Source organism: Cibotium barometz, chromosome 16 (assembly GCF_041138505.1).
Source record: "Cibotium barometz isolate CiBa-2024 chromosome 16, ASM4113850v1, whole genome shotgun sequence".
Lineage (NCBI taxonomy): Eukaryota > Viridiplantae > Streptophyta > Polypodiopsida > Cyatheales > Cibotiaceae > Cibotium > Cibotium barometz.
Window position 1 is genome coordinate 34,046,810 of NC_141061.1, and position 144,179 is coordinate 34,190,988.

The following is a 144,179-nucleotide window of genomic DNA, read 5'->3' on the forward strand; positions in this document are numbered from 1 at the left end:
AGGAGTGGCCTTCCTCTTTCCCTTGCTTTTCTCTGTTCCCTCCAAGATCAGGAGGGCAAGAGTCATGTCTCACCTCAAAAAACTTGTGCCGATGTTGCCCATTCCAAGACCTACCAGGTTATCTTCTTCCTCCTCCCTTAGATATGTGCTACTAAGGCCTTTGAGGAATCTTACAAGCCTGAACTTGAAATTTTTGTCCGCTTTGTAGGTATGCTTGATAAGATCCACAGGCACCCAAGTCCCCTCCTCATCTTCAAAGTTGACACAATATTCAGCCATGTATGTGTCCATGTAGCTAGTGAACGCCCCAAACACGTCATTATGGAGTTCGGCGCTGCCTTCCATGTCAATAGATGTCTGAAAGATGGGTGCAAGCTTCTCGATCAAGTGACCGAGGTCAAGCTTGTGCAATTGAGATAGGAGAGCTTGGGCGGGGGTGGCCATGCTTGAGTAGCGAAGAAGGCGAGGGGACCGCAAAGATGCCGAGAGTGAGGAGATGAACTCAAAGTGGCCAAAAGTGACTTATAAAGAGGCCTTTAAAACTTTTTTTATGTTTAAAAATTCACTTAAAACCTCCAAAAAATTAAAAACACGCGACATAACTTAAAAGTGCACAAAATTGAACGCAAATTGCGAGTAGCCAAAATTGTTTTGAATTAATCTCTCAAAATCTGTTACATAGCTTGCTTGATATGGATACATCTAGGGAAGGGAATGCTTTTACAAAAGTAAGATGCCTCTTTCCTCTTACGTAGAGGTGTGTTATCAATCACAAATGAAAAGTCACTTTTCAGTGCAAACCTAAGGCCTAAGTACTCCCTTAGGTTCGCCATATTAATTCCAATCAGCATTTACTACGATATCCCACACATCAGCTTGCATGCTAACATGTACATCAAGCTGTTCTGCATCATTGATGTCCGAATCGAGTGCTTGCCATTCGCCTCCAGTCAGCTTCCAATGTCTGTAAGGAAAGATAATAGAGAGTTGTTGCTTTCCAAGCTGGTACCGAACGACCATCTTCTCCGACACCGCCATGCACTTTATCTTGTCACCCTGATGTTGAATAACCTTCAAATCCCACGAAGGTGGCAGAAAGGCACTCATTGCTGTGCCTTCCTTTGCAATCCACATTGTAGGAGTCCGGTGAACATCAGCATCCTTGAACAAAAACACAAACAAATGTAAAGGCATGAAGAACGTGAGAGTCGCACGATGTGACCCATAGGTGCACTTCATTGCATTACACACATCAATCTCAATCCGACGTCTGGTTAGTGCAACCAAAGTATTGTCGGGCTTTGGCCAATCATGGTCCGTGAGACTTGGTGTAGGGAGCCTCCGTAGAGTCTTAGAACCATCTCTTGACGTGGGTACAATATACTCTGCATGAAAGAAGAAAACTGAGCGCTCTAAAAGCTTTGATGCCGAACAACCAGTATATAGTAGCTTGCCGATTTCAAAGTGGTGCACCTCAAAGGTTCCAGAAAGGGCCTCTAAAGGCTCCCATTCCACAAATGTCGACGGAAAGATGTCCGCACAGAACATTGTTGAGATATCGAGCTCGTCTAGTGAGGCGGTGGCCACTGATGACCCGCCTGGGGGATAGGCCCCACACTTACACCACTGGCATGGTTGGTGAGATCTTGGGTGATATGCGGCCAGTGGGATGACAGGCTATGTGACAGCCATTCTAGAGACTGGCATAGTTATAGCGCCAGCTCATTTAGTCAGGTTCACACTATAGAGAACCCGTGTATGTATTGGTTGAGTACCTTTCATATTGTGTGCTCTTATTCTTGTATATGGTGTGTTGAGTGTTGAGTAGAAAAAAAGAAGATTTTCAGCCTCTCACCTTGTGTGTTCTCTATTAGGGTTTTGTGAGTGTGTGTGTGCTTGCAAGAGCTCAAGCTCTCTTCCCCCCTACATCTTTTCATGGTATCAGAGCCTGGTTCGTGCTAAGGGCTGAGCTGCAAGCAAGAGAACCACAGGAAGCGGTACAAGGGTAAGAGCTTCAACTACTCTTCCCTATTGTGTTGGTGACTACACCCTTGTCGGGAGCTCTACGGGAGGCACCGGCAAACGATCTCTGATTGAGGAGCTTTCTTCGCGGGAGTAAAGCTATAGGGAAACTATACAGTCCTATCGGACTGTGCTATCGGACTGAGATTTTCAGGCCGAAAACGCGTTTCGGCATCTGGACCTCCGTTTTTCAGAAAGCAGGCGATTTCGAGCACTGCGGGTAAGTCATCAATTCTCTGCAGAACTCTGTTTTAAGAACTGCAGGAAGACAGATTGACTGTGCAGACACTGTGGGTGCTGCAAAGAGGTCAACAGTTGCCATTGGGTGTATGTATGCACATTGAAGTCACTGGTTGTGACATTTGAGAGTACTACAGTACCGCTGTGTAGAAAATACTGCAGGTTGTGCAGAAAGACCAGAGTGCAGTTTCTGGTGAAATTGTGTGTTTGGCAAGATGTCTAATGATGGCATAACACAGATTGTGGCTGAGAAGCTGGATAAGAATAACTTCCATGCTTGGAGGTTTAGGTTGACAGATTTCCTGATGGGAAAAGGCTATTGGGACTACATAGAAGGTGAGCATGAAGAGGCACCGGAGATACCGGATATACTGTTGCAGATGTGAAAGAGTTTAAAGACTGGAACCAAGGAGCCAGGAAGGTTATGTATTGGCTATCCATTAGTATACAGGACACCATGATTGGGCACATTCAGGATGCCAAGTCCCCCAAGGAGGCGTGGGACACCTTGGTAAAGCTTTATGAAACAAATACCAAGGCACGCAAGATACAGTTGAAGAATGAACTTCATACTGTGGAGAAAAAGAGCATGTCTGTGAATGACTATGCGCTGAAGATAAAGGGTATTGTGGAATCCCTTGCATCTATTGGTGTGTTAGTAGATGATGATGACAAGGTGGAAGTCTGTCTACGTGGTCTCGGGCCACAATACAAGGCGTTCAAGACGTCCATTCAGACTCGGGAAAACATTCCCAACTTTATAGATTTGGTGTCTATGCTAATTATCGAAGAGAAGAGCTTGGGTGAAGACCAACAGTCTTCACAAAGAAAAAACAATTCAGAGCAACAGGCCTTCTACACGAGTTCAGGAAGAGGACGAGGTAGAGGAGGCCGTGGACGCGGTCAAGGAGGTGGCCGAACAGGTAATCAGAATTATGGCCAGCAGCAGTAGAAACAACAACAGTCCCAGAATCAACAACAACAACAACACGCAGGTGGAAGAGGCAAATTCAGAGACAGGGGGAGTCAAAGAGGTCGTGGAAATTGGCAAAGGCAATATAATGATGCACGTGAATGCTATTATTGTGGTAAGCCTGGACATGTGCAGGCAGAATGTTATAAGAAGCAGGCTGACATGCAAAATGGGAAAGTGCAGCAAAACAACTATGCATCCTCAAGCAAAAATAATGAGGATAATGAAAGGTTGTCTGTTATGCAGCATATCATGAATGCCATGTCTAAAAATGTTGATGCAGCACAAAAAGATAATGTATGGTATATGGATTCAGGCGCTTCGAACCATATGATGAGTCATGGGGAGTGGTTCAAGGAGATGAAAAACCCGGAAAGACCAGGTTTTGTGGAAACAGGGGATGACACTGCTCATCCAATTGCCCACGTTGGAGATGTGCCATTGTCTATGCAGGAGGATGGCAAAGTGAAGTACCTTGCAGATGTACTTCATGTACCGAACATAACAAAGAATCTGGTTTCAGTTGGCCAGATGATTGAGCAGGGTTTGCAGGTTCGGTTCAACCCTGATGGATGTTATGTTGAAGATTTTAAAGACAAGTGCAGGTTGGTTGCAAAAGGCAACAGAGTGGGCAGAATGTTTACGTTGAATGTAGACATGCCTGAAATGAGTGCTGCGATGTTTGCAAATGGTTCAGGAATTGTTGCAGAAACAGACATTTGGCATAAAAGGATTGGACATGTAAATGTGCAGAGATTGAAGTCTATGCAGACAAAAGGAATTATGACAGGACTGCCAAAATTTAAAGTGGAAGGTATGCAGAAAATATGTGAAGCATGCCAATTTGGAAAGCAAACAAAGCATGTGTTTCCACGTAACAGATATGTGAGTAGAAATGCACTAGATGTTGTACATTCAGATGTATGGGGTCCTACGAAGACCATATCTATGGGAGGCTGCAGGTATTATGTGACTTTCATTGATGACCACACAAGGAAAGTGTGGGTATATTTCATGAAAGAGAAGAGTGAGGTGTTCACTCACTTTCAGAATTTCAGAGTTTTAGTTGAAAAGCAAACAGGGAAATAAGTAAAGTGTCTAAGGTCAGATGGAGGGGGAGAGTACTTCTCCAATGAGTTCTCTGAATTTTTGAAGAAGAATGGTATTCGGAGACAATTTACATGCAGATACACTCCGCAGCAAAATGGAGTTATTGAGCGAAAAAACAGGCACATTGCTGAGATTGCGCGAGAATTGATGGAAGAGAAGAATATGCCGCATTGCTATTGGGCTGAGACTGTTTCTATAGCAGTATACATCATGAACAGGACTCCAACTGCAGCCATACATGATGTAACTCCAGAGGAAAAGTTTACTGGCAGAAAACCAGATTTGTCTCATCTGAAAGTCTTTGGATGCATTGCATATGTGCATGTGCCAGATGAGCTGAGAACTAAGCTGGATCCAAAAGTTGAAAAATGTGTGTTTATTGGATAATCCCTTGAGCAAAAGGGATACAGGTGTTATAACCCTACTACACGTGAGTTGAGGGTAAGTAGGGATGTTGTTTTTGATGAGATGAGCAGCTGGTATGCTACTGAAAAAGAAGCTGTTGGGGCTGATGTGAGTGGAAGTGTGGTTGCACAGAATGCAGGTCAGCAATCACAGTCTTTGAGTGGACCAGGAGAGTCCTCATCTAGTAGGTCTATTGATAGACCATGGAGTGGCAGGCTACGTCATAATACCAGCCCTGCAAATGTGATTAGTACATCACGTAAAGGGAAAGAGAAAGTGGTTGAGCCCCTTGGTATGCCTGACATTTCTGCAGGGCATTCTCATGTTGATGGAGAGTCTAGTGGCTCAGATATGAGCCTTGATGAGGAGCTTGGGATCCCAGCTATGAGAACACCTGGTGTAAAGAAGGCTATGGAAGCCATGAATGAAAAGCTGCGAAGATCTGGGAGAGTGAAGAACCCTGTGCAGAGGTTTACTTATGATGGTTATGTGGCACATCACTATGCATATATGGCAAAGGTTGTGCAGGTTGTTGAGCCCACATGCATTGATGAGGCTGTTGGAAATGTGTGTTGGGAGAAAGCTATGGATGAGGAGATGGATGCACTATATGGAAATGAGACTTGGGATTTAGTGCAATTGCCTGAAGGCAAGAAAGCCATTGGATGCAAGTGGGTGTACAAAGTTAAACATAACAGTGATGGGAGCATAAACAGGTACAAGGCTAGATTGGTAGCCAAAGGATATGCACAAACATATGGGATTGATTATGAGGAAACTTTCAGCCTAGTTGCCAAGATGGCAATGGTGAGAGTTGTGATAGCAGTGGCTGTGTCAAAGCAATGGTCTTTACATCAGATGGATGTAAAGAATGCATTCTTGCATGGGGATTTGCAAGAAGAGGTGTATATGTTGCAGCCACCTGGTTATGAGGGTGAGGGTCACCCCGAACATGTTTGCAGGTTGAAGAAAGCCTTGTATGGCTTAAAGCAAGCACCAAGAGCATGGTCTGACAAGATTTCTGAATATCTTGTCACTATTGGCTTTCATGTAGCCAATGCAAATTTCTCATTGTATGTGAGACATGGTGATAGAGGAGTTGTGCTTGTTGTCATCTATGTAGATGACTTGATCATTACGGGGGACCATGATGCAGAGATCTTTGATGTAAAGATCCTGCTTAGACAGAAGTTTGAGATGAAGGATCTGGGGGAGCTCAGATATTTCTTGGGCATTGAGGTGATTAGGTCACCACATGGTATTGGATTACTGCAGAGACAGTATGGCTTGGACATGTTGTCCAAGTATGGTATGACAGGCTGTAAGCCTATTTCTGTGCCATTGGATCAGAATGGCAAGTTGAGTGCAGATTCAGGAGAGATCTTGGAGGACCCTACTATGTACAGAAGCATAGTAGGAAGTTTGATTTACATGACGATCACCAGACCAGATTTGAGCTATGCTGTTGGGTTGGTGAGTCAGTTTATGCAGGTTCCACGGAAATCGCATTTGGATGCAGTGAGATGCATACTGAGGTATGTGAAGTCTACTTTGCATTGTGGACTGTTCTATGAGACTGGGACAGAGATATGTGTACATGGGTACACAGATGCTGATTGGGCTGGTAGTATCTCAGATAGAAGATCTACCAGTGGATTCATGTTTTCGTTGGGGAGTGCTGCTGTGACTTGGAGCAGCAAGAAGCAGCCTACGGTTGCTCTATCCAGTACAGAGGCCGAGTACAGAGGAGCTGCTATGGCAGCATGTGAGGTAGCTTGGTTGAGAAAGCTACTTGCAGATTTGGGTCTATCAGTGGATAGACAAGTTGTCATTTTCTGTGACAACATTAGTAGTATACAGTTGGCCAGGAACCCAGTCTTTCATGCTCGTACAAAGCACATAGAGGTCCACTACCACTTTGTCAGAGAGAAGGTCTTGGCAGGAGATCTTGACCTTGTTTATGTCAGCACATCTTTACCAAAGCATTGGGTACAGAGAAGCTCCGCAGATTCAGGGCTTCGCTTGGTGTACATGAGATGGAGTTGAGCTCGAGGGGGAGTGTTGAGATATCAAGCTCGTCTAGTGAGGCGGTGGCCACTGATGACCCGCCTGGGGGATAGGCCCCACACTTACACCACTGGCATGGTTGGTGAGATCTTGGGTGATATGCGGCTAGTGGGATGACAGGCTGTGTGACAGCCATTCTAGAGACTGGCATAGTTATAGCGCCAGCTCATTTAGTCGGGTTCACACTATAGAGAACCTGTGTATGTATTGGTTGAGTACCTTTCATATTGTGTGTACTCTTATTCTTGTATATGGTGTGTTAAGTGTTGAGTAGAAAAAAAGAAGATTTTCAGCCTCTCACCTTGTGTGTTCTCTATTAGGGTTTTGTGAGTGTGTGTGTGTGCTTGCAAGAGCTCAAGCTCTCTTCCCCCCTGCATCTTTTCAAACATTACAAGAACACACTTGAAAAAATCAAGCTTCCGTAACATGAAATGATATTAGCATGTCTCAGTGCAGCCCATAAAACAAGAAGCACAAATAAAACTTACAATTTGCAGGAAAGTGTTTGTGATTGGCATTGTCAACACGGAGTTGCGATGCCTTGTAGACGTGTTGGATCATCACCTGCTTGCTTCCGTCAACCCCCTGCTTGAGATCCACTATGTGACCCTTCCAATGGTGTGACTTTAACCCTATGTATCTGCGAGAGACTTTGTGGGCTCCCCTTGTGCTTGGATGCATCATCACCCACATTCCTTTTGCAAAGGTGCTTGTAACCCACAAGCCAGTGTCGTCTTGTTCGTTGCTGCTGCTAAAGGACTCCACCCTTGAACGAGGTCGGTGACTCATTGTGCTTGGCTAACCGATAAAGCTAAATGCTATGAAGTTGTAGGTGTGTGAGAAGATCTCTACAACCTAATGCTAGCAGAGCATATAAGCTGGCAAGAGGAGTCAAGAATGTGTATAAGCTAGCAAGAGGAGAGTGAAGAATGTGTGCAAGCAAGAGAGGATGGACTTGATGGGGAAAAAAGTGGACTGTTTTCCAAGCTTTCCATAGCCAAGAAGATCTCTGCAACCTAATGCTAGCAGAGCATATAAGCTGGCAAGAGGAGTCAAGAATGTGTATAAGCTAGCAAGAGGAGAGTGAAGAATGTGTGCAAGCAAGAGAGGATGGACTTGATGGGGGAAAAAGTGGACTGTTTTCCAAGCTTTCCATAGCCAAGAAGGCACAGAAAGATAGATCTAACTTTAGGAGGGAAGGGGAAGGCAGAATGGGGAGGGAGGAGGCCAAAAAAAGACTCTTTTAGTTAGAGAGAGACTCAAAACCGAATTGCTAGTTTTAGAGAGAGGAAGAGGGAGTGGGGAGAGAGAAAAGTAGCTTTAAATGATGGATAATGATGAGGGGGCGTTTTTGGCCCTAGCCCACTTTTTGAGGTGGGGTCATTTATGCCAGTTTGAGCTGTCTTTATTAAAAAAAGGTGGGAAATTTGATTTTATTGAAAGATTTTGCATTTTTCAGTCCAATTTCTTTAAAAAAATGGTATGATTCAAGTTTGACTCCTACATATTAGGGGCAGGGAAACCCAACATTTTTCTCCACATGGCCTTCTCCCATTGCACCACTCCTTAATGACTGTCATTAGGCTTGGGGCAAATTTAAGGGCCCAAGAAGAGTCCAAACAAGTCCTAATGTCATGTTCACAAATTCATCAAGTACTGCTCTTACCTCACTAGTATGTTGTAGGCCTCTCCTCAATACCCCTATGTTTCCATGCAGATATTGTGGACTCAAACTTTTCCCTGTAATGGTAAAAGGATATCTTTGGTATACCATGCATCTCATACCATGCTCTGCAAAACAAACAATCACCCCATTTAACCTAAATTCATATTTAATTTTTTGAGCTGAATCACGATGCCAAGCTGTAGAAAGCACATCATATACATAATTTGTACGAGACTCCTGAGATTGTCTCCAAAAGTCTTGTCGTATCCTCATTAGTACATCACGATCGTTTAGCTGACAACATTTTTTTGCACAACAATCAATGGATGAAATCTTTTGAGAACTGATTCACGTGACATATAAAAGACAGAAGCTGGTTGTGGTCTCTGATTTGGAATCTTGTTTATGAAAGTGTAGTGTCTTTTTGCAGAGGTTTGGGCAACATTAACCTCATTAGTTACATCTCCATCATTATCCTCATTACATACATCAGCATGTTCAGCATGCATGCCATTAAGCGGAACATAGCGTTGCAATGGGCTCCCATCCAGCATTGTCAGCTGTTTAATAGGCCATTTAACTAGGGTGATACTATCCACTTGCGGAATAGTTTGAAATTCATTTGCACTTTCAATAGCCACACCCACACAATCATCTTCACCAAGTTGTTGAAAGTTGACACATTCAAATGGAAACACATATAAGATAGTCCCTTGATTGATAGTCAGCATCATGCTCTCATCCTTAAGAAGAACCATCTCATTCTTCCAAGATTGTCGGATTTGCATGTTAAGTTCTGGAGATGTTATCGGTATTGCATCTACAATTGGCGGTTCCACGGGCTCTTCTTGATCTGCATCATTGCATCTTTCACTCCACTCTCCAAATTCCAGCTCCCTTGTGAAAGGCCTTAAAAGCATTTCTTGCCAACGAACATTACTCCATAATGCATCTTTTAGATAAATGGTATCCATTGTAGGAAATGGTAGTTCCACTTCCTTCTATTTATAAAGATTTATTTATAAACTATAGGTTATTTATAATTTAAAACTTAAATTATATGGGTTTATATATAAATAGGTTTGATTTATATAGCTATATAAAGTCTATAAATAAGTAAAGTATAATTGTAAACTATAAACGTGCTTTAAGTTACTATAGTTAACCTATTAAACCTATAAGAATATTTAAATATAGCTTTAATCCTATTTAAATAATCTCTTCACGGCCCATCGCTCGCCTCTCTCCCATCCGGGCTGTTGCGGGCCGTTTGGGCCAGCCATGCCCACCGCTCACCTCTCTCTCCCTCGCGATTCCGCCCCGTGCGCACACATGGCAATCTCTCTCTCTCTGCTCCATCTTCCACCACCATAGCTAGGCTCCTTCATTCAAGGGGCCATTCCCACGTGCCACTTCCACAAACACTAAAGTAGGGTCTTTTCACATTACAATTAAAAAAAGACCTAAGGAACAACAAAATCTTTACTTCGGGAGGCCATGATGGGGTCTGTGCTATTGCTACCCCTGCGTTTCCTGGTGGCTTTCATGCTCGTTGCCACATGCATACTTGTAGGATGGTTTTTGGCATGGAAATTGATTTTGGTCCACCTACCACTGGTGCAAGAAATATGTGGACTGCGGAAGAAGCCAAAAGAACCGCGACCCACAACTAGGAGGTTGTCTCGCCTGTACAACGATAATCCACCACAAACTCTGGGTGTCCAGAGACCGAAAGATCTTGGTTCAAGCAAGATTCTATGACTTTCTGATCAACATGATGGGGATTGGTACATCTCAATGTTTCTTCAAGGCTATGAAGACCTTTATGCAGAGCAAAAAAGGCAAAAATCTCTTCTGCCCATGAGCCATGATTGGGCAATCTCGCCCATCCTTCAAGCTCAGGTACGGTTACCCTTCTCATTCATGGGTGAAAAATACAAAAAACCTTTTGCTCGAAGCTGGAGGCAGTGGACCTTCATGTGTATGTGAATACTTTTATGCTTTTTCTCATAGTTTTTTTAAAGAAAGCATGTGAACAAAGCATCATGCTTTTGACGATTTGTGAAGTAGGGGTGTGTGAACATTTTTTTAAATGCTTTGAAAGTTTGTGTGAATGAACCCTTACTACCAATAAGGGTTACATTATTATATATATATATATATATATATATATATATATAACTCATGAACGCATGTTGAATGCGCCTGCTGTGAACATCGATGACCTTGACACACACAGGGTCGTCTTCTTCTCCTTCCTTTCGACTCACAACGGCCAGCTATGGCGGTCTCCTCCAGCTTGATGTTTGATGCTGCTTCTGATCCGCCTACGCCTCCTTCAGCTCCTGTTGCTGCGCTCATGGGTCTGTGCCTCTAGCACCCCTGTGTGATGAGCTCTACTTGTTTGAGGATCTTGTGCTCTCCTTCAACGTAAGATGCTGTTCGCTTCTGCATCACACTGGCGCTCTTGTTCCTTTCTTCAGCAAATTTTTTTTACCCGACACTGCATTGCGGCAGTGTTCTTAACTTGGCTTAGATGCTGCCACCTCCCATCTACTATACCTTGCTTGGTTGACCTTAGCACCGCTGCTTCACCATTTCTTCCCAAGATTTAATGGCATCTTCATCATGAGAAGCTCTTCCTGCTTTGTGTACTTTCCCATGACAAGCTTCTCTATCTTCTCCATCGACTCTGCACCAACTACTATGGGGCTGTCTCTCTAGCCTTCATAAAGATTTTTCAGCTTCTCCATGCTTTCGACGACTGATTCTCTTGCAGCCATTGACATGGCAAACAGAAGCTCTAATGTGAGTTTTTCCAACTCTCATGCATTCTTCTCTTGACAAAGCATGCACTTGAAGAACTCTTAGACACAGCTCTATAGCCATTGACATGGCAAACAGAAGCTCTAATGTGAGTTTTTCCAACTCTCATGCATTCTTCTCTTGACAAAGCATGCACTTGAAGAACTCTTAGACACAGCTCCTCTTTGGGGGGTCTTTGTCTGGATCTTCTTGGCACTGCTAGCCTCTACTTTGAAAGAGTGAGATGGACGCTTGACAACCAAGGCATGCACTGCAGCTCCATGCACTTGGCAGAGTATCAGGTTTTTTCTCTTCAACCATTCTTGATTTTTTGAATTCTTGCATACTTTTATTTTCTACTCTATGTCAATGTGTATGATCTGAATTTTAATTGACGTTCAAAACTTTAAATCTAATCATAGATAATGATTTAATATGAGACAAAAATATGTGTACCTTGTGGTATCGTTGAATTTGATAATGGATGCGATGATGTCCAAGTGCTAGTTGTCAATGACAAGATGGGAAAGTAGGTTTGTATTACATAAGCGACATGGATGTCAAGGAAAATTTGAAAAAGAGCAAGACCATTTTAAATTCTTAAAGGGCGGGATAATTTGAATTTAAAATTGGGTGGGATAATTTGAATGCTCTACCACATGCTAGAGCTAGAGAAATGCATTCTAGCTCTACCACATGGTGGAGCTAGAGTTGAAGTGACTAAAACTAGTGCAAGATGACTTGAAATTACAAACCATCCATCTTTGTATGGGTGTCTTCAAATAAGCATTGCTTGTGTCCCAATGGTAGCCAAGAACATTGCTAAGCCGGCTATGGAAGCTCCCTTGTCCTAGAGCATGCACAAAAGACCCCTCCACCTTCTTCATAGCATAGCTTCTCCCCTCTCTCCTTGCTTGAAATTGTACTTTCCTGCTCTTACACTCTATGCATGAGATCTATGCAAGAGAGCTCTCATAATAATGCAAGATGTAACTCTATGCATGTGAGCTCTATGTATGAGAGATCCTAATGCAAGACCTAGCTCTATGCATGAGAGCTCTTTCACTTTTTACATGAGATCTATCCATGGGAGCTCTTATAATATTCCATCACCTATATGAGCATGAACGACATAGAATGTCCCTTTTAGGCTTCATACAGGCTTCTCCTCAATGAAGTTGGAAGGAAAAATATGTGGAAACAAACAAACCCATCAAATGAGGTTGAAAACAAGAGCCCATGTAAACTAGCCTATGAATGAGAAATCCATATAGTTATAAGGAAAAAGAGGAGTGTGCCATTGGGGCCACAATGAAATATCCGTTGCTAAGTACACATGTTGTACAAGGGCCACCAACCCATCATACCTTGATTCCTTGAAACTTAGTAGACGCCCCTTCCAATGGTGCTCAATCACATCTCGATGTCAAACTCGATGGGGTCCAGTGGCACTGGGCTGCAAATAGACCCAATCTCCTTTTTGAAATTGCATCCCAAGCCAAGCATCATGCTCATCCCTCACATTATGCAAGAGCATAGACTCTATTGTGTCTCTTGGCCTTCTCCTCGATGAAGATGTACTACCCTCCATGCAAGATATAGCTCTATGTATGAGAGCTCTTATAATAATTAATGCAAGATCTAACTCTATGCATGCGATCTCTATGTATGAGAGCTCTTAATGCAAGAATTAGCTCTATGCATGAGAGCTCTTTCACTCTATACATGAGATCTATCCATGGGAGCTCTTATAATAATGCAAGATATAGCTCTATGCATGAGATGTATGTAAGAGAGCTCTCATAATAATGCAAGATCTAACTCTATGCATGTGAGATCTATGTATGAGAGCTTTGAATGCAAGACCTAGCTCTATGCATAAGAGCTCTTTCACTCTATACATGATATCTATCCATGGGAACTCTTATAATAATGTAAGATATAGCTCTATGCATGCGAGCTCTATGTATGAGAGAGATCTTAATGTAAGACCTAGCTCTAGGAATGAGCGCTCTAATGCAAGACCAAGCTCTATGCATGGGAGCTCTATGTATGAGAGCTCTTAATGTAAGACCTAGCTCTATGTATGAGAGCTCTTAATGTAAGACCTAGCTCTTTGCATGAGAGCTCTAGTGCAAGACCAAGATCTCTATAGCTCTCATGCATGATATGAGAGATCTATGCATATGAGAGCTATTAATGCATGAGAGCTCTTACAATGCAAGAGGGATCTCATGCATGAGACCTCTTAGAATACAAGAGAGCTCCATGCATAAGATCTCATGTATGATAACTCCATATGCATGAGAGCTCATGCATAAGAGCTCTCATACATGAGATATATATGCATGATAGCCCTCTATGCATAGGAGCTCTCACAACAATGACTCGCACTTGAGAGCTCTCTATGCATGAGATTTGCGATCTATATGCATGGGAGCTCTCACAATGAATCACACACAATGATAGCTCTATATTTAAGAGTAACATTGATAATAACCCAAATGAATCCACTCTCCAAGCCATCATCTCAAGAAATATGGATCTAGCAGATGGATTTAGTACATGATGTAGAGGATTGTCCCCTTTAAAGCCTCCATCTATGCCCCTATCTATGCCCATGTCACTACTTTTATCATGTCATTTATCGTAATCATCATCGACGATCCTCTCGTAACCCTTCCCATGTTTTCTTCACTATTCTTAGCGCCATGCACCTGGCGGAGTTCACCAGTATTGCCTGGGAGGTCATCCCTGTGCACCCCTCGGCTCTGGAGATATTGGCTCAGCTTCAAGTAGATTCTTGACTATCTACTGCTTCTGCTCTCTACTGGCCTGCTTTTCACTACCCAATCTTCTTGCCCGTATCAGTTTCAATATCTTCTCCCCCGTATCAGTTTCAACATCACCATTGCTAAGAAGTGCAACCCAAATCTGTATCAGGTTTTTTCTCTTCAACCATTCTTGATTTTCTGAATTCTTGCATACTTTTATTTTCTACTCTATGTCAATGTGTATGATCGGAATTCTAATTGACATGTTCAAAACTTTAAGGCTAATCAAAGATAATGATTTAACATGAGACAAAAATATGTGTACCTTGTTGTATCGTTGAATTTGATAATGGATGCGGTGATGTCCAAGTGCTAGTTGTCAATGACAAGATGGGAAAGTAGGTTTGTATTACATAAGCGACATGGATGTCAAGGAAATTTTGAAAAAGAGCAAGACCATTTTAAATTCTTAAAGGGCGGGATAATTTGAATTTAAAATTGGGCGGGATAATTTGAATGCTCTATCACATGCTAGGGCTGGAGAAATGCATTCTAGCTCTACCACATGGTAGAGATGGAGTTGAAATGACTTAAACTAGTGCAAGATGACTTGAAATGACAAACCATCCATCTAGTATCGTACCTCTATCTTGACTTGAAGAGTCAAAAATCACTTACTCTTACCTACTAGGCCTTTCAAGGTTCTATGCTATGGCTGATCTTATTAGTCACACCCATTTAAGTCTAGCTCTACCACATGGTTCCACCCCAGCTAGACTTTAGAGTGTTCTAGCTCTACCATGTGGTACAGCTACATTTATGCAACAAAAGATTTGTGAGACAATCTGGGTATGCATAGTGAATTGATTCTTCTCTTTGTATGGGTGACCCCATCAGAGAACAGACCACATGGACTTGTGCTAGGGAAGTTGCTCTATGCCCACATCACTCCCTGCATGGATTTGGGCATCGCAATCACTTCTTCCAGCACGTCAAAGTTGGGTCCCGGTGAAGATAGTGCAAAATCGCCATAACAGAGTTTCGGATCCGAAATGAGTCTGAATCGCATCTGAACACAACAAGAAAGATCCGGGTTTCCTGCCCATGCATGATTCGAATTTCATGCCTCTTCAGCACCGTTTGGGCCACAGTTGGAAATTTCTGCCATTTGGCACGCTCGTGTATCTTTTTTGAGAACTCGGATTCGGACAGTTAGAAGTTGAGGATCCGGGACCCTATTAGAGAACGGACCACACGGACTTGTGCTAGGGAAGTTGCTCTATGTCCACATCACTCCGTGCATGGATTTCGAGATCACAATCACTTCTCCCAGCGTGTCAAAGTTGGGTCCTAGCACCATTCAACACACTTGTTTATCTTCTTGGTTCTCATCATGGTCTCTTCTTGGAGTAATTGGTTTTGTTGATTTGCATGGTACACAACTAGATCAATGCATTCTAGCTCTACCACATGGTAGAGCTAGACCTCAAATGCAATTCTATCTCCACCACATGGTAGAGCTAGACCTCAAAGCATTCTAGCTCTACGATGTGGTCTAGGTTGGATATAGCTCTACCATGTGGTAGAGCTAGATCAAATGCAATTCTAGCTTCATGGTTCTTGTCATGTGAAGTAGATCTCTTCTTGCAGTGATTGATTTTGTTGATCTGTATGGTACACAGCTAGATCGATGCATTCTAGCTCCACCACATGGTAGAGCTAGATCGAATGCAATTGTAGCTCCTTGGTTCTCGTCATGTGAAGTAGGTCTCTTCTTAGAGTAATTGGTTTTGTTCTTCTTCATGGTACACAGCTAGATCCGGGTTGCTTGCCACACATTTGTCCATGCATGATTTGAATTTCATGCCTCTTTGGTGTCGTTTGGGCCACGGTTGGAAATTTCTGCCATTTGGCACGCTCGTGCATCTTTTTCGAGAACCCGAATTTGAACAGTTTTAGAAGTTGAGAATCCGGGACCCCATCAGAGAACGGACCACACAGACTTGTGCTAGGGAAGTTACTCTATGTCCACTTCACTCCGTGCATGGATTTGGGCATCGCAATCACTTCTCGGCAAAGATAGTGCAAAATCGCCATAACAGGGTTTCAGACCCGAAATGAGTCTGAATTGCATCTCAACACAACAAGAAAGATCCAGGTTGCTTGCCACACATTTGTCCATGCATGATTCGAATTTCATGCCTCTTCGGTGCCGTTTGGGCCACTGTTGGAAATTCTGCCATTTGGCATGCTCGTGCATCTTTTTCGAGAACCCGGATTCGGACAGTTAGAAGTTGAGGATCCGAGACCCCAGCAGAGAACGGACCACATGGACTTATGCTAGGGAAGTTGCTCTATGTCCACATCACTCTGTGCATGGATTTGAACATCACAATCAATTCTCCCACAAAGTTGGGTATAGTGCAAAATCGCCATAACAGAGTTTCGGATCCAAAATGAGTCCGAATCGCATCTGAACACAACAAGCAAGATCTGGGTTGCTTGCCACACATTTGTCCATGCATGATTCGAATTTCATGCCTCTTCGGCGCCGTTTGGGACACTGTTGGAAATTTTTGCCATTTTCCATGCTCGTGCATCTTTTTCGAGAACCCGGATTCGGACAGTTAGAAGTTGAGGATCTAGGACCCCATCAGAGAACGGACCACTCGGACTTGTGCTAGGGAAGTTGCTCTATGTCCACATCTTTCCGTGCCTGGATTTGGGTATCGCAATCACTGCTCCCAGCGCGTCAATGTTGGGTCTCGGTGAAGATAGCACAAAATCGCCATAACAGAGTTTCGGATCCGAAATGAGTCCAAATCGCATCTGAACACAACAAGAAAGATCCAGGTTGCTTGCCACACATTTGTCCATGCATGATTCAAATTTCATGCCTCTTCGACGCCATTTGGGCCACGGTTGGAAATTTTTGCCATTTACCATGCTTGTGCATCTTTTTCGAGAACCCGGATTCGGACACTTAGAAGTTGAGGATCCGGGACCCATCAGAGAACAAACCACACGAACTTGTGCTAGGGAAGTTGCTCTATGTCCACATCACTCCGTGCATGGATTTGGGCATCGCAATCAGTTCTTCCAGCATGTCAAAGTTGGGTCCCGGCGAAGATATGCAAAATCGCCATAACAGAGTTTCGGATCCGAAATGAGTCTGAATCGCATCTGAACACAACAAGAAAGATCCGGGTTGCTTGCCACACATTTGTCCATGCATGATACGATTTTCATGCCTGTTCGGCGCCGTTTGGGCCACGGTTGAAAATTTTTGCCATTTGGCATGCTCGTGCATCTTTTTCGAGAATCTGGATTCGGATAGTTAGAAGTTGAGGATCCGGGACCCCATCAGAGAACGGACCACACGAACTTGTGCTAGGGAAGTTGCTCTATGTCCACATCACTCCGTGCATGGATTTGGGCATCGCAATCACTTCTCCCAGCGCGTCAAAGTTGGGTTCCGACGAAGATAGTGCAAAATCGCCATAATAGAGTTTTGGGTCTGAAATACCAAATCGCATCTGAACACAACAAGAAAGATCCGGGTTGCTTGCCACACATTTGTCCATGCATGATTCAATTTTCATGTCTCTTCGGCACCGTTTGGACCACGGTTGGAAATTTCAGCCATTTGGCACGCTCGTGCATCTTTTTTGAGAACCCGGATTCGGACAGTAAGAAGTTGAGGATTCGGGACCCCATCAAAGAACAGACCACACGGACTTGTGCTAGGGAAGTTGCTCCATCTCCACATCACTCCGTGCATGGATTTGGGCATCGCAATCAGTTCTCCCAGTGCGTCAAAGTTGGGTCCTAGCGCTGGTCTCTTCTTGGAGTAATTGGTTTTGTTGATTTGCATGGTACACAGCTAGATCAATGCATTCTAGCTCTACCACATGGTAGAGCTAGACCTCAAATGCAATTCTAGCTCCACCACATGGTAGATCTAGACCTCAAAGCATTCTAGCTCTACGATGTGGTCTAGGTTGGATACAGCTCTACCACGTGGTAGAGCTAGATCAAATGCAATTCTAGCTTCTTGGTTCTTGTCATGTGAAGTAGATCTCTTCTTAGAGTGATTGATTTTGTTGATCTGCATGGTACACAGCTAGATCGATGCATTCTAGCTCCACCACATGGTAGAGCTAGACCTCAAAGCATTCTAGCTCTACGATGTGGTCTAGGTTGGATACAGCTCTACCACGTGGTAGAGCTAGATCAAATGCAATTCTAGCTTCTTGGTTCTTGTCATGTGAAGTAGATCTCTTCTTGGAGTGATTGGTTTTGTTGATCTGCATGGTACACAGCTAGATCGATGCATTCTAGCTCCACCACATGGTGGAGCTAGATCGAATGCAATTGTAGCTCCTTGGTTCTCGTCATGTGAAGTAGATCTCTTCTTAGAGTAATTGGTTTTGTTGTTTTGCATGGTACACAACTAGATTCGGGTTGCTTGCCACACATTTGTCCATGCATTTCATGTCGCTTTGGCACCGTTTGGGCCACGGTTGGAAATTTCAGCCATTTGACACGCTCGTGTATCTTTTTCGAGAACCCGGATTCAAACAGTTAGAAGTTGAGGATCCGGGACCCCATCAGAGAACGGACCACACGGACTTGTGCTAGGGAAGTTGCTCTATGTCCACATCACTCCGTGCATGGATTTGGGCATCGCAACAATCACTTCTCAAGAAAGATAGTGCAAAATCGCCATTACAGGGTTTCTGATCCGAAATAAGTCTGAATCGCATCTGAACACAACAAGAAAGATCCGGATTGCTTGCCACACATTTGTCCATGCATGATTCAAATTTCATGCGTGTTCGGCGCCGTTTGGGCCACGGTTGGAAATTTCGCCATTTGGCACGATCGTGCATCTTTTTTGAGAACTCGGATTCGGACAGTTAGAAGTTGAGGATCCGGGACCCCATTAGAGAATGGACCACACAAACTTATGCTAGGAAAGTTTCTCTATGTCCGCATCACTCTGTGCATGGATTTGGGCATCTCAATCACTTCTCCCTACGCGTCAAAATTGGGTCCCGGCGAAGATAGTGCAAAATTGCCATAACAGAGTTTTGGATCCGAAATGAGTCCGAATCGTATCTGAACACAACAAGAAAGATCCGGGTTGCTTGCCACACATTTGTCCATGCATGATTTGAATTTCATGCCGCTTCGGCGTTGTTTGGGCCAGTGTTCGAAATTTATGCCATTTACCACGCTCGTGCATCTTTTTCGAGAACCCGGATTCGGACAGTTAGAAGTTGAGGATCCGGGACCCATCAGAGGAACGGACCACACGGACTTGTGCTAGGGAAGTTGCTCTATGTCCACATCACTCCGTGCATGGATTTGGGCATCGCAATCACTTCTCCCAACACGTCAAAGTTGGGTCCCGGCGAAGATAGCAAAATCGCCATAACAGAGTTTCGGATTCGAAATGAGTCCAAATCGCATCTGAATACAACAAGAAAGATCCGGGTTGCTTGCCACACATTTTTCCATGCATGATTCGAATTTCATGCCTCTTTGGCGCCGTTTGGGCCACTGTTGGAAATTTCTGCCTTTTGGCACGCTCGTGCATCTTTTTCTCGAGAACTCGGATTCGGACAGTTAGAAGTTGAGGATCCGGGACCCCATCAGAGAATGGACCACATGGACTTGTGCTAGGGAAGTTGCTCTATGTCCACATCACTCCGTGCATGGATTTGGACATCACAATCAATTCTCCTAGCATGTCAAAGTTGGGTCCCGGCGGCGAAGATAGTGTAAGATTGCCATAACAGAGTTTCGGATCCGAAATGAGTTTGAATCGCATCTCAACACAACAAGGGAGATCCGGGTTGCTTGCCACACATTTGTCCATGCATGATTCGAATTTCATGCTTCTTCGGCGCCGTTTAGGACTACATGGTAGAGCTGGATCTCAAAGCATTCTAGCTCCATGATGTGGTCTAGGTAGAATACAGCTCTATCACGTGTGGTAGAGCTAGATCAAATGCAATTCTAGCTCCTTGGTTCTTGTCATGTGAATTAGGTCTCTTCTTGGAGTAATTGGTAGAACCCGGATTCGGATAGTTAGAAATTGAGGATCCGAGACTCCATCAGAGAACGGACCACTTGTACTTGTGCGCTAGGGAAGTTGCTCTATGTCCACATCACTCTGTGCATGGATTTGGGCATCGCAAGCAGTTCTCCCAGCGTGTCAAAGTTGGGTCCGAGAGCGAAGATAGTGCAGAATCGCCATAACATAGTTTCGGGTCCAAAATGAGTCCGAATCGCATCTGAACACGACAAGAAAGATTCGGGTTGCTTGCCACACATTTTTCCATGCATGATTCGAATTTCATGCCTCTTCGTCGGTGCCATTTGGACCACTGTTGGAAATATCTGCCATTTCGCACGCTCGTGCATCTTTTTCGAGAACCCAGATTCGGACAGTTAGAAGTTGAGGATCCGGGACCCCATCAGAGAACGGACCACACGGACTTATGCTAGGGAAGTTGCTCTATGTCCACATCACTTCGTGCATGGATTTGGACATCACAATTAATTCTCCCAGCGCGTCAAAGTTGGGATCCAGCGAAGATAGTGTAAAATTGCCATAATAGAGTTTTGGATCCGAAATGAGTCCGAATCGCATCTGAATACAACAAGAAAGATTCGGGTTGCTTGCCACACATTTTTCCATGCATGATTCAAATTTCATGCCTCTTTGGTGCCGTTTGGGCCACTGTTGGAAATATCCGCCATTTGGCACGCTCGTGAATCTTTTTCGAGAACCCGAATTTGGACAGTTTAGAAGTTGAGGATCCGGGACCCCATCAGAGAACAGACCACACGGACTTGTGCTAGGGAAGTTGCTCTATGTCCACATCACTTCGTGCATGGATTTGGACATCACAATCAATTCTCCCAGCGCGTCAAAACTGGGTCCTGGCACGAAGATAGTGCAAAATCGCCATAACACAGTTTCGGATCCGAAATGAGTCCGAATCGCATCTGAACACAACAAGAAAGATCCGGGTTGCTTGCCACGCATTTGTCCATGCATGATTCAAATTTCATGCCTCTTCGGTGCCGTTGGGACTACATGGTAGAGCTGGACCTCAAAGCATTCTAGCTCTACGATGTGGTCTAGATAGAATACAGCTCTACCACGTGGTAGAGCTGGATCAAATGCAATTCTAGCTCCTTGGTTCTTGTCATGTGAAGTAGGTCTCTTCTTGGAGTAATTGGTAGAACCCGGATTCGGACAGTTAGAAATTGAGGATCCGAGACCCCATCAGAGAATGGACCACTCAGACTTGAGCTAGGGAAGTTGCTCTATGTCCACATCACTCCGTGCATGGATTTGGGCATCACAATCAGTTCTCCCAACGCGTCAAAGTTGGGTCCCAGTGAAGATAGTGCAGAATCGCCATAACAGAGTTTTGGATCCAAAATGAGTCCGAATCACATTTGAAAACAACAAGAAAGATCCGGGTTGCTTGTCACACATTTTTCCATGCATGATTCGATTTTCATGCCTCGTCGGCGCCGTCTGGGCCACTGTTGAAAATTTCTGCCATTTGGCACGGTCGTGCATCTTTTTCGAGAACCCTGATTCGGACAGTTAGAAGTTGAGGATCCGGGACCCCATCAGAGAATGGACCACATGGACTTGTGCTAGGGAAGTTGCTCTATGTCCACATCACTCCGTGCATAGATTTGGACATCACAATCAATTCTCCCAGTGCGTCAAAGTTAGGTCTTGGCGAAGATAGTGCAAAATCGCCATAACACAGTTTTGAATCCGAAATGAGTTTGAATCGCATCTGAACACAACAAGAAAGATCCGGGTTGCTTGCCACACATTTGTCCATGCATGATTCGAATTTCATGCCTCTTCGGTGCCGTTTGTGCCACTGTTGGAAATTTCTGCCATTTACCATGCTCGTGCATCTTTTTCGCCGAGAACCCGGATTCGGACAGTTAGAAGTTGAGGATCCGGGACCCCATCAGAGAACGGACCACACAGACTTGTTCTAGGGAAGTTGCTCTATGTCCACATCACTCTGTGCATGGATTTGGGCATCGCAATCACTTCTCCCAGTGCGTCAAAGTTGGGTCCCGGAATCGCCATAACAGAGTTTCGGATCCGAAATGAGTCCGAATCACATCTGAACACAACAAGAAAGATCCGAGTTGCTTGCCATACATTTGTCCATGCATGATTCGAATCTCATGCCTCTTCGGTGTCGTTTGGGCCACTATTGGAAATTTTCGTCATTTGCCACACTCGTGCATCTTTTTCGAGAACCCGGATTCGGACAGTTGAGGATCTGGGACCCCATCAGAGAACAGACCACACGGACTTGTGCTAGGGAAGTTGCTCTTTGTACACATCACTCTGTTCATGGATTTGGGCATCACAATCAGTTCTCCCATCGCATCAAAGTTGGGTCCCGGGCGAAGATAGTACAAAATCGCCATAACAGAGTTTCGGATCCGAAATGAGTCCGAGTTGCATCTGAACACAACAAGAGAGATCCGGGTTGCTTGCCACACATTTATCCATGCATGATTCTAATTCCATGCCTCTTCGGCGCCATTTGTGCCCCACTGTTGGAAATTTTTGCCATTTACCACGCTCGTGCATCTTTTTCGAGAACCCAGATTTGGACAGTTAGAAGTTGAGGATCCGGGACCCCATCAGAGAACGGACCACACGAACTTGTGCTAGGGAAGTTTCTCTATGTCCACATCACTCCGTGCATGGATTTGGGCATCACAATCACTTCTCCCAGTGCATCAAAGTTGGGTCCTAGCAAAGATAGTGCAAAATCGCCATAAGAGAGTTTCGGATCCGAAATGAGTCCGCATCGCATCTGAACACAACAAGAAAGATTTGGGTTGCTTACCACACATTTTTCCATGCATGATTCCATTTTTCCATGCATAATTCCATTTTCATGCCTCTTCGATGTGCCGTTTGGGCCACTGTTGGAAATTTTCGCCATGTGGCACCCTCGTGCATTTTTTTGGAGAACCCGGATTCGGACAGTTAGAAGTTGAGGATCCAGGACCCCATCAGAGAACGGACCACATGGACTTGTGCTAGGGAAGCTAGTTGCTCTATGTCCATGTCACTCCGTGCATGGATTTGGACATCACAATCACTTTTCCCAGCGCGTCAAAGTTGGGTCCTGGTGAAGATAGTGCAAAATCGCCATAATAGAGTTTCGGATCTGAAATGAGTCCGAATCGCATCTAAACACAACAAGAAAGATTCGGGTTGCTTGCCACACATTTTTCCATGCATGATTCGATTTTCATGCCTCTTCGGCACGCCATTTGGGCGACTGTTGGAAATTTCTGCCATTTGGCACCCTCGTGCATTTTTTTCGAGAACTCGGATTCGGACAGTTAGAAGTTGAGGATCCAGGACCCCATCAGAGAATGGACCACATGGACTTGTGCTAGGGAAGTTAGTTGCTCTATGTCCACATCACTCCGTGCATGGATTTGGACATCATAATCAATTCTCCGAGCGCGTCAAAGTTGGGTCCCGGCGAAGATAGTGCAAAATCGCCATAACAGAGTTTCGGATCTGAAATGAGTCCGAATCGTATCTGAACACAACAAGAAAGATCCGGGTTGCTTGTTGCCACACATTTGTCCATGCATCATTCGAATTTCATGCCTCTTCGGCGCCGTTTGGGACCACATGGTAGAGCTGGACCTTAAAGCATTCTAGCTCTACGATGTGGTCTAGGTAGAATACAGCTCTACCACGTGGTAGAGCTAGATCAAATGCAATTCTAGCTCCTTGGTTCTTATCATGTGAAGTAGGTCTCTTCTTGGAGTAATTGGTTTTGTTGATGTGTATGGAACATAGCTAGATCGATGCATTCTTGCTCTACCACATGGTAGAGCTAGACCTCAAAGCTTTCTACCTCTACGGTTCTAGCTCCACCACATGGTAGAGCTAGACCTCAAATGCAATTCTAGCTCCACCACATGGTAGAGCTAGACCTCAAAGAATTCTATCTCTACAATGTGGTCTAGGTAGAATACAACTCTACCACAGTTACATTCAACCTCAGCCGGTTACATTCATTGAAGTCTAGCTCTACCACATGGTAGAGCTGGAAGAATGCATTCTAGCTCCACCACATGGTAGAGCTAGATTTCAAAGCATTCTGGTCAATACATTTATTAATCTTGCTCTGCCACCTGGTAGAGATAATATCCATTGAAAAATTAGCACTAGAATACTTTGAAGTCCAGTTAGAATGCATTTATTCAGCTCTATGCCCTCTAAAGATCCAGTTCAAAAAAAGGCAAAAAGTAGTACAGGTATTATGGATGTAGATGAAGCAGTTCTTAAATCTACAATAAAGAAAACAGGCTTGGGAAAATTCAACAAAAATAAGATTTGTTGATCCCAAAGTTTTGAAAAATGAGGTGCAAAAGGCACTAAGAGTGATACAGGGGGTATGGAAAAATACTCTAAGTATTTTCCATTCAAGTACAAAGAGTATGAGATCCCTGTAGATCAATGCTAGCTCCTGATCACTATAACTCCCATCAAATAGAACCCCACCATGTGGATGAATGCATGTTATTTTTTGGTACAAGTGCAAACGGGCTAGGAGCGTGTGCATACTTGATGCCTGTAAAGAATGCTGGCAAGAAGAAAGGAATTCCAATGAAACTAAGTGAGGTAACAGAGGAGAAACTCACTGAGTATTCATATTGGATTATTGATGGCAACATTCCATCTATGCTGCAAAATTCTTATGATATCAAGAAATGGAAAAAGATGGTAGTGCTCAAGACCTGATACAAGTGTATGAAAAAAGGAAGGCTCGAATTGTTGTAGATCCAGAGCCACAAGTTGCGATGGCCATATCTGCTTTAGCTAATGAAGAGGCCCAATCATTATATGTCAAACAACCATACTATGATGTCTTGCAGCACTTGAGGAGTCAGTGGATCTTCAATAATTCTCCATTAAGGCTAGCATCTGGAGTAACAAAGGGCTCATCATCTCGTATAGACTGGGATGTATGTCCATATCCCTTGCTCTCTTATAATTATATGTTTTGAAAAAAATACTTGATTTTGATCTTTTTTTCTTTTATTTCTTTGCAGAAATTTTTGCGAATGGCTAGAATTACGGTGGGAGCATGCTTCATTTCAAAGCAGTCTCACATGGTCATTTACTCTGATGAAGTTTTCAAAGGCTGGCTTGAAATCATGGAGAAGCAAAACAAGAAACCAACTGTCACAGTTTTCAGATGTCTTGGTGGGCTAGATGAACAAGACGTCAAACAAATACAATCAGAAATCAGGTCTAGAAAAATTGTTCTTTCAAAGGGTACTAAGGATATAGATGTAATTGAAATGCGCCAGAGCGTATCAAGTAGCTCAAGCAAGATAAAATTATTCAAGATGCATTGCTTGTAGAGTTCAAAACTCTAAACAAGGACAAACAATGTCAAGATTGGTTAGAATTGACTATCACCTAAAGCATCAATGAGGTTGTATACTCAGTTCTTTTGAAGTTATGTGATGTGTATATAAAGTCAAAGCTACAGGTTGGATCAAAGAAGATTGATTTTCGAGTAGAAGCAAGGCAATATGTGTAGTGGAATATCAGCCTTAGCAAAGAAAGTTTAACCTTGTCCTTGGATCTTCCTTGGTGTATTTATGATGTGAGTCTTCCATTCGACGGGAGTTACTACTTGAAGCGCCACCTCAACAATCCAATTTCCATTGGGTTATGTGTTTTGGATAACACTGAAGATTTGGGAAGAAATATGCATTGGGATGTGGAATCATTTTGCAATCTTTTGAACGGCATTATGATCATTACAGCAGCAGGTAGATCTTTGCCATCCCAATGTGTTACTTACCTTTCTAAATATTACAGATTTTATTCACTTGCAAAATGCTTTAAAAAATTTGAGTGGCATAGCAAAGGAATAGTATAATGGGGCATTGCATTTTGGACATGACAACCGATGCATTGGTGCAATAGAGTTCTTCACATCCTTAGTGTTTTTTAGCAAGGGAGATGCCTTTCAAGGACTAGCAGATGTTCCTGATCCAGGTACACAAGCGACAATATTGGATACTGGACTTCTTGATATAGATAATGAAGATGTTAAAACTATCCCAGACATTGAGTTTCTAAGAATCATGAAGAATCTTTTGATCAAGCAATGTATTCAGAAGTATTGCAACAAAGAAGGTTGCAAGCTTGTTGATCTTTTCAATAATGGCTATATCATCGAGCTAGGGCTAGTACTAAATAAGGAAGTGATTTGCCTAGTGGAGAGTATTGAAGATCAAAGAAAGATGGGAACAAGGCTTCTTGACTTTGCAAAGTCAAGAAATGAGCAACTAGTTCCGCCTATTACTAACAATCAAAGGAATACCACAGAAAGATCGAGACAATGTGGTGAAGTTCGTTCAGCTCGAGATTTTTTGGATTTTGAAGACAGTATTTAACTTCTTAATGGGCTTTCCTTGTATCTTCAATACTTTGATTTGGTGATGTTTTGACTTGTTATATCCTTGGTTCATTTTTTAGTAGTATTTAGCTCTTTTGATTTTATACAATGCTTTTATTATTTTTGTAGCTCTCTCCAAATTGGGCTTTGGAATCTAGAATCACCAAGTTATGGATCCTAACATGTTCATTGACAAATTCACTTTTTACATAACCAATTGGTGAATTTGGAAAGCCTACTTAGTGGTCGCACCACGTCAATTTATAAAATCTTGTTCATTTTGTCTTGTTCATTACAAAGAAGCTTTAAAATTGGAGAGTGCATCCTACTCTAAGGGGACTCTCAATATACAATCTCTTGTATCAATGTTTGTAATTGGGGGTCTAGATTAATCAAATGGTATATCTTGGTTTCTTATGGACTGTAGAATGGCCAAGTGGTGGATCTAAAAATCTTTAAATCCTCCTCAATGTGTTGTAGCTCCACATGGTAGAGCTAGCTCAAAATTCTAGCTCTACCATGTGGTGGAGCTAGAACCCCTTAAAATCAAAATTATACCCCCATGATACTAGCACATTTTGTTACTCCCTTTTATAAATGAATGTAAATGGTCTTTGTAAATGGTCTCTAATATAACAAAATATAGAGGGTCTTTGTAATTTGGCCAACTTTGGGAGCAGACTGTTCAATTGTGTATCTTTGCAATGCATTGAACAATTTTTAACACAATAAATAAATTCATAGATGGAGTGCATCCTAGTCTAAGGAGACTCCTCTTATGCATCCACAAAGTGCATCCTACTTTAAGGGGACTCCTTTTATCTTTTGGTTGTTAATGCAAAAGTTTTATTATTTCTTTAGTAGAATAAGCTTCATCAAAATGAAATCTTATAATCGTAATTTTGACAAAGTGCATCCTACTCCGAGGAGACTCTTTCTATCCTTAATAATGTTAATTTGTAGTGGTTGTGTATATAAGGATACCTTCACCATGTCAATTTTTAAAATTCTTGTTCATTTAGTCTTGTTCATTACAATGAAGTCTTAAATTGAAGAGTGCATCCTACTCTAAGGGGACTCTCAATATACAATCTCTTGTACCATTGTTTTTTAATTGGGTGTCTAGATTGACCAAGTGGTAGAATCTGATCTTGGGTTCTTATGGACTGTAGAATGGCCAAGTGGTGGATCTAAAAATCCTCTTCAATTGTAACATATACAAGTGGTGGATCTAAAAAATCTTGAAACCTTTCTATTTCTAAGATCAAGCTAGGTTTGATCTAGCATCACTTGATAAAGCAAACCATTTTTAAATTTTTTATAGGTTAAAAAAGATAATTTCTAGATTAAATGCAATAAATTTTTGAACGTGGGAATGGGATTTTTCCCACTTTACCTAATACGGTCTTAAATGGTTCAAGGTGATATATAGAGGTGCTCAAGCAACCGTGAAGAAACATACAAATGGGTTCTTTCAAATTGATTCCACCAAGTTTTGGAATGATGAGAAAGATACCTTTGTATTACCTCAACACTGTCAAGAGGTTAGTAACCCAATCCATCCCAAATTAAATCTTGATGTAGTATAATAAAAGTGTAACCCATTTGCTTTGTGATATTAGGTTGTGTTTCACGCCGATCAAATTGATCCAAAGTGGTGGTATGTTATACAAGTTTTCCCTCGTTCAAAAGATATCTTTCAAGATCAAGATGTGGAGGCGGAATCTCTGGATGAGGTGCAAGTACTACCTCAAATCGGCTCATTGGAAGAAGACAATGAAGAAAACATTTTGGATGGGGCAGATGAAGAGCATTAGGAACACCAATCGGAAGAAGATGATGAGTCACCTATCAATCATGAATGCTTCCCTGGATCATGATAGTGATATTGATATTGATATTGATATGGAACCCCATCTTTTCAATGATCTTCCATTAGATATAGATATTGATGAAGCTATTGATGAAGCAACACATATGGATTTATTACAAGATGGGATAGATTCATTATCTTGACATTGTTTTGCTTCTCAAAAGTTTTCAACTATCCTTTTTTTTTTGGTTGAAACATGGCTCCAAGGGTTTTAATGGATTTTTTTTTAAAGTTATATCATTTTTTGTGTGTATGTGACATGTAGTTTTAGATTTTAGCATCCAACAACTCTCTAGAATTTCATGCAGCAAAAATAGCAGCGTAATTTCACTGTTCAACATCAAAATCACAGTATAGCAGTAGGTGACATTTTGTTGTGGAGCAGCGTGAACAAAATCCCCAACATCCTGACAAAAAAAGCATTTTTGCTGAAACGCTGTTGTGCCCCTGACATATTGTAGTGGTCACTACCTTGTTTTCCCCCCTTCTGTTTGTTCCCCTTAGGACTAAGGAAGTCGGATTCTCCAACCCAAGGTGGCTTGGCCATGGGTTTCTTCTTAATATTATCATCAAAGATATGTGCCACTCTTTATGGCCTCTTCTAAAGTTTTAGGCTATTGTGTTTTAACCTTAGTCTTATATTCATTATCCAAACCACGTAGAAAACCTTGTACTTTTTGAAAATCATCCAAACCCTCAAGCTTGAGAATTATCTCGTGATACTTAGAAATATATTGGTTCAACATAAGACCTTCCATCTTATAGTTGTCCCAAGCATTCCAATTGTGATCCTTCTTGTTCTCCGGTATGAATTATTTCTTAAAACATGCCTCAAAAGCAGCCCATGAGGTAGGTCAACCGCTCTCACCGAGGCTCATCCACCACTTATAGGCCTTGCCCTCAAGCGTACGACTTTCATTGAGAGCACGAATAGCATCAAAAGAACGCTTCAAAAAGTGCAAGTCCATCCAATTTTGTAAAAAAGTGTTCACTGCATCTTTATTATGCTCCTCTTCCACTCAAAACGCATGAGGCTTCATGCTTTTGAGAATAGCCGCCACTTCCTGATTATTGGCCATTTCGGTGTCTTGAGTTGACCCCCTAGGGTTAGATGCCTTTGGAGTATCAACTGTAACACTACGAAACCCTGAATTAGTGACCAACTGCTAAAAACTCACTTGCATGGTTTGTAAACTTTGAGAAAGAACAATTAAAATTTGTTCAATACGTTATGTGCATGATTCTAATAAAGTGTGTGCATGTAAATCCACAAATCTGTGATCACCCGCATCCATATAAGCCATACTGGTATGGAGAGATGGATGACCGCCATGCTACTAACCCTCGAGGTGCTTGAAAACTTCAGAGGTCATGGGGTAACAAATCAAATTTGTGTGCAAGATGAAGACGAGTACCTGACCAAAACCATCTCATCAAAAATTGGACTCTTGTTTTGCAATCTCTAAAGTGGCACAGCTTGTCTGCGTTGTGTGGTGCTTCCGCTAGCTACCTTGATTTGAGTAAATGAGAGAGAGAGAGATAGAGCTTGTTGACTCGCTTTACTCCTTCCACCAAGATGCCCTCAGTGCTTTGTTGTGGTGGGCAGCATTATTGTTCTCTCCCCACTGTTATATGCAGTGTTGTTTCTCTCCATGCAAAACCGTGACTCATGAGTTACGCAAGTTTGCTATTGTTTATCATCGGCTGTGGCTTGGATAAAGAGATGGAGAGAGAGATTACTCTAATGTGTTGTACCATTAACCTTCCCATGACTTTTATGTGCCTATGTTTGTTGTGCTAACGTTTTTCTTACCGACCATTTCCTATACTAGGCAGGCATCTATTGTCTACCTTGTGTGGAAACTATGCAATGGCTAAGAGCAGCCTTTTGTGACTATTGTCTCACGACGCACGAGAAGTTCTATGTATCGTCTTTCTCCCATGGTCTAATATGAACAAGTAACGAGAGAGAGAGAGAGAGAGAGAGAGAGAGAGAGAGAGAGAGAGAGAGAGACTATTGATCACCCCTTCCTGTTCGGACAAGAAATGGGAGAGAGAGAGAGAGAGCAGCCTTTTGTGACTATTGTCTCATGACGCACGAGAAGTTCTATGTATCGTCTTTCTCCCATGGTCTAATACAAACAAGTAACGAGAGAGAGAGAGATAGAGAGAGAGAGAGAGACTACTGATCACCCCTTCCTGTTCAGACAAGAAATGGGAGAGAGAGAGAGACTATAGTTACTCTCCTCATGTGGCTGGGCTGGCTGTACGCATTGACGGCGCTGATCTTCTTGTGGTTATGGGAGCTTCCTGCATAGAGAAAAGAAGAGGAAGGACCTTGCTCTGATACTATAGTATGAGACCTCTAGAAGAGAATAGGGAAACTCTCCACCCAACTCACTGGGTATAGACCCTAGTGGACTAACTATAGCCCTGGCCATCCACAATAGTCTGAACTCCCGTGAACCACCCAACTCCCCCTCGCTCTACCCTTTTCCTGACAAATATACAATCTCTCTGATTCATTATGGGTAATGCCACTTTCACCAACATTAGCACATAGCCCATATATGATCATACTCCTCATGTAGTGAGCAAGTTGATGCCACCACGGACACCATGAATAGATAGGTTAACAAAATTTTATAAGAGTGACCTAAGAGTGAACTAGAACATGTAAAGAGTCTTGTGCAATAAAAATATCTTGACCCTCACCTGGAATCGCAGATGGCATGATCACATAGCGAGCACCCCAGAAGCTAAAAATCTCTCCATTAAGCGGTACGAGGGAAGAGTAGTTGAAGCTCTTACCCTCGTACCGCTTCTTGTGCTTCTCTTGCAGCCCTTAGCATAAACCAGACTTTGATACCATGAAAAGATGCAGGGGAGAAGAGAGATTGAGCTCTTGCAAGTACACACACTCACAAAACCCTAGAAGAGAACACACAAGGTGAGAGGCTAAAAATCTTCTTCTTCTTCACGCAAACAGGGAAATATGTAAAGTGCCTAAGGTCAGATGGAGGGGGAGAGTACTTCTCCAATGAGTTCTCTAAATTTTTGAAGAAGAATGGTATTTGGAGACAATTTACATGTAGATACACTCCGCAACAAAATGGAGTTGCTGAGCGAAAAAACAGGCACATTGCTGAGATTGCGCGAGCATTGATGGAAGAGAAGAATATGCCGCATAGCTATTGGGCTGAGGCTGTTTCTATAGCAGTTTACATCATGAACAGGACCCCAACTGCAGCCATGTAACTCCAGAGGAGAGGTTTACTGCAGAAAACCTAATTTGTCTCATCTGAAAGTCTTTGGATGCATTGCATATGTGCATGTGCTAAATGAGCTGAGAACTAAGCTGGATCCAAAAGCTGAAAAATGTGTGTTTATTGGATATTCCCTTGAGCAAAAGGGATACAGGTGTTATAACCCTGCTACACGTGAGTTGAGGGTAAGCAGGGATGTTGTTTTTGATGAGATGAGCAGCGGGTATGCTGCTGAAAAAGAAGCTATTGGGGCTGATGTGAGTGGAAGTGTGGTTGTATAGAATGCAAGTCAGCAATCATAGTCTTTAAGTGGACCAGGAGAGTCCTCATCTAGTGGTTCAGTTGATAGACCATGGAGTGGCAGGTTGCTTCATAATACCAGTCCTCATCTAGTGGTTCAGTTGATAGACCATGGAGTGGCAGGCTGCTTCATAATACCAGTCCTACAAATGTGATTAGTACATCACATAAAGGCAAAGAGAGTGGTGGAGCCCCTTAGTATGCCTGACATTTTTGCAAGGCATTCTCATGTTGATGGAGAGTCTAGTGGCTCAGAGATGAGCCTTGATGAGGAGATAGGGATACCAGCTATGAGAACACCTGTTGTAAAGAAGGCTATGGAAGCAAAGATCTGGGAGAGTGAAGAACCCTGTGCAAAGGTTTACCTATGATGGTTATGTGGCACATCACTATGCATACATGGCAAAAGTTGTACAGGTTGTAGAGCCCACATGCATTGATGAGGCTGTTGGAAATGTGTGTTGGGAGAAAGCTATGGATGAGGAGATGGATATGCTATATGGAAATGAGACTTGGGATTTAGTGCAATTGCCTGAAGGCAAGAAAGCCATAGGATATGCACAGACATATGGCATTGATTATGAGGAAACTTTCAACCCAGTTGCCAGGATGGCAACAGTGAGAGTTGTGATAGCAATGGCTGCATCAAAGCAATGGGGTTTACATCAGATGGATGTAAAGAATGCATTCTTGCATGGGGATTTGCAGGAAGAGGTTTATATATTGCAGCCACCTGGTTATGAGGATGTGAGTCACCCCGAGCATGTTTGCAAGGGTTGAAGAAAGCCTTGTATGGCTTAAAACAAGCACCAAGAGCATGGTCTGACAAGATTTTTGAATATCTTGTCACTATTGGCTTTCATGTAGCCAATGCAAATTTCTCACTGTATGTGAGACATGATGATAGAGGGGTTGTGCTTGTTGTCATCTATGTAGATGACCTGATCATTATGGGGGACCATGATGCAGAGATCTTTGATGTAAAGATCTTGCTTAGAGAGAAGTTTGAGATGAAGGATCTAGGGGGGAGCTCAGATATTTCTTGGGCATTGAGGTGATTAGGTCACCACATGGTATTGGATTATTGCAGAGACAGTATGGCTTGGACATGTTGTCCAAGTATGGTATGATAGGCTGTAAGCCTATCTCAATGCCATTGGATCAGAATGGCAAGTTGAGTATAGATTCAGGAGAGATTTTGGAGGATCCTACTGTGTATAGGCGCATAGTACGAAGCTTGATCTACATGATGATCACCAGACCAAATTTGAGCTATGATGTTGGGTTGGTGAGTCAGTTTATGCAGGTTCCACGGAAGCCGCATTTGAGACGCATACTGAGATATGTGAGGTCTACTTTGCATTGTGGACTATTTTATGAAATTGGGACAGAGATATGTGTACATGGGTACACAGATGCTGATTGGGCTGGTAGTATCTTAGATATAGAAGATCTACTAGTGGCTTCATGTTTTCTTTAGGGAGTGCTGCTGTGACTTGGAGCAGCAACAAGAAGCAGCCTACAATTGCTCTACCCAGTAAAGAGGCCAGGTCCAGAGGTGCTGCTATGGCAGCATGTGAGGTAGCTTGGTTGAGAAAGCTACTTGCTGATTTGGGTCTATCAGACAAGAAGTCATTTTTTGTAACAACATCAGTAGTATACAGTTGGCCACGAACCCAGTTTTTCATGCTCGCATGAAGCATATAGAGGTCCACTACCATTTTGTCAGAGAGAAGGTCTTGGCAAGAGATGTTGACCTTGTTTATTTCAGCACACAAGATCAGGTAGCTGACATCTTCACCAAAGCATTGGGTGTACAGAGAATCTCTGCAAATTCAAGGCTTCGCTTGGTGTACATGAGATGGAGTTGAGCTCGAGGGGGAGTGTTGAGATATCGAGCTCATCTAGTGAGGCGGTGGACACTAATGACCCGCTTGGGGGATAGGCCCCACACTTACACCACTCGCATGGTTGGTGAGATCATGGGTGATATGCGGCCAGTGGGATGATAGGTTGTGTGACAGCCATTCTAGAGACTGGCATAGTTATAGCGCCAGCTCATTTAGTTGGGTTCATAATATAGAGAACCCTAGTATGTATTTGGTTGAGTACCTTTTCATATAGAGTGTACTCTTATCTTTGTATATGGTGTGTTGAGTGTTGAGTGAAGAAGAAGAAGATTTTCAGCCTCTCACCTTGTGTGTTCTCTTCTAGGGTTTTGTGAGTGTGTGTGTTCTTACAAGAGCTCAAGCTCTCTTCTCCCTGCATCTTTTCAATTATTACTATTATTACCATTATTAGTACCACTAGAGCTACTAGTACTACTAGCACATTTGAGTATAAGTGCTATTACTACTTTTAGCAAGTATCACATAAACAACCAAGTAGTAGTGCACTGCTAGTATTACTACTAGTAATACAACCGGGCTACTCCTAAGCTTGTATATAGTTGTTTTAGTACTCCTATTAGAACATAAACAACCAAGTAGTCGTGCACTGCTAGTATTACTACTAGTAATACAACCGGGCTACTCCTAAGCTTGTATATAGTTGTTTTAGTACTACTATTAGTATTACTACTAGTAATACAACCGGGCTACTCCTAAGCTTGTATATAGTTGTTTTAGTACTACTATTAGAACATACTACTATTAGTACTACTAATATTTCTATTAGTACTAATGCTATTATTAGTACTAATAATATTGCTATTACTACTACTAGTCTTATTTCCTCCCCATATGAAGGTATATAATGTATTGCACATCAGTTTGCTTAAGAAATATGTACCCAGCCCGAGTTACGTGCTTGATGATGAACAATTGATTTCACCAACTTAAGGCCAAATGGTGCTCCAACCTGAAGAAATCCTTGATGATCAGGAGAAAGTTCTCAAGAGCAAAGTCCTCAGAGAGTCAAGTGAAAGTTCTTCCCTCTAGAAGACGCCACCTGGGAGAAAGAAGAAGAGTTGGCAAAATATTACCCCCACTTTGCGAGATGAGGACATCTCGTGTTTTTTAAGTGGGAGAGAATGTAAGATTACTCCTCAGCCTAAACAATGAATAAGCTTTTATCTCAATCCCTTGTAATCATTCCCTATTTCTGAATACAAGAAAATATTATTTTTCCTTGTTTTTGCATAGAGAGAAGAAAAATTCTAGAGAGAGGTAATTCAATATTGAGATATTTTTAGATATAAAAATTCTCCTAATATCTAAAATATATTTTCCTAAAACAGAAGTTTAAAATAATCTCTAATGTGCATTAGGAATCAATTAAAAATGATATAAGGGACCTTAGCCTAAGGGTCTAGATTTTCACGAAATTTATGGATTATGGTCCAATTAAGGTTCCTATGGGCCAATAGGATTAATCCAAGTGAAAATATCCAAAAATGAGTAAATGCTCACATAAGATGAAGAGTTGACTAAGTACAAGGTATATTAGTTAAAAATTAAGAGATATTACTAAAAAATAATGAGATATTTTGGAGGAACGATGAATTTTTGACACCTTGGTAAGGAAGGGGGGACCTTTGAGGTAGGTTACATGATACAAAGGTTACATGGTTACATAGACAAGCATTTTTTTTAATGACCTCCTCTCAAATTTGTAGTCGAAGGTTGCGACCATATGTGTTTTTCACGTCCTTAGCCGTAAACCTATGTTCTACCTATATCACCTTATCCTAGGTATATTTTTTCTTTAATTCTATGAAAAACATGAAGCTTTATGGAAAAGTTGATTTTTTGCATAGAATCAATGTAAAACATCAACTTTTTCATAAAACTTAATGTTTCGGAATCAACTCGATGCAAAACATCAAGTTGTGTGGAAAAGTTAATGTTTGCTTTACTTGCCACCACAAACACCATGAATAGATAGGTTAACAAAATTTTATAAGAGTGACCTAAGAGTGAACTAGAACATGTAAAGAGTCTTGTGCAATAAAAATATCTTGACCCTCACCTGGAATCGCAGATGGCATGATCACATAGCGAGCACCCCAGAAGCTAAAAATCTCTCCATTAAGCCGGAAGTGACTATTGATCACCCCTTCCTGTTCGGACAAGAAATGGGAGAGAGAGAGAGAGAGCAGCCTTTTGTGACTATTGTCTCATGACGCACGAGAAGTTCTATGTATCGTCTTTCTCCCATGGTCTAATACAAACAAGTAACGAGAGAGAGAGAGATAGAGAGAGAGAGAGAGACTACTGATCACCCCTTCCTGTTCAGACAAGAAATGGGAGAGAGAGAGAGACTATAGTTACTCTCCTCATGTGGCTGGGCTGGCTGTACGCATTGACGGCGCTGATCTTCTTGTGGTTATGGGAGCTTCCTGCATAGAGAAAAGAAGAGGAAGGACCTTGCTCTGATACTATAGTATGAGACCTCTAGAAGAGAATAGGGAAACTCTCCACCCAACTCACTGGGTATAGACCCTAGTGGACTAACTATAGCCCTGGCCATCCACAATAGTCTGAACTCCCGTGAACCACCCAACTCCCCCTCGCTCTACCCTTTTCCTGACAAATATACAATCTCTCTGATTCATTATGGGTAATGCCACTTTCACCAACATTAGCACATAGCCCATATATGATCATACTCCTCATGTAGTGAGCAAGTTGATGCCACCACGGACACCATGAATAGATAGGTTAACAAAATTTTATAAGAGTGACCTAAGAGTGAACTAGAACATGTAAAGAGTCTTGTGCAATAAAAATATCTTGACCCTCACCTGGAATCGCAGATGGCATGATCACATAGCGAGCACCCCAGAAGCTAAAAATCTCTCCATTAAGCGGTACGAGGGAAGAGTAGTTGAAGCTCTTACCCTCGTACCGCTTCTTGTGCTTCTCTTGCAGCCCTTAGCATAAACCAGACTTTGATACCATGAAAAGATGCAGGGGAGAAGAGAGATTGAGCTCTTGCAAGTACACACACTCACAAAACCCTAGAAGAGAACACACAAGGTGAGAGGCTGAAAATCTTCTTCTTCTTCACTCAACAATCAACACACCATATACAAAGATAAGAGTACACTCTATATGAAAAGATACTCAACCAAATACATACTAGGATTCTCTATATTGTGAACCCAACTAAATGAGCTGGCGCTATAACTATGGCAGTCTCTAGAATGGCTGTCACACAGCCTGTCATCCCACTGGCCGCATATCACCCATGATCTCACCAACCATGCGAGTGGTGTAAGTGTGGGGCTTATCCCCCAGGCGGGTCATCAGTGTCCACCGCCTCACTAGATGAGCTCGATATCTCAACAATAATAATAATTATTATAATAGTATGTAATAGCTATAATAGTAGCTTTAACACTACACAATAGAATGAGGGTCTAGCAATGACAATAGCAACGCTTTATAACTATAAGGGTAGAGAGATGTTGGGCTTATTTCGTTGCTATTTTTTCTCTGCAACAGGATTACTACTACTCAACACATCAAAAATTAGGCAACAAATTTTTGCTGCTGCTGAACAGTGATTGCATTATGTGGAAAAAAATACTAGGGCAGATTGGCGAGTCATCATAAAACTCCCAAGTCTACCCCAACTCTTTTTTTTATATAGACAATAAAACTTGAAAAATAAATTAAAATTGAGAAGAATGTAAGTGAACAAAATATATTTTATATTGCTCGATTGGTAAGGTCTTCGGCCATATACAAAAAAAGAAAAGAAGGTATAGCTAATCGAAATCTTCATCGGATTCCTCAAGCTCGTCTTCGTCTTCATCTTCATCTCTTCACTTGCTACACTCACTTCAAGTTCATTGTCCGGATCTTCCTCTTCCTCTTCATCCTATATACATAAAAACAAGAGGAAGGTGAGTATAAAACAATAAAAAACACGTTTGCAAGTTAAATAGGTAGTTAACCTAGACTACCTAGAAAGATTTCCTTTCCAAATATTAAAAATATATATCTTTTTTGAGTATTGGATAGACATTTACAATTTTATTCTCGTAACAGACTAAAAATTGGTTAAATTTTATAGAACTTAAAGTAAATCAAAGAACTACCTTCAAAATATATCAATTCTTTTTGTACTTGAATCATCTTTAAAATAACCATGTTTATATAACGCTTTATTTTTTTATTATTACACAAAGAGCAGATTCTAAAGAAACAAAAGTTTATAATATTTAAAATACTTAAACATAAAAAGCAAGCTAGAAAAAGAATTTATGAATTTATTTTTTTTAAAATCAAGCAATATAGTTAGCAAATTTTAAGTTAATAAAATTTTAAAGCTTGCGTAATGTTATATTCTTTTATACGATAAAGCTTAATCTTTTGAGAAATAATGTAAAGAAAATTGTAACGTTTGTGCAATGTTGCAATCATTAGGATTCCTCATTAATGATATATTAAAATCTATAATTGAATAAACAAATCACAACACATCATCATTTGAAGATAATAAATAGTGCTCTTAACGCTTTTCAATATTAACAATCTCAAATCACAAGTAAACTAGAACCAATTAAATTTAAAAAAATGTAATGCTAAAAATATTACTAAAAAACATATTAAGTAAAGTCTAATTAACATCCAAAGTGTCTAGTTCACTAAGGCGAAATCTAGCATGACTCAAATCTATCAAAATCATAATATAACATCATATTATTGGTGCCTATGCACCTTGTTCAATTACAAAGTATCAATTCTCAAATATAAATTCCTACCGATCCTACTAGATATGTAAAAGCACTTTATTTTAGTACCAAAAACTTAACTAGGGATCAAGTATTTTTTTTGGGAACATAAGTTCAAAAATAATTTTCCAATGTGCATTAGAAATTAATTGAATATGTGTATAAGAGACCTTAGCCTAAGGGTCCATATTTTTTTAGAAATTTTTGATTAAGGTCCAAATAAGGTTCCAAAGGGCCAATAGGATTAATCCAAGTGTTGGGATGACAAAAATACAAAGAATAAAAGAAAATCTCCCAAAAATGAGTAAATGCTCACATAAGATGAAGAGTTGACCAAGTACTGGGTTTATTAGTTAAAAATTAAGGTTTATCCTCAGTAAGGGGAGGGAAAGGGCTCATGAAGGAAGCACCTTTTTTTCATCATTACCTTGCATTTTTAATTAAAAAAATGAGATATTTTTATCTCTCCTCTCTCCTTCTATAAACTGGATCAAAAAGTGACCTAAATTGGTCCAAAACTTGTCCAAAATGGATCAAACTGAAGCTGGAAGCCTCTAGATCCCTGTTGGACTTGGTTAGTGGCCTCCCTCACCTTTAAATAGACTGTCATTCCTTTTTATTTTCATCTTTGAGTAATTACATGCTAGTATTATCTTCATTTTAGTGTAATTCTATTATCCCTCTATTTTGCCTCTACTTTTGGAAGCTTTGGAGCTTCACAATTCTCCATCCTCTCTTGGAGATTACCCTTCACAATTTGGTGGCCAAAGCTTGCTTTGTGGGATTCACTTCTTTCTTTAAAGAATCAAGCCAAAAATAAAAGGTAAGCCTTAATCCAATGGTTTTTCTATCTCTCTCAATGGTTATCTCCTTCCCAACCCCTCTAATGGTTTTTCTATCTCTCTCAATGGTTATCTCTCAATGGTTATCTCCTTCCCAACCCCTCTAATGCTTGGGAAGCTTTCAATTAAATGGTTTTTTCTTGAAATCAAGCTTTCTAATGATTCATAATGTTTAAATGGCTCAATACTAATCTTTATGCTTAATTATAGTGTTTTTATTAGTAAAACTCTCTTTTTGGAAAGATTAATCATATTTATGATTAGATCCTTGTTAGAAGGATGTTCTTAATGATAAACTCATTATCTTAAACAAAACTCTAGGTTTGACAAGCTGGAGAAAAAGATTAGGTATTTTTACGATTTTAATCTAGTTAAAAATAATGATTAATTTCTTTAAGCTTGTTTATGATTAAGAAAACTCATATTAACTCATTTTAAGTTGAAAGAGGGTTATGCTAACATTTTTGGAAATGAGCAATGGATATTTGAGAATAATCAAGAGATTTATTCATAATTATGCTTATAATTTTGATTATAATTATGTTATGTATGCATAAATAAATTTTAGTTTAAAAGAGGAGTTCTTATCATATATCAATTATGAATATTCATTTAAAGTTAGAAAATTGAACATTCTCAGAAGTTGCAGCGAAGCTATGATAAATTTTTTCAGAAAAAAGATAAATCTTATTTTTATGCATAAAGTCAATAAAACAAAAAGAGGAATTCCCATCGTATTCTAGGCATAGATATTTTCATGCTAAAAGAATGATTTTTGTCATATTTATGGAAAATAATTTTATAGTATTTATGCATAATTGTTTAAATAGATAAAAGATGAATTTTTACTATATTTATCTTTATATATTTACATGCATAAATAAATTTTATGCTAAAAGTGGAGCTTTGAGAATTATTCAATAGTCAAAAAAATAAAGAAGGTTATGCAAAAATATTATAGAATTATTCAATTTATGAGAATTATGGAAATAATTCATTTAGGTAAATGGATGTAGGAATGATGTGAATGGATGTGAATGGATGTGAATGGATGTAGTAATGATGTGAATGGATGTAGGAATGATTAAGAATGATGTGAGTGGATGTAGTAATGATGTCAATGAATGTGAATGGATGTAGGAATAATGTGAATGTATGTGAATGGATGTAGGACTGATGTGAATGGATATGAATGGATGTGAGTGGATATAGGAATGATGTTAATGGATGTGAGTGGATGTAGGAATGATGTGAATAGATGAGAATGGATATGGGAATGATGTGAATGGTTGTAGGAATGATGTGAATGGATGTGAGTGGATGTAGGAATGATGTGAATAGATATAGGAATAATGTGAATGGATGTAGGAATGATATTAATGGATGTAGGAATGATGTGAATGGATGTGAATGAATGTAGGAATGATGTGAATGGATGTCGGATGATGTGAATGGATGTAGGAATAATGTGAATGGATATAGGAATGATGTGAATGGATGTGAATGGATGTAGAAATAATGTGAATGGATATAGGAATGATGTGAATGGATGTGAATGGATGTAGGAATGATGTGAATGGATGTAGGTGTGAATGGATGTGATATGATGTGATTGGATGTAGGATGATGCGAATGGATGCGAATGGATGTAGAATGATGTAAATGGATGTGAATGGATGTAGAATGATGTAAATAGATGTGGAATGATGCGATGTGAATTGATGTAGAAGAATAAGGAATGATGAGAAATGACATGGAATGATGTGGAAAGATGTGGAATGATGCGATGTGAATTGATGTAGAAGAATAAGGAATGATGAGAAATGACATGGAATGATGTGGAAAGATGTGGAAAGATGGGAGTTTGTTGGAAACTATAATTGAGACTTGTTGTAGACCCCCTGCAATAGTGCCACTTTTGTAAAATTTTGGGACAATCAGGGATCTGCATGGGTCATTTTAGCTGCATTTTGGCATATGCACTTACATGGAAATGGTTGTTTGTCATGACTGTGTGCGGTATGGATGCATAAGTGCTATATTCTGTTGATTTGGTATTTCTAGTTATGGTCCGTAATAATGTGCTTCAAGGATCTTTACGTCCATGTAGGATAGATGGACTTAGTCATGATCTGAGTGTGCATGTCTGCTAAGAGATAGAGAGAGGTGCTGCATAGTCATGGTTAGATTTTCTGTAGAGGATGCAAGGAGCCTCCATATAGATTTATGTTGGGAGAAATCATCATTAGGAGAGGAGGGAAATCCACAGTTGGCCACCACGTAGAGGATACTATTGTGGCTGTGCTTCCATGTAGAGCAACGCAGAGAGAGAACGCGCGCTGTAAATTAACAAGGTTGACATTTTATAAATTGATCTAGGTATTCGGGAAGAGTATAGTTGGACGATTGCTTGCACACTCTCAATTCAATACTTGCAGCCGTGCTAACGATATCATTATCCCCATCTGCATCAATATCATTGATATCAAGGATTGCATTCAGCGATAGAGACGTACATTGGCAAAAAATTAAAACTGATGGAGGAGGCTAATTACTTGTCTAACTTATGCCTTGTGAGTGAGTACTCGTGCAACATCAAAAAGTTGGTGCGTTAGGTAAGCTTTCTTGAAGGTACTGTATATATAGAAAGAGAGTAGTTGACACCTCTTACTAGAGGAGGTGTGACCCCTCTCTTGAGCCTGAATGAAGATTTAAAAATTTATAATAATAATAATTATTCAAAAACAATAAGGTTGGTTATTATGGGGAGCCATCAAGGGGTGCAAGAAGAGCCGCCAGGAGAATCACAGAGGTGCGTGAGGAGTAGGAGAAATCGAGAGAGAGAGAATGCATGTTTCCCCCTTTCTGCCAGTGCGAGGACGCTGGGGAAGTGTGGCATAGATGAAGAAGGCAGAGAGAGCCTGTGTGTGTGTTTTCTGATGAGAAGAAGTTAGAGAGAGAGAAGTTAAGATAGTGAGAGAAGACGCCTGTTAATGAGCGTTGAAGCTTTAGGAGAGTTAGAGAGAGAATTAGAGTTGTGTGTGTGTGCTAAGTAGATAGAGAGAGAGAATTTGCTATTGGGTAGCGTAAGTAGACAGAGAGAGAAAATGCTAGACTTTAGCGCCATAGGAAGAATAGGGAGAGCGCTAGTTTGCATTGTTTTCCGGTGTGTGGGCTACGTAGACAGAGAAAGAGAAGAAAACGCTAGACTTTAGCGCCATAGGAAGAATAGGGAGAGCACTAGTTTGCATTGTTTTCCGGTGTGTGGGCTACGTAGACAAAGAAAGAGAAGAAAATGCTAGAGTTATCTGGGCAGCGCCATAGCCATAGAGAAAGGAAGAGAAAGCGCTGGAGTTAATTGGAGTTGCTGCGCGCAGCCATAGGAATTGGAAGAGAAAAAAAATGCTGGACTTAATGGCTGCGCCTTAGTCAGAAGAGCAAGAGAGAGAGAGAGAGAATCGAAACTTGCAATAAAAGGTGGAAGAAGAGGAGCAGAGAAGAGGTTGCAGAAGAAGGAAAAAAGAGAGAGAGAGAGAGAGAGAGAAAGATTCCAATTTGCTGTCCTCGAAAAACCAGAGAAGAGAAGAAGTAAGAACCATAAGAAATTTTAATAATTTAATCGATTAAATAAACTTGAATTAAGAACCAATTTAAAAAATAGAAAATAGAAACAGAGAATGTGAAAGTTAAAGAAAGTTAGAGAGAAAGAGTAAATTGATGTGCTGATAAGTGTGTGTGTGGTCATCTCCATTGCAGAGAAGTGATGAATCAGGCGAAACGAATGGTTGGCAGCAGTGGGTCTTGGCTTGCAAGCTGCTTTAGGTAACCAGATTTGAATTCTAAGTGCTTCCCCCCTTCCGTAGCCTTGTGCATATAAGAGAGATGTTGGCACATGCCATCCTTGAGTATTGTCATTGTCATTATTCACCCAAATCGTTGGATCTTTTGAGGTTGTCTCTATCACAATAGTGATGGTCTCCACCTTTTGAAAAGATGGGAGTGCCAAAGCACTTGATCCTGTAAGGTGAGTAGAATTTACCAACAAGGTGTATTGTTGTGAGTTCCAGTCCATACCGCATCTGGTGGTTCTAATACTTGATCTCCCTAAAACAACATCCACCACTGCTTGGCTCTTGTTAGCAACATAAAAAGTCACGTGCATAGATTGATCCTGAATGGACATATTAATATAGCACTTGCCTAGGGGGGCTGGGGTTTCATCACCAAAGAAACTCTGGAAGTTCAATGATGCATTGGTGAGCAAAGGTTGGCCTAATGATGTCCACGCTTCATAAGACAAAACATTGCAGTCGGCTCCCGAATCTATAAATGCAGGCGCTGCAAAGATTGCTCTTTGAGTAGGGATCCTTACTTCAATATGAAAGGGATCTACAAAGTCTTCATCATCATTCAAGTGGATGGCCATGAGAGCTGCCTTGCGGCGCTCTCGTGCTAGTGCTACTCTAGCCTCAGCTTCTTCTTTTGCTTGACTTTGTAACAAAGCTTGAGCTTTTTTACGTGTCTCACTAGCATGTATGCGTATCAGCATATCATCTGTTAGAGGTTCTTCATAGCGCTTCAAGCGGCTACCATTGATGAAGTTAGTCATTGGCTCTCCATCTAAGGTTTCCAACCTTACTGCACCACTCGCACTAAGCTTGTTGATCACAAATGGACCAAGTCCTCGCATTTTCAGCTTGCGTTTTTGTTTCTTCAATGTGTAACACTAGATCTCCTCTCCTGAAGCGACCTTTCTTTACATGCGTATCATGCAAATGCTTTTGGCATCGTTTTTCAGCATACATGCCAATGACTGCCAATAGCCTGTCTTCATCTAGCCTCTCCAATTCATCGATCCGTGAAGAGAATTCATGGTCTGTCCACTCAAGTTGTTTCGCAACTCGAAGTGTAGGTACAATAAATTCTATCGGAAGGATAGCATCCAATCCAAAACTAGATTGAAAGGTGTCGTGCCTATGGAAGTTTTGTAAGCAATTCGGTAAGCCCATGGAACTGAGTGAAGTTTTTGTTCCCAATCTATTCTATGTCCCTCAACAATCTTTGTAAGCATAGTGCAAAGAGTCCTGTTTGTGCTCTCAGCTTGACCATTTGCTTACAGGTGATAAGGCGCTGACCTCTTATGGATGACCATAAAGTCTTCCAAAAGAAAGGTAATGACTTCATTGATAAAATGCACACCTTGACCATTTGCTTGCGGGTGATAAGGCGCTGACCTCTTATGGATGACCATAAAGGCTTCCAAAAGAAAGGTAATGACTTCATTGATAAAATGCACACCTTGATCACTCACAATCTCAATAGGTAAACCGTAGCGTGTAAACACATGTTTGTATAAAAACTTTGCAGTGGTCCTAGCATCGTTTTTTACTGTGGCTTTTGCTTCTACCCACTTCGTAAGATAATCTGTGGCTACAATGATATACTCAGCATGTGTATGGTGTGCTGGTGGTTTAATCGGTCCCACAAAATCAATTCCCCATTTGGCAAAAGCTCTAAAACCCATAATTGGTCTCAATGGCATGTCCTCATACTTGGTAGGAGGTTTGGCTCTTTGACATTGATCACATCGTTTGACATACTCTGTTGCATCATGAAAAAGCGTAGGCCACCATAGTCCTGACCATAGTATAAGTTTGGCAGTTGTTTCTCCACAGAAATGTCCACCCCCAACTCCTGAATGTGCATGAGTCAATACGCTAAGATAGTCACTCTCACAAACACAAGTCCGTAGGTTTTCATCTTTGCCCCTTTTGTACAGCTGGCCCTCAATAATCTGAAAACTCGCTGCTTCTACCTCTATGCCTCTCTTTCTATGCCTAGGAATCTTATCGTCCGTATGACCCTGCGTCAAATACTTCACAATGTACAAACTCCAATTGGGTGTTGTTGAAATATAAAATAGACTCACATGAGGAATGGGTTTCCTTTGTTGACAAATTTTACAATTCCGTACGTACTCTTCTGTATTAGCATGAAGTGTTGGCCACCAATATCCTTCCCACAAAATGCTTTTAACCGTATCCTTTCAAAGACATGTATGCCTCCTAAGCTCACGTGGATATATGAGATAATCTCATTATATTGATCAGGGTCAGGGCATAGACGGAGTATTCCATCTATTCCCAATTTATACAATCGTCCAGAAAGAAGCTTATAAGGAGCACAATGCTCTAAGGTCATTATCTTTTCATTGGTGGGATTAATGGAGTTGACAAATCCTGTCGTTAAAACTTGAATGATGGGTTCTGCCCATCTTGGTGCTTTCTCAACCAAGAATAGAGTAGCGTCAGGAATATCATCATCTACACCAATGGGTGCTTCTCCTGAAGTTATTTTGGAAAGATGATCAGCCCGCTGATGCATTTTTCCCTTCTTTACCGCTACTTCAAATTAAAATTCAAGTAGAATAACAAACCAGCATACAATCCTTCTGGTTGCACATGGCTTGTTCACAAGGTTAAGCAAAGCTTGATGATCTACGAAGAATGTAAATTTGTTGGCCAAAAGGTAATGCCGAAACTTCTTCACAGCATAGATCATTGCTAAGCCTTCTCTTTCCGTGGTGGTGTAATTTTTTTCAGCACTATTCAACTGGCGGCTAGCATATGAGACTAGAAAGTCCATTTTGTTCTCACCTGGTTGAGCTAAAATACAGCCAATTGCAAAAGCCGAAGCATTTATATGTACGTGGAATAAATTATCCCAATCCGGTGACCTGAGAATAGGTGCCGTCACTAATGCTTTCTTCAGCTTTTCAAAGGCTTCTTCACAATCCTCTGTCCATTCAAATACAACAAGGAGTGCGTACAATGGACGTGCTATTTCAGCGCACATGTAGATAAATCTACGATAGTAGCCGCAATGACCCATGAAAACTTGTACCCCTTTTGCATTGTAAGGTCTAGGTAGCTCAACAATAACAGCTATCTTTTCCGCATCCATGGATATACCATTCCTAGACACAATGTGGCCTAGAATCTTCCCTTGCCTAACCATAAACTTGCATTTATCAGGGTTAAGGCATATGTGATACACTCTGCATTTCTCAAAGATTTTTTTGAGATGCTCTATGTGTTCTTCTCTGTCAATGGAATGCACACACGTCATCCATGAATATTTCAAGAAATAATCACAGGTATTCTTTGAACGCATGGCTCATCAGCCTCTGAAAGGTGACTAGAGCGTTAGTCAAACCAAAAGGCATGACTCTATATGCAAACACTCCCCATTCTGTAGCAAATGCGGTTTTGTGTTGATCCTTGGGATCAATAGATACCTGGTTGTAGCCTGAAAATCCATCAAGCAAACTGTATGCCTTCTTACCAGCTACCCTCTCCAATACATGATCAGTGAGTGGAAGCGGATAGTGGTCTCGGACAATAGCAGTATTTACTTTCTTTAGATTGACACATACTCGTAGTTTTCCATTCTTCTTAGGTACTACCACAATCGGTGAAACCCATTCTGTATGTTCAATCTCATAAATAAATTCAGCCGCTAACAGCTTGTCAATCTCTTCTTTGATCTTTTTGGCAAAATTATCGTTATACGTATAAGGACGCTGCTTGGACGGCTTGGCATCTTTTCGCATGGGAATTGTATGCTGGCAGATCTTTGGATCTACCCCCTTAAGGCCTTTGTAACTCCAAGCAAATATATCTCGATACTCTCTCAGAGTAGAGATTAGCAATTCTTCCTCCGCTTGGGATAAGTCTGTGGCAATCCACACGTTATGTGGCTCTTCGCTTGGTTCTGCCAGGTCTATTTTCTTGGCGTCCTCAGGGCCATCATAGGAAACTCCTGGTTCCTCAGGTTTCTGTCGAATAGGTTGTTGCAAGACTATTTTTCGATCTTGTATGGTGAATTTCTTGAATTTTGAGGGGATATTTGTGGTATCCTCTTCTTCCTCCAAGTCATCACTCATGGAAGACCATGCTGCTTTTAGCAATCTCTTCCGTTCTTGCACTAGAGCTTTACGCTCCACTCTCGTCATGGTGCTTTGTTCAGTCTTGACTGAATGCACTAGAGCCTCATATTTTAGCTTCGATTTCCATTTTCTCTTCTTCTTTGGGTGGTCACTCTCCTTCTCGTTTAGCTTTTGCACTAATTGAAAGCCGTATCTCCATTTCATCTCGTCTTTGATGCAATCATCAGCTCCCAAGTAGTACAAGTACTCGTTCTTCCCTAATACAAAGGTTGGAGGTGGAATAAAGTCCTCTTTATCCACATCTTCTCTTTCTTTTTGTTGTTGTCTCTTTTCCTTGACTTCGTGTTTGCGAAACTTTCAGTGACTCTTGCAAAACTTACGTTTCGGTTTGTCACTAGGAATACTTAGCAAGACCTCTCTGCCCTTTAACAATAATCTTATCTTCTCTAACTCTGATTCAGGGACTATGGCATCGTCATCAGAATCCTTCCCATCAGAGGATTCTAAGCATCTATCCTCATCTCCTTCGTCAGCTGAGCTGTACTCAAGAGGGGATACTTCCTCTACAGATACCATATCTCCTAGCAATAATGATTTGTTTGCTTCATACCTAGAGGCTTCTTGAGGTTCCTCTGTATAGAGTGGTCTTAGCATTCTTATGGGAATAATGTCATACCCATTTGGATCACAGAACTGTGTTTGCCTTGGCAATGCACAAGTGTCTATGGTAGCTAAAACATGGTTCCATTATAAGGGATCTATCAAGTTCTCAGGAAAAGGTATAGGGATATACGCCTCATCCGTCACACTTCTGTTTGTGGTAACATTTCCAGGTTGCAAGTCTCGACAAGATGCTCCACAGATCCATAGATCAGCTCTTCCTTCAGACATGGTTGCTCCCGATGCTTCTGAAGAAGCGGAGTCAAACTCATCCCCATAGGAGAGTGCGTCACATCTCGATAAGCATGGTTTTTCAGATTCACCCTTGTGGTTACATTCTCATGTCTGAGGTACAAGTAATTGTAACCCCAGTCTTGAATCATTTTGAATTGGCGCATGAATGGCCTTCCTAGGATCACTTCGTAATTTGTGTTCTTGCCAAAGTCTACAATAGCAAAGGTATGTCCGTACTCAATGCCACATGACTTGACTATAACGTTCTCAAGCAATCCTATGGGACTCTCTAGATTTCCGTCTGCCAATTGCAAACTCATCCTTGTACTTCTAATTGCAGGTTTTCCCCACATTTCCCATATAGTTTTTGTTGCTATACTCACCCCTACTCCGCTATCTAGAATAGCTATAGATTCAATCTTGTTGATCTCCACAGGAAGCGTAGTATTTCCTTCATCGTCTTCACAATGCTTGCCAACTTTGTTCACAGGAACTGGAATTGTTTGCTTAAGCATTAACTCAGAAGCCTTTGCCTTCAACAACTCCTTAACCTGGATGTTCTGGTTCTACAATCCTTGCTCTGTTAATTGTGTAGCCACTTCAATCTTGGCCTAAGCTTTAAGAACTCTGCGAGTGGAACGGTACACGTAACTGGTGCCGACATTAAAGCTTGCAAACTCCCTATGTCTTGTTCTTGATGAGGTTGTCGTGTCATTGATGGTACTTGCATGATTTAGCTATGTGCTTTGTACAGTCCTAAATATGAGGGCAGTGTCTTGGATGTGAGCTTGTGGATGTGAGCTTGTTGCTCCGAACTGAGACAACAGTCTGAGCATCATCTGGTAGAGATAAAGCATCTAATTCTTGAACCCTTTGATTCGAGAATTCTACTATAGAGAACGGTGGTGACTTGTCAGAAGATGCTAGATCCTCAACTTGTTTTTGCACCGCTTCCTACATCTCCCTTGCTACTGCTTCCTCTATTTCAGGAATTACATCTCCAATATCCATGGTAGTCAATGGTTTTGACTCGTCTGCATTGGTAGGAGGTAAATCATCTCCTTCAGGCATTTCTGGGAAATGTAGAGATAAAACTTCACTTCCCTTTTCCATGCTTGGCGTGGCTTCTGGTATCGTCTCTAAGTTAGGCTTCAGAGACGCAGGTCCTCTTGCGTACATAGGTGGTGGGCCGTCTATTAGAGTCTGAGTATCCCTAATCAACTGCTTATGGATAGCCAAGTTGATTGTCTCTTCACGAGGGTTGGGATATTCTTGCAACTTCTTAGGTAGCTCAGTCAGAGTTGTGATCCTACTATTATACGCTTGAAGCGCTGCATCTAAAGGCTCGTACACCTTGTCCACAAGGACTGATCCTCCTGAGCTTTCCTCAGACTCGGATGCTTTACCCTTTTTCTCATTTTGAGTTTTCTCTCCTATTTGTTTCGTTTTCAACATTCCTTCTAGCTCTTTTGGGATAGAATTTCCTCCATCAGAGCTCTTCTGCTCCTTTGACTTCTTACTCCCCTTGCTGCGTGGTTTACCTCGAGTTGATTTCTTTCTCTCTTTTCCATCTTTGGATAGAACCTTAATCTCAGAGGGTTTCTCAACAACCTCTTTGACATTCTTTTGCGCTTGGGCTATAGTCACTACTCTTAGCGACACTAGTTCGTTCTCCTCCTCAGATGTCGTGGGTGATGGAATCACTTCAACATAGTTGAAGTGAGGGGCGCTTTAGCTTTTTGTGCTGCCGGATCCTCAGGCTTCAACAAGCAATCCTTAGCTAGATGGTCAATGCTACACCCTTGGCAAAACCTCTCTATAGGTGGAAACATAGATGTTGTGCCTATGTTAGCTAAGAGGGGTCGTTTCTTGTTTGGACATTCTCTCGCCCAATGTGGTCCACCACATTCGTAGCATGGTCCTGTTTGTTGCATGGGATATAGTCTCTTTGTAGGATATGGTCCTAGATAACCTTGAGTCTTGGCTGGCTGCGATCCTATAAGCATCAAAGAGCTTGGGTCTCCATTAAAGTCATGAACTAGGCTTGGTCCGGTTGGGTTCTCAAAGTAGTGTTCGACAAGAGGATGCTCCACTTCGATGTAGTATGATTGAGAGCTGACCATCTCCATACCTAATTCAGGATTCTCATATTCCACATATCTAAAGGAAGCTGTGCTAGGTGGAGGAGGTTGAGCTCCTAGCAACGGCCGTGCTTGCTCTTGAGTAACTAAGGTTCTCTCACGGTTCACCACTTGCTGCCTAGATGCAGAGTTGGCTGCTTGTTTCCTTTGTATCCTTGCAATGTGATTGCAGTCCGAAGTCACATGTATGTAGTTCCATTTACAAAGCTGGCACCACTTCTTTGTTGGTTGATTGCCAACCAATGGTGAGAAGGTTGGGCACTGCTCGGTTTTATGGCTACCTCCACATCCTCCACAAACGTAGGGGCTTGTAGGTACAGTATGCATGTATGGTGGTTGGGGTCGGTAGGAAGGTCTGTAGTATTGCCCCATCTTTTTCAATACTATCTCGGCAATCTGATCTGGATTAACTAATGACACACTAGAGTCGGAACCCTTCCCAGAGCTATGTTTATTGTCCAGATGACTATCTTGATTTCCCATGCCAGTCATGTCAAAGTTGTCATCATAATCCATGGCATCCATGCAACACTCATTGAAGATGACATGCTTCTTTGCGTACAAGTGAGCGTGAAGCGTCTTGTTTCGTAAGCCTTCCAGGAAGATAGAAATTAATCTTCCTTAGCTTGGCTTCTCATCGTCAGGGCATCGATTGATGTACTGCTTTAGCCTATTTACGCAATCTCGCACAGATTCTTGATCTTTTTTGCTTAAAAGCGTAAATTTGAGCTACCGCATTGTGCTTAATTCCCATTTTTGAAAACACAGCTATAAAGCTCTTTTCTAGCCCATCAAAAGATCGCTTTGCCTCAGGCTCTAAAGTCTGAAACCATGATAATAGCGTCAAGCCAAATCCTTCGATTTGTGTATGCGTATCTGTGACTTACTCTGCATGTGTAGCTTGCTTAAATGCTGCTATATGGTCATATGGGTCACCTAATCCGTCATACTTCTTGACAAGCTTTTGCAGCGCAGATAGTCTCACTTTTCTAGAATATTCATCGTCATGTCTCCTATATGAGTCTCGGCCTCTAACTCTAGGCTCTTCAAATTTCAGTTCTCTTGGTCTATGGGGTTCTCTTGGAGGTACATATCCACTTGCTTGTAGTCTTTCTTCTCCCCTAGATTCTCTAATAGCCCCGGGTCTCCTCGTAGGATCAATCGTTGGAAAGACTGGTCCTCTAGCAGTTGTTTGCATATGGAAGGTGCTGGTCGAGCTACACTTGGGGTCTAGCCCATGGTGGTGCTAGTGTTTCTCCTCGAAAGGCAGATTCATCTGGACGTGCCATGTCTAAGGTAGACACCTCAGTGAAAAGGGGCCTTCCTTTCCATGTCATTTCCCTAACCTCTGGCCATTCAAGGGTTCTAAAGTCGTTCCCCCATCTATCATGAACACGCATAGTAAAACCTTCTAGATGTTCTACAGTTATTGTATGCGTGACTGGAAGCTCTAAGCTCGGGTGCTTAGTGGTTGCATAGTAGGTTTCTACCACATCCCTATACACCTCTTTAATTGGGTCGTTTTGATAGATTTTAACTACTGGAATTTCTTTTACTATGTCTCATGGGTTTTTCTTGGTCTCTTTTTCTTTTCCCGTTCCCTCTCTATCCTCCCAATTCCTGTCAGAAAACAATTCTTCAAGTAAAGAAATGGGCGTACCAGGTCTGCGCGATGTTCCTAGCACATTTGGGTCCGATGGAAGCTCCTTCTTCTACTTTGCTTGTGCGCTAGGTTGAAGTACACCCAAAGCATCAACTTGTTCAGGATTTTTGGTGACCTCGTAGCGTACTCCATTTCTACCCATGTACATATCGTCTTGGTAGTTTACCCATGGTGTTGGTTCAAACGCAGAATGAATGTCTGCAATTTTAACAACAAATCGGCTCATTGGATCTTTGTAGATCTCACTGCTAGGTGCGTTTGTATACAAGAAATGGAGTCTCATGTTGTCAATCAACTCCCCATCTGGGATTTCAAATGGATTAGCAGAATCTGCCATACCAATGGGTGTGGATGGTCTATTCATGCCAAATGACTCATTTACGTCCATTGAAATATCACTCTCGGTTCTTGAGAGGCTCTCTGTTTGAGACTCCAAAGATGTCTCGAGAATGCTCTCCAAGTTGCCAACAACCGATTGAATGCCGCTCCCTTGAGTGGTTACCCTAGATGGTGCACTAGTGTTACGTCCCCCTAGTATTGTTCTCGAGCGTAGATGCATATGCTATTTTTAGCACGTTGTAGTGTTCAGGTTTTGAATATATATCTATATCTATATATATATATATATATTTTAATAAACCCTACCTAACCACTAAATGCAACTAACATGAATATGTATGTAAATACATATTTTATTTTATTTTATTTTTAAATAATTACACAAAAATACGAATTATGCTAAAAATACTAATTATGTAGATTACACTAATTATGTAAAAATTTACAAAAATTTTAAAAAAATATAGAATATGCAGAAAATATGGACTCCAAAGAAAACACATAATTTACAAAAAAAATTTAATTTTTTTTTATTTTTTTAATTATTTTTATTTTATTTTTTATTTTTTATTTTTTTAAAAAAATACAAAAAACATGAAAATTGCCTAGTATGCGGAAAACATTGAAAAATTCAAAGAAATATATATATATATATATATAATACTAACCTTCATTTAATCACACGGCACCTTATTGCCTTCGCTTTTTGCGCCGGCACCTTATCGCCTCCGCTCTCTGTGCTGCTGCTGCCGGCACCTTATCGCCTCCTCTCTCTCTGCTGCGGACACCTTATCGCCTCCTCCTCCGCTGTCTTCAGTGGCCAGCTGCTGTCCAAGCCCGCCAATGAGCTCTCCAAGGAGGTGAGCGCGCTGGGGAAGCGCGCGTGCAAATGATGGCGACAGCGACTATGGTTGGGACAATCTTCAGTGATGGCGGGCTGAACTATCTGGGCAACCCGAGCTTGGTCCATGCGCAGATCATATTGGCCATCTGGGCGTGCCAGGTGATCCTGATGGGCGCCGTGGGGAGGGCTACATGGTGGCGGGCGGGCCGTTGGGTGAGGTGTCGGATCCCATCTACCCGGGCGGCCAGTTCGACCCCTTGGGCTTGGCTAACGACCCCTAGGCTTTTGCAAAGCTGAAGGTTAAGGAGATCAAGAATGGCCGCCTCGCCACCAACTTCGCCTGCTCTACCTTGGCCAATAAACTCGTTGCCTACTCTAGCGCTTCCCTACAATAGCTTAGAGCCTAATTATCCTATTCCTAATGATGCTTAGAGTGTAATGGCTGCTTAGGGTCCTCAACCAACCGTAGGTTGTATCCTCGGTAGCGACGCCAATGGAAAGACGGTCGTCTCCCTACGTATGCAATATGGGCAAGTAGACTACGCTCCTAGCTCACCAATGGAATGATAAACACTCCTTTCATTGCTAGGGGACTCAACCTGGTTAGGTGCATGGAAGCTTATCCCTTTCGGGAGAGAATGCTATGAACACCACTACCTTGACATAGACTTTACACACACAAGCTCAATCTTGCCATAGCTCATTCACTCATCAACCCACTCATTCATGCATCCAATACAAGAAGAAAGCTAAGCTAATGCACACACAAGCTCACTCATAAGCACACAAGCTCAAAGCACACTTCATTCTCAAGCACCTACTTCCCTAGCATGCACACAAACCTTGAAGCTTAATGGAACTTGAAATAAACATGCATTCTCATTCACTACTCAAACAATGCCTTGCCCATGGATAAGCTACAAGCTATGGAGAAGCTTAAGCTTGAATCAACTAGCACACAAAGCCTAATAGAGAACCCACAAGCATAAACAAAGAAGTATGCACACTAGAGAATAGAGATGAGAAGAGAGATAAACATCATCTCATTGCATTGAATTAGAAGAGCATTGCTCATACAATAGTGTAGATGGGGAGAGAGAAGAGCTTGCACCTCTATGAACAAGAGGGAGAGCTAGTCTCAAGAGAGTTCAGCCCAATGTGTCTGTGAGCTCTCAAATGAGCCACTATTTATACTAAAAATCCTAAAACCCCCAAAACGTGCCATGTGGGATTATTCTCAAGCCCACTCCCACACTCACCTACAACTTGGAACTCTCTACAAGAGCCCTAAATAAGAATGTCAAGTCTCTTGTTTTCCTGCTTCCATCTTTGTGTTGCATCCTTGCCTTGATCACCACTCGTCACGCAACAAAAGTCAAGCTAACTCTAGTGTTTTCACCGTGGTTTGAGTTGGAATAAAGTTAGACATCTTGGTCCACCTGTCTACTACAACCCAAATGACATCATGGCCTCCTCTGCTAGTTGTAGGTAGACCTACAATAAAATCCATAGAGATGCTTTCCCACTTACCACCATGGATCTCTAAGCGTTGTAATAGTGTGCCTATCTTAATACAATCAACCTTATTGAGTGGGAATTTTTGACAATGCAAAACATATTCTTGAACATCCTTGTGAAGTCCAAGCCAATAGAATTGCCTTCTCACGAAGGCATGGGTCATCCTAATTCTAGGATGACCTACACTTGGACTATCATGACACTCATAAAGCATTTGTGTGTTAGAGTCCGAGGGTACACACACTCTTCCTTTGCGTAACAAGTATCCATTATCGATGGAAAAATGCTTCCAACGATTAATCTTGTCCCTGGAAAGGGTGTGGAACTATTATCTGCACTCACTATTGTGGAGTGGGAGGGATCCGTGCATGTAACAACTTTCCACACCTATGCATATGATTGATCATGTTTACACTTGCCTTTGATTGAATCTAAAAATTAACTTTTCAATTCCATGAAACTCAATGAGTTGATTTGAGGCATGCGACTTAAGACATCAGCCACATGACATTGTATCGGCCCTTGCAATACCTTAATTCAAAGTCAAATTCTTGGAGGATTTCTACCCATTGAGCTTTATGACCTTTCAAATTAGTTTGAGTTGTCAACCATTTAATGCTCTCATGATCAAAGATAATCTCAAACTTAGCACCATAGAGATAATGTCTCCACTTTCCTAGAGAATAAATGATGGCATAAAGCTCACACCCATACACATAATAATTCTGAAGACCTGTATCCAACTTCTTGCTCTCAAAATATATCGGTCTTCCTCCTTAAAGAAGCACAACACCAACTGCATGGTCACAAGCATCCATTTCAACCACAAACGGTTGATTAGGATCTGCTATTTTCAACATAGGTGCGGTAGCTATGGCGACCTTAAGGCGATCGAAACTTTGTTGTTGTGGTCAACACCCCAAACATGTTGAGATATCAAGCTCAACAAGTGCTACGAGGGACATTGATGACCCACCAGGGTGACAACTTCCACACTTATGTCACTAGCACGGTTTTTGTGATTATGGTGGTTGATATGCCGCTAGTGGATAATAGGCTATGTGATAGCCACTTTGGAGTACTAGAGTTATGTCATTCACTACAAGAGGCGGGGCCATTATCCATGCTTTTATCGACTCTTTAGAACTAAGCTTAAAATCCTCTCAACGTCAAAATACGCATCAAAATAAAAACGTCGAAATAAGTGCCGATATATGTGTCGAAATAAGGGTCGAAATAATTATGTTTTCCACGCTTTTTTCAACGTGGCACTTTTTGACGCTTACTTCGACTGATATTTCCACTTTGATTTCGACTAACATTTTGATTCTGATTTTGACTGACATTTCGACACTGATTGCGACTAACATTTCGACTCCTATTTTGACGGATGATGTGAGACCCCTCTGCCCCCTTCGCGCACTGAATTCCCGGTTGCTAGAAGAAGCGGAAGTAGCTTCCTCTTACGCGGGGCAGGGTTTCCCACTTGGGGCCTTGCCCTCGAATGTCCGGACACGAGACTAATCTGGTGGTCATTCCAAAACCAAAACCGAGAAAATTTCCCTTGCCCGAAAAATGGGGACGATTTCACCTTTTTGATTTTCTTAACAAATTTTCTAACGGGGTTAAGAGACTAAACTATCCTTCACCTGATTAAACCAGATAGAAAGAAAAATATTACTGACTTAACTTGAAGAAATTAACACTTTTTTCCTAACCGAAATTAGGCACAGCCGTTGATCTACTCATTTGAGAAATTCTTCAGGTTTTTATTTAACTACTCGAATTCTAAGTGTATTCCTATTATTTCAATTTAATTATTAAAACTCCACTGATTCCAACCTAACCCCATCTGGCCCATGGGTTAGCCACCACCCAACCACCACTAGAATTGGTAGAACAAGACAATTACTCACCCACCCATATTTGAATGCCTTTCTTAACTTTTGCTTTCGAATACAGATACGCACACACTCCTCTTTAAAATTTTAATATATAAAATAATCCATTGATAAACAGTTATTGATTACAGATATCATAACTCAAAATTTTCATCGAGTCCCTTGTTTCTCAAAAAACAGTATCACTCTGGACTCTTCGTTGAGACCATTTGGTCAGCAAACGAGATCCAGTAAACAGATTACAATAATCATTTCGTCCATCATACATATCTTCCACGACATACGCATGGGTGTCCTAGGCACTGTGAGCGCATGGATCACCTAGTCAGAACCCTCTCTAGGATCCTCTTTAGGTGTCCTGGCACTTCACTCAGGGACCGCTTTGTCGGCCCTCATCCATCGTAGCAGAAGCGCACCATTTTTTAACCATACCGAGGCTAGTCAAGACCTGGGCAAGCTTTGCCGCGTGAGCTGTCCTTTGAGCACTCCCCGCCAGCTCTATTGCAACCGAACTTCCCTTAGAAAAACATATACCAAATACTCCCTCCAGCATTCTTGCGTAAGATAGTCCTTTTAGAAAATAGGGTTTCTATGCAAGTTTTCAGTTTGATTTTATTTTGAATACAATGAGTATTTCTTGAATCAGTATCCCCAAAACTTCTTGATCGAAATTCTAATTTTCATACCAAAATTCCTTGAATTCTATAACCTTGATCCACAGATCAATTTGAAGGGTCTCAAACTTACTTTCAGATTTGGCGGGAGTTTTGAGTGTATTTTTCTAAACTGGTCACATCTTCTTTTCTCAAAACTGACAAAAGAGTTTGGTCTTGAGCATAGTCTGATTCAAGGTTCGAGTCGGATAAGATTTTTCCTAAACTATCTTTCTTGAAAAGATTTGATAATTCAGTTACTATTTTACTGAATTTCTTTCTTTGAATATACACTTAACTGATTTCTAAATTATTTACGAATTTCAATAAGGAATAAATTAATCATTTATCTGAATATTTCGATATCGATAGCTTTCCTGAATTTTCTTTTTACAATCTATGTGAATATAAAACGGTAGAAATTTCTCTCTTAGAGTATTTAATCATTCATTTATCAAATACTCATAGAATTTAAGAGAGTTCTAATTTTGATATAAGAATTCTTTATGCATCTATTTATGCATAAAAATCAACTTCAATGGGAATAACAATTTTATTGAAAAAAAATCCTTTTATGCATCTACATAAAATCAAATTTGATAGGAATAACACTTTTAAAATTAAAAGAATTTCTTTATGCATCTATTGATGCATAAAATTTAATTTTTATAAGATTAACGCTTTTATAATTAAAAAAACTCCTTTAGGCATCTTTCTATGCATAAAAATCAAATTTATTAAGAATAACACTTTTGTAATAAAACATTTTTGTTGATGCATCTTTCTATGCATAAAAATCAATTTTTATAAGAATAACACTTTTATAATAAATTGTTTTTTCTTTATGCATCCTTCTATGCATAAAAATCAAATTTGATAAGAATAACACTTTTGTAATAAAAAAATTCCTTTATGCATCTTTGTATGCATAAAAATCAATTTTATTAAGAATAACACTTCTCTATTTAAAAAAACTTCCTTTATGAATCTTTCTATGCATAAAAAATCAAATTTAATAAGAATAAAACTTTTGTTAAAAAAATTTCCTTTATGCATCTTTCTATGCATAAAAATCAATTTTAATAAGAATAACACTTTTCTAATAAAAAAATCCTTTATGCATCTTTCTATGCATAAAAATCCATTTTAATAAGAATAACACTTTTGTAATAAAAAAATTTTCTTTATTCATCTTTCTATGCATAAAAATTCAAGTTTAATAAGAATAACACTTTTATAATAAAAAAATATTCTTTATGCATCTTTCTATGCATAATAATCAATTTCAATTAGAATAACACTTTTGTAATAAAAAAATATCCTTTATGCATCTTTCTATGCATAAAAATCAATTTTAATAAGAATAACACTTTTGTAATTAAAAAAATCATTTATGCATCTTTCTATGCATAAAAATCAATTTTAATAAGAATAACACTTTTGTAATAAAATAAATTCTTTTATGCATCTTTCTATGCATAAATTTTCAAATTTAATATATCCATCCATATTCATAGGTGAATATGTACATGGAGTAATTAGAATATTTCTTTTAGATGCAAAAATGGTGGGAATCACTCTTTTGGAATAACATAAAAACAACTTTCGTTTCCACAAAATTCTGGAATATTTTGCCATAACCTCCTTTGTATGGCTGACCATTTCTCAATTTTATCATTGTTTATTTAACTTAAATTAACCCAAAGTAGATTTATAAAACTCTAATCTACACAATTTTCTAAATTCAAGAGAGTAAACAATAAGAATAGTTTAATTAATCCCTTAGTTAATCTTTCTAGAATTGAGAAAGGTTGCAATGTAAAGAAGAGAAGGGGGTGGCCTTTTCATCAAGGCATAGCATTTGAATTTAATTCAATTAACTACAAAACATAAAAATCAAGAAAACATAGATTTTAAATTTGTAACTAAGTAAGAAAAATTAGCTTACATGAAGCTTGTAAGCTCCCCTTTAGCTTGAAGGATTGAGGGTTCTACTCTTGTTTGAAGCAAGAGTGGCCACCAATTCACTTTATAGAGGATTAGGCCAAAAACAATTGAATTATTAAGAAATTCAATGTAGATGGCTTAGGACAGGAGTAGAGTAACAGTGCATAAACACCATTAAGCTTTTATAAAGGGGGAGACTTCTATTTGTAGGAAAAAGTGAGCCTCTAACCAAGCAAACTGATTCTAGAATTTTCTAGATCAGTTTGGTCAATTTTTGACCATTTTCAGTTCAGCTTACTTTTTGGATCTAGTTTTGAAATAGGAGAAAGGAGAGATTAAATATCTCATTTTATTGATTAAAAGTTGGGAAAATGATGAGAAAAAAGGTGCCTCCTTCATGAGGGGAGATCCCCACTCTGAGAGGTGTCAAAATTCAGTTTTCTAATTGTTTTCTTTGGTCCTTAGTCCACTCTTCATCTTATGTGAGCATTTACTCATTTTTGGGGGGGGTTTTCTTTCATCCTTCAATTTATCTCCTCCCTACATTTGGATTAATCTTATTGGTCCATAAGAACTTTAATCCAAAATTTTCAAAAAATCTCGACCCTTAGGCTGTGGTCTTTTATGCACATTATAATTTATTTCTAATGCACCTTAGGAATTTTTTTTAAACTTCTATTTTGGGGGCATTTATTTTAATAAGAAGGGATATTTTTTCATCCAAAGATATCTAAAAACTGAATTACCTCTCTCTAGAATATTTTCTCTCTCTAGGCTAAAACAGGTAGAAACCAGATTACTGTGGTCTAATTATAGTAGTAGAAAAGTCCAGCTTCCTCTTGAAAGGAGGGGCTTGAGAATCAACTGTTCCAAAGCAAAAACTTTTCTCATCATCAAGGAAGAATTCCCCAGGGGGGCCAAAGAAAGCAAAACAATTAGGAAGAAGTGAAAACCAAAAGGGACATAGGAATTTACAGGAAAACGCGATGTAGGGCCGTTTGGAAAATGTCAAGCACTCTCCTCGCATTTTATTACAAATTTTCCATTTCTGTTGATATCCATCTCCAATCAAATGCTAGGATCATCTCATAGATTCCTGGACAGTAAGCAACTCTGAGATGATCCTAGCATGAAGGAAGAATTCCCCAGGGCCAAAGAAAGCAAAACAATGAGGAAGAAGTGAAAACCAAAAGGGACACAGGAATTTGGAGGAAAACGCGATGTAGGGCCATTTGGAAAATGTCAAGCACTCTCCTTGCATTTTGTTGTTACAAATTTTCCATTTCTGTTGATATCCCATCTCCAATCAAATACAAGGATCATCTCACAGATTCTTGGACAGTAGGAGTTGATATGCAAGGGGAAGGGTGGAGCTGAGTGAAGCTTTTTATGAGGAATGTGTCGAGAAAAGGATTTTGCAGTAGCAAAATGCGATATGGGTTAACTAGAGATAGGTAAAGCACTCTCCTCGCATTTTGCTGCAAACTTCTAGGTTCTATTGATATCCATCTCCAGTCAAATCCTAGGGTGATCTACCAGATTCTTGGACAGTAAGATTTGGATATGTAACAAGAACAGTGGAGCTGAGTGAAGATATTCATAGGAATTTGTCTGGGAAGGGAATTTGCGGCAAAATGCAATATGGGGTGATTAGAGATATGTAAACCACTCTCCTTGCATATTGTTGCAAATATCTGGGATGTTCTATGAGATTATGGACAGCAAGACTGGGACATGTGACAAGAAATGCTGGAGCTTAGTGGAAATGTGGGATATGGGATGTGTTGGATGGGAATTACCCAGATATCTGGACATCAAGAAGTCTATGGATGGAAGAAATATATATCAAAAAACATTGAAAAGAATCTAGAACTCTGACCTTTCTTATCCTTTTCCATGTTGTTGGAGTTGCACTGGTGAATCTTCTACTCTTTCCCAAACTTGAGCTGCAGCCTAGGTAACCTGGAGATCTAGCAGTGGTAGTAGTCTTTAGGTAGGTTGCAGTCTAGATGGAGTGTGTTGGGTAGGAAGGGATCAGAGAGGGAAGAAAAAGGATGATGGGAGGGTGTTGGCAGGGATGAAAGATTGGGAGGAAGGGAGGGAAGAGTGGTTATGGAACTGATTATGAAATCATGATTGGCACAAGTTCGAAGGCAAAAAGTGTCCCATTCACATGTGCCAAGTTTCAAACTCCAAGAGATCTGGGTCCCATCCACACATGTGAAAAAATGACTCCATTCCACACATGTGGGATTTAGTAGCTGCCTTGTTTGTATTTTGGCACTAATCTTTTCCCTCCTGTTTAATCTCTCCTGTCTCGGCCCTCCCGTCTCAACTCTCTTGCCTCCCTACCTCCCTACTCTGCACCATTAGCATCCTGACTAGCAGCACAGGTTCATCCCCGGCACAGGGTACTTATCAGCAACACAGCACACCCACAGATAGCTTCCAAGTCAGTAGGACTCTCTATATCCTTATCTTCTTGTTTAATAGTATAACACACATACCTTTGGGATGTGATGTAGCTTAGATATTAGGATAAATATTATAAACACCATATTGGGGAATATGGAATTTTCCACAAGTTTGGGACACGTGGTCAAAAGTTTGGATTAACCATAACTTGAACACCACTAATCCAAAATGAGCGCTTTATAGCTCTTTAGATTCCATTTTTCAAGCGATTTCCAATGATAGGTCATATGATAGGGTTTTGAGAAACTTACAAACATGTTATCCATGTCCCTTTTTTTAAGTATTCAAAAATGGGAATTGGGAAATTCCCAAATTCACTAATATGGTGTTTGTAGGCATTCCTTAGCTTTTTCCACTGCAACCACAAGCAGGAAGACTTTTGAATTGGGCTGGTTGAGTGAGAGATTGATCATCTTTATAGATTTAGCAATGTTTGCAGATCTTAAAGTGTGATAATTGCATTTAAGGGTAAAATTTTATTTATGGGTTCTTCCTTCAGTCTGTGCACTCTTCTTGCTACCTTCCACAGACTCAATCCATCCTGCATCAAGTTGCAAACACAGTGAAATGACTGAAGGCATGTTCCAGCATGCTGCCTCATGAATTTGCAGGAAAACGCGAGGAGAAGGCTTTAGGAATTTCAAACAGCCAAAATTGCATTTTGTTGCAAATATTGAACTGTTGCTTCATCCACCCCTGTCATTGTGGTTTTGTGTCTTTCCAAGTTGTCCATGGCTGTACTCTCCTTGCATAGACTCAATCCATATTGTATTTAGTTGTAAAGACAGAGAAATCACTACAGGAATGTACCAGCATGTTACTTCAGGTATTTGCAAGAAAACGCGAGAGTGAGCTGTTAGGAATTTCAAACTGTCGAAAATCGCATTTTGTTGCAAATTTATAAATGTTGCTTCATCCACTGCTGTCATTGTCTTTTTGTGTCATTCCATGTTCTCCATGGCTGTAATCTCTTTGCTTTGTATGCAGCTTGTCAGAGTGATGGCAAGAACCAAGTCAACTGCAAGGAGTGCTAGCAAAGGGCCAGGGGTTGCAGCAGCAGCAGCTGGGGCAGGTACCAAGGAATTTAGTGTGCCTCCAACGAGAAGAGGTGCACATGGTAGGAAGGGGAAGCCAATGAGCCTGCTCAAGCAAAAGGCCAAGAGATTGAAACATGGTGCAGGTGTGCTAAAGGAGATTAGGAAGCAACAGAAAGCTATAGGCTTTGCAATCCCCAAGGCACCTTTTCAGAGACTAGTGAAAGACATATGTGATAGTTGGCACCTTGGTTTCAGGTGGAACAGGACTGTCATTCTTTCCTTACAGGAAATGGCAGAGGATTACTTGGAGAAATATTTTGAAGATGCAATGCTGATAGCAGCCCATGCTCACAGGGTAACTCTGATAGCCAAAGTCTTCAACACTTTGTCCAGAGTGAGATGGAGGTATGACAAGCTGGTCCATCCTGTGGAATGGCAAGACATCAAGATGAGAGACATATTATTAATTCCACCTACAAGAAAGTCGAAGGTAGATGAGGTTAAGGTTGTTGAAGTAACCCACTCAAAGAACACCAGAGGGAAAGCTGCTTATGAGGAGTCACTAAAGCAACAAATAAAAGAATCCAAATCTGTTATAGATGTGGAGACTGTACAGAGGGAGCTGCAGATACAGAGAAGTTTGCAGGAGCTAGGCCCTAACATAGTTGTTCATATTGAGGATGAAACTTCAGTGAATGATTTTGACTTGACAAAACCATGCTTGGTAGCATTGGCTCATAAGAATGAGTATTGCTCAGATACTATCATTCTTGCAATGCTCTAATAAGTGTCTATTATTTTACATTTGTTTGCAAAACAATCCTTCTTGTACCTCCTTTACACCCTACCCTAATTATTTTTTGGTCCAATGCAGCATGATGAGAAGCTGGCTTAACCACTCTGTACAGCATACAGTTCATATTATTGATCCTGCCATTTCCTCCAAGTTAAGAGATGCAAAGGAAGCTCCCATGGGTATTTCCAATTGGTTGAGACACTACAATTTTGATGTTATTGATGTTTTGCTACTTCCATACCATAACAGGTATGTGGGTGACTGCTTCTTTTGGGATTCTTCTTTAAGATTGAGAACTCTTGTAGCCTTTCATTTCTTAATGCTTTTTTCCTTACGCAGTGACCACTGGAGTTTTGCTTCTATTGACATCCAGCAGAAGCAATGCTTTGTATTCAACTCTCTTAAAAACGCACACAGAGAGCTGAAATTGTAAGTGGTGTGTGTGCTTTTTTTAACTTCAAACTTCATTTTTTTGATTTAATGCACACTAACTGAATTATATGTATTGCAGTTGTATAAGAAGGCTTCTAGATGCATTGGATCACTGTCCTCCTAATGTCAATCTTTTGGATTCAATAGAGCCAGTAAATTTAGAGGTAAAAAGTCATTCCCTCTACTGATGTCTATTTCATGCTATGCCTTTGAACCTATTGAATAATTTTGTTTTGTTCAGATGTTAACAGTTTCTAACATATCTTTCCCTCTACTGATGTCTATTTCATGCTATGCCTTTGAACCTATTGAATAATTTTGTTTTGTTCAGATGTTAATAGTTTCTAACATATCTTTCCAACTGTACAGACACCACAACAAGATGATTCAAGTAGCTGCGGGCTGAGAGTGCTCATCAGTGCCATATATATACTTTCAAGCTATTTTGAGATAGGACAGCCAGACCTTGTAAGAAAAAATAATTTTCATTTAGCTTCAAAATAATTGATATTGGTACAAAGTGTTCTAAATCATCATATGCCATTGCAGATGAGAGAAGATAGCTTCAGCTCGAACTATGTATATAGTTTCAGAGCTGATACAATTTGGAAGTTTTTGAAGTATGCCTCCCCCAAACCTATTGTACCAGCTATACTGTCGAGTTGGGTGAGAGCTCTAAAGTTCGAGAAGGTGTCATACACCTTGATGACATAGATGATGCTGATGTGGTGCCACAGGAACAAGGACCTAGTGCTGATGAGGAGAAGCCACAGGAACAAGGACCTGCTCTGCTGATGTTGTTAAGGAGAAGATGGAGCAGAGCAAACAGATGCTCCAGGGGTAGTAGAGGAGACAATGGAGCATTACCAAGAGATTGTACAGGAGAGGATGGAGTAGCAGAAAACAGATTCTCCAAAAAAAGATGATACGGAGAGCTTGGACCATGTAGAGCAGCCTCTGGATCAGGCTGTAGATAAATATAAAATGGTTGTCAAGAATATGTTCTACATGTACAATTAAACACTTCTGTACAAAATTTTACTTTATTTAATACAATACCTTTGTTTATGGAGTCTGTGTTATCTCAATTTTCAAATTTTCAATGTCTTTGCATTTTATTGAACTCTCTCTTCTTTTGAGCACCTGCAAAAAAGCAATATGAATCAATAGGGTAAAGTAAACTAATAGCAGTGCTTAATGAGACTAGGATAAGTCAGATGGTGTACCTTCTTATTGTTGTAGATAAATAAAAAGTCCTTTGAAATAGAACCTTCTGTCTCAAACAAAATGTCATTGTGCAATTGAGCTAGGGAGCAACATTGTCTTAATGAGATATTGACTAGCACATCACCATTCTCAACAACATCAATATCAAGAAGTTCATTTTCTGCACCAAAAAAATCTTCATCTTGATCCATTGGGACTAGTTTTGTGCCTAGCATTCGACTGCGCTTATAATAAAAAGGAAAAATAAAATTTTGTGATGCAACCATGTACTTCAGTTGCATAGAAGGTTGGACAACCTCACAAAACACTGAACTACATGTCTTCTTATCCAAACCTTTATCCAAAAATTGTGGCATGCATGCCAGACTTGTTGCTTTAACTATGAACATTGTTTTTGAAACCTTCACTGGAAAGGTATTAAACAAGTCTACAAAAACTGTGAGATGCATGCATAAAGAAATTTTTCTTATCCTTGTGGCAATATTGGGCCTCAGAGCTTTCTGTACTTCTTTGAAAAGCTTGGCTCTATATGACTCTGTAACACTAAAATGTGGGAGAGGCCAATCCACTGAATTCCATGCTGGAAGGTCTTGTTTTCTTAACACACCATGTGTGTTAGCATTGTCCAGCAACTGATAAAAATGATCAGTAAAAAATATACCCAATTGAGCTAGCTCTGTTGCATATCGACCTTGGTATTGTTGTTCTCCTATCGATCAATGCAAAACATCTATAAATCCTAGAATATAATCGATGTTTTGCCATGTCTCATACGATGAAGGGTATAAATCTGAAATAAAATAACACTAGAATGTCAATAAGCAAAGAAAGAAAGCTTCATCTTAAAAATCCATACACCTCATAAAGAACAAAACCACAATAGAAAAATATACAATTAGGCCTGTGTTGCGGAAGATCATTTGGATAGTCTCGCAAGACAAGTTCTTTATGCATGTACACATGTTGAATCAAAACTTCTTTCACCGATATCTTCCCTTTGGTGATTTTAAAATCTTGTACTCTTCCCTTCCATGATGCCAAGAAATGTTTTTTGTCTGGGGTCTCTTTCTTTTACTAGGTTGCATGAGCACCCATGCTCCTTTCAAAACACTAAACCTTTCCCAAGTTCCTTCCGTTTTGACTGTACTTGAATTCTCTACCAGAGAAATAGAAGAAGCAGGTCGACGGGGTAAGGATGTGTGGTATAATTCTACCTTCATAGCATTATCATCCACAGAGCGTCTTCCACAAGAACGGCCATAGTTTTTATTCACCATGGAGACCTTGTGAATCTGTAACAACAGCAAAGTAATGTAAACAAGATAACAAAGTGAAGTTTCAAGAAAGAGAAAGTGGGCAGACAGACAGTTGACAAGAAACATCTTACTCTAAGCCAAACAGGATCAAGGGAGCAGTTTTGGAAAAGAAGAGGCTACTGCAGAATGAGGCAGTGGTGTAGAATGGTAGACCTTTCGAAGGAAAGGCAACACAACATTTCAAAGTTCAAAGGAAGGTGGAAGCGGGAAGGCCCTTGTCGGAGAAAATGTCAGACTAGATTCTATCTTCATGTCCAAAGATCTAGTGAGAATAAAAAACCAATCTCCACATTAATGTAACACGCTTGTACCTATATAAAGTATTGTTTCTTTTATCTATTTTCTCTTATTTTTGTGAATTTCCAACGTTACGTTGGCCCTCTGTTGATTGGTTGTTGAGAGCTTATTTTTCCAAACCATTAAAGGTCCCAAAATGAGCTCCCTTTCTTCCTAATGTCTGGATTTTTATAAGTGAATATCTTTTCGAGTACTATAAGTTAGGAAATATTGAAAAGGCCCCTGAGTGGAAAGGTGGTGAGCGTTTTGGTTGCCAATGATGCCATAGGTACACAGATGAAGGAATGATTGGAAATTAGAATTTAACTAGATGTTTTGGAGGATTATGATCAGTGATACTATGGTTTCATTAAAAGATTGTTTTAAAGTCAGCTGAATCTGTGAAACAGGCAATTTCATATTGGGTGTGTAAGTGGTGTGACTATCTTGAAGTTTGCTTGGAACGCCGGCTAGGGGGCCTGGAAACTCTTTTCCCTGCAGCCCGGGACAAAACATAACCAAATTCCTAAATGGATCCTATCACTACAGTGGTTGGGCGGTTGGCTAACCCATGGGACTGGATGTGGTTAGGCTAGACAGATGGATCCCTAAAATGGCTAACCCATGGGACTGGATATGGTTAGATTGATCCCTAAAATGAGACTCAATTCTGTTATGTTACGATAGATGAAGTAAATCCTGGATAGTCCTTGTTCTATGGAAAAGAACCAACGGCTGTGCCTCTTGACGAGGACAAAAGCGTTGGTCTCTATGATCCAAGTGCAAGTCTCTTCCTTGATCTGACCATGGGACTTACGGGTTCGATCGGATCAGTTGGGTTAGTTAAGGCTCTTGACTACATTAGAATAAAAATATCCTGGAGGAATCACCCTTGTTTCTCACAAAACAGTATCACTCTGGACTCTCCATTGAGACCAGCAGGTCAGCAACAATGAGATCCAGTAATAACAGATTACAATAAGTTTCTCATCATCATACATATATATCTTCCACCCACGACATACGCATGGGTGTCCTCGGCACCGCGAGCCCGTGCATCTCCTGGTTAGAACCCTCCAGGATCCTCCTTAGGTGTCTTGGCACTTCACTTAGGCACCGCTTCATCAGCCCTCGCCCATCGTATCGGAAGCACACCATTTTACACCATACCCAGGTTGGTCAAGACCTGGGTAGGTTTTTGCTGCATGAGCCATCCTTTGAACACTCCTCGCCAGCTATTGCAACCGAACTTCCAGTTTTGATTTTCTTTTGATTACAATGAGTATATCTTAATTCCGTATCCCAAGACTTCTAGATCACAGGTCTGGATTCCCAAGCAGAATTCCTTGAATTCTGAATTCTTGATCCTTAGATCAAAATCAAGGGTCTCAACTTAGATTAAGATTCGATGGGTGATTTGAGTGTAGATTATTGAATTGGTCACATCGTCTATTCTTAAAACTGATGAAGGAGTTATGTCTTGGTCATAGACTGATTCAAGGTTTGAGTCTAGAATGGTTCTCCCTGATCTATCTTTCTTGAAGGTAATAATTCAATTACTACTTTACTGAATTTAAAAATAAACACGAATTTCTATGAGGAATAAATTAGTCATTTATCTTAAATTCTGACTTCGATAGTTTTTCTGAATTTTCTCATTACCATCCTGGAGAATATGAAACGGTAAAATTTTCTTTCACATAGTATTTTCTTAATTCATTTACCATATTCATGGGATTTAAACAAGGATTAAAGAGAACTCTTATTTTGATATAAAAATTCTATATTATGCATCTATTTATGCATAAAAATCCATTTTGATGAAAGTAACACTTTTATAATAAAAAATTCTTTTATGCATCATTTTATGCATAAAAATCAATAATGATGAAAGTAACACTTTTATAATAAAAAATTTCTTTTATGCATCATTTCATGCATAAAAATTAATAATGATAAAAGTAAACTTTTATAATAAAAAATACTCTTTTATGCATCTATTTATGCATAAACATCCATTTTTATAAAAGTAACACTTTTATAATAATAAAAATTCTTTTATGCATCATTTTATGCATAAAAATCAATAATGACAAAAGTAACACTTTTATAATAAAAAATACTCTTTTATGCATCTATTTATGCATAAAAATCCATAATGATGAAAGTAACACTTTTATAATTAAAAAAATCTTTTATGCATCATTTTATGCATAAAAATCAATAATGATAAAACTAACACTTTTATAATAAAAAAAATTCTTTATGCATCATTTTTTGCATAAAAATCAATAATGATGAAAGTAACACTTTTATAATAAAAAAATTCTTTTATGCATCATTTTATGCATAAAAATCCATTTAAATGAAAGTAACACTTTTATAATTTAAAAAATATTCTTTTATGCATCTATTTATGCATAAAATTTCATTTTGATGAAAGTAACACTATTATAATAAAAATATTCTTTTATGCAACTATTTATGCATAAAAATCAATATTGATGAAAGTAACACTTTTGTAATTAAAAAAAATTAACCAATATGCATCTTTCTATGCATACAACTTAAATCTAATGGAAATCACTCTTTTATAATAAAAAAAATAACCAATATGCATCTTTCTATGCATAGAATTTATATCTAATGAAAATCACTCTTTTATAATTAAAAAAATATTCAATATGCATCTTTCTATGTAGAGAACTTAAATCTAATGGAAATCACTCTTTTATAATAAAAACAAATAACCAATATGCATCTTTATATGCATAGAACTTAAATCTAATGGAAATCACTCTTTTATAATAAAAAAATAACCAATATGCATCTTTTTATGCATAGAATTTAAATCTAATAAAAATAACACTTTTAGAATAAATATATTTCTACTATGCATAGAATAAAAATGACACTTTTAGAATACACAAATGATAAAGATTATTCTTTTAGAATAATAATCAATTTTTCCTATCTTAAAATTACTTAAAAAAATTATCCCCAAATGGTTTTAAGCACTCTAAACTAATCAATTTTCACTTTTAAAAAAGAAATAATATAAAAAGTTGAATTCCAACAATTAGATTACTTAACGAGGATAAAGAAGGGCTGATTTTAAGAATGAGAGAGGGGGAAAGCCTTTCCAGCAAGGCATAGCATCAGATTATCATTTTAAACAAAACAAAAATTAGAAAACCATTAAAAGAGTAAAGAAAAATATTAGATTTCTAACTTATATGAATTCTGGGAGCTTTCCTTTGGCTTGATGGTTTGATGGATCTACTCTTGTTTGCAACAAGAGTGGCCACCAATTCTTTAGAAGAGGGAAATGAAGAACATACCTAATCCCACCCTCGAAGGAGTCATTGAATCTTGTCTTGATGAAGAAAAGAGGCCAAAGGGAGGAGCTGAATCTTCAAATGGAACCACTTCATCGAATATTGAACAAGCTTTGTCACATCAAGTGATCAAAGTAAAATGTGCCCATTACAAAAAGGTGGGTCATTTGGCAAATGATTGTTGGATCAAATATGCCAACAAAATTAGATATAACAAGTGTAGATCGAATGATGGAATGGGTCTCCTGGAGGCTGGCTCATAATTTGTAAATGAAGATCCCCCCCTATTAGGAAGACGCATCGAGAGACTTAGTGTTGTTTTTTCAAAAGCAAAAGTAGCCTGTCTCCCTTACTAGCATGTCTACTACCCCCCCAGACTCCCTACTAAGACGTCATCATGGTGAAGATGGACATAAGGGAGCGAGGGTGGGTCTAGTAGAGGAAGGTAGTGTAGGCTCATCAAAACCATATCGTGATGGGCCTGCACTACTTGGCCCCATGCCACTTGGCCTCGCGCCTATCAAAGGCGTGGTCTGCACCAACTAAGCAAGTGGGGTAGATTTCCCCCATAGTGTCGACTAGCCAAGTGGGGTAGTCTACCCCCATGGCATTCACTCGCCCAATTGTAAGCCTGCCTACATATAAGATTAAACTCTATAAGACAAATAGAATGCATAAAAGATTAACTTTGTGTATGTGAAAAGGTTTGATGCAACCATACATGTGTCTATGTAAACTGCGACCAAGATCGTTGCCCATATCGTTCATTTAATGGACAGTAGATTGGCCACATTGGGATCTTGTGAGACGGGTTGATTGTGCATAGGCAACAAAACATGATTGCTCTAACCCAAACCATACTTAAATATTAGACAAAGAATAAAACATGTGATATTAGAACATTGTTAAGACCTCCTACAATACAACTTAGACAAGGAGGGTGGACAGTGCCCCTTTTGGATGATAGCGTCTGAGGACTTTCCACACGCTCCCCGCTATTAAAGCCAAAGGCAACTCCTCTTTTGCAAGAGAAGGATAGTGAGAAGATCGATGACTCCCCCTCCACTATAACTAGCTACTCACGGATTACCACTCCTAACTTGACATAAATAGCATTCTGGATGGCATGTAACAATGCTCCATATCTCTAACTACGCATAAACCATTTCCTATACTCGGCACCCAAGGGTGCAATAAACATAAGGTTGAATGAATAAGGCCACTTACCTTGACAATGTCAATCCAACCAAGAGAAAACAACAACACAAGCTTAGACAAAAAACACAACCTGTAATATTAGGACATTGTTACGACCTCCTACAATACTTCTTAGACAAGCAGGGTGGAAAGTGCCCTTTTCAGATTATAGCATCTGAGGACTTTCCACACGCTCCCCACTAATAAAGCCAAGGCATTTCCTCTTTTGGAAGAGAATGATAGTGAGAAGATTGAGGGCTCCCCCTCCACTATAACCACCTACTCTCGCGGATAACCACTCCTAGCCTAACATAAGCAGCATTCTAGAGATGGAATATAATAGTGCCCCATATCTCTATGCATAAACCATAGCGTAGGCATAGTCTGTATGCATATGGCCTATGCATAAGGCCTATGCATATGGCCTATGCATAGGGCTTATGCATAGGCTGTACATGCATAGGCTGTATGCATATGCCATATGCATAGGATGTATGCTATATGCATAGGCCATATGCATACAGCCTATGCATACGGCCATATGCATAAAGACTATGCATATAGCCGTATTCATAATACGGCCATATGCATATGGCCTATGCATGCGGCCTATACGGCCTATGCATATGATATAGGCTGAGTATGCCATATGCATAAGCCGTATGCTATATGCTGTATGTAGACAGCCTATGCATACATCATACAACCTATGCATATAGCCTATGTGTAGGCGTACACATATGCCGTATGCATAGGCCTACACATCATATGCGTAGGTCGTATTATGCATAGCCCATATGCATAGGCCATATGCCGAATGCACAAGCTGTATGCATACGGCCTGCACAAAGGTGATATGGCCTATGCATAGCCCATATGCATAGGCCATATGCCGAATGCACAAGCTGTATGCATACGGCCTGCACATAGGTGATATGCCGTATGCATAGGCCGTATGTCGGATGCATAGGCCTATACATACGGACTATGTATACGCTATGCATAAGGCTTATAGGCTCTTGACCTAAAACTTATTCCCGGCACCCAAGGGTGCAAAAACACAAAGAGAAGAAGCATAAACAAAGAGAGCTTCCCTCTACTATCCAAATCCGTATGGGTTTTTGCATGGACTATGCCCTTGGTGATTGTTCACTTGAATAGACCCACAAAAGATTATCATAATAAATCAAAACATTAGTTCATTAGTTCATAGCCCTATTGCATGAGGGCTTTGCATAGGGCCTATGCATAAGGGTATGCATAAGGCCTATACATAAGCCCTATGCATAAGGATATGCATAAGCCCTATCGCATAAGGCCTATGCATAGTCCCTATTGCATAAGAGAGCTATGCATAAGCCCTAGCCCTATTGCATAAGAGGGCTATGTATATCACTTATACATACCTTATGCATAAGCCATATGCATAAGGCCTTTGCATAAGCCCTATTGCATAAGAGGGCTATGCATAGGGCTTATGCATACCCTATGCATAGCCTATGCATAAGCCCTATTGCATAAGAGGGCTATGCGTAGGGCTTATGCATACCCTATGCATAGCCTATGCATAAGCCCTATGCATATCCCTATTCATAAGCGCTATTGCATAAGGTCTATGCATAGCCCTATTGCATAAGAGGGCTTATGCATACCATATGCATAAGCCTTATGCATAAAGGTATCCATAAGCCCTATTGCATAAGGTCTATTTGCATAAGAGGGCTTATGCATACCTTATGCATACCATATGCATAAGCCTTATGCATAAGGGTATCCATAAGCCCTATTGCATAAGGCTATGCATAAGCCCTATGTATATCCCTATGTATAAGAGGGCATAAAGAGGGATATGCATAAGAGGGCTATGCATAAAGAAGCCTATTTTATATTGACCAAACCCTACTCCCCGGCACCCAAGGGTGTGCAAAAACAGAGACAAGAAGCACAAATGAAGAAAGTGGGCTTACTGTAGAGGCTATGCCCAAAATCTTGCCCACTTGAATAATCCTACAAAAAGAAACATAATAAATAAAAATGTTAGTCATCATTAACACATTAGTAAGCAAGAAGAACAAGAGAAAAAAGAGGTGAGTACCCTAAACCCTACTCTTAATGCATAATTGAATGGAAAAACTAGTTTATGTTAAGCCTAAACCCTAGCATAATGCATAGAATACTTAATAGAAAGCTTTGATGGAGAGATCTCCACATCAAAGCTCTCTATTAGAGCTCTATGCATTAGGCTAGGGTTAGGGGGATAGGGAGAGGAAAGAGAGGGGAAGGAAGAAAAGGAGAGAGGGGAAGGGAGAGAAGGGAAGGGAGAGAGGGGAAGGGAGAGAAGCTCACATAAAACTATGTCCAAGATTTCCATGAAAGCTTTGAAGAAGAAATGAAACCATGAAGAAAGCAAGAAAGTGCTTACCTTAGAGGGGGAGACTTGATTGATCCAACACCCTTGAGGGATGAGTTGAGGTGGGAGGAAAACTCGGGGTGTAGGCGTAGGCTATGCATGTGAGGATAGGGGAAGTAGGTAGGGGTGGTTGCAAGATGAGGTTATCTAGTTTCATGTAATGGGCGCCCTTGGCTTTAGCCTGAAAACAGGCATTTTTTCAAGAAGAATAGCCAATCTCTCCTAGTTAGCCAAGGAGTTTCACTTCAAGGTCTTCTAATGAAACATCATATGCAAAGTTGGGCACCTAAAACTATAATCTGATTGAATATCCAATAATTACAAATCCCCTTTTCTTTGGGAACCAAAATTGTATACAGGCCCTGTCGAAGGTTTAGACAGGTACAGTGAATGTGAGTAAATTGCCTATAACTTTTACATTATTACTCATATGATGTTCCCACTTTGCATATCACAAATACAAATAACATAGAGCTTAACTTGATTTATCGAGTAATTTTTTATGTGTTCTAATATTTTCTATATTATTTAAAAGGTATTAGAATTGTTAAAAAACATACTATTTTATCCTCCCACCACATCTACCATTTAAAATTCTCAAATTGTATGGATCTAGTGATGATTAGATTGGGAAAGATTAGTATAATGTGGGTATAAGGTAAAATTACAAATCTAACGGTTGGATTTTTGTAGATTTACTTTGGAAATTTTTTTATGACTATTAGAGGCCCATTAAATCAATTGTAATTTAATTCTAGAAAATTAAATATTGAATGAGGCCATGGAAAATCGGGGCCTTCCCCATACCATCGTACCCAAACATGCTCCGATGGGAACCAAACTTTGCAAGCATGTGGGGGGGCCCACCCCCACATGCTTGCAAATTTTGGTCACAATTGGAGCATGTTTGGATTGGTAATTAGCGGCTAGTGCAGATTTTTCAAGTCTCTTGGTGCTTAAGAGTTCATGGAAAATCCGGGCCTTCCCCATACCATCGTACCCAAACATGCTCCGATGGGAACCAAACTTTGCAAGCATGTGGGAGGGGCCAACTCCCACATGTTTGCAAAGTTTGGTCACAATCGAAGCATGTTTGGATTGGTAATTAGCGGGCAGTGCGAAATTTTCTTCATGTCTCTTGGTGCTTAAGAGGCCATGGAAAATCCGGGCCTTCCTCATACTATCATACCCAAACATGCCCCGATGGGAACCAAACTTTTCAAGCCTATGGGGGGACCCACCCCCACATGCTTGCAAAGTTTGGTCACAATCAGAGCATGTTTGGATCGGTAATTAGCAGCTAGTGTGGATTTTTTAAGTCTCTTGGTGCTTAAGAGGCCATGGAAAATCCAGACCTTCCCCGTACCATCGCACCCAAACCTGCTCCGATGGGGACCAAACTTTGCAAGCATGTGGGAGGAGCCCACCCCCACATTCATGCAAAGTTTAGTCATAATCGGAGCATGTTTGGATTTGTAATTAGCGCCCAGTGCTTGCAAAGTTTGGTGATTTTCAACAAACAATATGGTGATGGTGATTTTCAACAAACGATATGATAGCCAAAGTGTTAAAAAATCAGAAAACCATGAACATCAACTAAAATGCAATGATCCTCAATAATGAGAAAACTCAAAATGATATAAATATCAACTAAATACATCAGAATGTGAGCTAACACAGCCACTCTGGGTTTAGCCACTAACTCAAAAGATCAAGGTATTTTGAAAATGAGCTACCCCAGCTATTCTGAGATTAGTCACTCCCAAAAAATCTAAGTACAATGCACGACAATTCTCCTTCCAAAAACTTTCTATCAAGGTTCTAGTGGTTTCATCTAGTAGGCGATCATGCCTAGCTACATGACCACTACTCGCCCACAAAGCACCAACCTCATTGGCATCTAAACTTTGTCGTCTAATAGACCCAACTCTAAGTGCGTGTGGTGCTATGGAAAGGATGCGAGATGTGGCACTAACCTTACCCTTCATTTGGGAGCTACTTATGCCTGCCACAATAGCCCGTCAACACCGCCATGCCAGCTCTCCTCTCTCTTCAACCTCCAATGTCGGAAAGCACTCTGCAGTTGGCCATGTTGGGCCGATCAATGAAAGCATCAAGCACACATGCTTGTGATGAAGGCGTGAGGTCTTTGAAATAGGAATGGAAGATTGGGCACGACGATGTGCCCCTTACTTTGATAGTTCTTTCCTATCCACACCATGGGCGCCCAAAGGAGGGGGGTGGGTTCTTGTAGAGAAGAGAAGGGGACTCAGGAAGGGCGGGCTCATGTGGATTATCTAAACTAAGGGGTAGTGGGGGGGAAGAGGGCGGAGGGAGAGAAAGTGGAAGAGGAGGAGCAAGGCTTGGATCATCGCCAATGGAAGGTGTTGCTCATTGACGTGCTCTCCACTCTCTCTTTCTCTCACGAGCTACCCTTCTCCTCTCCTCCTCTTGAACTTGGTGGACGGGGGGAAGTCTAGTCCTATCACGTTTCCGACTCCTACGACTTTGAGAACCCATTCTCAAGGAAGCTAAGAGAGAAAAATTATAAAGGCTCAATGATGGGATAGCAGTAGAGATAAGTGTGGGATAGTACTAGAGATGTGTGATTATATAGGAAAAATAGGTTATCCACTTCAAATCTCATTGGATTTCCTATCTAAGATTGATTGGATAATTAAGATAAACATAAAGATAATTAAAGATAAACTATTATCCACTTAAAAATTAATATTATTAATAATATTTATTAACAAGTCTAAATATTTATCATTACTAGATATATAAATATATCTTTAAATATATCTTTTATTTTATAATTATATAACTACCTTTTTTTTATAATGTATTTTTTTTAAGTTTGATTCAAAGGTTTATTCTACAGAAAATATTTTCAAGAAATATTAAACTTAAAAATTTATTTTTTTAAATTGAATAATATAAACTTTAATAATAATATTATTGATGTAATTCCAGAATATAATCCTTTAAAATTAGTGATTTTGAATTCTTTTATTTAATAAGTTATATATATTTTATTATTTAAAATTCTATATTCTATTTCTCTAAATTACTAAATTAACTTTTTCAAAAATATGTTTTTGAAAAAAAAGGGAAGGTGGGAAGGATGGCATGCCATGTCACCAAGTGCGAGGTGGCATGCAAAGGTGGCAAGAAGATGTGGCATTGATGATGACTAGGATGATGAGGTGGGGAGTCAACTAGGTTGACCATGTTGACATGGAGGGTGGAGGTGGCAAGGTGAGGTTGCAAGCTGCTTATGTGGATCCTCTCGAAGCTCATGTGGACATAAAGTGGCATATAAGATTTGTGCCTACCCAAGCCTCACACATGGAATGATATCTAAGCTTTGAAGTTTACCAAGCCTAGATTTCCAAACCTAACTAGGATTGGTTTTAGACAAGAAAAGGGGAGAGTGGACACAATATGGGAATTTTCACTTGCGAGGATTGAAAATGGACCTTCCCATACTCAAATTAAGCCAAAATTTTTTAAATAAATTCATGGCAACAAGCGTATTGATCCCTAGAGTTTTTAGATTGAAACTTGAAAAATTTGCACTAGCTGCTAAACCAATCCAAACATGCTCCGATTGTGACCAAACTTTGCAAGCATGTAGGAGTGGGTACCTCCCACATGCTTACAAAGTTTGGTTCCAATTGGAGCATGTTTGGGTGGAAGGCCCAGATTTTCCATGGCCTCTTAAGCACCAAGAGACTTGAAAAATTCACACTGGCTTCTAATTACCAATCCAAACATGCTCCGATTATGACCAAACTTTGCAAGCATGTGGGAGTGGGTCCTCCCCACATGCTTTCAAAGTTTGGTTCCCATCGGAGCATGTTTGGGTACGATGGTATGGGGAAGGCCCGGATTTTCCATGGCCTCTTAAGCACCAAGAGACTTGAAAAATCCACACTGGCCACTAATTACCAATCCAAACATGCTCTGATTGTGACCAAACTTTGCAAGCATGTGGGGGTGAATCCCCCCCACATGCTTGCAAAGTTTGGTTCCCATCGGAGCACGTTTGGGTACGATGGTATGGGGAAGGCCTGGATTTTCCATGGCCTCTTAAGCACCTAGAGACTTGAAAAATCCACACTGGCCGCTAATCAAAACATGCTCCGATTGTTTGTGATCAAACTTTTCAAGAATGTGGGGGTGGATCCCCCCCACATGCTTGCAAAGTTTTATTCCCATCGGAGCATGTTTGGGTACGATGGTATGGGGAAGGCCCGGATTTTCCATGGCCTCTTAAGCACCTAGAGACTTGAAAAATCCACACTGGCCGCTAATTACCAATCCAAACATGCTCTGATTGTGACCAAACTTTGCAAAAATGTGGGGGTGGGTCCCACCCACATTCTTGCAAAGTTTGGTTCCCATCGGAGCATGTGTTGGGTATGATGGTATGGGGAAGGCCCCGATTTTCCATGGCCTCTTAAGCACCAACAAACTTGAAAAATCCGCACTGGCCACTAATTACCAATCCAAACATGCTCGGATTGTGACCAAACTTTGCAAGCATGTGGGGGTGGATCCCCCCCACATGCTTGCAAAGTTTGATTCTCATCGGAGCATGTTTGGGTACGATGGTATGGGGAAGGCCCGGATTTTCCATGGCCTCTTAAGCACCAAGAGACTTGAAGAATCCACATTGGCCGCTAATTACCAATCCAAACATGCTCCGATTGTGACCAAACTTTGCAAACATGTGGGGGTGGGCCCCTCCCACATGCTTGCAAAGTTTGGTTCCCATCGGAGCATGTTTGGGTGAAGGCCCAGATTTTCCATGGCCTCTTAAGCACCAAGAGACTTGAAAAATCCGCACTGGCCGCTAATTACCAATCCAAACATACTCCGATTGTGACCAAACTTTGCAAACATGTGGGAATGGGCCCCTCCCACATGCTTGAAAAGTTTGGTTCCCATCGGGGCATGTTTGGGTACGATGGTATGGGGAAGGCCCCGATTTTCCATGGCCTCTTAAGCACCAAGAGACTTGAAAAATCCACAGTGGGCACTAATTACTAACCCAAACATGCTCCGATCATGAGACCAAACTTTGCAAGCATGTGGGGGTGGGGTCCCCCCCACATGCTTGCAAAGTGTGGTTCCCCCCATCGGAGCATGTTTGGGTACGATGGCATGGAGATTTTCAACAAACAATATGATAGCCAAAGTGTTAAAAAATATAAAAAAATCAAGAACATGAACTAAAATGTAATGTTACTCAATAATGAAAAAACTCATAATGATATAAACATCAAATAAGTACATTAAAATGAAAATGAGCTACCCCAGCTAGTTTGAGGTTAGTCACTGCCCATAAATCTAAGTACAATGTAAGTGAGCTAACCCAGCTAGTCTAAGTTTAGTCACTATCAACGGTAACCCAATCAAAATCGTCATCTCTAACTGCTTTGGTCGACGTGTGCGTCGTGGCTGGTGTGCCAGCTGCTGCGGGGGTCGTCGAAGGTCTGTAGGGAGGTCTACCTCAAAGGCAGGATCATGAGCGGGTGCCGGTGTACTCGGGAGTTCACGAGTCCCATAAGCTGCTATAGTCCTCTCCCTCTCTCTACGTCATGCTACTGCAAGACGTCTCTGTCTGTAAACCCAAAATCTATAATCAGCAATGGTACGTGTCTGCCACTCTGCTCATGTAAGCTCCTCTGCTCTGTAAGGACACGCTGCTCATGAGAAGCAGCACTACTGCTAGCACCATCACCCGAGGTGCCACTAGGACCAGCACCACCCACACGCTCGTATGCATCAAACTCATGTGCACTCCACTCAATCTCTAGAGGAACCTCAGGCTCCTGATCTCTATCATCGAAGGCGTCGAGTCCCAAGTCAGTTGTATAGCTGAGGTAAAATCAATAGGCCTGTCTTCAAGGAGGCGCCTATTTCACATGTGTGGTGGAGTTTTAAACTCAAAAATATTGTGATATTTTTATCTCTCCTCTCTCCTAGATCTAACCAAATCAAAAGGGAGCCAAACTAGGTCCAAATCTTGTCCAAATTCAGTCAAACTGAACTTGGAAAATTTTACAAACTAGTTGGACTTGGTTCAAGGCCTCCCTCACCTATAAATAGATCCTTCTCCCTTTGTAAAAAAATATGAGAACTATACCATGCCAGTATTATACTGAAATAATGATATTTTCTATTATCCCCTAAAAATCCTCTACAAATTGAAGAGATGAAAGCTTCTCTCTTTCTTCAATCTTCCTTGGTGACTCCAACAACATACCAAAACAATTGATTGGTTCGGGGCCTCTACTGTGATCAAAGAATCAAGTAATTTAGGGGGTAAAGTGTGGATTATTGTCTTCTTTTTCTGAAATCTCCAAATGTTTCTCTTCTCAACCCCTCTCAAGCTTGAGATGCATTAAATTAAATTCCTTTTAAGTACTATTGAATTTATTTAATGTATTGTAATGAAGAAATACATAAATTTCCATTTATGCTTAATTTATAATGGTTTTTAAGCATTTCTCTCTCTCCCCCAAAGAATGGTCATTCCTATTCTCAATTCGAATGAAGCTTCTCATGAAGCATTTCTCTAATCTAAAAGTAATTTCTATGCTTGTCTAATTGGAGGCCAAAATAATGGCTTTTTAATACTTTTATGCAAATAAATTTATGGTAAAATTAAGTATCAATCCATAATTGGATAATGATCCAACTAGTGGTTACTTTAGTCAAATGAATAATACTAAACTTTATTCTTTCAAATTTATTGAGAATTATCAGTAATAGCAGCAGCGGAGCTATGGTAAAACTTCTGAAAAAATAAACACATAAATCATTTTCATTTATATTATGAGAAGAGGACTTCCTACCATATTCTAGGATTAATCATCCTAGATTAATTGAATGATTCTCATTATAATCATGAAAAATTTGATTTTTATGTTTATTCATAAATAGTAATTAGCAAAAGAGGAATTTCTAGTAATTCATTTTTAATGTTAAAAGAGGAATTCCTATGACATTTGGAAATTCCATCATTGAGATGGGAAAAGAGAAATTCCTAGAATATTGGAATTAATGAGTATTTTAATTTAATTCAAAGATGAAATTTAGATAAATTTATTTCATCTATGAGAAATATTTAAATGTTAAAAGAGGAATTCCTATGAAAATTGAAAATCCATCATTGAGATGGGAAAAGAGAAATTCCTAGCATATTGAAATAATGGATATTTTATTTTAGATGAATTTATTTTATGAGAAATAGTTGAGGGAAAAAGAGGAATTCCCATGACATTGGAATGCAAATAATCAAATGCAAAAAGAGGAATTCCCATGGTATTTGAGATCCAATAAATTAAATGGGAAGAAGAGGAAATTTATAATTCAATTTATGATTATTTACCAAAAGTGGAAATATGGATAGAATTGATTTCTACAAATCCCATGAATTCTTTTATTCAAAAGAGGAATATTCAATATCATTCAATTGAGGAATTATGAAGGAATATGGAAATAGTCATCGAGAAAAAGAACCTTTGATTAGGCCAAACAATTGGTAAAAATTTAGAAAAAGTCCCATTATCGGTATCAAACTAGAAAAACCTATTAAATGGGAATAGCATGTGAATGGGTGTGATAAGATATGTATGGGATGTGATAGGATGTGAATGGATGTGATAAGATGTGTATGGGATGTGATAAGATGTGTATGGGATGCGATAGGATGTGAATGAATGTGATAACATGAAAATAGGATGTGATAAGATGTGATGTAATGAAATGGATGTGGATGTGAATAATGAGATGAGAGAATATGTAAAAGGGTGAGATGGGAAGTACATGGATGTGTATGTGGAAGAATGGATGTGGATGTGGATGTATAAATGTGGATTTGTATGTGGATGTATGGATGTGGATGTGTATGCGGAAGAATGAATGTGGATGTGTATGTGGAAGAATGGATGTGAATATATGGATGTGGATGTGTATGTGTGAAAGAATGAATGTGGATGTGTATGTGGAAGAATGGATGTGGATGTGTATGTGAAAGAATGGATGTGCATGTGATGTCATGTGAATTAGGATGTGAATGAATGATATGTGATGTGAATGGATGAGATGTGATGTCATGTGAATCACGATGTGAATGAATGATAGGGGGTGTGAATGGATGAGATGTGATGTAAGGTGAATCGGGATGGGAATGAATGAGATGTGATGTGAAATGGATGTGATGAGATGTGATGTAAATTGGGATAGATGTGAATGGATGATATGTGATGTGAATGAATGTGATGTGATGGGATGTGAATCGGGATAGATGTGTATGAATGGATAAGATGTGAATGAATGTGATGTGATGAGATGTAAATATGGGTAGATGCGAGTGGATGAGATCTGATGAGGATAAATGAGGAAAGATGCGATGAGATGGAAAATGATGTGATTAGATGAGAATGGGAATACATATGAAATGGATGTGGATTAAGTAATGTGGATTGATGTGGAACAATGTGGAAAGACGAGAGTTCATTATAGAAACTGTATTTATGACCTATTTTTAAATGACTGTTTTATGTCAAGAATGCTGGGGAAGCATTTTGACCGTCTTGTGATTAAGGTCGTGGAGACCTAACTGATAAAGCTGTAACAGCTGACGGAGAGTCAACGGAGGACGTCTCGCGTAGCAAGGTCGGCCAAGGTCTTGACCAGCCTCGGTTCGATTTAAATGGTGAGCTTCCGATACGGTGGATGAGGGACTAAGGAAGCGGCCTATGAGTGAAGCGGTAGGTCACCTGCAAACAAAGGATCCTAGAGGGTGCTAACCATACGCTGCTCGGGCTCTGGGTCACCGAAGATACCCACACGTGCTTTTTATAAGTGAATATATTGTCGGGTACTATGAGCTAGGAACTATCAAAAAGGCCCCTGAGGGACAGGTGGTGAGCATTCTGGTTGCCAATGATGCCATAGGTACACCGATGAAGGAATGATTTGGAAATTAAGATTCAACTGGATATTTTGGAGGATTATGATCAGTGACATTATGGTTTCATTAAATGATTGTTTTAAAGATAGTTGAATCTGTATAAAGGGAATTTCATATTAGGTGTGTAAGGGGTGTGACTGGCGTTATTTTTGCATGAATATCTGGCTAGGGGGCCTGGGAACTCTTTTCCATGGTACCCGAGACAAAACCTAACCAAATTCCTAATTGGATCCCATCACTATAGTGGTTGGGCAGTTGGCTAACCCATGGGACTCGATAGGCTAGACTGATGGATCCGTAAAATAAGACTCAATTATGTTATAGTACGATAGATTAAGTAAATCCCTTATAGTAATTGTTCTATGGAAAAAGAATCAATGGTTGTGCCTCTCGATGGGGAAAAAAGCGTTGGTTTCTATGATCCAAGTGCAAGTTTCTTCCTTGATCTAACCAAGTGACTCATAGGTTTGGTCGGATCAGTTTGGTCAGTAATGACCCTGACTACATGAGAGTACAAATATCTTGGAGGAATGGCCCGTGCTTTCTAGGCGTGCTTTCTAGGCGAGGGAAGTATTTCTGGGTTTGGTTTTTGAAGAACCAAGGGATTAGTCTCTTGTCAGAATATCTGTGGTGGTGGGCAAGGCCCCGAGGGAAGGATCCTGCTCCGCACAAGAAGTGCTACTTCCACTTCTAGCACCCCCTGAATCCATTGCGCAGAGGGGGCAGGGATCTTTCAGCTGGTATCAAAGCGAATTGACTAAAGTTGATCAATTGAAAAGCCAAAAATGACAAAAAATTGTGAAGTAACAGTAAAAGGTTGTAATTGTGTGATAAAATTCATACAAATTGATATTCAGAATGAAGATTCATAAAATTGAAAGTGGGTCTTCAGATGAAGTACCACAATTGTATGGAAATCCCTCACTTGCTTGAGGCATAGTTATGATGGTATTTACCTTATAATTCCAAGGACCATGACTACCCATATATACCGAGGGTATAACTGCATCTCTTTACTATTGGTAGTATATACGAGTAAATATAAGACCTTGAAATTATAAGTAAAAATGCTATCCAGATGATGAACTCAAATGTGGTTGATATGATTTTTAAGATCCTGGTTGATGAGTTGATTTGGATTCTGATTGAGATGATTCCTAAAAGGTGATCAATTGAACAAAGCCACAATGAGGATGAATGGGACGAGTCCCTATGATGATGTTCATAACTGGAATGGCGATAATGACTTCAGCAAATAACTACGAGATTAGTGGATTGTGATGACAGATTGCTACTGCTAACACTTGACCTAGTGGATCCAGTTAAGGGATGACAAATTTAAAACTTGCATAACTGAAACTTCCATGGAGGAATGTTCAGATGGAATTTTCGGTCTGATGGACCATTATTGTGTTAAGAATATAAATGATATGTTTTGAATGAATTGTTATCTGAGAATGAATTCTATATAAGGGATCTTTATCCCATGATTTTGTGGAGAGCTGACCAATCTAAAGGACCCCAGAATCAGTTGGATCTAAAGTCGGATTTGAATTGTAAATAAAAGGACCTAACAAGAATTTTTGTATTGATAGGATCATGGATCGAGGTCGTCGTGGTAGGAATGATAACCCCCAACTCGATGAGGAAGAGCTCGACTTGGATGTTCATAAAACTCTTCATAGATCGCAGCCTGGACCTTTCAAGGGTGAAGGAGAAAACTTGGGCAAGAGTGTGGAGAAGTGGATCGAAGCAATGGAAGAGTACTTCGATGTCACCGAGTACAATGAGAAGAGCAAAATGGCTCTTGCAAGGCTGAAGATAGTAGAAACAACCAAAGTGTCATGGAGAAACTACTGTTGAGAGCTTTGATAGCCCAAGCTCATCTACATCTTCATCGGTATTACATCATGAGCTTGAGAGGGGCTATTGAGATTCAAGCTCGATGTCAGTGTGAGCCAGCTATGCTATGTGCTGGCATGTTAGGTAGGAACATGTGTGAGACATAAATGACCACGTGTCCAGCTGGTCATAGTGTGTGGACATTAGCTAGGGTTAGTAGTGTGTGGACACAACTCATAGTGTGTTGTGTGTATTATGGATTAGGGCTTTATGCATTGTGTGAGAAGGGAGATGGCTTCTCTCTATGGTTAGGGTTTGTAATATACATTAGGGTTTGCTCCTGTGTGTGTGTCTCCTCTCCCTCTACCGCTTTAAAAGATTGTTTCATTAAAAGATTGTTTTAAAGTCAGCTGAATCTGTGAAACAGGCAATTTCATATTGGGTGTGTAAGTGGTGTGACTATCTTGAAGTTTGCTTGGAACGCCGGCTAGGGGGCCTGGAAACTCTTTTCCCTGGTACCCGGGACAAAACATAACCAAATTCCTAAATGGATCCTATCACTACAATGGTTGGGCGGTTGGCTAACCCATGGGACTGGATGTGGTTAGGCTAGACAGATGGATGCCTAAAATGGCTAACCCATGGGACTGGATGTGGTTAGATTGATCCCTAAAATGAGACTCAATTCTGTTATGTTACGATAGATGAAGTAAATCCTGGATAGTCCTTGTTCTATGGAAAAGAACCAACGGCTGTGCCTCTTGACGAGGACAAAAGCGTTGGTCTCTATGATCCAAGTGCAAGTCTCTTCCTTGATCTGACCATGGGACTTACGGGTTCGATCGGATCAGTTGGGTTAGTTAAGGCTCTTGACTACATTAGAATAAAAATATCCTGGAGGAATCGCCCTTGTTTCTCACAAAACAGTATCACTCTGGACTCTCCATTGAGACCAGCAGGTCAGCAACAATGAGATCCAGTAATAACAGATTACAATAAGTTTCTCATCATCATACATATATATCTTCCACCCACGACATACGCATGGGTGTCCTCGGCACCGCGAGCCCGTGCATCTCCTGGTTAGAACCCTCCAGGATCCTCCTTAGGTGTCCTGGCACTTCACTCAGGCACCGCTTCATCAGCCCTCGCCCATCGTATCGGAAGCACACCATTTTACACCATACCCAGGTTGGTCAAGACCTGGGTAGGTTTTTGCTGCATGAGCCGTCCTTTGAACACTCCTCGCCAGCTATTGCAACCGAACTTCCAGTTTTGATTTTCTTTTGATTACAATGAGTATATCTTAATTCCGTATCCCAAGACTTCTAGATCACAGGTATGGATTCCCAAGCAGAATTCCTTGAATTCTGAATTCTTGATCCTTAGATCAAAATCAAGGGTCTCAACTTAGATTAAGATTCGGTGGGTGATTTGAGTGTAGATTATTGAATTGGTCATATCGTCTATTCTTAAAACTGATGAAGGAGTTATGTCTTGGTCATAGACTGATTCAAGGTTTGAGTCGAATGGTTCTCCCTGATCTATCTTTCTTAAAGGTAATAATTCAATTACTACTTTACTGAATTTAAAAATAAACACAAATTCCTATGAGGAATAAATTAGTCATTTATCTAAAATTCTGACTTCGATAGTTTTTCTGAATTTTCTCATTACCATCCTATAGAATATGAAACGGTAAAATTTTCTTTCACATAGTATTTTCTTAATTCATTTACCATATTCATGGGATTTAAACAAGGATTAAAGAGAACTCTTATTTTGATATAAAAATTCTATATTATGCATCTATTTATGCATAAAAATCCATTTTGATGAAAGTAACACTTTTATAATAAAAAATTCTTTTATGCATCATTTTATGCATAAAAATCAATAATGATGAAAGTAACACTTTTATAATAAAAAATTTCTTTTATGCATGCATCTATTTATGCATAAAAATCCATAATGATGAAAGTAACACTTTTATAATTAAAAAAATCTTTTATGCATAAAAATCAATAATGATAAAACTAACACTTTTATAATAATAAAAATTCTTTATGCATCATTTTTTGCATAAAAATCAATAATGATGAAAGTAACACTTTTATAATAAAAAAATTCTTTTATGCATCATTTTATGCATAAAAATCCATTTAAATGAAAGTAACACTTTTATAATTTAAAAAATATTCTTTTATGCACCTATTTATGCATAAAATTTCATTTTGATAAAAGTAACACTTTTATAATAAAAATATTCTTTTATGCAACTATTTATGCATAAAAATCAATATTGATGAAAGTAACACTTTTGTAATTAAAAAAAATTAACCAATATGCATACAACTTAAATCTAATGGAAATCACTCTTTTATAATAAAAAAAATAACCAATATGCATCTTTCTATGCATAGAATTTATATCTAATGAAAATCACTCTTTTATAATTAAAAAAATATTCAATATGCATCTTTCTATGTAGAGAACTTAAATCTAATGGAAATCACTCTTTTATAATAAAAACAAATAACCAATATGCATCTTTATATGCATAGAACTTAAATCTAATGGAAATCACTCTTTTATAATAAAAAAATAACCAATATGCATCTTTTTATGCATAGAATTTAAATCTAATAAAAATAACTCTTTTAGAATAAATATATTTCTACTATGCATAGAATAAAAATGACACTTTTAGAATACACAAATGATAAAGATTATTCTTTTAGAATAATAATCAATTTTTCCTATCTTAAAATTACTTAAAAAAATTATCCCCAAATGGTTTTAAGAACTCTAAACTAATCAATTTTCACTTTTAAAAAAGAAATAATATAAAAAGTTGATTTCCAACAATTAGATTACTTAACGAGGATAAAGAAGGGCTGATTTTAAGAATGAGAGAGGGGGAAAGCCTTTCCAGCAAGGCATAGCATCAGATTATCATTTTAAACAAAACAAAAATTAGAAAACCATTAAAAGAGTAAAGAAAAATATTAGATTTCTAACTTATATGAATTCTGGGAGCTTTCCTTTGGCTTGATGGTTTGATGGATCTACTCTTGTTTGCAACAAGAGTGGCCACCAATTATTTAGAAGAGGGAAATGAAGAACATACCTAATCCCACCCTCGAAGGAGTCATTGAATCTTGTCTTGATGAAGAAAAGAGGCCAAAGGGAGGAGATGAATCTTCAAATGGAACCACTTCATCGAATATTGAACAAGCTTTGTCACATCAAGTGGTCAAAGTAAAATGTGCCCATTACAAAAAGGTGGGTCATTTGGCAAATGATTGTTGGATCAAATATGCCAACAAAATTAGATATAACAAGTGTAGATCGAATGATGGAATGGTTCTCCTGGAGGCTGGCTCATAATTTGTAAATGAAGATCCCCCCCCTATTAGGAAGACGCATCGAGAGACTTAGTGTTGTTTTTTCCAAAGCAAAAGTAGCCCGTCTCCCTTACTAGCATGTCTACTACCCCCCCAGACTCCCTACTAAGACGTCATCATGGTGAAGATGGACATAAGGGAGCGAGGGTGGGTCTAGTAGAGGAAGGTAGTGTAGGCTCATCAAAACCATATCGTGATGGGCCTGCACTACTTGGCCCCATGCCACTTGGCCTCGCGCCTATCAAAGGCGTGGTCTGCACCAACTAAGCAAATGGGGTAGATTTCCCCCATAGTGTCGACTGGCCAAGTGGGGTAGTCTACCCCCATGGCATTCACTCGCCCGATTGTAAGCCCCATGGCATTCACTCGCCCGATTGTAAGCCTGCCTACATATAAGATTAAACTCTATAAGACAAATAGAATGCATAAAAGATTAACTTTGTGTATGTGAAAAGGTTTGATGCAACCATACATGTGTCTATGTAAACTGCGACCAAGATCGTTGCCCATATCGTTCATTTAATGGACAGTAGATTGGCCACATTGGGATCTTGTGACGGGTTGATTGTGCATAGGCAACAAAACATGATTGCTCTAACCCAAGCCATACTTAAATATTAGACAAAGAATAAAACATGTGATATTAGAACATTGTTAAGACCTCCTACAATACAACTTAGACAAGGAGGGTGGACAGTGCCCCTTTTGGATGATAGCGTCTGAGGACTTTCCACACGCTCCCCGCTATTAAAGCCAAAGGCAACTCCTCTTTTGCAAGAGAAGGATAGTGAGAAGATCGATGACTCCCCCTCCACTATAACTAGCTACTCACGGATTACCACTCCTAACTTGACATAAATAGCATTCTGGATGGCATGTAACAATGCTCCATATCTCTAACTACTCATAAACCATTTCCTATACTCGGCACCCAAGGGTGCAATAAACATAAGGTTGAATGAATAAGGCCACTTACCTTGACAATGTCAATCCAACCAAGAGAAAACAACAACACAAGCTTAGACAAAAAACACAACCTGTAATATTAGGACATTGTTACGACCTCCTACAATACTTCTTAGACAAGCAGGGTGGAAAGTGCCCTTTTCAGATTATAGCGTCTGAGGACTTTCCACACGCTCCCCACTAATAAAGCCAAGGCATTTCCTCTTTTGGAAGAGAATGATAGTGAGAAGATTGAGGGCTCCCCCTCCACTATAACCACCTACTCTCGCGGATAACCACTCCTAGCCTAACATAAGCAGCATTCTAGAGATGGAATATAACAATGCCCCATATCTCTATGCATAAACCATAGCGTAGGCATAGTCTGTATGCATATGGCATATGCATAAGGCCTATGCATATGGCCTATGCATAGGGCTTATGCATAGGCTGTATGCATATGCCATATGCATAGGATGTATGCTATATGCATAGGCCATATGCATACAGCCTATGCATACGGCCATATGCATAAAGACTATGCATATAGCCGTATTCATAATACGGCCATATGCATATGGCCTATGCATGCGGCCTATACGGCCTATGCATATGATATAGGCTGAGTATGCCATATGCATAAGCCGTATGCTATATGCTGTATGTAGACAGCCTATGCATACATCATACAACCTATGCATATAGCCTATGCGTAGGCCTACGCATATGCCGTATGCATAGACCTACGCATCATATGCGTAGGTCGTATTATGCATAGCCCATATGCATAGGCCATATGCCGAATGCACAAGCTGTATGCATACGGCCTGCACAAAGGTGATATGGCCTATGCATAGCCCATATGCATAGGCCATATGCCGAATGCACAAGCTGTATGCATACGGCCTGCACATAGGTGATATGCCGTATGCATAGGCCGTATGCCGGATGCATAGGCCTATACATACGGACTATGTATACGCTATGCATAAGGCTTATAGGCTCTTGACCTAAACCTTATTCCCGGCACCCAAGGGTGCAAAAACACAAAGAGAAGAAGCATAAACAAAGAGAGCTTACCTCTACTATCCAAATCCGTATGGGTTTTTGCATGGACTATTCCCTTGGTGATTGTTCACTTGAATAGACCCACAAAAGATTATCATAATAAATCAAAACATTAGTTCATTAGTTCATAGCCCTATTGCATGAGGGCTTTGCATAGGGCCTATGCATAAGGGTATGCATAAGGCCTATACATAAGCCCTATGCATAAGGATATGCATAAGCCCTATCGCATAAGGCCTATGCATAGTCCCTATTGCATAAGAGAGCTATGCATAAGCCCTAGCCCTATTGCATAAGAGGGCTATGTATATCACTTATACATACCTTATGCATAAGCCATATGCATAAGGCCTTTGCATAAGCCCTATTGCATAAGAGGGCTATGCATAGGGCTTATGCATACCCTATGCATAGCCTATGCATAAGCCCTATTGCATAAGAGGGCTATGCGTAGGGCTTATGCATACCCTATGCATAGCCTATGCATAAGCCCTATGCATATCCCTATTCATAAGCCCTATTGCATAAGGTCTATGCATAGCCCTATTGCATAAGAGGGCTTATGCGTACCTTATGCATACCATATGCATAAGCCTTATGCATAAGGGTATCCATAAGCCCTATTGCATAAGGTCTATGCATAGACCTATTGCATAAGAGGGATTATGCATACCTTATGCATACCATATGCATAAGCCTTATGCATAAGGGTATCCATAAGCCCTATTGCATAAGGCTATGCATAAGCCCTATGTATAGCCCTATGCATAAGAGGGCATAAAGAGGGATATGCATAAGAGGGCTATGCATAAAGAAGCCTATTTTATATTGACCAAACCCTACTCCCCGGCACCCAAGGGTGTGCAAAAACAGAGACAAGAAGCACAAATGAAGAAAGTGGGCTTACTGTAGAGGCTATGCCCAAAATCTTGCTCACTTGAATAATCCTACAAAAAGAAACATAATAAATAAAAATGTTAGTCATCATTAACACATTAGTAAGCAAGAAGAACAAGAGAAAAAAGAGGTGAGTACCCTAAACCCTACTCTTAATGCATAATTGAATGGAAAAACTAGTTTATGTTAAGCCTAAACCCTAGCATAATGCATAGAATACTTAATAGAAAGCTTTGATGGAGAGATCTCCACATCAAAGCTCTCTATTAGAGCTCTATGCATTAGGCTAGGGTTAGGGGGATAGGGAGAGGAAAGAGAGGGGAAGGGAGAAAAGGAGAGAGGGGAAGGGAGAGAAGCTCACATAAAACTATGTCCAAGATTTCCATGAAAGCTTTGAAGAAGAAATGAAACCATGAAGAAAGCAAGAAAGTGCTTACCTTAGAGGGGGAGACTTGATTGATCCAACACCCTTGAGGGATGAGTTGAGGTGGGAGGAAAACTCGGGGTGTAGGCGTAGGCTATGCATGTGAGGATAGGGGAAGTAGGTAGGGGTGGTTGCAAGATGAGGTTATCTAGTTTCATGTAATGGGCGCCCTTGGCTTTAGCCTGAAAACAGGCATTTTTTCAAGAAGAATAGCCAATCTCTCCTAGTTAGCCAAGGAGTTTCACTTCAAGGTCTTCTAATGAAACATCATATGCAAAGTTGGGCACCTAAAACTATAATCTGATTGAATATCCAATAATTACAAATCCCCTTTTCTTTGGGAACCAAAATTGTATACAGGCCCTGTCGAAGGTTTAGAGAGGTACAGTGAATGTGAGTAAATTGCCTATAACTTTTACATTATTACTCATATGATGTTCCCACTTTGCATATCACAAATACAAATAACATAGAGCTTAACTTGATTTATCGAGTAATTTTTTATGTGTTCTAATATTTTCTATATTATTTAAAAGGTATTAGAATTGTTAAAAAACATACTATTTTATCCTCCCACCACATCTACCATTTAAAATTCTCAAATTGTATGGATCTAGTGATGATTAGATTGGGAAAGATTAGTATAATGTGGGTATAAGGTAAAATTACAAATCTAACGGTTGGATTTTTGTAGATTTACTTTGGAAAATTTTTTATGACTATTAGAGGCCCATTAAATCAATTGTAATTTAATTCTAGAAAATTAAATATTGAATGAGGCCATGGAAAATCGGGGCCTTCCCCATACCATCGTACCCAAACATGCTCCGGGGTACGATGGTATGGGGAAGGCCTGGATTTTCCATGGCCTCTTAAGCACCTAGAGACTTGAAAAATCCACACTGGCCGCTAATCAAAACATGCTCCGATTGTTTGTGACCAAACTTTTCAAGAATGTGGGGGTGGATCCCCCCCACATGCTTGCAAAGTTTTATTCCCATCGGAGCATGTTTGGGTACGATGGTATGGGGAAGGCCCGGATTTTCCATGGCCTCTTAAGCACCTAGAGACTTGAAAAATCCACACTGGCCGCTAATTACCAATCCAAACATGCTCTGATTGTGACCAAACTTTGCAAACATGTGGGGGTGCGTCCCACCCACATTCTTGCAAAGTTTGGTTCTCATCGGAGCATGTGTTGGGTACGATGGTATGGGGAAGGCCCCGATTTTCCATGGCCTCTTAAGCACCAACAAACTTGAAAAATCCGCACTGGCCACTAATTACCAATCCAAACATGCTCGGATTGTGACCAAACTTTGCAAGCATGTGGGGGTGGATCCCCCCCACATGCTTGCAAAGTTTGATTCTCATCGGAGCATGTTTGGGTACGATGGTATGGGGAAGGCCCGGATTTTCCATGGCCTCTTAAGCACCAAGGGACTTGAAGAATCCACATTGGCCGCTAATTACCAATCCAAACATGCTCCGATTGTGACCAAACTTTGCAAACATGTGGGGGTGGGCCCCTCCCACATGCTTGCAAAGTTTGGTTCCCATCGGAGCATGTTTGGGTGAAGGCCCAGATTTTCCATGGCCTCTTAAGCACCAAGAGACTTGAAAAATCCGCACTGGCCACTAATTACCAATCCAAACATACTCCGATTGTGACCAAACTTTGCAAACATGTGGGGATGGGCCCCTCCCACATTCTTGAAAAGTTTGGTTCCCATCGGGGCATGTTTGGGTACGATGGTATGGGGAAGGCCCCGATTTTCCATGGCCTCTTAAGCACCAAGAGACTTGAAAAATCCACAGTGGGCACTAATTACTAACCCAAACATGCTCCGATCATGAGACCAAACTTTGCAAGCATGTGGGGGTGGGGTCCCCCCCACATGCTTGCAAAGTGTGGTTCCCCCCATCGGAGCATGTTTGGGTACGATGGCATGGAGATTTTCAACAAACAATATGATAGCCAAAGTGTTAAAAAATATAAAAAAATCAAGAACATGAACTAAAATGTAATGTTACTCAATAATGAAAAAACTCATAATGATATAAACATCAAATAAGTACATTAAAATGAAAATGAGCTACCCCAGCTAGTTTGAGGTAGAGGAACCTCAGGCTCCTGATCTCTATCATCGAAGGCGTCGAGTCCCAAGTCAGTTTTATAGCTGAGGTAAAATCAATAGGCCTGTCTTCAAGGAGGCGCCTATTTCACATGTGTGGTGGAGTTTTAAACTCAAAAATATTGTGATATTTTTATCTCTCCTCTCTCCTAGATCTAACCAAATCAAAAGGGAGCCAAACTAGGTCCAAATCTTGTCCAAATTCAGTCAAACTGAACTTGGAAAATTTTAGAAACTAGTTGGACTTGGTTCAAGGCCTCCCTCACCTATAAATAGATCCTTCGCCCTTTGTAAAAAAATATGAGAACTATACCATGCCAGTATTATACTGAAATAATGATATTTTCTATTATCCCCTAAAAATCCTCTACAAATTGAAGAGATTAAAGCTTCTCTCTTTCTTCAACCTTCCTTGGTGACTCCAACAACATACCAAACCAATTGATTGGTTCGGGGCCTCTACTGTGATCAAAGAATCAAGTAATTTAGGAGGTAAAGTGTGGATTATTGTCTTCTTTTTCTGAAATCTCCAAATGTTTCTCTTCTCAACCCCTCTCAAGCTTGAGATGCATTAAATTAAATTCCTTTTAAGTACTATTGAATTTCTTTAATGTATTGTAATGAAGAAATACATAAATTTCCATTTATGCTTAATTTATAATGGTTTTTAAGCATTTCTCTCTCTCCCCCAAAGAATGGTCATTCCTATTCTCAATTCGAATGAAGCTTCTCATGAAGCATTTCTCTAATCTAAAAGTAATTTCTATGCTTGTCTAATTGGAGGCCAAAATAATGGCTTTTTAATACTTTTATGCAAATAAATTTATGGTAAAATTAAGTATCAATCCATAATTGGATAATGATCCAACTAGTGGTTACTCTAGTCAAATGAATAATACTAAACTTTATTCTTTCAAATTTATTGAGAATATCAGTAATAGCAGCAGCGGAGCTATGGTAAAACTTCTGAAAAAATAAACACATAAATCATTTTCATTTATATTATGAGAAGAGGACTTCCTACCATATTCTAGGATTAATCATCCTAGATTAATTGAATGATTCTCATTATAATCATGAAAAATTTGATTTTTATGTTTATTCATAAATAGTAATTAGCAAAAGAGGAATTTCTAGTGATTCATTTTTAATGTTAAAAGAGGAATTCCTATGACATTTGGAAATTCCATCATTGAGATGGGAAAAGAGAAATTCCTAGCATATTGGAATTAATGAGTATTTTAATTTAATTCAAAGATGAAATTTAGATAAATTTATTTCATCTATGAGAAATATTTAAATGTTAAAAGAGGAATTCCTATGAAAATTGAAAATCCATCATTGAGATGGGAAAAGAGAAATTCCTAGCATATTGAAATAATGGATATTTTATTTTAAATGAATTTATTTTATGAGAAATAGTTGAGAGAAAAAGAGGAATTCCCATGACATTGGAATGCAAATAATCAAATGCAAAAAGAGGAATTCCCATGGTATTTGAGATCCAATAAATTAAATGGGAAGAAGAGGAAATTTATAATTCAATTTATGATTATTTACCAAAAGTGGAAATATGGATAGAATTGATTTCTACAAATCCCATGAATTCTTTTATTCAAAAGAGGAATATTCAATATCATTCAATTGAGGAATTATGAAGGAATATGGAAATAGTCATCGAGAAAAAGAACCTTTGATTAGGCCAAACAATTGGTAAAAATTTAGAAAAAGTCCCATTATCGGTATCAAACTAGAAAAACCTATTAAATGGGAATAGCATGTGAATGGGTGTGATAAGATATGTATGGGATGTGATAGGATGTGAATGGATGTGATAAGATGTGTATGGGATGTGATAAGATGTGTATGGGATGCGATAGGATGTGAATGAATGTGATAACATGAAAATAGGATGTGATAAGATGTGATGTAATGAAATGGATGTGGATGTGAATAATGAGATGAGAGAATATGTAAAAGGGTGAGATGGGAAGTACATGGATGTGTATGTGGAAGAATGGATGTGGATGTGGATGTGGATGTATAAATGTGGATTTGTATGTGGATGTATGGATGTGGATGTGTATGCGGAAGAATGAATGTGGATGTGTATGTGGAAGAATGGATGTGAATATATGGATGTGGATGTGTATGTGTGAAAGAATGAATGTGGATGTGTATGTGGAAGAATGGATGTGGATGTGTATGTGAAAGAATGGATGTGCATGTGATGTCATGTGAATTAGGATGTGAATGAATGATATGTGATGTGAATGGATGAGATGTGATGTCATGTGAATCACGATGTGAATGAATGATAGGGGATGTGAATGGATGAGATGTGATGTAAGGTGAATCGGGATGGGAATGAATGAGATGTGATGTGAAATGGATGTGATGAGATGTGATGTAAATTGGGATAGATGTGAATGGATGATATGTGATGTGAATGAATGTGATGTGATGAGATGTGAATCGGGATAGATGTGTATGAATGGATAAGATGTGAATGAATGTGATGTGATGAGATGTGAATATGGGTAGATGCGAGTGGATGAGATCTGATGAGGATAAATGAGGAAAGATGCGATGAGATGGAAAATGATGTGATTAGATGAGAATGGGAATACATATGAAATGGATGTGGATTAAGTAATGTGGATTGATGTGGAACAATGTGGAAAGACGAGAGTTCATTATAGAAACTGTATTTATGACCTATTTTTAAATGACTAGTTTATGTCAAGAATGCTGGGGAAGCATTTTGACCGTCTTGTGATTAAGGTCGTGGAGACCTAACTGATAAAGCTGTAACAGCTGACGGAGAGTCAACGGAGGACGTCTCGCGTAGCAAGGTCGGCCAAGGTCTTGACCAGCCTCGGTTCGATTTAAATGGTGAGCTTCCGATACGGTGGATGAGGGACTAAGGAAGCGGCCTATGAGTGAAGCGGTAGGTCACCTGCAAACAAAGGATCCTAGAGGGTGCTAACCATACGCTGCTCGGGCTCTGGGTCACCGAAGATACCCACACGTGCTTTTTATAAGTGAATATATTGTCGGGTACTATGAGCTAGGAACTATCAAAAAGGCCCCTGAGGGACAGGTGGTGAGCATTCTGGTTGCCAATGATGCCATAGGTACACCGATGAAGGAATGATTTGGAAATTAAGATTCAACTGGATATTTTGGAGGATTATGATCAGTGACATTATGGTTTCATTAAATGATTGTTTTAAAGATAGCTGAATCTGTATAAAGGGAATTTCATATTAGGTGTGTAAGGGGTGTGACTGGCGTTATTTTTGCATGAATATCTGGCTAGGGGGCCTGGGAACTCTTTTCCATGGTACCCGAGACAAAACCTAACCAAATTCCTAATTGGATCCCATCACTACAGTGGTTGGGCAGTTGGCTAACTCGATAGGCTAGACTGATGGATCCGTAAAATAAGACTCAATTATGTTATAGTACGATAGATTAAGTAAATCCCTTATAGTAATTGTTCTATGGAAAAAGAATCAATGGTTATGCCTCTCGATGGGGAAAAAAGCGTTGGTTTCTATGATCCAAGTGCAAGTTTCTTCCTTGATCTAACCAAGTGACTCATAGGTTTGGTCGGATCAGTTTGGTCAGTAATGACCCTAACTACATGAGAGTACAAATATCTTGGAGGAATGGCCCGTGCTTTCTAGGCGTGCTTTCTAGGCGAGGGAAGTATTTCCGGGTTTGGTTTTTGAAGAACCAAGGGATTAGTCTCTTGTCAGGATATCTGTGGTGGGCAAGGCCTCGAGTGAAGGATCCTGCTCCGCACAAGAAGTGCTACTTCCACTGCTAGCACCCCTGAATCCATTGCGCAGAGGGGGCAGGGATCTTTCAGCTGGTATCAAAGCGAATTGACTAAAGTGGATCAACTGAAAAGCCAAAAATGACAAAAAATTGTGAAGTAACAGTAAAAGGTTGTAATTGTGTGATAAAATTCATACAAATTGATATTCAGAATGAAGATTCATAAAATTGAAAGTGGGTCTTCAGATGAAGTACCACAATTGTATGGAAATCCCTCACTTGCTTGAGGCATAGTCATGATGGTATTTACCTTATAATTCCAAGGACCGTGACTACCCATATATACCGAGGGTATAACTGCAGCTCTTTACTACTGGCAGTATATACGAGTAAATATAAGACCTTGAAATTATAAGTAAAAATGCTATCCAGATGATGAACTCAAATGTGGTTGATATGATTTTTAAGATTCTCGTTGATGAGTTGATTTGGATTCTGATTGAGATGATTCCTAAAAGGCGGTCAGTTGAACAAAGCCACAATGAGGATGAATGGGACGAGTCCCTATGATGATGTTCATAACTGGAATGGCGATAATGACTTCAGCAAATAACTACGAGATTAGTGGATTGTGATGACAGATTGCTACTGTTAACACTTGACCTAGTGGATCCAGTTAAGGGATGACAAATTTAAAACTTGCATAACTGAAACTTCCATGGAGGAATGTTCAGATGGAATTTTCGGTCTGATGGACCATTATTGTGTTAAGAATATAAATGATATGTTTTGAATGAATTGTTATCTGTGAATGAATTCTATATAAGGGATCTTTATCCCATGATTTTGTGGAGAGCTGACCAATCTAAAGGACCCCAGAATCAGTTGGATCTAAAGTCGGATTTGAATTGTAAATAAAAGGACCTAACAAGAATTTTTGTATTGAATTCTATATAAGGGATCTTTATCCCATGATTTTGTGGAGAGCTGACCAATCTAAAGGACCCCAGAATCAGTTGGATCTAAAGTCGGATTTGAATTGTAAATAAAAGGACCTAACAAGAATTTTTGTATTGATAGGATCATGGATCGAGGTCGTCGTGGTAGGAATGATAACCCCCAACTCGATGAGGAAGAGCTCGACTTGGATGTTCATAAAACTCTTCATAGATCGCAGCCTGGACCTTTCAAGGGTGAAGGAGAAAACTTGGGCGAGAGTGTGGAGAAGTGGATCGAAGCAATGGAAGAGTACTTCGATGTCACCGAGTACAATGAGAAGAGCAAAATGGCTCTTGCAAGGCTGAAGATAGTAGAAACAACCAAAGTGTCATGGAGAAACCACTGTTGAGAGCTTTGATTGCCCAAGCTCATCTACATCTTCATCGGTAGTACATCATGAGCTTGAGAGGGGCTATTGAGATTCAAGCTCGATGTCAGTGTGAGCCAGCTATGCTATGTGCTGGCATGTTAGGTAGGAACATGTGTGAGACATAAATGACCACGTGTCCAGCTGGTCATAGTGTGTGGACATTAGCTAGGGTTAGTAGTGTGTGGACACAACTCATAGTGTGTTGTGTGTATTATGGATTAGGGCTTTATGCATTGTGTGAGAAGGGAGATGGCTTCTCTCTATGGTTAGGGTTTGTAATATACATTAGGTTTTGCTCCTGTGTGTGTGTCTCCTCTCCCTCTACCACTTTTTTAACATGGTGTCAGAGCCTTGTGCTGTCTATTAGGGTTTATGAGTGAGTGAGAGAAGAGGTGTGAGGTTCCCCTGTTCCCACCGAGCAACGGATTCGGGTACTAGCAACGGAAGTAGCACTTCTCGCGCGGGACAGGGGTCCCACATTCGGGGCCTCGTCCACGGATATCCGGACAAGAGACTAATCCGTCGGTTTTTCCAAAACCGAACCCGGAAAAACTTCCCTTACCGGAAAGCACGGGCGATTCCACCAGGATAATTTTTTTCTCTAACGAAGACAAGATCATTTCTGATCAAGCTGATCCAATTGTATCTTCAAGATACTAGATCAGATCAAGGAAGAAACTTGCACTTGGATCATTGGGATCAACGCTTTTTTCCCCATTCAAGAGGCACAGCCGTTGATTCCTATCCATAGAACAATTACTGTCCGGGATTTACTTTATCTATCGTATTAACAAAAGTTGAGTCTCGATTTACGGATCCATCAGTCCAGCCTAACCCCATCCGATCCCATGGGTTAGCCAACCGCCCAACCACTGTAGTGATGGGATCCAATTTGGAATTTGGTTAGGTTTTGTCCCGGGTACCAAGGAAAAGAGTTCCAAGGCCCCCTAGCCGGAAGTTCATGCAAACATAAAATTAGGCACACCACTTACACACCCAATATGAAATTGCCTTATTCTTAGCATCAGCTAAGAATAAGGCACACCACTTACACACCCAATATGAAATTGCCTTATTCTTAGCATCAGCTAACTTTAAAACAATCCTTTAATGAAACCATAGTACCATTGATCACAATCTTCCAATTTATCCAGTTGATTCATAATTTCCCATCATTCCTTCATCAGAGTATCTATGGCATCATTGGCAACTAGAACGCTCACCACCTGTCCACACAGAGGCCGTTTCCATAGTTCCTAGCCCATAATACTCGGCAATATAATCATTTATCAAGATGGACTCTCATTGAAGATCAGCAAGATCAACCAAAAGATCCATATAAAAGAGCCATGGACTCATCCGTTGAGGACCAGCAAGGTCAGTCAACCAGATCCATGCCCGGTTTCACAAAACAACTCTTACTCCTTGTTCCAATATCTTCCTCGACGCACGCGTGGGTATCCTAGGCGACCCAGAGCCCGAGCACCGTATGGTCAGCACCCTCTAGGATCCTTCGCAGGTGACCTAGCGCTTCACTCATAGGCCGCTTCCTTGGTCCCTCATCCACCGTACCGGAAGCTCACCATTTTAATCGAACCGAGGCTGGTCAAGACCTCGGTCGACCTTGCTACGCGAGACGTCCTCCATTGACTCTCCGTCAGCAGTTGCAACTTTATCAGTTAGGTCTCCACGACCTTAATCACAAGACGGTCAAAATGCTTCCCCAGCATTCTTGACATAAAACAGTCATTTACAAACAGCATTTACAAACAGTTTACAAATACAGTTTCTATATTAACTCTCATTTTTCCACATTATCTCTCATTAATCCACATTACTTATTCCACATTCCATGTATATGTGTACTCATCCAATCACTTCCTTTTCCATCTCTTCACTTCAGATTCCTTCACATCACATATCATATATTCACATCCATATCCACATCCATACATCCACATCCACATCCACATTCACATCCATACCTCCACATCTACATGCTTATCTCCATTTTCACATCCTCATTTATACATCCACATCCCATATCCACATTCATACATACACATCCATACATCCACATCTACATCCACATACATACATACATCCACATCCACATTCCACATTCACATCTATACATCCACATCTACATTCACATTCACATTCACATACATCCACATCCACATTCCCATACATCCACATCTATACATCCACGTTCCACATTCACATCTACATTCACATTCACATACATGCATCCACATCTACATGCTTACCTCCATTTTCACATCCTCATTTATACATCCACATCCCATATCCACATTCATACATACACATCCATACATCCACATCTACATCCACATACATACATACATCCACATCCACATTCCACATTCACATCTATACATCCACATCTACATTCACATTCACATACATCCACATCCACATTCACATTCACATACATCCACATCCACATTCCCATACATCCACATCTATACATCCACATTCCACATTCACATCTACATTCACATTCACATACATGCACATCCACATTTCCATTCACATCTATACATCCACATCCATTCACATTTATACATCCACATCTACATTCACATTTATACATTCCACATTCACATCTACATTCACATTCACATACATGCACATCCACATTTCCATTCACATCTATACATCCACATCCATTCACATTTATACATCCACATCTACATCCACATTCACATCTATGCATATATATCTTCATGCATATATCCATTTTCACGTTCATACATCCACATCTACATGCTTACCTCCATTTTCACATCCTCATTTATACATCCACATCCCATATCCACATTCATACATACACATCCATACATCCACATCTACATCCACATACATACATACATCCACATCCACATTCACATTCACATACATCCACATCCACATTCCCATACATCCACATCTATACATCCACATTCCACATTCACATCTATACATCCTCATCTACATTCACATTCACATACATCCACATCTACATTCACATTCACATACATCCACATCCACATTCCACATACATCCACATTCCACATCCACATCCACATTCCCATACATCCACATCTATACATCCACATTCCACATTCACATCTATACATCCACATCTACATCCACATTCACATACATCCACATCCACATTCCCATTCACATCTATACATCCACATCCATTCACATCTATACATCCACATCTACATCCACATTCACATCTATGCATATATATCTTCATGCATATATCCATTTTCACGTTCATACATCCACACTCCCATCTCCACATCCACACATCCACATACATACATCCATTTCCACATTCCCATTTATATAACCCCATATACCTTCACATCTAATCTTTTACATCACATCCATTCTCGCCCTATCACAACCCATATACATCTTATCCTATCACATACACTTCTTACCTCATCCCCCCATACACATCTTAATTCATCTTATCACCTCCTAACTTATTTCATAAGCATCTTATCACCTCTTATCACACCTCTTATCACATCTCTTATCACCTCCTAACTTATTTCATAAGCATCTTATCACACCTCTTATCACATCCTATCACATCTCTTATCTATTTATAGAATACAAGAGAATTCTTACATTTGATATAAGATTTCTTTACACATTTATTTATGAATAAATTCTATTTAAGGAGATTAATACTTTCAAAGTAAAAATCAATCTTTTATGCATCTTCTTATGCATAAATTCATTTTTAATGAAAATGACACTTTTGAATTAAATTTTAATCTTTTATGCATTTTTCTATACATAAATTCAATTTAGATGAGAATGACACTTTTGAATTAAAAAAATCAATCTTTTATGCATCTTCTTATGCATAAATTCAATTTGGTAGGAATTACACTTTTAGAATAAAAAAATTTCTCTTATGCATCTAAGTTAAGCATAAAATCCATTTATGAGGAAAATCACACTTTTAGTATAAAAAGAATATCTTTTATGCATACCTATATGCATGAAATTCAATTATGATAAAAGTCACACTTTTATAATAAAATAATCAACTTTTATGCATACCTCTATGCATGAAATCCAATATGATAAAAGTAACACTTTTGATATAAAAATTTTTCCATTATGCATACTTCTATGCATGAAATAAAAATGGTAAAAATAACACTTTTGATATAAAAATTTATCCATTATGCATACTTCTATGCATGAAATAAAAATGGTAAAAATAACACTTTTGATATAAAAATTTATCCATTATGCCTAATATTAAAATTCAATTTCTCCATGATTGTAATGAAATTCTTTCAATTAATCTAGGATGATAATTCCTAGAATATGGTAGGAAGTCCTCTTTTTATGCTTTGAATGAGATTATTTTATGCATAATTTTTATAAAAATTTTGCCATAGCTCCGCTGCTATGACTGATAAATCTCAATTTTTCTAAGGGATAATGCTTATTATTAAGGAAATAATTAAAATGATCTCTAATTGGATTATTAATCCATAATGGATTGAATCATCAATATTCATAAACTAAAAGCATAGAAAAAAGCCATTAATTTGGCCTCAAGCATAGCTTAATCTTGGGTTAAGGAAAAGCTTTATGAAAAGCTTCATTTGGATTGAGAACGGGTCATGAGTATGACCATTTCTTGAGTGAGAGAGAGAATTTACATAAGAATCATTAGAATTTAAACATAATGAAAATTAACTTCAATAGCATTTATTAAATTATGTACTCTTCACTACTATTCAAACTTCAATAGCATTTAAAAAAAACCATACTAATTAAACTTCTCAAGCTTGAGAGGGGTTGAGAAGAGAGAAACATTGAGAAATTATAGAAAGATCAATATTCACTAATTACCTTACAACTTGCTTGATTCTTTGTTCACGGTAGAGGCCCCCAACCAATCAATTGGTTAAGTATGTTGATGGAGCCACTAATGGGGATTGAAGAAAGAGGGAAGCTCCAAAAAACTAGTGAATTATTAAATGAATTCACAGTTTCTGGCTTAGGTGGAGTAGAGTAACGATGCATAAACACTATATATTTTTCAACAAGGGGGAGGCTTCTATTTATAGGAAAAATTGAGCTCCTAACCAAACAAACTGATTCTAGAATTTTCTAAATCAGTTTGGTCAATATTTGACCATTTTTAGGTCAGTTAAGCTAACTTTTTGGAACTAGACTTAAATGAGGAGAGAGGAGAGATGAAATATCTCAATTTTTATGAGTTTAAAACTCATTCAAGCATGTGAAATATGCACCTCCTTTAAAGAACTCCCCTTCCTTACATATGTCATATTTTTAATATTGCTCATAGTTTTTTACTAATAAACCTTGTACATTTTCAACTCTTCATCTTATGTGAGCATTTACTCATTTTTGGGTATCTTCTTTTTCAAATTGGATTTATCTCCTCCCTACACATGGATTGATGCTATTGGCCCATAGGAACCTTAATTGGACCATAATCCAAAAATTTCTGAAAATCTAGACCCTTAGACTAAGGTCCTTTATACACATTTCCAATTAATTCCAATTGTACATTGGAAAGTTCTTTTTTGAATTTCCGTTTCAGGGAAACTTATTTTAATAAGATGAGATAATTTTCTATCTAAAATTATTAAAAATCTGAATATTCTCTCTCTAGAATATTTTCTCTCTCTAGGTTAAAACAGTTAGAAACAAGTCTTTTATATTTCTGAAGAGGGATTGATTATAGAAGAAGATACTAGACATCAAAAAGGGGTTTGGGGGAGGAATCTTACAAGAGGGAGAAGAAGCTGTGAAGAAAAGCTATGAAGCTTGCCATTGAAGCTGTGAAGCTTGGAGCACACCGATTACTATCAGATCTGAGAGCTTGGCCTACCGGGTAAGGTTTTCTAAACATCCTTGAGCGGATTGCAGGTGATTCAGGCAAAAGCAAAGCAAATTAGAGCAAATCAAAGCAAAGAAAAATTCTGGTTTTTGGAAGCTTTCCATTAAAGCTTGGAAACACTGATGTATGGTGAAATAGAAGTCATTCTGGCAAAAGACACATGTATCTGACAAGGAGGAATGTATTGACAACTCCTATGCAAGCCCTACTGTGATTTTGGAGCAATTTACATGCATTTGAATGAGTCAAAAATTCTGGTTTTTGAGCTCTCACAAAACAGAGAAAAGCAACTCAAAATTTGATACATTTGGAGCATGTTTTTGGCAAAAATCAAGGCATTGACTGGTTGCACACATACCATGTTGAAAGAACGGTAGAGGGGGAGGAGACACACACACAGGAGCAAACCCTAATGTATATTGCAAAACCCTAACCATAGAGGGAAGCCATGTCCACTCTCACACAAAGCATAATGCACTAATCCATAATCCACACAACACACAATGCGTTGTGTCCACACTCTACTAACCCTAGCTAATGTCCACACACTATGACCAGCTGGACACGCGGTCATTTATGTCTCACACATGTTCCTACCTAATCTGCCAGCACATACCATAGCTGGCTCACACTGACATCGAGCTTGAATCTCAACAGCCCCTCTCAAGCTCATGATGTACTGCCGATGAAGATGTAGATGAGCTTGGGATTTCAACACTTTTTGCCTGTTTCACCTGCAATCCGCTCAAGGATGTTTAGAGGACCTTACCCGGTAGGCCAAGCTTTCAGATCTGATAGTATTTGGTGTGCTCCAAGCTTCACAGCTCCAATGGCAGCTTCACAGCTTCTTTTCACAGCTTCTTCTTCTCCCTCTTCACTCACTCACTCATAAACCCTAATAAACAGCACAAGGCTCTGATACCAAGTTGAAAGAACGGTAGAGGGGGAGGAGACACACACACATGAGCAAACCCTAATGTATATTGCAAAACCCTAACCATAGAGGGAAGCCATGTCCACTCTCACACAAAGCATAATGCACTAATCCATAATCCACACAACACACAATGCGTTGTGTCCACACTCTACTAACCCTAGCTAATGTCCACACACTATGACCAGCTGGACACGCGGTCATTTATGTCTCACACATGTTCCTACCTAATCTGCCAGCACATAGCATAGCTGGCTCACACTGACATCGAGCTTGAATCTCAACAGCCCCTCTCAAGCTCATGATGTACTGCCGATGAAGATGTAGATGAGCTTGGGATATCAACACTCTCAACAATACCTAGGTGTGTTGGGGACTCAAACTTATCATCAATTAGTATTATAATTATCCCTAAATCCCTATAGAGTAGGCTGCGCAGACTGCACAGGGAAACAGAGCAGAATTTTGATCATTTTGAAGCGAGGAGATCGATTTCCACTTGGTTGCTTGATTACTTTCACAATTTCTTTAGAAATTGGTTGCTACATATACTTAAGAAGAGGGCTACATGGTTGGTTTGATCAATTATGCTTAATTGGGCTGGGAATGAGGTGATTAAAAAGCCTGTCCAAAGAGAAACAGAGTGATTTTAATTGAGCAATTAATCTTTGGTCTTAAACAATTGGACAAATTCCTCTTACATGGAGTTAGTGGACATCATTGCTAAGCTAATGAATGCCTGGTTGCTCAATTTGGACAAGGATTGAAGAAATTAGGGCAAAATTACTATTGGTTTTTCTGGTTTTTCGCAAAACAGAGATCCCAAAACAAAGAAAGGGGTTTTCAAAAATTGATATGTACACATGCTAGATGGTGTTGATACTCAACATTGAGGTTGTTTAGGTGTCAATGTAAGTTTCCCATACTTGATTGCACCACTACATTGTAATTTGGAGCCTTGGAAGGCGCATCAAATCAGGGTATCTCGGACTGCGTGAGCCAGTTCATTTTGTATGCATACAGGTTGATTTTCTACATCAAATTTGAAGATTGTTGGCTATTTTGGAGTATGTGGAACACCCATTGGAGTGTGGTTGAGCTGAGGAAGGCTCAGTTATAGATTTGGAATTGTGCGGAAGCTGTATTTGCATTGAGCAAACATGTGATAATCTAATACAGATTGTTGGTGAAAAGCTGGATAGGAAGAACTTCCAGGCATGGAAGTACAGGATCAAAAGTTTCTTGAAGGGAAAAGGTTTTTGGAATCTCATTACAGGTGCTGAGCCAGAGCCAGAACTACCCCGACAACCTACACAGCAGCACCAGGTTATTGCTCATAAGCAATGGTCAGAAAGAGCATTCAAAGTGCTGCATTATCTGTCTATATGTATTTCGGATGCTATGCTCATACACATACAGGATGCTGAGAATCCCAAAGATGCATGGGATACTTTGGTACAGATGTTTGATACAGACACGAGTGCTCGGAAGTCTCAGTTTTGTGACAACAGATACATAATGTGAAGCGGAATAGAAGGAGCATTCATGATTATGTGCAAGAAATTAAGAAGTTTGCAGATGCATTGGCAACAATAAATGCCCCCATGCCTGATGATGATTTGGTGGATATTACCTTGCGTGGTCTTGGCAAGGAGTATAAATCTTTTGATACATCTATCTCAGTGAGGAGTACAGGTTTACCAGACTTTGATGAGTTGGTTTCACTCTTGCTTGTTGAGGAAATCAAACTCAGTGATTCATTTCTGGATGCATCTACTAGCCATGATGATAATGGCAGAAATCAGGCTTTCTATTCGTAGAGAGGTTTTAGAGGCAGGGGAGATTCACATCACGTGGCCATGGTGGTAATGGTCGTGGATGGCAAGACAGGTCATCACAATAGAATTTTCAGCCGTCATATGGTGCTCGAGGTGGTCGTGGATATACACCTCAGAGAGGCAGAGGAAATCCTCGTGGTAGAGGACATTGGCAAGGCCAATAGACATCTATGCAAGATGTGAAATGCCATTATTGTGGGAAGTTTGGCCATATGGCAAGAGATTGTTTCCGCAAACAGAATGATTTGAGAGGGGGTAGAGCCCAACGTGGTGGACATTATGGTGGAAATTATGCACAACATGGTGGTGGAAATTATGCATCAAGCAGTAATGATGGCACTGCAAATCATTTGTTCGCCATGAAACATGTTGTTGGATCTATGATGACAAATGCTGAAAATGATGATACTTGGTATATGGATTCTGGAGCATCAAACCAAATGACTTGTCATGGTGAATGGTTTGAGCATATGAAGCCTATGGATGTGAAAGGCTATGTGGAAACAGGAGATGATACTCAACATGCCATTACACATGTTGGAAGTGTACCATTGGTTATGCACAATGGTCAAACAAAGTCTATGTCAGATGTATTGTACGTGCCTTCTATCACAAAGAGCTTGGCCTCAGTTGGTCAAATGGTGGAATAGGGATTACAGGTTCGTTTCAACGAGCATGGTTGCTTCGTTGAGGATTTCAAACATGGACGCAGAGTCATTGCTATAGGCAAGAAAGAAGGCAGGTTGTTTAAGCTGGATGCTGGAATTCCTGAGTTAAAATCAGCCATGTTCTCTAAAAGCAGAAATGTTGTACAGGACATTGATATGTGGCATAAGAGGATTGGACATGTCAATATACAAAGATTAAAGAACATGCAGACAAGAGGCATTGTCAGTGGATTGCCTAGATTCAAGTATGATGGGAATATGCATGTTTGTGAAGCTTGTCAGTTTGGAAAGCAGGCAAGGTTGCGGTTTCCTAGAGAAGGAAATATGAGTAGCAGGCCACTTGAGATAGTACATAGTGATGTATGGGGTCCTGCACAAAACCCATCTATCAAAAGGCAGTTTATACTATGTGACATTCATTGATGATTTCAGCAGGATGACATGGATATACTTTCTCAGAGAGAAGAGTGAAGTGTTGGAAAAGTTCATGGATTTCAAAGCTTTTGCAGAGAAGCAATATGGCTGTTGGATTAAATGTTTGAGGACAGATGGAGGTGGTGAATACACCTCAAAAGCTTTTGAGCATTTCTTGAGAAAGCATGGTATAAGAAGACAATTGACTTGCAGGTATACACCTCAGCAAAATGGTGTGGCTGAGAGAAAGAATAGAGTCATATGTGAAGTGGCAAGGGCAATGCTCAATGAAAAGAGCATGCCAGATTATTTTTGGGCAAAAGCATGTGCTACTGCAGTGTATATACTAAGTGTATATACTGAACAAAACACCTACAGCAGCCATTCATGGAAGTACGCCAGAGATGCGGCTTACAGGTTACAGGCCAGACATTGGACACCTCAAAGTTTTTGGATGCATAGCTTATGTACATGTGCCTGATGAGAGAAGAAGGAAGTTGGATCCGAAGGCAGAGAAGTGTGTATTTGTTGGATATGCACAGGATCGAAAGGCATACAAATGTTACAATCCACAAACTAGACAAGTTGTTATCTCGCGAGATGTGGTGTTTGATGAGCTTGCTAGTTGGTACAAAGCAAAGGATGAGGGTGTCATTGAGTCACTTGACGCTGATGTGCATGTGAACTTGCCCCACAAGCAAGTTCTAGTTCTACTACTATGTCTGGGCCAGCAGGCAGAGGCTGAGAGTAGTACTGTACGTCCATGGTCAGGATGTTTGAGGCATGAGAGTGTGAGCACTGGGAGTAGTGCTATGGATAAAGGAAAGAAGAAGGTTGAAGGCATTGGAATTACAGGTTATGAGTCGTCCAATTTAGAGAGTTTGGATGAGAAGCTTGGCATACCTGTTTTACGCACACTTGGTGCTATACAAGATAGATATGTGCCACCACATGCTAGACTGACAGGTGTTCAGAGTGATCCGCATGCATTGAGGAGATCACAAAGGGTCAGATATCTAGTTGACAGATTGACATATTGAGATCTTGCTATGCACTATGCATATATGACATCTATGGTGAAGCATGTGGAACCTACATGCTATACAGAAGCTGTTGGGGAAAGCATGTATGGGAGAAAGCAATGGATGGTGAGATGGACGCATTGGTTCATAATGACACATGGGATTTGGTTACACTACCACAGGACAAAAATGTCATTGGTTGTAAATGGGTTTACAAAGTGAAGTGCAAATCTTATGGTTCCATTGAAAGACATAAAGCAAGATTGGTAGCTAAGGGTTATGCACAAACCCAAGGTTTGGACTATGATGAAACATTTAGTCCAGTGGCAAAGATGGGAACAGTGAGAGCAGTCATTGCTATGGCTGCAGCTAATGGTTGGGAAATGCATCAAATGGATGTCAAAAATGCATTTCTAAATGGAGATCTACAAGAAGAAGTGTATATGGCACAGCCAGAAGGGTATGTACACCCAAGATATCCCACTCACGTATGCAGATTGAAAAAGGCATTATATGGTTTGAAGCAAGCACCTCGTGCTTGGAGTGATAAGATGAGTAGATATCTTATTTCTCTTAGATTTTAGATCTCTACAGCAAATTCTTCACTCTATGTGAAGAAGACAGATCATGGGATTGTTTTACTCGTCATCTATGTGGATGACTTGATTATCACAGGTGATCATGGTACAGATGTGATGCATCTCAAGGATCATGGGATTGTTTTACTCGTCATCTATGTGGATGACTTGATTATCACAGGTGATCATGGTACAGATGTGATGCATTGAGTGGGCAATTTGATATGAAAGACCTTGGTGAGTTGAGATACTTTCTTGGAATCGAAGTGGTCAAAGACCATGCAGGTACATGGTTAGTGCAACGCCAATATGCATTGGATATGTTGGCAAAGGATGGCATGACAAGGTGTAAGCCTATAAGTACACCTTTGGAGCAAAATGTGAAGTTTGTTGTTGCGGGCTGATTTTGGTGAGGAGTTGGATGATCCATCTATGTACAGAAAGATGGTTGGTAGTCTCATTTACATGACTATCACACGCCCAGATTTGAGTTATGATGTGGGGCTAGTAAGCCAATTTATGCAGAGCCCCAGGAAACCTCATTTGGATGCAGTGAGAGGCATTATGCGATATGTAAAGACCACTGCACATTATGGTCTACTTTATGAGAGTGGTAAAGGCTTGGATATACATGGCTACACAGATGCTAATTGGGCAGGTAGCTCATATGACAGGAGGTCTACTAGTGGTTATGCTTTTACACTTGGAAGTGCCGTGGTGAGTTGGAGTAGCAAGAAGCAACCTATAGTTGCTTTATCCAGTACAGAGGCTGAATACAGGGTGCAGCCACCATTGCTACTTGTGAGGTAGTATGGTTAAAGAATCTCTTGGTAGATTTGGGTGAGCCTATTGATGGCAAAGTTGTCATTCATTGTGACAACATGAGCAGTCACTACAGTTGGCCAAGAATCCAGTATTTCATGCGAGGACCAAACACATAGAGGTCCATTATCACTTTGTCAGAGAAAAGGTGCTGGATGGTACAGTTGATCTACAGTATGTGAAGATTGACGAGCAAGTGGCTGACATCTTTACAAAGCTACTTGGCACAGAGAAGTTTGAGTACTTCCGTACTATGTTGGGAGTACATGGGATGAGCTTGAGGGGGAGTGTTGAGAGCTTTGATAGCCCAAGCTCATCTACATCTTCATCGGTAGAACATCATGAGCTTGAGAGGGGCTGTTGAGATTCAAGCTCGATGTCAGTGTGAGCTAGCTATGCTATGTGCTGGCATGTTAGGTAGGAACATGTGTGAGACATAAATGACCGCGTGTCCAGCTGGTCATAGTGTGTGGACATTAGCTAGGGTTAGTAGTGTGTGGACACAACTCATAGTGTGTTGTGTGTATTATGGATTAGGGCTTTATGCATTGTGTGCGAAGGGAGATGGCTTCCCTCTATGGTTAGGGTTTGCAATATACATTAGGGTTTGCTCCTGTGTGTTTGTCTCCTCTCCCTCTACCGTTCTTTCAACAACCACTGCGAGACAAACCGTGTGGATCGAAACACTCAAACATGGAATGATCTCAAAATTTACCTAAGAAAGAGATTCTGTCCTCCTGGCTTTTTGGACTAGAGTTAACCAAGGGGAGCATAACTATTGAAGTATATTACCAAGCGTTCGCTCTCCTCCTGAAATACTTGCTACCGGTGGATGAAGAACAACTGATGGCCAGGTTCATTCGGGGATTGAACGAGCCTTTGAATATCCTAGTGAAGAATGCCAAGCCAGCTTCCATGGCCGAAGCAGTGTGGATGGCGAAGGATTTCGTCAAGGCCTTTGATGTCAAGGTCCCACAGCACCATCACCTTTCAAGGTTTTTAGCTCCAGAACGTGATTCCAACCTTCCACCGTCTAAGAGATATAAGGGTCAAGCCCAAGATATGGGAAGTTCCAGAATGGAAGAAATGTCCTTTTCTCAGAACTCAATCCCTTGGAATTCAACTTCAAAAGTTCCATCCTTGAACAAGGGAGTGAAATGCTATAACTGTCAAGGATTTGGACATCGCAGTATGGATTTCCCAACTCCTTTTGGAACAAGGTTTTCAAGGCGAGAAAATCAAGGATCAAGCTTTGAGACTTCAGTTCCTTCCTTCTAGAGTAATCAGGTTTCTTTATGCAAAAATAAGAGAAATCCCAGAGGTAGCCCCTCTAACCAACCCGCAGTTTTAATCCAAAGTAATGCAAGACCTCCGCCTCAGAATAGGGGAAGTCAAAGAGAGATGTTCCCAAATTGGCCGTCCACTTCCAAGGCAGTAACGATGGAAGTGATTGAAGAAGAAGAAGAAGATGAAAGGGATCATACTCCACCTACGAGATGAGGACATCTTGTGTTTTTTTAAGTGGGGTAGGATGTAAGATTCCTCCCTCCAGCTTTTGAGGTGTACAGGTGTAAGAACCTCCCCTTCTGATCTTGTAATTATTCCCCTCTTTGAAATAAAAGAAAGATTCTGTTTTACCCTATTTTGACTTAGAGAAAGAAAATGTCTAGAGTTAGGTAATCCAAAATTGAGATATTTTTGGATATAAAAATCCTCCTAGTGTCTAAAATGGTTTCCCTTGAAACAGAAATTCAAAAATAACTTTCCAATGTGCATTTGGAATTAATTGAAAAGAAGTATAAAGGACCTTAGCCTAAGGGTCTAGATTTTCAGAAATTTTCGGATTATGGTTCAAATAAGGTTCCTATGGGCCAATAGGATCAATCCAAGTGTGGGGAGGAGATAAATCCAATTTATAAAAGAAAAACACCCAAAAATTAGTAAATGCTCACATAAGATAAAGAGTTGACTAAGGACAAGGTTTATTAGTAAAAAACTATGAGTATTACTAAAAAAATGAGATATTTTGGATATAATGATTCAATTTTGACACCTTGGTTAGGAGAAGGGAGCTCTTCAAGGAGGCACCTATTTCACATGTGTGGTGGAGTTTTAAACTCAAAAATATTGTGATATTTTTATCTCTCCTCTCTCCTAGATCAAACCAAATCAAAAGGGAGCCAAACTAGGTCCAAATCTTGTCCAAATTCAGCCAAACTGAACTTGGAAAATTCTAGAAACTAGTTGGACTTGGTTAGAGGCCTCCCTCACCTATAAATAGATCCTTAGCCCTTTGTAAAAAAATATGAGAACTATACCATGCTAGTATTATACTGAAATAATGATATTTTCTATTATCCCCTAAAAATCCTCTACAAATTGAAGAGATTGGAGCTTATCTCTCTCTTCAATCTTCCTTGGTGTATCCAACAACATACCAAACCAATTGATTGGTCGGGGGCCTCTACTGTGATCAAAGAATCAAGTAATTTAGGAGGTAAAGTGTGGATTATTATCTTCTTTTTCTTAAATCTCTCCAAATGTTTCTCTTCTCAACCCCTCTCAAGATTGAGAAGCATTAAATTGAATGGCTTTTGAATACTATTGAAGTTCTTTAATGTATTGTAATGAAGAAATACATAGATTTCCATTTATGCTTAATTTATAATGGTTTTTAAGCATTTCTCTCTCTCCCCCAAAGAATGGTCATTCCTATGACCTATTCTCAATTTGAATGAAGCTTCTCATGAAGCATTTCTCTAATCTAAAAGTAATTTCTATTCTTGTCTAATTGAAAGCCAAAATAATGACTTTTTATTACTTTTATGCTATTAAATTTATGGTAAAATTAAGAATTAATCCATAATTGGATAATGATCCAATTAGTGGTTATTCTAGTCACATGAATAATACTAAACTTTATTCTTTCAAATTTATTGAGAATTATCAATAATAGTAGCGGAGCTATGGTAAAATTTTTGGAAAAAATAAACACATAAATCAATTTCATTTATATTAGGAAAAGAGGACTTCCTACAGTATTCTAGGATTAATCATCCTAGATTAATTGAATGATTCTCAATATAATCATGGAAATTTTGATTTTTATGTTTATTCATAAATAGTAATTAGCAAAAGAGAAATTTCTAGTAATTCATTTTTAATGTTAAAAGAGAAATTCCTATGACATTTGAAAATTCCATCATTGAGATGGGAAAAGAGAAATTCCTAGCATATTGAAATTAATGAGTATTTTAATTAAATTCAAAGATAAAATTTAGATAAATTTATTTTATCTATAAGAAATATTTAAATGTTAAAAGAGGAATTCCTATGATATTTGGAAATTCCATCATTGAGATGGGAAAAGAGAAATTCCTAGCATACTAGAATTAATGAGTATTTTAATTAAATTGAAAGATGAAGTTTAGATAAATTTATTTCATCTATGAGAAATATTTAAATGTTAAAAGGGGAATTCCTATGAAAATTGGAATTCCATCATTGAGATGGAAAAAAAGAAATTCCTAGCATATTGAAATAATGGATATTTTATTTTAGATGAATTTATTTTATGAGAAATAGTTGACGAAAAAAGAGGAATTCCCATGACATTGGAATGCAAATAATCAAATGCAAAAAGAGGAATTCCCATGGTATTTGAGATCCAATAAATTAAATGGGAAGAAGAGGAAATTTTAGTATACTTCAATTTATGATTATTTACCAACCAAAAGTGAAAATATGGGTAGAATTGATTTCTACAAATCCCATGAATTCTTTTATTCAAAAGAGAAATATTGAATATAATTCAATTGAGAAGGAATATGAAAATAGTCGTCCAAAAAAAGAACCTTTGACTAGGCCAAACAATTGGTAGAAATTTAGAAAAAGTCCCATTATCGGTATCAAACTAGAAAAACCTATTAAATGGGAATAGCATGTGAATGGGTGTTATAAGATGTGTATGGGATGTGATAGGATTTGAATGGATGTGATAAGATATGTATGGGATGTGATAGGATGTGAATGGATGTGATAAGATGTATATGGGATGCGATAGGATGTGAATGAATGTGATAAGATTAAAATAGGATGTGATAAGATGTGATGTAATGAAATGGATGTGGATGTGAATAATGAGATGAGAGGATATGTGAAAGGGTGAGATGGGAAGTACATGGATGTGTATGTGGAAGAATGGATGTGGATGTATGAATGTGGATGTGTATGTGGATGTATGGATGTGGATGTGTATGTGGAAGAATGAATGTGGATGTTTATGTGGAAGAGTGGATGTGGATGTATGTTTGTGGATGTGTATGTGGAAAAATAAATGTGGATGTGTATGTGGAAGAATGGATGTGGATGTGGATGTGTATGTGGAAGAGTGGATGTGGATGTGTATGTGAAAGAATGGATGTGGATGTGCATGTGAGAGGATGTGACGTCGATGTGAGTAAATGGATGAGATGCAATGTGATGTGAATCAGGATGTAAATGGAAGAGATGTGATGTCATTTGAATTAGGATGTGAATGAATGATATGTGATGTGAATGCATTAGGGGAAGGTTGAGGTCTATAGGGGCCCTTTAAGATGCCATGTGATTAAAAGGTTATTAAGGAAAAGGGCCAATCATGTGATGCCATGTATACAAAAATGTTGGGTGATTAAAGGTTGTCAAAAGATTCTCTAGAAGATGCCTTTTTGTACTTTTCATTCCCAAAAAATGGGGGAAAAGTTTTTGAAATTTTGGACATCCATAACGTCTACATATGAGCTCAAAATTTGTCGGATATTAGAGATCCACAATCTACTCGCTGAGCTCTTTCCATAGATATGTAAAATGATATGGTTTTGCCCACTCAATTTTAAATTCAATTTTGGTGGGAAACTTTGAAATTCAAACTTCTAGCCATTTGAAGAATAAGAAGGTATCTAAAGTCAAAGAAACTTAACATTTTAACAAAAAGTCATTAAAATCATAATATAGCAGCTTAAAGGGCCCCTATAGACCTCAACCTTTCCCTAATGGATGAGATGTGATGTCATGTGAATCAGGATGTGAATGAATGATAGGGGATGTGAATGGATGAGATGTGATGTTATGTGAATTGGGATGTGAATGAATGAGATGTGATGTAAATTGGGATAGATGTGAATGGATGATATGTGATGTGAATGAATGTGATGTGATGGGATGTGAATCGGGATAGATGTGTATGAATGGATAAGATGTGAATGCATGTGATGTGATGAGATGTGAATATGGGTAGATGTGAGTGGATGAGATCTGATGGGTGGGTAGATGCGAGTGGATGAGATTTTATGAGGATAAATGAGGAAAGATGCGATGAGATGAAAAATGATGTGATTGGATGAGATGGAAAATGATGTGATTGGATGAGAATGGGAATACATATGAAATGGATGTGGATTAAGTAATGTGGATTGATGTGGAAAGACGAGAATTTTTTATAGAAACGGTATTTATGACCTATTTTTAAATGACTATTTTACGTCAAGAATGCTGGGGAAGCATTTTGACCGTCTTGTGATTAAGGTCATGGAGACCTAACTGATAAAGTTGCAACAGCTGACGACAGAGAGTCAACGAAGGACATCTTGCATAGCAAGGTCGGCCGAGGTCTTGACCAGCCTCGCTTCGATTTAAATGGTGAGCTTCCGGTACGGTGGATGAGGGACCAAGGAAGTGGCCTATGAGTGAAGCGCTAGGTCACCTGTGCGAAGGATCCTAGAGGGTGCTGACCATACGGTACTCGGGCTCTGGGTCGCCAAAGATACCCACACGTGCATCGTGGAAGATATTGGAACAAGGAGTAAGAGTTGTTTTTTGAAACCGAGCATGGATCTAGTTGATTGACCTTGCTGGTCCTCAATGGATGAGTCCATGGATTTTTTATATGGATCTGTTGGTTGATCTTGCTGATCTTCAACGGAGATTCCATCTTGATTTTTATAAGTGAATATATTGTCGCGTACTATACACATAAATCAGTTTCATTTATATTATGAAAAGAGGACTTCCTACCATATTCTAGGATTAATCATCCTAGATTAATTGAATGATTCTCATTATAATCATGGAAAATTTGATTTTTATGTTTATGCATAAATAGTAATTAGCAAAAGAGGAATTATTTCTAGTAATTCATTTTTAATGTTAAAAGAGGAACTCCTATGACATTTGGAAATTCCATCATTGAGATGGGAAAAGATAAATTCCTAACATATTGGAATTAATGAGTATTTTAATTAAATTCAAAGATAAAATTTAGATAAATTTATTTTATCTATAAGAAATATTTAAATGTTATGACATTTGAAAATTCCATCATTGTGATATGGGAAAAGAGAAATTCCTAGCATATTGGAATTAATGAGTATTTTAATTAAATTCAAAGATGAAATTTAGATAAATTTATTTCATCTACGAGAAATATTTAAATGTTAAAGAGGAATTCCTAGGACAATTGGAATTCCATCATTTAGATAGGAAAAGAGAAATTCCTAGCATATTGAAATAATGGATATTTTATTTTAAATGAATTTATTTTATGAGAAGTAATTGACAAAAAAAGAGGAATTCCCATGACATTGGAATGCAAATAATCAAATGCAAAAAGAGGAATTCCCATGGTGTTTGAGATCTAAGAAATTAAATAGGAAGAAGAGGAAATTTTAGTATAATTCAATTTATGATTATTTACCAAAAGTGAAAATATGGGTAGAATTGATTTCTACAAATCCCATGATTTCTTTTATTCAAAGGAGGAATATTGAATAAAATTCAATTGAGGAATTGAGAAGGAATATAGAGATAGTCGTCTCGAGAGAAAGAACCTTTGATTAGGCCAAACAATTGGTAGAAATTTAGAAAAAGTCTCATTATCGATATCAAACTAGAAAAAGCTATTAAATGGGAATAGCATATGAATGGGTGTGATAAGATGTGTATGGGATGTGATAGGATGTGAATGGATGTGATAAGATGTGTATGGGATGTGATAGGATGTGAATGAATGTGATTAAGATGAAAATAGGATGTGATACGATGTGATGTAATGAAATGGATGTGGATGTGAATAATGAGATGAGAGGATATGTGAAAGGGTGACATGGGAAGTACATGGATGTGTATGTGGAAGAATGGATGTGGATGTGGATGTGGATGTATGCATGTGGATGTGTGTGTGGATGTATGAATGTGGATGTGTATGTGGAAGAATGAATGTGGATGTTTATGTGGAAGAATGGATGCAGATGTATGGATGTGGATGTGTATGTGGAAGAATGGATGTGGATGTATGGATGTGGATGTGTATGTGGAAGAATGGATGTGGATGTGAATGTGAAAGAATGGAGAGGATGTGACGTCGATGTGAGTAAATGGATGAGATGTAATGTGATGTGAATCAGGATGTAAATGGATGAGATGTGATGTCATGTGGATTAGGATATGTGAGATGTAAATGGATGAGATGTAATGTGATGTGAATCAGGATGTAAATGGATAAGATGTGATGTCATGTGAATGAATGATATGTGATGTGAATGGATGAGATGTGATGCCATGTGAATCATGATGTGAATGAATGATAGTGGATGTGAATGGAGGATGAGATGTGATGTCATGTGAATCGGGATGTGAATGAATGAGATGTGATGTGAAATGGATGTGATGAGATGTGATGTAAATTGGGATAGATGTGAATGAATGATATGTGATGTGAATGAATGTGATGTGATGGGATGTGAATCGGGATAGATGTGTATGAATGGACAAGATGTGAATGAATGTGATGTGATGAGATGTGAAAACGGGTAGATGCGAGTGGATGAATGTGATGTGATGAGATGTGAATACGGGTAGATGCGAGTGGATGAAATCTGATGTGATGTGAAATGGATGTGATGAGATGTGATGTAAATTGGGATAGATGTGAATGGATGATATGTGATGTGAATGAATGTGATGTGATGGGATGTGAATCGGGATAGATGTGTATGAATGGATAAGATGTGAATGAATGTGATGTGATGAGATGTGAATATGGGTAGATGCGAGTGGATGAGATCTGATGAGGATAAATGAGGAAAGATGCGATGAGATGGAAAATGATGTGATTGGATGACAATGGAAATACATATGAAATGGATGTGGATTGATGTGGAACAATGTGGAAAGACGAGAGTTTGTTAAAGAAACTCTATTTATGACCTATTTTTAAATGACTGTTTTATGTCAAGAATGCTGCAGTTTGACCGTCTTGTGATTAAGGTCGTGGAGACCTAATCACAAGACGTGCAATTTGACCGTCTTGTGATTAAGGTCATGGAGACCTAACTGATAAAGTTGCAATAGCTGACGGAGAGTCAACGGAGGACGTCTCGCGTAGCAAGGCCGGCTGAGGTCTTGACCAGCCTCGGTTCGATTTAAATGGTGAGCTTCCGGTACAGTGGATGAGGGACCAAGGAAACGGCCTATGAGTGAAGCGCTAGGTCACCTGCAAAGGATCCTAGAGGGTGCTGACCATATGGTGCTCGGGCTCTGGGTCGCCGAAGATACCCACACGTGCATCGTGGAAGATATTGGAACAAGGAGTAAGAGTTGTTTTCTGAAACCGGGCATGGATCTGGTTGATTGACCTTGCTAGTCCTCAATGGATGAGTCCACGGCTCTTTTATATGGATCTGTTGGTTGATCTTGCTGATCTTAAACGGAGATTCCATCTTGATTTTTATAAGCGAATATATTGTCGGGTACTATGAGCTAGGAACTATCGAAAAGGCCCCTGAGGGACAGGTGGTGAGCGTTCTGGTTGCCAATGATGCCATAGGTATACTGATGAAGGAATGATTGGAAATTAGGATTCAACCGGATATTTAGAATTATTATGATCAGTGACACTATGGTTTCATCAAATGATTGTTTTAAAGATAGCTAAATCTATTGGGTGTGTAAGTGGTGTGACTGGCGTTAATTTTGCATGAATATCCGGCTAGGGGGCCTGGGAACTCTTTTCCATGGCACCCGAGACAAAACCTAACCAAGTTCCTAATTGGATCCCATCATTACAGTGGTTGGGCAGTTGGCTAACCCATGGGACTGCCTGGATGGGGTTAGGCTGGTGGATCCATAAAATAAGACTCAATTCTGTTATAGTATGATAGATGAAGTAAATCCCAGATAGTAATTGTTCTATGGAAAAAGAATCAACGGTTGTGGGATCCCTCTGCCCCCTTCCTGCACCGGACTCCCGGTAGCTGACAGTAGAAGTAGCCCCCTCATGTGCAGGGCAGGGTTTCTCACTTGGGGCCTCGCCCACGAATGTCCGGGCACGAGACTAGGCTGGTGGTCACTCCGAAAACCAAAACCGGGAAAATTTCCCATGCCCGGAAAGCGGGGACGATTCCACCTTTTTGAATTTTCTTAATGAATTTTTCTAACGAGATCAAAACCTAAACTATCCTTCACCTGAATAAACGAGATAGAAGGAAACTATCGCTGATATAATTTGATCATTGAGCAAAAAAAAGCTTTTTTCCTAATCAAGATCAGGCACAGTTGTTGATCCACTCAATTGAGAAATTTATCAGGGAATTAACTAACTACTCGAATCCTAGCGTAATTCTAAGATTTTTTAGTTTGATTATTAAAACTCCACTGATTCCAGCCTACCCCATCCGGTCCATGGGTTAGCCACCACCCTACCACTGGAATCGGTAGAACCAAACAAGTACTCACCCACCCATAATTAAATGCCTTTCTTAACTTTTGCTTTAGAATACAGATACGCACACACTCCTCTTTAAACTTTAACTTATAAAACAATCCATTGACAAACATGACATAACTCAAAATTTCCATTGAGTCTTTGTTTCTCACAAAACAGGATCACTCTGGACTCTCCGTTGAGACTAGCGGGTCAACAACAAGATCCAGTAATAGATTACAATAAACATTGGTCCATCATACAATATCTTCCTTGACATACGCATGGGTGTCCTCGGCACCGCGAGCCCGTGCATCTCCTAGTCAGAACCCTCCAAGATTCTCCTTAGGTGTCCTGGCACTTCACTCAGGGACCGCTTCGTCAGCCCTCATCCATCGTACTGGAAGCGCACCATTTTAACCATACCGAGGCTGGTGAAGTCCTGGGCATGCTTTGCCGCGTGAGCTGTCCCTTGAACACTCCCCGCCCTAGCTGTTGCAACCGAACTTCCCTTAGAAAACACATATACCAAATGCTCCCTCCAGCATTCTAGCATAAGACAGTCTTTTAAGAAAACAGGGTTTCTAAGCAAGTTTTCAGTTTTGATTTTCTTTTGAATACAATGAGTATATCTTAATTCCGTATCCCAAGACTTCTAAATCACAGGTGTGGATTCCCAAGCAGAATTCCTTGAATTCTGTAATCTTGATCCTCAGATCAAAACCAAAGGTCTCAACTTAGTTTCAGATTCAGTGGGTGATTTGAGTGCATTTTTCCTGAACTGGGCACGTCATTGATTGAAACTGACGAAGAAATTAGGTCTAGTCTGAATCAGAGTTTGAGTCTGGAAAGGTTCTTCCTAAACTATCTTTCTCGAAAGGTAATATTTTAATTTTTCTTTTTCTAAATTTTGCTCGTTGAATATTTACTTACAAATTTCTAAACTAAACATAAATTCCTATGAGGAATAAAATAACCATTTATCTCGATCTCTGACTTCGATAGTTTATTTGAATTTTCTCATTACCATCTTAGTGAATATGAAACGGTAGAGTTTCCTCTCATAGATTATCTACTTATTCATTTTTCCAATTTTTACAAGAATCAAATAGAGGATTAAAGAGAACCCTTATTTAAATATAAAAATTCTATATGCATCTATTTATGCATAAAATCCAATTCTGATGAAAGTCACACTTTTATCATCATAAAAATCATTTATGATGAAAATCACTCTTTTAATATGAAAGAATTTCTTTTATGCATATGTTTATGCATATAAAGAATTTCTTTTATGCATATGTTTATGCATATAAATCATTTATGATGAAAATCACTCTTTTAATAGCATCCATTTATGCATAAAAATCATTTATGATGAAAATCACACTTTTAATAAAAAAAATCTTTTATGCATATAAATCATTTATGATGAAAATCACTCTTTTAATATAAAAGAATTTCTTTTATGCATCCATTTATGCATAAAAATAATTTATGATGAAAATCACACTTTATTATTAAAAAAAATCTTTTATTCATATGTTTATGCATACAAATCATTTATGATGAAAATCACTCTTTTAATATAAAAGAATTTCTTTTATACATCCATTTATGCATAAAAATCATTTATGATAAAAATCACACTTTTAATATAAAAAAAAATCTTTTATGCATAGAAATCCATTTATGATGAAAATAACACTTTTATAATCAAAATAAATATTTCGATAGGCTTCCTTCTAGGCATAGAATTTAATTCTAAAGAAAGTAACACTTTTTTAATAAAATATTTTTAGTATGCATTTTTCTATACCTAGGATGAAAAATAACACTTTAAGAATACATATACGATGGGAATTACTCTTTTTGAATCAAAAAAAAAGTAAAACTTATTTTACACAATTTTAGAAAATTTTTGCCATGACCTCCTTTGTATGGCTGACCATTTTTCAATTTTTAACTCTCTAAAATTAATTAGAATTTCACCAAGAGTATTTAAATCATTCTAATGTAAACATTTTCTAGTTATTTAAGATAAATATTATGAAAAACTTGATTTTATCCATTAATCATTCATCTAGGATAAATAATGGTTGGATTTACTAAAGAACAGAGGGGAATGCCTTTTTTCAATGAGGCAACATCATATTCATTTTAGAGAAGACAAAAATCATAAAAACCATAAAATGAATAGTAAAAGAGAGAATTTCCAACTTACAAAGGAATTTGAGAGCTTTCCTTTGGCTTGACGGTTTGAGGGATCTACTCTTGTTTGAAACAAGAGTGGCCACCAATCTTTAGAAGAGGGAAGGTCAAGAACTAATGAATTATGAGTAAATTCACAGTTTTTGGCTCTTGGGAGAAGTAGGGTAACAGTGCAAACAAACACTATTAAGCTTCAACGAAGGGGAAGGCTTCTATTTATAGGAAAAAGTGAGCTTCTAACCAAGCCAACTCATTCTAGAATTATCCAGATCAGTTTGGTCAATTTTTGACCATTTTTGGGTTAGTTTAGTCCACTTTTTGGATCTAGTTAGAATAGGAGAGAGGAGAGATAAAAATATCTCATTATTTGGGAGTTTAAAACTCTCCCACATATGTGAAATAGGCACCTCCTTCATGAGGGAAATTCCCGCATATCGAGGTGTCAAAAATGCGTCATTTCTTCTAAATATCTCTCTTTTTTTACTATTAACCTTGTTCTTAGTCAACTCTTCCTCTTATGTGAGTATTTACTCATTTTTTGGGAGATTTTCCTTTTATTATTCCATTTATCTCCTCCCTACATTTGGATGAATCTTATTGGTTTATAGGAACCTTAGTTTAAAATTTCAAAAAAATCTGGACCCCTAGGATAAGGCCTCTTGAACAGATTATACTTGATTTCTAATGCACCTTTTTGAAAATCTTTTTGAACTTCAGTTTCAGGGAAAATTATTTTAATAAGATGAAATATTTTTCTATACAAAAATATTTAAAAACTGAATTACCACTGTCTAGAAGATTTTTTCTCTCTAGGCCAAAACTGGTAGAAACAAGATCTTTTATATTTCTAAAGAGGGATTTGATTACAGGGGAAGATGCTGGACATCTTGAGAGGCTGGGGAGGAATCTTACATTCTCTCCCACTTGAAAAATGCGAGATGCCCTCATCTCGCAAACTGGGGGTAATTCTGCAACAGATCGGCTTCATTCTCCCAGGTGGCATCTTCAAAAGGATAGAACTTCCATTTTAGAATTCTGTTACTGAGAATCTTTTCTCGAACATCAAGAATTTCTTCAGGTTGGAGTTCCATCTGCCCTTGGGTTGAAGAGGTTAGGATTTCACCACCATCAAGCACATGATTTAGACTTGGCACATATTTCTTTAGAAGGCTTACATGAAATACATCATGAACTTTGAGATGAGGAGGCAGAAGAAGCTCGTAGGCTAAGTCACCTACTTTCTTTGTAATCATATATGGCCCACAATATTTGGGGGATAACTTCTTGTACTTCCCAAGAGATAGAGAACTTCTTTTGGACTGTACTCTAATGAAGACCATATCTGCTTCTTCAAACTTTCCGTCTGTTCTCTTCTTATTTGCATACTGCTTCTGTCGATCCTGGGTAGCTTTAATATCTTTATGAATTGATTGCATCTATTACTCCATGTCATCAAGCATCTGTCTGGACATCTCGACTCTAATCAATGGGTCGGACCAAGTTAATGGAGTTAAGCAAGGGTGCAGATAGCTTAGACACTTCTTGGGTTCCCTACCACAGCACGACCGAAGTATATCTTTGATTACTTGGTTTACCCTTTCTGTTTGACCATCGGTCTTAGGGTGATAAGCTGTGCTGAGATCCAAGAAAGTTCCCACTGCTTCGAAAAATGTAGTCCAGAACCTTGAAGTAAACTTGGGATCTCGATCACTTACTATTCTCCTGGGTAGGCCATGTAATCTGAAGATTTCCTTGAGAAACACTCTGGCCACATCCACTGCAGTGTAGGTTTCTTTTACTGGAATCAGATGGGCAACTTTGGTTAGTCTATCAACTACCACGAAGATGGAGTTTTAACCTGATTGCACTGAAGGTAATCTAGTAATAAAATCTATACTGATACATTCCCACTTCATTTGGGGGATGTCTAAAGGATGTAACTTCCCAGGCATTTCTACTGTCTCGGCCTTGACTTTTTGACAGGTTAGACATTGACGTACATGATTAAGCACATCCCTTTTTAGACCAGGCCAAAAGAAGCTTTTCTTCACAGACATGTAGGTTTTGATGAAACCTGGATGTCCTGCAATAAGGTTGTCATGTGCTTCATTCAGAATTTATCCCTTGGTTCCCTCATCATTGGGAATTCATAGCCTACAATTATAATACATAATTCCATCATCCAGGCTGTACCCTTGAACTCGGTTCAACTCCTGTGAAGTTTTCCTTTCCTGCATAAGTAGGGTAGCAATAGGGCCAAAGAATCTATCCTGCATTATCTTCTCTCTTGCCTCAATAATCAAGGGATTTGACACTACAGTAATTGTAAGCAAGGAGGCTTTTCTGTTGAGGACATCTACTACCACATTTCCTTTGCCTGGGCGATACTTGATTTCAAAATCAAATTCCTGCAGGGTCTGCATCCACCTTCTTTGGCACATGTTGAGATCCTTCTGAGAGTGAAGATCCACTTTAAGCTCTGATGATCTGTCTCATCGAAGTGCACGCGAAGGATCCTAGAGGGTGCTGACCATACGGTGCTCGAGCTCTGGGTCGTCGCCCAGGATACCCACACGTGCATCGAGGAAGAAAATGAGTTAGAGCTATTTTTTGAACACGGGCATGGATCTGGTTGATTGGCCTTGCTAGTCTTCAAACAGATGAGTTCATGGCTCTTTTTAATAAATGGATCTTGTTGGTTGAGCTAGTTGATCTTCAACAGAGAGTCCATATGGATTTTGTGGAAAAATCTTGATTATATTCCTGGGTACTATGAGCTAGGAACTATTGAAAACGCCCCTGAGTGAAGTACTAGTGAGATTAGAGGGACTGACCAGGTGGTGAGCGCTCTGGTTGCCAATGATGCCATATGTACGCCGAGGAAGGAATGACTGGAAATTGGATTTTATGGTTGGAAAGTGGAAAAGTTGGAAATTGTATTAGAATATTTTGGAGGTCATTTGGAGAGCCTTTTAGAGAAGAGAGAAAATAGAAGTAGACCAATGAGCAAGTGGGCAACGTAACATTGAAAAAATAGCTATATTCAAATAAAAAAATTTAAAAACTTTAACTTATAATAAAAAAACTATCGTATCCATCTAAAAAGTAACATTCTTTTAGAGAATGTGACTAACAATAGCAATAAGCATGCCTTTTCATCTAAAAAGTAGCGCTTTCTTGGAGAATGTTACAATAGCAAAAAAGAGGCTTGACCAAGATGAAGCATGTATTTTCTTTTGACGCAAGAGAGGGAGAAGTTTGAATGTTCTCTTCATTCCTCGATCTTCTCCTTCTTGTCTTGGTCTTCTCATCGTCGTGTCTTCTTCTCTTTCTGTTCCTTTTTTCCAAAAATAGCTACAACACACCAATGCTCAAAAAAAGTTGTTTCCCAACACACCAATACATTAGATAGACATTTTAATCTATAAAAGAGAGAGCAAAAACAATCAAGCCAAAATTATGTGGCAATCAGCTATGTGATTACATCAAATAGCCAAATGGCTATGATAGCCAAGGGAGAGAAAGGAGAATCAAAGCACCAATGTGCTTGAAATGGCTATGATATACATTTGGAGCAATACAAGGGAGAGCAAGGAGAATCAAAGCACCAATGCGCTTGAAATGGCATGATAGCCATTTGGAGCCATATAAGGAAGAGAAAGGAGAATGAAAACATATATGCGCGCTAAATGAATATGATGTTAAAATGTAATGGGGGAAAAACGAATCAAAGTATCAATGTGCTTGAAATGGCTATGATTGCCATTTGGAGCCATACAAGGGAGAGAAAGGAGAATCAAAGCACCAATGCACTTGAAATGGCTATGATAGCCATTTGGAGCAATATAAGGGAGAGAAAGGAGAATGAAAACACATATGCGCACTAAATGGCTATGATGTTAAAATGTAATGGGGGAAAAACTTCCTAGGAGGTCACCCATCTGAGTACGATCACCAAACGAGTGCACTTAACTACAAGGTTCCATAACTTGATCTAGCCATCCAAACCCTAGAATCTTAAAGTGTTAAAGGCCTCCAGTCTATCTAATTTGAGGTACTCTTACAAAAGTAGGCACCCGTTTCCAACATCCCCTCTTGGTGCCAACTTGTCCACTTAAGAAAATGCTGAAATTTGCTAATTTTAGTTATAAATACCGACAAATGGGTTAGTTTTCGTTCACAAAATTGGTTTGAGCTATAAAAGAGAGAGCAAAAACAATCAAGCCAAAATTATGTGGCAATAAGCTATGTGATTACATCAAAATTATGTGGAAATAAGCTATGTGATTACAAGAGAGAGCAAGGAAAATCAAAGCACTAATATGTGCCAAATGGCTATGATAGCCATTTGGAGCCATACAAGGGAGAGCAAGGAGAATCAAATCACCAATGTGCTTGAAATGGCTATGAAAGCCATTTGGAGCCATAAAAGGGAGAGCAAGGAGAATCAAAGGACCAATGCGCTTGAAATGGCTATGATAGCCATTTGGAGCGATATAAGGGAGACTTAAATGCACACACACATGCACCATCTCATAGATACATATATGCACATACACACAAGGCAAGACTTAGATGGCCATTTGGCGCCATAAGGAGGTTATGTAGAATTTGTGATCTCCTATGCGCGCCAAAAGGCTCTACACTCTCTCTCTTTTTCTCTCTCTCTCTCTCTCTCAGTGTGCGTGTGTGTGTGTGTACATGCACACAGACAAACTATACATACATACATACACACACACAAACACACACACACACATACATACATACATACACACGTGTGTCTGTGTATCGTGTGTGTGTGTGTGTGTGATACAAAAGATTACTAAAATTCATCATACTTTCTTTCAACTTTTCTTCTTTGCTAGAACATTTAGCACACAAAATAAACTTTCCCTCTCATCATCTTCATCATTCTTCTTCTCTATCCACTTATAGCCTTTTTAGCATACATGGCTATCTTTCACACACACCTACATCACTATAAGTTTGTGTGTCTGGGTGGGTGGGTGTATGTGTGTGTGTGTGTGTCTGGGTGGGTGGGTGTATGTGTGTGTGTGTGTGTGTGTGTGTAAAAGATAGCCATTCGAAGCTATAAGAATATTCTAAAGCAACTCATGCACCCCTATGTGCACCAAATGGCTATCAAGAGGAAAGTGTTTTATTTGTAACATTTACTTCCTTTTTACTCTTCCCTTACATTCCAAAACTTAAGTTTTGAAAGTGATTTATTTCATTCAAAGTTCACATTTGTTTGGATGCATGCATGTATACATGTGTGTGTGTGTGTGTGTTGAAATGGAAAAAGATATATGAAACTTGGGCTACCCTATGGCTCTTGGCCCAGCTGGGATTTGAACCCTAGACCCTTATCTTAAGGAGCTCATGACCTATCCATGTGCATGTGAGGGATTTATTGATGCAGTTGGTGACCATGTTTATTATATTTTTAACTTGGCCCCATTCCCTCAGTTCGAGTTTACTAAGCATGCCCGAGTTCAATGCTGCCAATATCAAATACCTGCGTTCTTCTAGTGATGTGTGCCCGTGTTTCGCACCGTCAATTCCACATCTCTCACATCATAAATGTAATGTGGGATATAGACATGAGGTACAGGGACTTTATGAAAAGCTTACAAATGTTCTTAAATGAAAGAATAGAACTTTTACATCTTGAAATTTAGTTTTTATTTATTCTATACACATTTTCTAGAGAGAGAAATTAGAAATTCATGAATTTCTTACAAGGCCCTACAAATGACCTCCAAAATGTCCTAATGTGGATCCTGGAAATGGAATACTGAGGACTATGATGGAAACACTATGGTTTTATTGCAATGTTGTTTTGGAAATAGTTGAATCTAAGAAAAAGGCCATTTCATATTGGGTGCGTAAGTGGTGTGTCTATTCAATTTTTGCATGAATGCTGACTAGGGGGCCTGGAAACTCTTTTCCCTGGTACCCAAGACAAAACATAACCAAATTTTTATAATGGATCCTATCAATACAGTGGTTGGGTGGTTGGCTAACCCATGGGATTGGATGGGGTAAGGCTAGATCGATGGATTCCTATAATAAAATTCAATTCTGTTCAAGTTACAATAGTTGAAGTAAATAATCCTTGTTCTATGGAAAAGAATCAAGAGCTGTGCCTCTTTTGATGGGGAAAAAAGCGTTGGTCTCTATGAACCAAGTGCAAGTTCCTCCTTTGATCCTGGCCATGTGACTCACGGGTTCGGTTGGAATACAAAGGATAGTTAAGGCTCTTGACTACGCTAGAAGACTTTCCTGGAGGAATCACGTATGCTTTCTGGGCAAGGGAAGTTTTTTCTCGATTTGGTTTTGGAAGAACCGAGGGATTAGTCTCTTGTCCGGACATTCGTAAGGGTGAGGCCCTGAGTGGAAAGCTCTGCCCTATGCAAGAGGTTGCTACTTCCGTTGCCAACACCCCAGAGTTTGATGTGCAGAGAGGGCAGGGATCCCACATGGTTCTTGGTTTGCCAAGGTTTCGCAGCTCTGAACGATTCTACCACCCCCGAGATAGGTATGGCTCTCTAGTCTGGTAGAGCTTGATGGCTCTGGATCTGGGTGTAGAGAAGGAGTAGGCTCACTTTCTTGAGGTTGATCCATATATCTCACCCTCGATCGTGGTTCTACAGACTGTGTGTTTCCCAGGATATAATTTTGAAGCCTTGATGCAAGGATTTATTGAGAATGAGTTGGAGAGATAGGAGTAGGTTCTTGGACAAATGGTTTGTCCATACATTGTGTTTCGGGCGCTCTTTCTTCAGGGTCTGGAGTCCCTCGTCCACTATTGGGGAGGTCCTCGCTCTTTCTAATACTGTCAAAGATGAGCACCATTTGACTCCACATGGTATTTACAGATGGGCTTGATCTGATTTGCGAAGGGGAGTCTAGAGAGCTCACTTCCTCGAAGAGAGGGTTATTTCTCACCAACATACCCAAGCATAGGTGCATGGGAATATAGGAGTACTATGCAGAGCCCTCTCAAAGAAGATTTTTATTTTCATTTTTTAAAGGAATGATCATACGCTTATGAGCGAACGAGCGTACTCTGCTTAGTGAGAGAAGGAATGGACGTTCGCTTCCAAGACTGGCACGACATGCACTTTGAAAAAATCAAGATGGAATGCGCGTTTGCTTCAGGTGAGGAAGAGAACATACGTTCGGAATGAGATTGCAAACTGGGACGGGCATTTGCTTCAGGGGGCGGCAGGAAGGAACGAGTGTTTGGGATGAAACAAATTGGAATGGTCATGGTAAGTTGATGCCACGGGCATTGGCTTCAAGATGGGCACGTGTGTTCTCTCACCAAGAGGAGAAGGAACAGACACTGCGAGTTTATGGGTTGAGTGGAGTGGACCTGGAAAGCTGCAAAGGGAACTCAAATGGGCGTTCACTCTAGGATGAGGAGCGAACAGGCCTGGCAATCCTTTGAGTGGATGTGCGCTTTGGAGCATACGGCCGTGGCACTATCAGGCAGTGAATATTCAAATTTGATTGACCTGATGGGGCTGCTAGTCTAACATCCACTCTGATTACAAAATTCTCCTACCAAATTTAGGGTTATTCCATTAACATCTTTGTTCAAGTGCTAATCACCAGATGTAAGGCCCGCTAGGGGCTCACTCCACACTCTCCTTGTGCATCGAAAGAGAGATCCAAGAAAGCTAGGTAGAAGCAAGAGGGAAAAAGCTATGGAGAGCTCAAAATCTACCTCATGCTAATGGTATGCAAACAAGAGAGGGTGGAGAGCAAAGAGAAGGGGGAGTGAAGGAGAGAAGGGAGGGCAACACCATTCCTACTCACATGCACCAACAATCACAAGCAAGCAGGCACTAGAAGCAAGCAAGCCACCAAGCCCAAGACAGAGAGAAGACAAGACTCCATTGAGACAAATGGGATTGTTCCTTTTCATATTTCATAAAATGTCCTATATAAAAATGAGCTCATATTTAAAATGTCTAGCCACCCAATTATAAATGGGGGCCCAAAACTAGTCTCCCTAGTTTAAGTAGCTCTATGTACATCAATTTCTTATGACCGGTGTTACACAAGACGTAGCTTGGCCATCCTATGTCTCTTTTACAATTAGCACTTAGCGTGGCTACAAAATGATGAGTTTCAAAATGAGGTATAGTAGTCGCACGAGATGTCATGTTAACCAGAGTGGTAATAGATGGTGGTGCAAAAGTCTACGTAATGATCCAACAGATAATGGAGCTTTAGGATTGAAGGTTGGAGCCCCATTAGAATTTAGAGTCAGAATGGAAAATAGTGCAAAATTATAAGTAAATGTTTTCAAGAAGAATTATATGTTCATGTGATGCCAAAAAAGTCTGAGCATACCCATTGATTCTTAGAAGACCATGGATGAGTGCCATGAGGGCAAGGCAAGACTAGTGGAGAGAACACCTAATTTTGGATCTGGACCAGCTAGGGAGAAGATAGGTCAGATATGACATGGTTAAACTAAGGGAATTAATTCCAGAAAGTAGTACATTGGAAGAACAAGATGAAGAAGCCAGCTCTAGAGGAGGTTAGTTCATAGGATGATGGGGAAGAGGTTCAATTTCTAGAATCTAATTCTGACCTTATGTATATGTCTCTATAGTTATGTATAGAGGAAGGGGAGAAGATGAATTGTGAAGTTGAAATAAAGCCAAGAAAGGAGGAAGTGTTACAAAAGATGTTGATCAAGTATCTAACGGAGGTCGAGAAAAAGAAATCTATAAATATGTTGTAGTAATTTGCAGACTTGTCATCTCCTCTTATACACAGCTAAGAGACAGCTAAGAGGAGTGTCTACAATGCAGCATCAGATCTAGCTGAAGCCGCCAGAGGCTAAGCCATATGTACAAAGGTTGAGAAGAATGGGGGTTATACATTATTAGGTGTTGAGAGAGGAAGTGGATAAACTACTAAAAGAAGGATTTATATATCCAGTTGTGATAATTCTGAATGGGCTTCTCTAGTAGTGATCACCCTAAAGAAAAATGGGAAATGGTGAGTTTGTGTTGATTTTAAACCTCTAAATGCAGTAACCAAAAGAGATCATTACCCACTTCCTTTTCAAGATGAGATCTTGTATAGTGTGGATGGACATGAAAGATATAGTGTATACTTTTAGATCTCAACTTGTCGAGAGAGGATCAGGGGAAAACCACCTTTAATACTCCCTGGGGGTGTTTTTCTTACAATTTTATTCCCTTTGGGCTAACAAATTCCCCTACAAACTTTCAAAGGTTTATGAATCTAGTATTTAAGCCCTATCTGGGGTCTTTTATCAGAGTGTTTATTGATGATTTTTGTATCTACAGTGATAGATGGATCCACTGTGTGAGATTGGCCTTGAAAAGATTGGATGATCTAGGTGGGAAACTGAACCCAAATAAATGTCATTTTGGTCAAGCCAGATTGACTCTAATTGGTCATGTGGTTTCAAAGAATGGAATTGAAGCAGATCTTGAAAGGGTGAAAGCTTTTCTTTTACTGGAAGCTCCCCAAACTGTGAGCAGTTGTGCTAACTTTTACCCACAAGGTAAGATATCTTGCCAAGTTCATATTTGTTTTGTCACAAGCTTTATATCCATTACAGCAAGCATCTTAAAAGGATCCTTTTATTTGACAATACAAGGAGGAAGAAGCCTTTATGTAGGTAATGGAGATCCTTAGCACTCTACCAGTAGTCTGGAGAAGAGATTTGTTTTGTAAATCCTAGTGTGGGTGAGGATGCTGTGGGAGCACTAGTGTTGCAAGCAAGGGAAAGAACTCTCTTATATGAGGCATGTATATTTTGTCAGAGTGTAACAAAGACTCAAGGGGAGAGAACATATTTTGAGGCAGAATAGGTGATGTTGGTTGTAGTGGTTGGTCTGAGGAAGTTTAGGTCTTACCTATTCCCAAAGCCCTTTACTATTCCAATCCATTATTCTTTGCTTCCTCATCTGATCCAATAAAATATACCTTCTAAAATATTTTCCAAGTGGTTGATTAAATTACAGGAGTTCCAATTTACATGCATGGTGGAGGACAACACTAGGGATACACTAGAAGCTGACATTTTGGCATACAGGCAGAATCCAGTAGTGTTGAAGGAAGAGACAGTAGCAAAGAAGAAGGTACCCAATTGGAAGGACCATGAATGAGGGTTGTCAGATGCTTTCACTCTATTTTTTAATGGGGCTTTCAAGAGAAGCTTAGGAATGGCTAGTGGAGGTATAGTTTTATTTGACCTAGAGGGTAAACACTTGAGGGGGAGGTCACTCATAAATATGTAAGCGTAGCACGTGGGTTCAACAAAAGGAAAATTTAAAATTCTTTTTTACACATTTTTTACAAACAAAAGGGTACCATTTTAAGGGGGTATTCACATATTGATTAGAAAAAGAGTGTTTAATTCATGAAAAGTTCATAGATAAGGGATTTTTAAATAGGCCTTGAACATAATCCTTATGGATTCAATATGACTGTCTCTACTATTGATGAGAAAGCCTTTACATAATATAAGAAAGTCTTTAAAATGTTGAAGGATATCAAGCTTATTTACAATAACTTCTCTTTGGCGAGTGGTTATTTTTCATAGTACTACATCTACTAATGCTGCTTTGGGGAGTGAGACTCATGCTCATGAGTATGTAGTATGGTATGTCTCATTGTTTTTTGTTTTCTTTAATTTTTAACAAATTATTTTTTATTTCAATATGTAAAGATTTACATTTAAAAGATTTTACTATTTTTTATAGGGTCAAATCCAATATTGTAAGTGTGCCAGGGTTTCTTTTTAAGAGCTTCTTTGAAATGATGACAGTTGGATATTATGACAAGATAGAGAAAAAACGTGTTTAAGGCTCACGATTCTAAAATTAATGTCATTACTCTTTTTGTTTTTCGTGCTCACTTGCAAGCATCATCATGAAAAAACGTGTTTAAGGCTCACGTTTCTAAAATAAATGTCATTACTCTTTTTGTTTTTCGTGCTATCACTTGCAAGCATCATCATGAAACAGAGTCCAAAATATTAGTAAATATGTATCAAAAGCCTCAACTCAATTGTTTGATTGATCTTTTCTCACTTCAAGATGATTGGGTTTTGGATCTCTTCTTTGGGATAAGTATATATTGGATCTGTAACTTTTTTAAATTGAGCTCTCAAAGTATGTATTTTCATCTTAAAGATTTAAACTTTATTGTAGGGATGACTTTAACTTGTCCATTACAATACAAATGGAATTGTGTTGTTGTAGAACCTTACGAGGTTCAATCATGCTTTTTATACCCATGCGAAAAAAGGGCTTTGTAGAGCTACCTGATCAAGACCAGGAGATCAAACCTGTAAGACCCATGCCCACTCCGCACACTGGAATCCGGGGAGCTAGCAGCGGAAGTAGCAACCTATTGCGCAAGGTAGAGCTTCCCACTCGCGGCCTTGCCCACCACGAATGTCCAGGTAAAGGACTAGTCCAGTGGTTCCTCCGAAACCGAGATCGGAAAAAAACATTCCTCACCGAGGAGGCACGGGCGATTCCTCCCAAAAAATATTCTAGCGTAGTCAAGATCCTTAACTTCCCTTTTGCATTCCGACCGAACCCACGGATCACATGGCCGAATAAAGGGAGGAATTTGCACTTGGATCATAGAGACCAACACTTTTTTCCTCGTCAAGAGGCACATCCGCCGTTTTGATTCTTTTCCATAGAACAAGGATTATCCGTGATTTACTTTTCAACTATCTTAACTTGAACATAATTGAATTTCATTAATAGGAATCCATCAATCCATCCTAACCCCATCCGGTCCCGTGGATTAGCCAGCCACCCAACCACTGTATTTATAGGATCCATTATAAAAATTTGGTTATGTTTTGTCCCAGGTAGGGAAAAGAGTTCCTAGGCCCCCTAGTCGGCTCTCATGCAAAAAATAAATCGACAGACAACTTACACAACCAATATGAAATTGCCTTTTCTCTAATTCAACTATTTCCAAAACAAATTTGCAATAAAACCACAGTGTTTCCTTCCTAATCCTCAGTATTCCATTTCCAAATCCAATTTCCAACTTTTCCACTTTCCAACCCTAAGATTCAACTTCAGTCATTCCTTCCTTAGCGTACTTATGGCATCATCAGCAACCAGAATGCTCACCACCTGCTCACTCAGGGACCTTTTCAATAGTTCCTAGCCCATATTACCTAGGAGTTTAATCACATAAAAACCATATGGACTCTCAGTTGGGGATCAGCAAGATCAACCAACAAGATCCATGTAAAAGAGCCATGAACTCATCAGTTGAAGACCAGCAAGGCCAATCAACCAACAAGATCCATGTAAAAGAGCCATGAACTCATCAGTTGAAGACCAGCAAGGCCAATCAACCTGATCCATGCCCATGTTTAGAAAACAACTCCAACTCATTTTTCTTCCTCGTCACACGCATGGGTATCCTGGGCAACCATTCACATCATTCCTACATCCACTCACATCCATTCACATCATTCCTACATCTACTCACATCATTCCTATATCCATTCTCATCCATTCACATCATTCCTACATCTACTCACATTCATTCACATCATTCCTACATCTACTCACATTCATTCACATCATTCCTACATCCACTCACATCCTTTTCTAGCTTTAAATGAATATTCATAATTGAAATATGATAAGAACTCCTCTTTTAAACTAAAATTTATTTATGCATACATAACATAATTATAATCATAACTATAAGCATAATTACAATTAAATCTCTTGATTATTCTCAAATATCCATTCCTCATTTCCAAAAATGTTAGCATAACCCTATTTCAACTTAAAATGAATTAATATGAATTTTCTTAATCATAAACAAGCTTAAAGAAATTAATCATCATTTTTAACTAGATTAAAATCATAAAAATACCGAATCTTTTTCTCTAGCTTGTCAAGCCTAGAGTTTTGTTTAAGATAATGAGTTTATCATTAAGAACCATCCTTCTAACAAGGATCTAACCACCATAAAGATGACTAATCTTTCCAAAAAGAGAGTTTTACTATAAAAACACTAGCATAAATACTAGTATTAAACCATTAAAACATTATGAGTCATTAGAAAGCTTGATTTCAAGAAAAAACCATTTAATTGAAAGCTTCCCAAGCATTAGAGGGATTGGGAAGGAAATAACCATTAAGGCTTACCTTTGATTTTTTTGCTTGATTCTTTAAAGAAGTGAAGCCCACAAAGCAAGCTTTGGCCACCAAGTTGGGGAGGGTAAACTCCAAGAGAGGATGGAGAATTGTGAACCTCCAAATCTTCCAAAAGTAGATGCGAAATAGAGGGATAATAGAATTACACTAAAATGAAGATAATACTGGCATGTAATTACTCAAAGATGAAAATATAAAGAAATGAGGGTCTATTTACAGATGAGGGAGGCCACTAACCAAGTCCAACTGGGATCTAGAGGCTTCCAACTTCATTCCATTTTGGACTACTTTTGGACCAGTTTAGCTCACTTTTTGATCCAGTTTGCACGAGAAGAGAGGACAGATAAGAAAATCTCATTTTTTTGAATTAAAAATGCAAGGTAGTGATGAAAAAAAGGTGCCTCCTTCATGAGCCTTTTCCCTCCTTACCGAGGTGTCAAAATTTGTTTTCTTTTACTAATAAATGTTAGTTTTTAACTTATAAACCCAATACTTGGTCAACTTTTCATCTTATGTGAGCATTTACTCATTTTGGAGGATTTTCTTTTGTTCTTTGTATTTTTGTCATCCCAACACTTGGATTAATCCTATTGGCCCTTTGGAACCTTATTTGGACCTTAATAAATTTTTTTTGAAAATATGGACCCTTAGGCTAAGGTCTCTTATACACATATTCAATTAATTTTAATGCACATTGGAGACTTCTTTTTGAACTTCTATTTCAGGGGAATTCATCTTCGATATTAGAAGAAACTTTGAATAAAAAAATATCTCAATTTTGTATTGATTACAAAAACTGAAGGGGAGCTTCTTACATCACAGAAGCTGGAGGGAGGAATCTTACATCCTACCCCACTTAAAAAACATGAGATGTCCTCATCTTGCAAGATGGAGGATAATCTCTTAGTTCTCTTTCTTCTTCTATTACTTCTAGCGTTATTGCCTTGGAAGTAGATGGCCGATTTGGGAATATCTCCCTTTGACTTCCCCTATTTTGAGGTTGAGGTCTTGCATTAATTTGCATTATTGAAGTTGAGGGTTGGCTAGGGAATCTTCCTTTGGGGTTCCCTGATTTTGATGGGAATGACCTTGATTATACTAGAAGGAAGGAGCTGGCATCTAGAATTTTGGTCCTTGACTTCCTTGTCCCTGAAAACCTTGATCCAAAAGGAGTTAGGCAATCCATTCTACGATGATAGTATCCTTGGCAGTTAAAGCATTTAACTTCTTTGTTCAAGGGTGGAACTTCTGAAGTTGAATTTCAAGGAGTCTTCCTTTTCTCCGAGCAAACCTTTTCGAGCGAGATGAAAAAACCGAGCGACACGTGCCAAAGCACATGATATAGAGCAAGACAAATTCAATGACAATATCTAGTCACTATAACACCAATATCATATATACTCCTTATACACACATACACACACACACACACTCTCTCTCTCTCTCTCTCTCTCTCCCCAACTATGGACAACAATGGCCTTGTTTTCCAACTAGGTCCCTTCTCTACCTCTTTCCCTGCACAGAATTTTATTGAGAATTTGGGATGCACAAGGTGGCCATATGCATAATGCAATTGCAATACAATTGTTGCTACTTGTTAGGGACACTGAGCTGGCAGAGAGGAATGGCATATATTTACTTATAGTAGTCGGGCAATGAATTGCTCGAATTAGCATGTGGATAATTGCACTTAGAATCAAACCCTCGCTAGCCCAATGGGTGCCTCTCTAAACAAGGATTACAGAAGAAGGTTAAGCATGAGGAAGTTTTTGCTAGAGCAACTTATGACATGTTGTAATTAGAAGGTTACTCTGCACAATAGTTGAAGGGGCGATACCAACTAAGAAGGTTGATGATCACCCCTCTTCTAGGAAAGCTATCTTACAAGCAAAAAAAAAAAAAAGAAAGAAAAGATCAATGCTTTCTATTCTATTCAAAAGGCCAGTATGAGTACTACATAAAATCCTCGAATTGGAATGCCTGTATGAGCACTACATCAAAAACACCTTATAGATGTTTACATAATAATCTAATAATCAAAATGTTTGTTTCCAAGAAGGAAACAACACCAACTTTCCTGAAAACAAAATGTTGTACCCAAAACCATTGCCTTTAGATATTCTTAACACCACTAAATCTTTCAACTTACAATGGTAGGTTTGTTCGTCTACTACCCAATGCTTGAAATAATTCCACCTTGCTAAGTGTTGCTTGATGGATAAACTCATGTGCATTCTGGTCCAACCCAAGTACTTACAAAAAATGTAGTATATGTGCTTGTGCAAGGAACATAAACCAAGTGTTTGGCCTCTCTTTTTTGAAAACCTTTACAAGTGCATCTTGGAAAATCAGATATAGTCACTGAATATGTCACATCCTTTTCTCGAGAGACTTCAGTACTAACATGGAATATATGAGACTCTCTACACGTTATTATGACCTCTTGAACAACTTGCGCATCCAATAGTCGGCCTTTTTCTATGCAATCTTGAAATTCTTTTGTTAATTTTGCCCTCCATTTGACAAGCTTTCCATCTCAATATTTTGGATAGATTGCACTTGTAACCCTCCCATCAAACTTGCTAGCTTGACCTCCCATCTCTATATTTTGGACAGATTACACTTGTACCCTCCCATCAAACTTGCTAGCTTGACCTCCCTGAATGTGTTTCACCTCCCTATGAAAAACAAATCCATTTTTTTGAAGTTCAACAACCTCCTCAGCTGTAAGACCTGTTCCCTCAGCTATTGGGGCCAAACACTAGCTGCAGGACTGGGAGGCCCGACCACCTGATGCTCATCCACAACCCAATTGTGGGTGTTAGATATATTGCAAAACCAAATAAATCCTTCCACCAATCCACTTGGGTATTTGCGACGTCCCCAAAAGCATGGTGCAGGCACCCCTTGAGAACATAGATTTCACTGACGTAAACGAGAACATGTGAACATGTTAATAACATACGTTAATAACACAAAAAATCTCGTGATCACATGTTACATTCACAAAGGTTTCACAAGGGCCTAAAAAAATTATCTTTGTCGGGCATAAAAAATCTTCTTAGGTGGCCACTGACTTGCTATTATGTGAAGATGGTAACATGAGAACATGTGAATAGCTTATTCCCATGTGTAGCCAAGCTTTTAAGGGGTTCCCAAATGGCAAGTGACCTGTTATTTTGTGAATGGTAACATGAGAACATGTGAATAACTTGTTCACATGTGTTATTATCACAAAAAATCTTATGGTGAATATTAAATCCCTGCTTGAGAAGCTTGTTTTTTTCCTTGGTTTATAAATCTCCCACATCTTTCTGTATGTCCATCCAACACTCCAAAACATGTAACTTTGCTTCCAGGTTCAGTCCTACGAATTGCCCACATTGTCTTTGCCACCCTTGATTCTTTTGGCATCTCCATATTTTTTGCATTAACTGTATCTTGCTTAGTATTCATAGTGACAGTAATGTACTCTGGCCTATGGCTATCCTCTTCCAAGATCACACCAGGTTGACTAAGCACAGGTCTTTTCTTGCGAATACTCTTCTGGCCACCATTGTTGTTGTCCATATGTGTGGGATTTACACCCATTTCTTGCATAGAAGATTGTGTCAAGTCAGCCAATCTTTTTCCTGAAGAGGATCCCACACCTTGGTTGTAAAATCTGTTAGCCATGTCTTGCAGCCCACCAGTCCTTGTGCCTTTCAAATATGCATTGTATTTTACACTTTGGAGAACAGCCATTGACATATCTGCACCAGTTGCCTCAAACAAAGTGATTTGTTTTTTATAACCAACACATGCTCTCATGCTTGCATGTTTTGCCTCTGAAAGATTGGTTGTTGGAATAAAAACACCAGAGTCATCTTGGGAGACAAACCATGCACCCCAATGGAATGCTCCCACCAGGAAAGCCAAGTTTCCAATGTTGATATCTCACTGGCTACTGCATGACCAACATTCCAAAACTTTCTTATCTCTTTTTTACAGCTCTCTGCAGCAATCTCTGAGGGTGCATTTCTCCACTTTCGACACAAGCGTTTATGATCCTCTTGGGAAGAAGGATGTATACATTTTTTAGTGTGCCTCACCATGCTTTGCTCCCAATGGAAGACACAACTCCTTTCTCTCTCTGGTACTCTTTTATTAGCATCCCCAAAGTACACTGTGCGAATAGCAATCCAATTAGCATTGGCCTCATCTACCCATGAAACCTCTGAATTCTGGTTTTTCAAAGCCCTTACTTTGAACCACAACATTTAACATTTTCCAAAACTCAATCTGTGCATATCTATCCTCTACCATGAACTCACATGTTTCTATGGACAATAGCTCCCGCATGTATGGATCATATACATGCGCAGACATCGTTGGCCATCCTTGAACTCTGTGCACATGATCAAAATGTAGCCACATGTCCTGCAGATTTCCACCCGGCCGCATTCTATTGACTAAGTCTAATCCACTCCCACAGGACCAAGAGTTGACATCTTAAAAACATGTGGCTAGTAATCTGATACTAACTGCCCTGGAAATAACACACTTTGAATAAAAGGATATCTGCATCTATCTTTGAGATCCAAGATTGCCTCAAAACCCTTTGAGGTAATACTTTGGGCCCTTTTAGCATGTTCCAAACATTTCAGAGTTCTTTTCCTGCTTGAGAGCGGCGTTATATACTCAATCATGCTAGCAAACTCATCATCACCAATATCTGACTGCTTTTTATTTTTAGCCCCCATAAGCACCAAGATAACATCTTTTGCCACTGTGGTTTCCAATTGTCGTGCAGCAAGAAATGGATTTCCCTTTGCTTTGGAATGCAATTTCTCCTCAATCATTTGAATATCCGTCCTCTGAGTGCCCTCTTCATACGGATGAGTATGGTGCCCTAGATGTATAGCACATCGTGTAAAGCCGAAGTGATCATTTGGTATACAATAATAGATGAGATACATGTCTGTATGTCTATATCAGAGACAAATTGTGGGTAGATTTGTTTGGATGGGTTCATCTTCACATTATACATTTGGGTTTTGTTTTTCTCCTATCAAAGTATTTATCTAGGTGTCGCTCGAATTTTTACATTGGCTCGAAAAAGTTTGCTCGTCGGTGAATGGTTTTCCTCAATTCCAGGGGATTGTGTTCTTGAAAAAAAACCTTTCTTCCATTTTAGAACTTCCCGTATCCTAAGTTTGACCTTGTTGTCTCTCAGGAGGTGGAAAGTTGGAATCACCTTCCAGGGCTAGGAATCTTTTGATAGATGATGGTATTGGCTTTGACAGTGGGACCTTGAAAACAAACACCTTGGAGAAATCCTTTGCCATCCGCTCTACTTCAACCATAGAAACTGGCTTAGCATTCTTCACCAAGGTATCCAAGGGTTTGTTCATTCCCCGAATGAACCTAGCCATCAACTATTCTTTATCCAGCGGTGGCGAGTATTTGAGGAGGAGAGCGAACGCCTGACCTGATATTCCTCCGTGGTTCAACTTCCCTGGGTTAGCTCTAGGAATTCATTCATCTTAGTTTCTAGGAAGACGGGAGGACATAATCTCTTCCTGAGGTAAGCTTTGAGATCATTCCACGTTTGGGTGTTCCGATCCAAACGGTTTGTCTCACAGTGGTTCCTCCATGCTACCGTGGCTATTTCTACGATCTTCAACCTAGCAAGAGCCACCTTACTTTTTTCATGGAGTAACCGAGTGACATCGAAGTATTCTTCCATAGCTTCGATCCACTTCTCTTCTATTTCTCCCAAGTGCTCCCCTTCACCTTTGAAAGGTCCAGGCTGAGATCTATGAAGAGCTTTACGAACATCTGGGTCGAGTTCTTCCTCATCGCGTCGAGGGCTAACATTTCTACCACGACGACCTTGATCCATGATCCTATCAATACAAAAATCCCCTGTTATTAACCAAAATGCTCAAGTGAAAAGATCACTTCAAATCTGAAAGGAGATAAACTTTAGATCCAACTCATTCTGGGGTTCCTTAAAGTTTGGTCAACCCTCTCAAAATCTTGGGATAAAGATCCCTTCTAAAAGAAGAAACATACAGAACTCATCATGAGAAAATAGTTTATTCATATCCTTAACACAAAAAAGGTCCATAAGACCAGTAATTTCCAATTATCATCTGAACATTGCTTGGGAATTTGAGTTATACAGGTTCTTTATTTGTCATTCTAGAGTTGGGTCCACTGGGCCAAAGGTCAAGCTGCGAACAATCTGTCAGCACAATCCACTAATCTCATAGTGATCTGCTGAAAAACTTGATCTTCTTCCCAGCTACCAACATCATTATTGGAATTCTCTCCATTCATCATCATCATGACATTCATCTCGTCATCTCGAATTCAAAAATCATCATCCTTCAATCAAAATCCAAATCAATTCATCAATTCTCAACCAAAATTCTAAAATCATATCAACCAACATCCGAAATCATCATCTAGGGTACAATTTTGCTTATAACTTCAAGGTCTTACATTCACTTGTATATATCGTCAGTAAAGAGTTGCAGTTATACCCACGGTATATACAGATTGTAATGGTCCTTGGTGTTATAAGGTAAATGTCATCATATCTAGGCCTCAAGCAAGTCAGGGATTACACAAATGTGGTACTTCCATTTAAAAACACAATTCCCAATTTATGAACTTTCATTCGGAATATCGATTCGTATGAGTTTTAACACGCAATTACAATCTTTTACTGGTAACTTATAGATTTTTGACATTTCTAGCTAATTCGCTCTGATACTAGCTGTGAGACCCCGCGGCCCCCTCCGTGCACCGGAATCCGGGAAGCTAGCAGCGGAAGTAGCAACCTCTTGTGCAGGGCAAAGCTTCCCACTCGTCGGGGCCTCGCCCACGAATGTCCGAGCAAGGGACTAGTCCGGCAGTTCCTCAAAAATTGAGATCGGAAAAAACTTTCCTCACCAAGGAAGCACGGGCAATTCCTCCATGAAAATATTCTAACGTAGTCAAGAGCCTTAACTTCCCTTTTGCATTCCGAGCAAACCCACGGATCACATGGCTGGATCAAGGGAGGAACTTACACTTGGATCATAGAGACCAACGCTTATTTTCCTCGTCTCAAGAGGCAGAGCCGTTGATCCATCAGTCCAGCCTCCGGTCCCATGGGTTAGCCAACCGCCCAACCATTGTATTGATGGGATCTATTATGAAAATTTGGTTATGTTTTCTCCGGGTACCAGGGAAAAGAGTTCCTAGGCCCCCTAGCCGGCTCTCATGCAAACATTAAATAGACAGACCACTTACACACCCAATATGAAATTGCCTTTTCTCTGAATCAACTATTTCCAAAATAGGTTTGCAATAAAACCACAGTGTTTCCTTCCTAATCCTCAGTATTCCATTTCCATATCCAATTTCCAACTTTTCCACTTTCCAATCCTAAGATCCAATTTCAGTCATTCCTTCCTCAGCGTACCTATGGCATCATCGGTTCAGGGACCTTTTCAATAGTTCCTAGCCCATAATACCTAGGAGATTAATCACATAAAAACCATATGGACTCTCAGTTATTGGGGATCAGCAAGATCAACCAACAAGATCCATGTAAAAGAGCCATGAACGCATCCGTTTGAAGACCAGCAAGGCCAATGAACCAGATCCATGCCCGTGTTCAGAAAACAACTCCAACTAATTTTTCTTCCTTGTTGCATGCATGGGTATCCTGGGCAACCCAGAGCCGAGCACCGTATGGTCAGCACCCTCTAGGCTCCTTCGCAGGTCACCTAGCACTTCACTCATAGGCCGATTCCTTGTTGGTCCCTCATCCACTATACCCGAAAGCTCACCATTTTAATTGAACCGAGGCTGGTCAAGACCTCGGCCGATCTTGCCACGCAAGATGTCCTTCATTGACTCTCCGTCAGCTGTGCAACCTTTTCACTTAGGTCCTCTCACGACCTTATTTGACAAGATAGTCAAAATGCTTCCCCAACATTCTTGACATAAAAAATCTTTAAAAACAGATGACTAGCCTTCCACTCCCTAAGTCCAACAGCTACTAATGTGTCCTAAACTATAC